This window comes from Lepidochelys olivacea (assembly GCF_965140295.1).
Source record: "Lepidochelys olivacea isolate rLepOli2 genome assembly, chromosome: 8".
In the NCBI taxonomy this organism is placed as follows: Eukaryota; Metazoa; Chordata; order Testudines; family Cheloniidae; genus Lepidochelys; species Lepidochelys olivacea.
In genome coordinates this window covers 75,712,168-75,856,346 of record NC_140418.1, presented here as the reverse complement: position 1 = coordinate 75,856,346, position 144,179 = coordinate 75,712,168, and the positions used below count along the sequence as shown (strand labels likewise).

Genomic DNA, 144,179 nt, shown 5'->3' with positions numbered 1-144,179 from the left:
AGGCTTAAACTGCAGCAAGGGAGATTTTGGTTAGATTAGGAAAAAATTTCTAACTCTAAGGATAGTTAAGATCTGGAATAGGCTTCCAAGGGAGATCATGGAGTCCCCAACATTGGAAGCTTTTAGAAACAAGTTGGACAAACACCTGTGAGGGATGGTCTAGGATTACTTGGTTCTGCCAAATCAGAGAGGGCTGGACTTGACTTCTCATAGTCCCTGCCTTCCCTACATTTCTATGACTCTACAAATCTAACAGAATGGTAAAATGTCCAAGATAGAAAAGGTCATATAATTTGCATTTATGTTAGCAATTTATATTATGGTTGCAACCCTTGAATAGCCAGAATTAACATATATATTTCAATTTTAGTTTACAATCCAGCCATCCCTTCAAACAGCTGTCTGAAATTAGGAGGAGAAAAGGCTGTTTTAGTGAGTCTGTCCCACCTATGAAGGCAGTTTCCTCCAGAACTGCCACTAAAACTGGCATTTATTTGCAAGGAAGCTCAGCTTCCAGGTCAGTGCTCTCATTCCAGGAGTGACAACATCACTCAAATTCTCTATAATATACCACCAGAATTGCGTATCATTGAACTTTTATATAGAGCTGAAGAAGGGCTGGCAATGCCTTTATGAACTTGAAGGAATTGCCAACCCTTCTTCAGTTCTGTACAAATGTTCAATGATACGTGATTCCGGTGGTATATTATATAAGGGAGAATATGTTATAGAGAATATAAGGGAGACAATATCCAGAGCACTGAATCAAAAAGCCATGCTAGGGAATCATGTGTACCTTTCCTGACATAGATGAAGATGTGTTGCAGGTTGAATATTCTGAGAAAGCTTACTGGACCACAACGTGCATTTCAGGCACATGCTGGAGGACAGGGGAGCGGTTCAGGCCTACTTCACCTTAGTTACAACACCAGGAGACATTTAGCATGAGGGAGCTCAGCTTGCAGGGTGAGTGCACCTGCTTGAAACCCATCAGTATATGCAGAGTTAACCAGTTGCAGGGTAGGGGAAAGAGTCATAGCCATGCCCCTTACCTCTTCTTTTCAGGTGGCTCATGCCAAAGTGGGTGATAGGAGGGAGCTGGCTCTTGGGATACAACAGCATAGCAATTGTAATCAGTTATTCTGGGCCACGTGGAGAAGTGGAAAATCTTTGCCCTCTCACTGTCCTTTGCACACTTTTACAGGAGCCAGCCATAATCTACCCCTCTGCGATCCTGAATGTGTAGATCATAAGATCTCTCCCCGAGATCCTCTAAATTCCTCAAGGCTTGATTCACTAAACTCAGGGTATGTCTAGACTACGCGTTGAATTGGCAGGCAGCGACCAATCCAGCGGGGGGGGGTTGATTTATCGCGTCTAGTCTAGGCGCGATAAATCGACCCCCGAGCGCTCTCCCGTGGACTCCTGTACTCCAGCGCCACGAGAGGTGCAGGCAGAGTCAATGGGGGAGCGGAAGCAGTCGACTCACTGCAGTGAAGACATCGCAGTGAGTAGGTCTAAGTACGTCGACTTCAGCTACGTTATTCACTTAGCTGAAGTTGCATAACTTAGATTGATCCGCTCCCTTCTCCCCCCAGTGTAAACCAGACCCAACTCTGAAGAGAATTTTCTACTATCTAAAAGTCATAGCCTTTGTGAAGAAGGTGGAAGTTTTGCTGGGAAATTGTGCTTAATCATTAATGTCTAGCTATCTCTGCCAACAGGGAAGCCACAAGTATAAATAATTTTTATTTACACTTTAAATCAGTCACCTTCATATATAGTACAATATTTAGTAAGGAAGTTAACAAAATTCTGTCTCACCTGATCACTAAAATACAGTAAATTATTGAATCCATTTGCATTATTTACCTACTCAACCTCTTGTAGCCATCACTAGTCTACTGGAAGTGCTGGGAATTCTTGCAGAAATCCTGCTTTTAGCAAAAAAAGTCAGTTTCTGCTAAATTTTTATTTTAAATCTACTTCATCTACACAGGATTGAAATGTCAATATTTTTAAAGGATTAGATAACATTGTTTTAAGAGCAGCAAAGAGTCCTGTGGCACCTTATAGACTAACAGATGTATTGGAGCATAAGCTTTCATGGGTGAATACCCACTTCTTTAGATGCATGTAGTGGAAATTTTTCATGCATCTGAAGAAGTGGGTATTTACCCACAAAAGCTTATGCTCCAATACGTGTGTTAGTTTATAAGATGCCACAGGACTCTCTGCTGCTTTTACAGATCCAGACTAACGCGGCTTCCCCTCTGATAATTGTTTTAAGAGTGATCTACAAAAGAAAGGTGTCTATTTATGTAAATTGTCAGTTAATAGATGGCTCTCAAGAATATGCACCATAATTCCTTGCTTTTGTAGTACCAATAAAGCTTTTGTTGTTGTGCACTGCAAATGGCTTCACGCATTCATCTCTTTAAGTCAGATTTAAAAGTTATAGGAGCAGGAACTGTCCCCAAGGCAGCCAATGGAAGAAGCTGCTGCGCCGTTTGGCTTGCCTCACTTCTGAGTAGCATATTGATTTTAATGGAGTTTCTCCAGAGATAAATATAGTCCACTGATTCAGAAATCTTGATCTCTCCCTCCTGTGGTAAAACCCATAGAAGTGGGCTAATAGGAACACCACAAGATTTGTCCACATTGTTCCTCAGGTGAAGTGGGTTTTTTTCTCACCTCTATGAATCAACCCCCACAAACGTGAGGATGTCAGGGCACTCGCGCATCTCCTTCTGCTCCCTGGCAGACCATGGCTCCAATGTAGCTGTATTGCCAAGGTCCTCCAGCATGGAAGAACTAGGCAGGAAAGGCAACGTACTGCCAAGTTACCTTTGTAACTTGGTGAACATAGCTTGGAGAGAGGTGCTGTACGTTTTCCTGCAACTGCCTGTGGTCTACTCCCTCCTAACACGTTGGCCCCACGCCCACAGAGAATGCTCAGCAAGGTCCTGGGAAGGTGAAAACAGTGCTACAGCAGTTACTTGCTCCCCCTGCTGGCCCTGAAGGGTGTAAAAGCTGCTGTCCAGAGGTCCCCTCTACTCATAGTTAAAGGCATGATGTGGTCCTTGGTTTTCTGAAAAAAAAAAAATAGTAGCTGGGGCAGGGAAGGAGAAGAGAGATCACACAGATTAGTGTGAATAAAACTAAATAAACAAGTAACACATCTATATAAAAGACAGTTTTCTGTAACACTACCTTGTAATAACATGGACAGATTTTACTCCCATCCACATTTCTGATAGGCAGCCCAGAGCATCTGCTCTCACTATGTCCTGGTCTCATGTGGGACAGAGTGTGTGTGACTCTCAGAGCAGTACATGAGTATAGTGATGACATCCTCTTGACACAGATACAGAGGGAGCACAAGGATGCATCACAAAAACCGCTTCCTCTTGCAGAATAATTAACACAGGAAAACCAGCAACAAGTCTCCAGCCAGCCAAATTCAATTAGAAAATGAATTTCACAGTGAAGCTTCTGAGGTTCTATTAAAAACAAAACTGAGAGGGGAACTGTTTTCCAATATGATTTCTAAGCAGAAAGGGCCTTTAACTATGTAGTTTGTATTCAAAAAGGGAATTGGGCACCATCACTTAAGAAATTATGGGCCTTCTTTGTGTAAATTTTTTACCCACCATGGCAGATGGATGATTCTTCAGTGTGCCTCAGGCTGGAAACTGTTGGCATAATTAAGAAGGAGAAATGTCCAATATGAGATCTATATGAAAGACATATTAAAACACTTAGTGTGCAGTGCATCATGGGGGTTGTATTCCTCACTGACCTTTTAAAGAAATATGTTCTGAAATCTCTTGTCAGAATCTGTGTGCAGGCACAGATGTTTACAGATGTTAGTCAGTACTTGAAACAATATTACCAATTCCACTCTGTGGCAAACAACTGATTTCCCATTCCAATTATATAGCAACTGGAAATGTAAATGTAATTATTTTTTTTGAGACCTTACACTTGAGGTACAAACCCTCATGCTGTTAAAACGGGGGGACTGACTTAGCAAAAGTCAATGCATCCTCTCTGTTTAGATATGGCATCTCCTTTTGAGCGTTCTGTGATGGAGAGGAATAATTTTGGTGACTTTTGAAAAGTCTTTGTTCTCTTGATGTAAAAGGCTAGCACCATTTGGATGTCCAGGGTGCAGAGTGCTGCTTCTCGTTTATTCCCATGGGGTTTTGGGAAGAATGATGGGAGATGAATGGGCTGATTCAGATGGAAAGAGGACGCAATCTTAAGAACTTGGGATGTGATCTTAAGGTCACTATAATTTTGAAGAATGTTGTATATGGTGGGTGTGCTGTGAGGGCCCTTAGCTCCCATACCTATCTGGCAGACGTGATGGTGATGAGGAAGGCCACCTTAATTGAAAGGTGGAGTAATGAACATAGACTCAGACTTTAAGGTTGGAAGGGACCATTATGATCATCTAGTCTGACCTCCTGCACAATGCAGGCCACAGAATCTCACCCACCCAGTCCTGCAATAAACCTCTCACTTATGTCTGAGCTATTGAAGTCCTCAAATCATGGTTTAAAGACTTCAAGGTGCAGAGAATCCTCCAGCAAGTGACCCAGGCCCCATGCTGCAGGGGATGGCAAAAAAACCCCAGGGCCTCTGCCAATCTGCCCTGGAGGAAAATTCCTTCCTGACCCCAAATATGGCGATCAGCTGAACCCTGAGCATGTGGGCAAGACTCACCAGGAAACCAGATACCCAGGAAAGAATACTCTGTAGTAACTCAGATCCCACCCCATCTAACATCTCATCACAGGGCATTGGGCCTATTTACCACTAATAGTCCAAGATCAATTAATTGCCAAAATCAAGTTATCCCATCATACCATCTCCTCCATAAACTTATCAAGCTTAATCTTGAAGCCAGATAGGTCTTTTGCCCCCACCGCTTCCCTTGGAAGGCTGTTCCAGAACTTCATTCCTCTGATAGTTAGAAACCTTCATCTAATTTCAAGTCTAAACTTCCTGATGGCCAGTTTATATCTATTTATTCTTGTGTCCACATTGGTACTGAGCTTAAATAATTCCTCTCCCTCCCTGGTATTTATCTCTTTGAGAGCAATCATATCTCCCCTCAGCCTTCTTTTGGTTAGGCTAAACAAGCCAAGCTCCTTGAGTCTCCTTTCATAAGACAGGTTTTCCATTCCTCGGATCATCCTAGTAGCCCTTCTCTGTACCTGTTCCAGTTTGAATTCATCCTTCTTAAACACGGGAGACCAGAACTGCACACAGTATTCCAGATGAGGTCTCACCATTGCCTTGTATAACGGTACTAACACCTCCTTATCTCTACTGGAAATACCTCATCTGATGCATCCCAAGACCGCATTAGCTTTTTTCATGGCCATATCACATTGGCGGCTCATAGTCATCCTGTGATCATCCAATACTCCAAGGCCCTTCTCCTCCTCTGTTACTTCTAATTGATGCGTCCCCAGCTTATAACTAAAATTCTTGTTATTAATCCCTAAATGCATAACCTTACACTTCTCACTATTAAATTTCATCCTATTACTATTACTCCAGTTTACAAGGTCATCCAGATCTTCCTGTATGATCTTCTCTAAATTGGCAATACCTCCCAGCTTTGTATCATCCGCAAACTTTATTAGCACACTCCCATTTTTTGTGCCGAGGTCAGTAATAAAAAGATTAAATAAGTTTGGTCCCAAAACTGATCCCTGAGGAACTCCACTGGTAACCTCCCTCCACCCTGACAGTTCTCCTTTCAGTATGGGCCACTGTAGTCTCCTCTTTAACCAGTTCCTTATCCACCTTTCAATTTTCATGCTGATCCCCATCTTTTCCAATTTAATTAATAATTCCCCATGTGGCACGGTATCAAACGCCTTACTGAAATCGAGGTAATTTAGATCCAGTGCATTTCCTTTGTCTAAAAAATCTGTTACTTTCTCAAAGAAGGAGATCAGGTTGGTTTGGCACGATCTACCTTTTGTAAAACCACGTTGTATTTTGTCCCAATTGTCATTGACCTCAATGTCCTTATCTACTTTCTCCTTCACATTTTTTCCAAAACCTTGCATATTACAGATGTCAAACTAACAGGCCTGTAAGTTACCCGGATCACTTTTTTTTCCCTTTCTTAAAAATAGGAACTATGTTAGCAATTCTCCAATCATACAGTACAACCCCTGAATTTACAGATTCATTAAAAATTCTTGCTAATGGGCTTGCAATTTCATGTGCCACTTCCTTTAATATTCTTGGTTGAAGATTATCTGGGCCCCCCCGATTTTATCCCATTAAGCTGTTTGAGTTTGGCTTCTATCTCAGATATGGTAATATCTATTTCCATATCCTCATTCCCATTTGTCGTGCTACTATTATCCCTAAGCTCCTCATTAGCCTTATTAAAAACTGAGGCAAAGTGTTTGTTTAGATATTGGGCCATGCCTAGATTATCCTTAACCTACACTCCATCCTCAGTGTTTAGTTCTTCTTTCCTTTTTTTCTTCTTATTTGTACAGCTATAGAACCTTTTACTATTGGTTTTAATTCCCTTTGCAAGGTTCAACTCTACATGACTTTTAGCCTTTCATACTTTATCCCTACATGTTCTGACCTCAATAAGGTAGCTTTCCTTACTGATCCCTCCCATCTTCCACTCCCTGTATGCTTTCTGCTTTTTCTTAATCACCTCTCTGAGATGCTTGCTCCATCCAGCTTGGTCTACAACTCCTGCCTATGAATGTTTTCCCCTTTCTTGTGATGCAGGCTTCTGATAGCTTCTGTAACTTTGACTTGAAGTAATCCCAGGCCTCCTCTGCCTTAAGATCCATAAGTGCTTCAGTCCAATCCACTTCCCTAACCAATTTCCTTAATTTTTTAAAGTTAGCTCTTTTTAAATCAAAAACCCTAGTCGCAGATTTATTTTTGTTTATCCTTCCATTCAGTTTGAACTCAATTAGCTCATGATCACTTGAGCCAAGGTTGTCCCCTACAACTCTTTCTTCTATGAGGTCCTCACTACTTACCAAAAACAAATCTAAAATGGCATCCCCTCTTGTTGGTTCAGCAACTACTTGATGAAGGAATCCATCAGCTATCGCAACTAGGAAAATCTGAGCCCTATTATTATTACTAGCACTTGTCCTCCAGTTTATATCTGGGAAGTTAAAGTCTCCCATGATCACACAGTTCCCACTAGTATTTATTTCATTAAAAACATTAAAGAGGTCTCTATCCATATCCAAATTAGATCCTAGTGGTCTATAGCACACCCCAAGCACTATCCCAGTAGAGGCTCTAGTAGCTTTCTTCCCCAATGTGATTTTTGCCCAGACAGACTCCGTCTTATCCATTCCATCACTTATTTCTTTACAGTCTACCTCATCATTGATATACTATGCTACTTCACCAACTTTACTTCATTTTCTTTCCTCTCAATGTTAATCTGGTGTGGAGATTACCTGGACATCTCCCAACCATTTCCCCCAAATTCCTAGTTTAAAGCTAGTTTAAACATTTTTAACAAACATGTTAAACAAATTCCTAGTTTAAACATGTTGCTAATGGTTTAAGAGGTGGTCCCATAAAGCCCCATAACACTAGATTAAGGTCCCATGACAGAGTAGGAGTTTGTATTTCGGGGCAGATGTTAAGAAGGCCCTTAGGAAAACGTCTGGTGATTGGGTGGGTGAAGATCAATAACTCATCCACGTCACGGTGGAATGCTGTGATAGCTATGAGATGTACTCTGATCGAGCTCAGGGAGAGACCCGATTTCTTAAGTTCCAATATATAGTTCAGTATCAGAGGAAGAGGAGACTACCGTGATTAGTTTATTTTGGCACCATATAGTGAATTACCTCAATTTATGTAGGTATGTATGTTAGGTAGTTGGTATACGACTGTTTAACAGAATGTTCCTTACTTCCTCTGAACAGGTCATTTTGGCTTCTCAGAGTCATGGAGTAGCCATGCCTTGAGGCAGAGTCTTGCCAGGTTCAGCTGGTGAACCTGACCCGCATCTTGTGAGAGGGGATGAGGAAGAAGAGGAAGAATGTGTGATGGGCACGCAGCCATCTTTAGGAGGTAAGGAAACCACATTTGCCAAGCCCATGTGGGGGGGCTATCAAGATGACTTTGGAATTGTCCGTTCTGATCTTGTGTATTACCCGTGACAGAAGGGGGGTTGGAGGTAAGGTGTAAAGTAGGGGTGCATTCCATTTGATGAGAAAAGTGTCGCCCAGGAATAGGGATCCAATCCCGCTCTGAAGCAGAACTGAGGACATTTGGCATTTTCTGTCATTGCGGAGAGGTCTATAGTTGGAAATGCAGACTCTTTGAATATATTCCATAGTAGTTGTGGGTTCATTTCCCCTTTGTGGTCCAGGGAGAATTTTCTGCTTAGTGCATCTGGAGTGGTGTTCGGACATTCTGGTAGGTAGGGAGCTGAGATATTGATGTTGTGACTGATGCACCAGGTCCAAAGTAGCATGGCTTCCATGCATAGGGCGTGTGAACATGCCCCCCTCCTTTGTTGATTTATATAGAATATGCAAGCAATGTTGTCTGTAAGGATCTTTATAGTCTTGATCTTGATCACAGATAGGAAATGACAGCATGCATTGCAAACCACCCATAGAACCAGTAGGTGTATCTATAGGAGGGATTCCCACAGGGACCAACTGCCTTGGACCACATGAGTGTGTAAGTGTGCCCCACAACCTAGTAGGGATGCAAGGGCAGCATGTGACTCCCACATTTGGGGAGGCTGGACATGAGCGCCAGAAGCTCCCTAGAAGTGGGGGGGCCCACCGACGCCTAGACAATGGCCTTGCCCCCTGCTCCACTCCAAGACCTTCCCCCACTCGGCCTCCTCCCCCAAGGCCCCACCCATGCTCCAAACCCCCACTCTGCCCCAGGCCCTGCTCCTCCCTGCTCCCCCAGAGTCCCCATGCCTGACACTTGCACCTCTTTGCCCTCTCCCCCATCTCCGTCTTTGTGGGGTATATTGCCTGTGTGGTTGTGTATAAGGCGCAGATTGAAATCTTTATGACGCATAGTACTTGCCTTGTTTTTTTCTTATTCATAGGATGTAGATGTCCAAGGACTTCAGCGTCACTCTGGAGTTCTTCAACATATGAAGAGACTCATCAGTTTTGGCAGCAAAGAGTTGAGGGCCTTCAAACAGAAGATTCTCAACTGTTGATTGTGCTTCTCTAGGAAAACCAGAGAGGTGTAGCCAGGATGCAGGTCGCATGACTACAGCTGTGGCTATAGACTGCGCCACGGCGTCTGCGGAACCCAATGAAGCTTGCAGTGCTGTTCTATCAAAAAGATGCCCCTTGGAAAGGATGGCTCTAAATTGTTCTCTTTTCTTCCGACAGGAATTCAATAAATTCTGACAGATTTGAGTAATTTGTGTTGTTGTACTTGGCCAGGAATGCCTTATAGTTGGTGAGTTTGATGCAGGTGTGATAAAAGGAATTCCATTCCCTTAGAGGGCACATAATACTATTTATCCGATCTTTTGCAGGTGGGTGAGATTGTCGCCGGGGTCTGCCAGATGGTTTTTGCTTGTTCCATGAGTGAGTCATTAATTGGTAAAGCAATTCTGAAGGAAGTTGATGTATGTAAAATATTTAGTAGCTTATGCTGGGATTCAGCCATTTCCTTTAGTGAAATGTCCAACAAGTCTGCCACTTTCTTAAAGAGCTCCTGAAATTGTTTAAAGTCATCCCCTGTGGTGGGAGGTGGGGGCATGATGTTTTCATTTGGGGAAGAGGATGAGAAATTGTTTGCTAGTGCATCTTCCTGGTCTGAAACCTCCTCCAACTCCTCGACTGCCTCTTCTGGGGGCTCAGAGGGTCCCAATACTGAAGATGAACGGGAATGTTGTGTCCTTACCCTGGGTAGACTGGGAAGTTTGTGATGTTGTGGGGGGTATGCTTCTGGGGGGTTCCAGTAACACCACTGTTGTGGGAAATGCATTGGTGGCATCCGTGGATGTCCATACCAACTCTGTGTTTCAGGCCCTGTATGATAGCCCCTTTGCTGTGATGGACCTAGTCCAGTAGATGTGTGGAGGTGGGAAGAGTGGTGAGAGGAGTAGATTCCTCCTTCATCATCCTCATCACTTGAGAAAGGAAGAGATCTGGGCAGTGTGGGGAGATAGCTCAGCATAGACCAGACTGGAGTGATGTCAGTGCCAAGAGGAGGAGATTCGGGCATTGAGGAAACCAGCAAGTCCTTATGGTGCAGCAATTGCTGCTTCACCAGGAGCCTCAGTGCTGCTGAAGGTGTTGCTGGTGGTACTGATAGCTGCTGTGCTGTTGTCGGTGCTGAGGATTGTCCCACGTGGGTTGTGCTGACAGAAGGTGGTGCCATGGTCTGCAGTAGTGCCAAGCTACTCAGTGCTAAGTGTCTCATTGGCTCCTAAGGTTTCAAAAGACCCTAAGTGGTCTAGCTCAGACAATGGCAGCAAAGGGAAATTGAAACCATAGGAGCCAATGAGACACTTAGCACTGAGTAGGAGCCAATGAGACACTTAGCACACCAGGACCTTCCACCGCCGAGGTAGCAGGACCATCCGGGTAAGTACCGATGGGGGGGTATGCTGATCTGGGAAATGCCATTTCTTGGCAGATTCCCAAGAAGGAGAAGTCGGAGCCCACTTTTTAGTCACTTTCTTGGCAGGGTGCTCTTTTGCCTGAGCCAATAAAGGAGCGCCTCTGTCAGAGGCTACGGTGGGAGACTGTTGTTCAGGAGAGGTCCATGATTTGGGCTCGGATACCGGGCGCAGAGACTTTCCATCATGAGACGTTTCAACTGCAAGTGTCTTGCCTTCCTTGTGTGGGCTTTCAGGTTATGGCAACGTGAGCACTTTTGCAGGATGTGCATCTCACCAAGGCAGTGGACACACTGTGAATGCCCGCCTGAGACCAGGATAGAGAATTTGCACATAAGGCAGCATTTAAAACCCGGGAAGGTGGGCATGCCCTTCAGAGAAAGGTTTTCTCCCACAAGGGAGAACAACTACTCTTCTCTAAAGGATCACTTGCAACTGAAATTTAATTTTCTAATATGAGAGAAAAATGTATATTTTTTTAAAATAAAAAGGGAAGGGGAAAAATGGGGAAGGAAAGGCAATTTTAAGCTAATCAACAACTATCTATTAACTGAATAACTATGCTATTTAGGTTAGGTACAGAGGCGCTGCTAAGTACTTCAAGTGAATCCAAAGGCGGTAGAGAAGGAACTGAGGGGGGGTTGGTCACACGGTGCTATGTAACTGCCTGAGGCAACGCGAGATGGGGACAGAACATGTGTAACCCAACCAGGCACTGCTACTACAAATCTCCGATTACAAGCAGAGGGGCACATGGACATGTAAAGTGGAGCACAGAGACACTCATTGAAGAAGAATCTCCTTTACAGTTTAGGAAATGGTGAATGTATGATCACAAAAGCATTATCAACAAATCAATGCTCTGAGTAGTTTAACTATTTTAGGGGTCTAATCTCTACGTGGATGTGTGTCACATTAACTTCTACAAACTTACAGAAAGAATTAACTGGTCAGAAAGGTGTTGTCTAGCAAAATGGACAAGTTCCAATGAAAAGGAAGTACCTCAAAACCTTGGTTACTTACGTGTATCTCGATAATACCTACACTATTGTCCAATTGACATGCATGTTTCATTTTAATTGTGCATGTCAGAATGTTCTTATTCTTTAATCAATGCAAAGTGGAGAAAATCCCTGTGCAATAGCTCATTTCCAAAGCAGTAACTATGAAGGCGGCAGTATTTTGCTTGATGCTAGCTTCTTCCTTCTGTTTTTTAGTTATAAACTGAATTAAAATTCTTGGGCCAAATACTCCTCTCTCACAAACAGCAGTGGGAGGGGATTTTTTTTTAAACACATGTAAATCAGACTTTCTGTGAGGATTCCTTTGCAAGCATTACCCCACCCTGTCTTGGCATAAGGGTCTGGGTTCCTGTCCCAAGGAAAAACTGGTGGATCCCAGGGCATATGCAAGTGACCAGGGCCATACACACAGTGACTCTGTTCCCTTGCTCTGGCCATGACCCCTGGTGGACCTCCCCCTGCTCCCTTGCAGTTCTATTGCTGCACTGCCATGGATTTTCCCTGTGGCAGCAATGGCAATTTTTCCAGGTAGCTTTTGTGAAGCCAAAAGACGGGGTCAGGGGTCATATACAATCCCAGCCCACCCAGCCTCTATCGCCTTCCCTAACACTGACCCTGGATGGGTCTGGTACAGTATCCATGAAGATATCCAATCCCCCCTTCTGTGTGGAGGAAGGGAAATCCACACGTAGAGGACACCTCCACTTACCAGTCTCTGGGGGACATGATTTGGCTCCTTATTTGCTAGGCGTTTCACAGTTCTTCATAAGTCTTCCCTTTTATGTCAGACCTTTATGTCATGTACACAACTATTTATTAAAACCCCTGTGTATCTTGAATGCACACCATCACACCCCCAAAAGAGGAAATACTTGTCTTTACGAAGTGCATCAGGAAGACAAAGCGTGGCCTAATTTTTAAACCTGGTCTACAATTTGGCAGGCACAAGTTTGGATTCTCAGTTAATGATGGGCACAAATGCTAGCATTTTGGTGCCTAATTACTTCATTGGGTTCACATATCACGTAGTTTGATTTTTAACTGGTAACATTTGGACTATTAAAACTGGAGGTCAAACTTGAAAAGCAGGCCCAGAGTGAGTAACACAAAAACAGAGGGGAAGTCACAAAATTTTTAAGATCCTCAGATCAAACCCCCCCAAAAGAAATGCACTTTAAGAAACTGGCAAATCCTTCTGAGTAAGTTCCTACATATTTTCCAGAACAGTTTTGCTGACAACTAGTATTATACAGACCTATTTTACACCTGGCACAATTTACTTTCTTACAAGAACACCATCAAGTTTATTCTGCCAAACAGTGCATACAGTGTATGAAGTATCACACACTTTCAATGCCAAAATGCAAAAAAAGTGAAAAGGACCAAAGAGGCTTACCAGGCTATTGCATGTATATCTATTACTTTGTCCTACTAATGTATAGCACAGAAGTGACCATAACAACTACATTGGTGGGCATTCTTGAGAACATATATGTAAGTTTAAATAAAATCCTAAGAATCAACCAAACTTCAGCCCATATTATATAAATGTGCAGATCAATCTTTTCAGAGTATGAAATAACACCATGTTCCTTTTTAGATAATTGTTTGCTTAGTGCTGTATAAGAATTCTGCATCATTTTACCATTTTTATATTATGAGCTTAAAAAAATTGTTATAATACTAGGAAGTGTTTTCCTTTTTTCCAAGCATGAGAGAGAATTATTCTCTAATAAAAATTCTACGAGGGCAGGCACTGTTGATAGAACATATATTTTAAAATGTGATGGCCTTGAATTTGACAGATAGTGGCATAGCGAGTGCCCCAGCTTTAAAAAGCTGTATGTGTATGTCAGAAATATTACAAGTTCCATATGTCTATTACAGTAGATGCCAGTTAGACAAATACACTCCTACTCACACAGAACAGCAATCTCCCAAAACTTACGTCAGTGAAGTATTTACAACTGAATCCACTAGGAATTTGTGGTCCTAACATTGCTCCTCTTAATGAGAAAAATGTCAGTATACAAAAGCTATTTTTTCTTCTCTTTATCAAATCCTTCAAAAAGCTGATAACTAGCCTTTATAGATTGTGGGAGTCAGCTATATCTCTGAATCTATTATTTTACTAGAACCCTGGGGGTCAATTTATCACCCAGAAACCATTTTACATGGACAATTTGACTTTCATGTGGAGCATCAGAACATACCCTAGATGGAAATCTAAAATAAATTATATCAAGTGCCGTCTTCCTCGTGCGCGACTTTATCGTTCCCACACTGTAATAATTTTGAAAATTGTATCCCTTAGGCTAAAAGACTGAGATTATTAGCTGTTTGAATTGAAAGAGCATTTCTGATTGGCTGATAGCAATCAAAGCAAGTCAAAGGGTGGGGATTAATTTCTGTGGAACCACAAGCTTATCTGAAACGTTTTTTCAACAATCTAAACAGCCAGTTTTATCTTCTTCTCGAATGCAATGTCAATTTTATCACCATAATCCCAAATATATGTTGTCATTTCAGTAAAGCTGTTCTAGGAAGTGAGAATGTGTCTAATCCTCCACTGATATAGTTGTCTGAGACAATCATACCCCAGAGAAAAAGGGAGTCATTCACTTGGGCCTCCTATCTTCCTCTTACAGGAAGTTTTCTCACTAAACAAGCCTTCCGAATCTGGAATGTATTCCTGCAGTATGTCACAAATTGAAGTGCGTCCGTTTCATTGGCTACATTTTGCTAATAAATTTCTAATGATATCTTTTAGGAGCAAAATAGTTTTAACATGTAGTGGTGATTTAGTAAGTGCTGCTTTTGGGTAAAATTTTCAAATGTACCTAAACAACTTAAGAATCTAAGGGTATGTCTACACTACGAAATTAGGTTGAATTTATAGAAGTTGGTTTTTTAGAAATCGTTTTTATATAGTCGATTGTGTGTGTCCCCACACAAAATGCTCTAAGTGCATTAACTCGGCGAAGTGCTTCCACAGTACCGAGGCTAGTGTCGACTTCTGGAGTGTTGCACTGCGGGTAGCTATCCCACAGTTCCCGCTGCCCATTGGAATTCTGGGTTGAGATTCCAATGCCCGATGGGGCAAAAAACATTGTTGCGCGTGGTTCTGGGTACATGTCATCAGGCCCTCCCTACCTCCCTCTGTGAAAGCAACGGCAGACAATCGTTTTGCAAATTTTTTCCTGAGTTACCTGTGCAGATGCCATACCACGGCAAGCATGGAGCCCGCTCAGCTCACTGTCATCGTATGTCTCCTGGGTGCTTGGCAGACGCAGTACTGCATTGCTACACAGCAGCACTAACCCATTGCCTTGTGGCAGCAGACGGTACAATAGGCCTGAAAACCATCCTCATCATGTCCGAGGTGCTCCTGGTCGCCTCGGTAAGGTCGGTCAGGAGCGCCTGGGCAGATACGGGTGCAGGGACTAAATTAGGAGTGAGTCGACCAGGTCATTCTCTTTAGTCCTGCAGGCAGTCCTATTGTACCATGTTCTGCTGAGCAGCCAGGAGATGTGGATGCAGTCCTTCTGCACTGTCTGCTGCCAGCCAAAGATGTAAAAGATAGATGGAGTAGATCAAAACAAGAAATAGACCAGATTTGTTTTGTATTCATTTGCTCCCCCCTGCCTCCCTCTCTCCCTCCCTCCATGAAGTTCTGCCTGAAATACCAGAGGGAGGGATAGCTTAGTGGGTTGAGCATTGGCCTGCTAAACCCAGGGTTTTGAATTCAATCCTTGAGGGGGCCATTCTGTGTGACAGTTGTTTTTGTTTCTCCTTGATGTAAAGCCACCCCCTTTGATTTTAATTCCCTGTAAGCCAACCCTGTAAGCCATGTCGTCAGTCGCCCCTCCCTCTGTCAGAGCAACGGCAGACAATCGTTCTGTGTCTTTTTTCTGTGCAGATGCCATACCACGGCAAGCATGGAGCCAGTTCAGATCACTTTGGCAATTAGGAGCACATTAAACACCACGTGCATTATCCAGCAGTATATGCAGCACCAGAACCTGGCAAAGCGAAACCAGGCGAGTAGGCGACGTCAGTGCGGTGACGAGAGTGATGAGGACATGGATACAGACTTCTCTCAAAGCACGGACCCTGGCAATGGGGGCATCATGGTGCTAATGGGGCAGGTTCATGCCATGGAATGCCGATTCTGGGCCCGGGAAACAAGCACAGACTGGTGGGACCGCATAGTGTTGCGGGTCTGGGACGATTCCCAGTGGCTGCGAAACTTTCGCATGTGTAAGGGTACTTTCATGGAACTTTGAGACTTGCTTTCCCCTGCCCTGAAGCGCATGAATACCAAGATGAGAGCAGCCCTCACAGTTGAGAAGTGAGTGGCAAGAGCCCTGTGTAAGCTTGCAACGCTAGACAGCTACCGGTCAGCTGGGAATCAATTTGGAGTGGGCAAATCTACTGTGGGGGCTGCTGTGATGCAAGTAGCCAACGTAATCAAAGATCTGCTGATATCAAGGGTAGTGACCCTGGGAAATGTGCAGGGCATAGTGGATGGCTTTGCTGCAATGGGATTCCCTAACTGTGGTGGTGTGATAGACAGAACCCATACCCCTGTCTTGGCACCGGAGCACCAAACCGGGGAGTACATAAACTGCAAAGGGTACTTTTCAATAGTACTGCAAGCTCTGGTGGATCACAAGGGACATTTCCCAACATCAACGTGGGATGGCCAGGAAAGGTACATGATGCTCACATCTTCATGAACTCTGCTCTGTTTCAAAAGCTACAGGAAGGGACTTTCTTCCCAGACCAGAAAATAACCATTGGGGATGTTGAAATGCCTGTAGTTATCCTTGGGGACCCAGCCTACCCCTTAATGCCATAGCTCATGAAGCGGTACACAGGCAGCCTGGACAGTATTCAGGAGCTGTTCAACTACAGGCTGAGGAAGTGCAGAATGGTGGTAGAATGTGCATCTGGACGTTTAAAGGTGCGCTGGCGCAGTTTACTGACTTGGTTAGACCTCAGCGAAACCAATATTCCCACTGTTATTACTGCTTGCTGTGTGCTCCACAATATCTGTGAGAGTCAGGGGGAGACGTTTATGGTGGGGTGGGAGATTGAGGCAAATCGCCTGGCCGCTGGTTACGCGTATCCAGATACCAGGGCAGTTAGAAGAGCACAGAAGGGCGCACTGCGCATCAGAGAAGCTTTGAAAACCAGCTTCATGACTGGCTAGGCTACGGTGTGAAAGTTCTGTTTGTTTCTCCTTGATGAAACCCCCTGCCCCTTGGTTCACTCTACTTCCCTGTAAGCTAACCACCCTCCCCTCCTCCCTTCAATCACTGCTTGCAGAGGCAATAAAGTCATTGTTGCTTCACATTCATGCATTCTTCATTAATTCATCACACAAATAGGGGGGTAACTGCCAAGGTAGCCTGGGAGGGGTGGTGGAGGAGGGAAGGACAAGGCCACACAGCACTTTAAAAGTTTACAACTTTAAAACTTATTGAATGCCAGCCTTCTGTTTTTTGGGCAATCCTCCAGGGTGGAGTGGCTGGGTAGCCGGAGGCCCCCCCCACCACATTCTTGGGCGTCTGGGTGAGGAGGCTATGGAACTTTGGGAGGAGGGCGGTTGGTTACACAGGGGCTGTAGCGGTGGTCTGTGCTCCTGCTGCCTTTCCTGCAGCTCAGCCATACACTGGAGCGTATTAGTTTGATCCTCCAGCAGCCTCAGCATTGAATCCTGCCTCCTCTCATCACGCTGCCGCCACCTTTCAGCTTCAGCCCTCTCTTCAGACCGCCACTTACTCTCCTCAGCCAGCCACCTCTCCTCCCAGTCATTTTGTGCTTTCCTGCACTCTGACATTGTCTGCCTCCATGCATTCGTCAGTGTGGGAGGACAGCATGAGCTCAGAGAACATTTCATCACAAGTGCGTTTTTTTTGCCTTCTAATCTTCACTAGCCTCTGGGAAGGAGAAGATCCTGTGATCCTTGAAACACATGCAGCTGGTACAGAAAAAAAAGGGACAGTGGTATTTAAAAAGACACATTTTATAGAACAATGGGTACACTCCTTCACGGTAAACCTTGCTGTTAACATTACATACACAGCACATATGCTTTCGTTCCAAGGTTGCATTTTGCCTCCCCCAACCATGTGGTTAGCCCCTCTTCCCTTCCCCCTCCCCATGGCTAACAGCGGGGAACATTTCTGTTCAGCCACAGGCAAACAGCCCAGCAGGAACGGGGACCTCTGAATTTCCCCTTAAGAAAAGCATCCTATTTCAACCAGGTGACCATGAATGATATCTCACTCTCCTGAGGATAACACAGAGAGATAAAGAACGGATGTTGTTTGAATGCCAGCAAACATACACTGCAATGCTTTGTTCTACAATGATTCCCGAGGACATGCCACTGGCCTGGTGTGGTAAAGTGTTCTACCATGGTGGATGGAATAAGGCTGCCCTCCCCAGAAACCTTTTGCAAATGCTTTGGGAGTACATCCAGGAGAGCCGCGAATGCCAGGGCAAATTAATCATTAAACATACTTGCTTTTAAACCATGTATACTATTTTAAAAGGTACACTCACCAGAGATCCCTTCTCTGCCTGGCGGGTCTGGGAAGCAGCCTTGTGTGGGTTTGGGGGATACTGGCTCCAGGTCCAGGGTGAGAAACAGTTCCTGGCCGTCGGGAAAACCGGTTTCTCTGCTTGCTTGCTGTGAGCTATCATCCTCGTCCCCAAAACCTGATTCTGTGTTGCCTCCATCTCCATTGAAGGAGTCAAACAACATGGCTGGGGTTGTGGCGGCTGAACCCCCTAAAATGGCATGCAGCTCATCATAGAAGCGGCATGTTTGGGGCTCTGACCTGGAGCGGCCGTTTGCCTCTCTAGTTTTCTGGTAGGCTTGCCTCAGCTACTTAAGTTTCACGCGGCACTGCTTCGGGTCCCTGTTATGGCCTCTGTCCTTCATGCCCTGGGAGATTTTGACAAAGTTTTGGCATTTCGAAAACTGGAACGGAGTTCTGATAGCACGGATTCCTCTCCCCATACAGCGATCAGATCCCATACCTCCCGTTCGGTCCAAGCTGGAGCTCTTTTGCGATTCTGGGACTCCATCATGGTCACCTCTGCCGATAAGCTCTCCATGGTCACCTCTGCTGATGAGCTCTGCACTCTCCTGCAGCTTGCCATGCTGGCCAAACAGAAAATTGAAATTCAAAAGTTACGCGAGCCTTTTCCTGTCCACCTGGCCAGTGCATCTGAGTTGAGAGTGCTGTCCACAGCGGTCACAATGGAGCACTCTGGGATAGCTCCTGGAGGCCAATACCGTCTAATTGTGTCCACAGTACCTCAAATTTGACCCGGCAAGGCCGATTTCAGCGCTAATCCCCTTGTCGGGGGTGGAGTAAGGAAATTGATTTTAAGAGCCCTTTAAGTAGAAAAAAGGGCTTCGTCGTGTGGACAGGTGCAGGGTTAAATCGATTTAACGCTGCTAAATTCAACCTCAACTCCTAGTGTAGACCAGGGCTAAGACTCACTGACATTCAGTGGGACTTAGTGGCCTCAGTTCCACTGAAATTCAGTAAGAATTAGGCTCTTAAATCATTTAGGCTCATCTGAAAATTTCACCCATGTCAATACTGAACCAACAACCTAGCTTGAGGCTGGATCAGCCACTGTGCTAATGCATATACAGGAATGTAGCTGATATAGGGTCAATGCTGGTGGACATACATTCAGCAAAAGTCCCAGGGTAGGAAGAAAAAACCCTCTCTAGATGTAATACACGTGACACAGGAATGCTGCTGTGAGACAAGAGAACTGTATATCCAGGCATAGTAACTTGACTACAAAAGTTAATTCCTCTGTCACGATTTCAAGTTTATTTATAAGGCAGTTTTTTTGTAATCTGAATAAGACCTGCTACCAAATGCTAACTACATTCCTTCAAGTAAATCAACAGTTTTTAAACACCAAAACAAACAATATAAACAGGGCAGCTCTTATGTCTTCAGACATCCTTGTATCAGCTTTCAGGTAGACACGTCCACCTGTCTTCCCTAAAAGGCACTCAGCCCCTTCCTAAGGCATTCAGACTAGACTTAGCTGCAACCGATTAACTCCTCTGTGGACTGGAGTTCTATGGGTTCCTCCAGTGACGCTCAGGCTTTGTCTACACTAGCACTTTTGTTGGCAAAACTTTTGTCAGTAGGCGTGTGAAAAAACCACCCCCCTGACTGATATAAGTTTCACTGACAAAAGCACCTATGTAGACAGACGCTCTACTGCCAACATAGCTATCACCCTTCATTGGGAGTGGTTTAATTATGCCAATGGGACAGGTCTCTCCTGCCGGCATAGAGTGGTTACACAGGAGACCGTACAGTGGTGTAGCTGCAGCAGTACAGCTGTACTGTTGTAAGGGCCGTAGTGTAGACATAGCCTCAGCTCAAGAAGGTATTTGTAAGCAAGAGCCAGAAATTAGTTTGGAACGCCTGCTGGGATTTAATCTTCTCTGCCAAATCCCCATTCTCTGGCTCAGTAGGGTCTTTCCCTAGGGGGCATAATTTAGGTAGGATTTGTCATGTCTGCAACAAGGGCCCAAGAAGCTCCTTTACAAGGGGTGTATACTCAGATGCAACTCTCTCTACTTGCATGAAAGTGGGGAGATGCTGACTGCATCATGTTCCCTCTTCCCCCCATCCCAGCAGGCTTCCCAAGGATGCTCTTCTGGAATTCTGTGGAGTTGGTGCTCTGCAGGGTTTTGTGGGCAGGGCTGTAGAGCAGTGGACCAGAAATTCTCTGCAGAATCTTGCTTTTCTCAGTGCCTAAAACTCTGGGTGGGAGTTGATGTTGAAGCAACATTAGGTGCTGCAAACTCCCTCCCATGGTGGCTGTTCAGCAGCTAGATAGGGACTTATTCAATGGCAGCATGGATCCTGTATAGAGTTAATGAAACAGCATGCAAAATATTCCACCTAGAATTATAGATATTATTCTGCAACTTGTTTTAATGTATTGGTGATGGGGTTGTGGAACAACTGGAATAAGATGGCTTGTATAGTCAAATATTTATAGCTTTAGTTTTGAAACAGTGGATTTTTGTTTAGGGCTGACATCTGACCAGGTCAACTGTTGGCCCTGTGTGGAGGGAATTTTTAGAGAGAACAACCATATCCTAGATATAATTATGTGCTGAGGAAATTGTTTGGGGGGTATTAAAATGAGTATCACTCTGTCCATTAGTAATTTGGCCTGTGAAACGCTGAGGTAGTTGGTAGGACTTCTTTCATCTTATCTAAAAGTAGTATTTTCCCAAAATCACAGGATTTTAGTACTGGAGAAAGAAAGTGCATGGTTTGTAGTTGGGCTCTTGGATTGCTGAATATTCAGACCATTTATAAACAGTTTAGATTGCTGACCTAAATGTTTTTAACCTATTTTAAAAAGTAATAGTTTAATAAGTTCACATTTAAAAATTCAACAATCTTATCGTGGGTAAAACTGATACAGCCTGAATCCTGTTGGAAGTGTGATCAGACAGACATCAACATGTAGTAGTTTAAAAAAAAAAATATCAGACAATATGACTTTAATGTGTGTGACTATCAGCTTTCACTGTAGCAATGTGAATTTTTCAATATTCCTCTCTGAGCTTCAATCATGTCATTTATATGCAAATGAGACTATATTCTGCAGCTGTTTCTTCACTGAAGCCATGGGAATTATTTGCACTTAAAGCCTCATAAATAGGTTTTGCCTCGAAACAGGGTGGGGGAGAAGCAAATATATCATATCCATTTGCAGTTACAAGCTTCTTTTTATTTTGAAATTTACATTAATCCTTTCATAGGAAGTTTCACAGTTATAAAAGAAACGGTTTCATTTATCCAAATAAAGCATCCTTATTCTGTTGAACAGGATTTATTTTGCCTTCTTTCCTACACTAAGGAATATTTTTTTAAATCCTTGAGTAAGAGCAGAAAGTGTCATTTAATGTTGACAAAAAGAATTGCACTGTACAAGTCATTACATGTCAGCCACATGTAGTATGCAGAAAACCACTCTGGACTGGATCCTGTTGTCATGTCACCATATGTTTAAGCCAAGATACTGATTTTACATGATGCATGGCAACCCTACCTACCTACTACCAATACCCCTACTTACATTAACAACTGATTTGCAACTTGCTACAATTACAACAAAGTAATTTTAACCCATTAAAATGTTTAAAACAGTCTGAAAGCAAAATAATAATTAAAAACTAAATACAAGATGCGGGTATACGATTAAAATGGCACATCCTGCTACATTCAGAGATTATATTGTATGCATATACATACAAACACCTGATTGGCAGCATGTATAAGCCTCGAGGGCTACAGTCACAAAGGAATTTAGGAGTGGAGTAGGGGGAATGGATCCTAGGTCTCCCATCTCCCAGGTGAGAGCTCTAACCACCGGATACAAAGTCAGTCTCTCAATGACTCATTATTTATCCACAGTGGAACAGTGTCAACAGAAGAGACTGAAGGATACCCAATCACAATATGTCATAGCCCAAGTGGTTAAGGCATTCACCCGAGAGGTGACAGATCAAATCCCTTATCCCTCCTTCAGGCAGAGGGGGGACTTGAACCAGGGGTCTCCCAGGTGAGTATACTAACCACTGGGCTAAAAGTTATGAGGGAGATCCCCTCCCTCAACCCAACCCAACCGTTCTGAGCAAGTTTGCATACCATGCCTGATTCAGTAGGCGAGCTCTGATGAGCCTACTTACCAGATTGGGTACTGCAGGTGAGTTAGACAGAGCATCTGTCTTCCCTCCAGTCTGTGGATCACTCTGAGGCTTAGACAGGAGATAGATGCCCAGCTGCCTAGGAAAAGGCAGCAGTGCACATACCCAGAAGCAGGAACTTAGGCACCTATGGAACTTTTACTGCAAAACTTAGGCACAGAGCAAGTTTAGGCACCCACAGTGTTTGGGGGCAATTGAGCAGGGGTTTTGTGAATCCCAAGGAGGCCCATGCACCAGAAATGCCTAAATACTTTTGTGAATTTAGCCCTCAGTACATTCTCGCACTAACGATTTTGAGAATCATGCTTTTCGAAGTGCATACTGTAGATTTCTTTTCTGTTTTCTTCGTATTCAGGTGCAGCTCTTTTCAATCTCAGTTTTTATTTGGAAACCAATATATATGACAGGACAAGGAGGCACATATGGCAGTTCAAGTTAAATGAAAAACAGGTATCAGCATGTACTTCTCAAATTGGTAAGATAGTAAAATTTGACTTCTTGTCATATTGAACTTTTCTTTCACTACTTCATTATGGGAAGCAGTATTGTTATAATGTGAGTTACATAGACTCTTCCACTGAATAATGACCATAGCATTCTCTTGAATTCTTGGAGAATTAGTTGTTTTATCCCTTTTATCCAAGCCTAGTCACTCATTTAATGCTACATTTCTATACTAGCAATAAATCAAAATCATAGAATCATAGACTATCAGGATTGGAAGGGACCTCAGGAGATCATCTTGTCCAACCCCTGCTCAAAGCAGGACCAATCCCCAATTTTTGCCGCAGATCCCTAAATGGCTCCCTCAGGGATTGAACTCACAACCCTGGATTTAGCAGGCCAATGCTAGAACCACTGAGCTATCCCTCCCCCAAAATCCTTGAATATACTCACTTTCAATGAAATTATAGACAAAAAATTGCATTTCAAGCTCATATTTTGTTTTTAGTAGCTTAGTAAAATTGCCCTTATTACACCGGTTGTATTTAATTAGTGTTTTTATTATCTCCCATAATATCTGTAGGAAAGTTGTATGTAGTGACATTAGTAAGGATGTAGCCATTCTATGGTTGGTTTTGTTTGTGTCAGATTTCAAAAGCAAAGCATGATGAGGCATGGCCAATACTTAGAAAGGAAGTGTTGTAGGAATTACCACTAGTGAGTTGGTATTGGTCTGATCCAAGGTGCACTCAAAGTCAGCTGAGTCTTTCCTTTGACTTCAATGGGCTACAGAGGAAGGTTAGCACACTTAAGTCACTGGACTGGGCTGCAGGAGAACTGGGTTCAGTTGCTAGCTCTGCACAGGCTCCCTCTGTGACATTGGGCAGATTGCTTAATTGGCCTTTGCCTCAGCTCTTTATCTGTATAACAGAGTTTACTTACTGCTATGGGCCTCCTTGTGGCCAGGCATGGTGCAGCACCTTGCTCAATTCTCTAGCGCTCCCTGCCAACGGTTGCTCCAGCAATTTCTCTTGCAGTGACTTAGTCCTCCAGCTGGGTCATTGTCTTAAGTCAACACCTTCCGGAGTCACAACTGTCCAAACTAAAAAGTCCTAAAAATGTCTTTAAAACAAACAAAATCCTTCCTCCATCACTGGGTCTATTCCTAGCCTGTTTTGGGGACTTACCCTGCAGCCCCCTCCACTGGGCTGGGTAACCTTTGTGATGGGCTTGTATACCCCCTTCCCTGGGGCCAATAGGGGAACCCAATTTCACCCTCTACTCTAGGTTCCAGCCCAGGCCCTGTACTGAACAGCTAGATCTGGCCTGCTCCTTTACCTGTGCTATAGTTTTCCTGGGCCACTTCCTACCCAGCCTCTTAAGTTCCCCTCTGGGTCTCTTCATCTCTTCCCGGCTTAGTCAGTGTCCCTCCAGAACTCCCTGCCTGGAAAGCTTTCCTTACTGCTCTGAGCTTGCTTCCTGCCTGGCTCTTTCCTTACCCAAGTTTTGCCATCACTTAAAAGCCTGACTCTTCCCCTCTCTACTGCAGTCCGATTCCCCCACGTGGAGCTAATACTGTAATCAGGTTTCCTTAGCAATAGGCTCTCTAGCCCACAGTGCAAGCCATACTGTTAAAATCTACAAAAGGGGGATAATATTTTCCTACTTCCCAGGGTGTGGTCAGAATAAATTAATTTATCAGATGCTCAGATATCATGGGGATGGGGCTATAACAGTATGTATATTGATGTTTAGGTTTTAATTAGTTTTTACTGAATCAGTGTCATAACAACCATGGGGTGGGAGGAAACTGCTGCTGGAGGAGGTGGTCTCCTTTGATAAGGTGTAGGACCAAGGTCCATTCATCAACACTTAACATGCCAGTGCACTTTTTGTAAGAAAAGGTATTAATCTCTATATCCTTGCTTAATTCCAATAAACAATTATATTTTACCTATCTAAAATCCACACTCAGCATCAAATGAATATAAGATTATTCTTCAGTTACTGTCCTAAACTATTATGTAGTATTGCTGTGTTCTGTTAAACAGCTATTTGCATTACACCCCAGTGGTGGCAGCAGTTCACAAGTAGGTGAGATAATTTTAAAGTGAATAGTGTCTAAAAGGCATTATGTAATTGCAAGTTGATAATACTAGTGATTTTCAAATTAAACAGATGCTTGCCAGGTTGCAGTATGAGAAAAAAAATATATATAGCATTTGTCAATACTCCTGCCGTAGTTCCAGATATAAGATAAGCAATAATTTAAGATCAAAGAACTCTATAAAAGATTTCTATTGAATTAACGTGGTGATTTCTGTGTCAGTCAGTTAAATAGGATTACATGAGGTGTATGTGAAGGCAGAATATGACCTGGAGTCTTAATTATTCACTTTAACAAAGATATAACAGGATACTTCATAGGTGCAGTACATTTAGCATGGTGCTCAGTGATCTCAAAAGAAGAGGCCATATCATGGCAAATTACATATAGGCAAAGTATGCCAGCTCATGAAAACAAAACAGAAATTTTTTTGAAAAGCAAGCTCAGACCTCTGAGCAGCTCCAATTCATCATTCAGGATGTGACCACTGTGATGTTACACTCCATATTCTTTATGAAAATATGCTTATGATATGATTATGACATAACTGAGATATACTTTATGCAAGATGGCTCATGTAAGAAATCATTGGAAAGGTTATGATTTACTGAATCTGATTATCCAATTTGTATGCCTGTATCATTTCTGTATTTGAAGTTTGGAATATTGACCATGTATCTGTATTTCAAATGTGCTACCTTGGGTGTCACCCACAACTAATCCTTCAGATACAACAATGGAAAAGCCAGATAGGGCGATGGCCCATTAGCAAAGGCAATGGACTGCAAAAGAGCTTAGTCTTCCTGTAGACGCTCCAGACAACATACGAGTAATGACTGCCACAGACCTGCAGAGACATGGGTCTGTGTCACCTGGTACTGGACTCATCCCTGGGAATGCCAGTGTTTTTCCACTGGAAGACAAAGGGTTCACACCATACACAAAAGCTATATAAGGCAGGGGAGTGACATCATCAAGCTTCTCCTCTGCCTCCCCACCCAAAGAGACACTGAAAAACATCTGGAAGCAAGAACTGAACTGAGGGGAGAAAGGTTGAACTCAGGCTGGGAGGGTATCTAGTCTGTGAGTGGAAATACGGGAAGTCTCAAACTGCAGGCCAGTGCAGCTGCCTTTCAAGACTTTCTGTAATCTACCTGTGGCAATATTTACCTGTGGCAATAATGAGAAATTACATTTTGTAACCGGTTTCTTTAATGAATCAAGCTCAGTTTGCATGTTTTGTTTTATTTGCTTAGTAATCTACTTTGTTCTGTTTGCTATCTCTTATATTCACTTAACATCTACTCTTTCTAGTTAATAAACTTGTTTTTTGTTTATTCTGAAATCCGGTTTGTACATATCATAATGGGAAAGGGGCAGAAGAGGCTATGCATACCTTTCTCCACATTGAGGGAGGGGGTGGATTTCACAATACCTTTGGGTCTGCACTCCAGGGGAGGTGGGCACCAGAGTGCTGGGTCAAGTCCCTTAAGCTGAGTCTTCCCAGAGCTGACCTCAGTGTCTGTCTTTCTGCAGCAGAGTGTGGCCCTGCCTGTGTGCGTGCTAGAGGAGGCTTAAGAGCCTGGCTCAGAAAGACAGGTTAAAGGGGGCCCATGCACGCAGAACAGGCGGGCTCAGTGGTATCTCAGCACATCAAGTGGCACCTTGAAAGGGGGCAACCCGTCACAACCAGCACTTATGCCACTGTGCGTAAGTCTTAAAAGTTCTTGAAGTAGACTTGTGTATTTACTATAAGCAGTCCAGTGTTTTTTTCATGACTACCAGCACATTTGATATGTACACTGTAAGATAAATTTTACTTAGACTTGGCTAAGTTTTGCTGATACTGCAACAAACCCATTCCTTCTACCTTTATTTGCTTTAAAAGGGAATTATTACACGCTAGCGTGAACGAAATACTGCTGAGAAGACCTACTAATCCTATGTTTGATCTGATCAGGTATTGAAACTATTTATAAATCAGAAAGCTGAACAATCAGAAAATGGATGTCAGCATATTAAAAAAACAACAACCTTTCCTTCTCCTGAGACTTCAGAACATTTCAGCATGTATTAACATTTCCTAACTCTTTTTTTGAAAGGAAATTATACTTTAAAGAGTCACAGAACCAAAATGAATAATGAAGTAGAACGGTGTCAAATGAAACAATCTAATGAAATACTGCAAGCTCTTCTATTTTCTACCTTAAATTCAGCATTACTAAAAGGACGCTGCAGTATAAAGAAGGTTCATATCTTTTGAGATCTGTGAAATACTGTTACCATTAACAACAATACCACAGTTTTGTTATTTTCTAAGTATTTTATAAGGTATTGATTTGTTATGAAAAGAAAGAAAGTCAGGAAGTGATTTAATAATTGAGGTGAAAAATAGTCACAATCGTCTTCAAGGTAGCAAAATGAGTTTATTACCATGTGTTCTGACTATACACCAAAACGGAAATGAAAGCCTTTTCTATCAAAATAATATGACCATGAATTACAAACAAACTGATGATATTCCCCAAAACATGGAGGATAGATTACTGATGAACAGCATATGAAATGAAAAATTCATACGGGGAGGAAAACCTATCAGGAGGTATCTGAAATTTGGCTACAGAAAATTAACCAGTTTGAAGATGTAAAAATTCCAGTAATAATTACTAACCCCCAACACTTGGGTAAGCTTTAATTTAAGGGGAAAAGAGAATAACCTCAAAGATAATATTTTCAAGATAATATTCTCAATATAAAACTAGCAAATGTAGGTTAAGTATAAAGTCTCAGGTGGTGTTCAATTTTGGGGTACATACAGGCACATCTGATTTTGCAAAGGAGCAATAATATGGGCCTTGTTCTGCACCGCACACAGCTCACCAAAAAGCTCTTCATATTGACCTATATCATCACCTTCTGTAGGAAAGGAATACCATGTTTCCTATGAGGTATAGATCTTTTTCTAATGTTTGGTAGGTTGGAAAGTACTTTGAATTGGCACTGTCAATTTAGATTTATCATGTAATATGTGTTTTTAGCTTTTTTGCCTTCCCTTACTGTTGGCTGTCTCCTAACAAGGAAGGATACCATAATTCCATAAAATGATGATTTTTAAAAAGTTCAGTTAAAATAATTTGCTATCAGAATCTGTAGTTGCATGTACAATCAAAACTAAAAATACTTATTACACAATAAACCTAAAATTGACAATACTAATTTAAAGCACTTTCTAACCCACAAACAACTAAGATCTGAAGACAACTCAATGGAAATATCTCACTCAATGTGCAAACGTGGCCAAAATAGCCAATAGCAAGGGAAAGATAAATTATTAGAGGGGAAAAAAAATTAGAAAATGTATCCTGCTCATTTTGGTCAGGCGTTAAGCACTATCAACTCCCACTGAAGTTGTCAACTCAGAGTGCTCAACATATTATAGGATCAAATCCTCAGTCTGTCAAAATGGGGAGTTTTTTGCCTCTGTTTTTCAATTGTATAGCTTCTGTTTGCTTGTCTTGACAGTGTTTTCTAATTCATAGTCTGTTTTGATTTATTCTCCGAACACTTTCTAAACTGATTATGATGAAGGATCAGAAAAGCAAAAATACAAAACCAAAACAATGGTATTTCCTTACTTTTGAGTGTTTAACAGTGCAACTGTAACATTTTCTTAATATAGATTTTTATGTAATATTATATATTTCCATAACTGTATTAATTTGGGAAGCCTAATATTCAAGCATTGGTGCTTTAACAGGATGTTTAAATCCAATATTAACATGTACAAATCAGACTTAAAATGCATAAATGCCCATTTTATAAGTTTAAGTAGCAATGTCAACACCCAAATACTACTTCCAGTCACTCTTTGTGGACATATTTTAAAACTGTCTTGTGGTGCATTCTGAGACATTTTGCATGGAAAAGGCTATACAATGTTTTAATGTTGACAAATACATTACAGGTTTATAGTGCTTTAGAATGAAATATAGAGTACAGAATATATTAAATTATTCAGTCTATTTCTTTTTATTTGTAAATCTCATTGTTTCAGAAATAATCAGCATTATGAAAAATTCAGTCTAAATGGGATACCTAACAGACATCATAAAAACAAATAGTGTAAGAAGTTTGTTAATGAACAACATTTCAGTTACACAAAAATGTGTTCTGTGAGCAGATGCATATTACAAACAACATCTTTGTTCTTATGGTAAAATTACATATGATTTATACCAAAAGTGCTTAGCTTGAAAACTATCCCCTTTAATAAGGGACTGTCAAATACGTTTATCATTCCAATCCTAAAAACAGCAAGTTAGATAAACAAAGATTTTAATATTTTTTAAAAAGATAAAACACACATGGAATTCTGTAAATAAATTAGCTAGCAATTTCATTATCTAGTCTGTGTAGCAAAGAGGGGCTATTAATGAACAGCTATTAAAGAAAATCCTCTAACTATATTTAAAGTTTTCATTCTGGAAATGAGAGTGTAATATGTTTCAGGACTTACAATATATCTTGTTTATGTTTTAGAAAATGCCATCAAATATTCCAAGAAAAGGCTTAACATCATTGGTTTCATCATCTGAAAGAGATCTAATAAAAATGAAGCAAACCAAAATAATTAAATTGTGAACAATACTGCATACCAAAACCCATGAAATCAGAATATTATTTATAATACAGCCAGGAAAGATCTGTATCTGAAAAATAATTTTAAAAAGTCTATTTGCATGAAAAACTAATTACAACTAGTAAAATAAAAACTTGTAAGTTAGAAAGAAGAGCTTGGTCTATGGCCTAAGATTGTGAGGTCCTCAGTACCTTGAAGGATAAGAATCTACAACAGAATATAAAAATTATTTTTATTACCTGACATCAATTTCTTTTTTCCTTTCTTTGTTGCAAATAAAAAAATTCTCCTTTCCAATGAATTGAGAAGAACCTGAGATTATTTCTGAGTTTGGAAAAAACTCTCTGTTTTTCAACTTTTGTGGAGGATTTGGATGTTTTCTTTTTTGGAAGCTGAACTGAAATGTATGGATTACAAAATAAACATGATTAAAAATAACAAAATTTTAAGACAAACTTCCATATTGTAATAAACTCTAATATATACCATAGCATGCAACCAAAGCTATGCTTAATGTGATAGAATTTCAAACTGTAAAAATAAAGATTTGATATATAAAATTGATATTACACTAGTCAATGGGATATCCACGTGATTAAAGTTTAGCATGTGCTTAAGTGCTTTGTTGAATAAAAGCCTAAAAAACCAACTGGCTTGTTGAAATCAGTTCCAAAATACTGCATAATGGAAACTATGGGTCAAATTCAGGTCCTATTTCTTTTTGTAGCGAAGGGCACAACAAAGCCAAAAATGGATGAATATAGGTATTTTAACTAAGATAGCTTCCACAAAAATGTATGTGGACAGACACGCCAGTCATTCAAATAGCCACAGAAAACTGAACATGGCAAAACTGAGCAAGTTGACTATAGCAAACAAGTTCACCAAAAAAATCCCTTCACTGCATTGCAAGAAATCCTGTTATAAATATACCTTTACTTACAGTACTTGTATTTCCATATTGTACAGATAATTTCTTTTCTGATGGTGATTTTAATGTGGAAGAGGCAGAATTTTGTAGACGAACATCAGACTTATCTCGTAACAGGCAAAAACTGAAAATGTGGAAGTTTGGATAATTTAGATATTTATGCATAAGCATTAATGGTTTTCTCAAAGTTCATTGCTTTCAATTTCTAAGTTATTTAAAATAATTAAAAAATTAACTATTTAAAGTAGTTTTTTAAAATGTTCAAACTTCTGACTTTAGAGCTTGTATTCCAGCTACTTAGTCCTCAAGTTTTCCCAAAATCTCAGGACACATTGATACAAATTTAATAATACATATGTCCCTCAAATATAGACAATACTTTTACTGAACTGAATAATAACTAGTGTTATACATTATACTTACTTTTTTGAAATGTCACTTGTTACTTTGCTCTCTGAATTCTGGAACAGTGGTTTACATTCTATTGTACTTTGAAAGTAGGTGTTTCCAGATCCTATATTAGAATGATAATTTTAAAATATAGTCACAAAATAGCCAAAGAACTCTTTATGAATCCTTTCTGGAATTTCAGAAGTCATAGTCTCACACAGGAACTTTAATATTCATCAAGGTTTTAATATTTGTTTGGCTATTTGATTAATTTTAAAATGTTGAGGGAAACGGTCAAACTATCAAACGTGAAGAGTCACATATCCTCCGAAAGATCTGAAGCTATTTCTTTCTTACTGTTCCATGAGTGTTGGTCTTGCACAACTATAGAAAAAAAGGAATGAGCCAAATATTCTGCTGGTGTAAATCCATGATCTCAGAGGATCAACTAACTGATAGTCCATGTGGTTCCCTGGACTGGGACCTGAACTGGGGGCTCAGGAGACGTATGTTCTATTCCTAGCTCTGCTGTGTTATTTTCAGCAAGTCGCTTTACCTCTCTGAGCTTCCATTTCCCTTCCCACCCTTTGTTTGTCTTTAGCTGTTTAGATTTCAAGCACTTCAGGGCAACAACTATATACGTTGTACTATACGTTTATACAGTGTCTAGGCACAATGGAACCCAAATTGCAGTTAGAGCCTCTAGGTGCCACTGTAATAAAAACAACAACTAATAATAAAAAATTTGGTCCTCTTGTTTGTCTATATTGGCAAAAATGGGACACAAAAATTCACCACAGGTAGCAAATCTGGAAATGGAGGTTACTCACCTGTAACTGAGCATTCTCTGAGATATGTGGTCCCTATCCTTATGCCACATGTGGAACACAGGTGCTCCATGTACCCGAGACTTCCAGCAAGTATTGTCACTGCCTGTGTAGCTGCTCACCTCATTCTCCATACTGAGGGAATAAGAGGTGCTTTAGATGGACACCTGTCCAGGTCTTCCTCTTAGCATGAATTAGAAAGGATCTGAAGCAGAGGGGAAGGAGGGTGGGTGGTGGAATACAGATACTTCACAAACAACCTCCAGTTACAGGTAAGAAAAAAAAAGTTATTAACCTTTTGTAACGGTTGTTCTTTGAGATGTGTAGCTCATGTCCATTTCATGCCAGCTGTATGTGCACAGTTGCCAGAGATTTTTCCCTTAGTGGTACCCATAGGACCAGCTCTAGCGCCCCCGGAGCCGTGCATGTATGCCCTGGTATAAGGGGTGCTGCAAGCTCCGCATCCTCTCAGTTTCTTCTTCCCAATAACTCCAACAGAGGGGTACGAGGGTGGGTCATGGAATAGACATGAGCAACACATCTTGAAGAATAATAGTTCCAAGAGGTTAGCAACCACTTTTTCTTTGAGTGCTTGCTCACATCCATTCTATGCTAGGTGACTCACAACCAGTACCCTCAGAGGTTGGCTTGGAGCTGATGGACCTACTGACTGAAACATCACTCTTCTGAAAATGGCATTATGACGGGTCTGCTGCTGATGGCGCAGCGGGATGTGAAGGTATGAACTGACAACCATGTTGCGGATCTGCAGATGTCCTGGATTGTTATTTGTGCAAGGAACATATCTGACACAGTGTTCCCTGCACTGAGCTTTCATAGAATGAGCAGTCACAATGGCTGGAGATGGAACCTTCACCTGCTTGTAGGAAATCTGGATACAGGCGATTATCCAGGACGAGATTTTTTTGGGATGACACCAGCAGCCCTCACATACTTTTCGTTACTGCTACAAAGAGTTGCGTAGACTTTGCCAAAGGGCTTACTCCTCTCAATATAGAGGGTCTACTGTATGGAGCCGACATTCCTCAGTGGTCTTGTGAGGTTTTGGGAAGTAGATAGGCAGAATAATGTCCTGGTTGTTATGGAATTGTGACACCGCCTTTGGCAGAAAGGCTGAATGAGGGCACAGCTGGACCTTGTCCTTTGTCACTGTATAAGGGGGTTCTGACATAAGGGCTTTGATCTCGGAGACCCTTCTGACCGACGTGCTTACCACCAGGAAGTGACCTTCCAAGACAGAAGCAGTAAGGAATAAGATACTAATGGCTCAAAGTGTCTTCCCTTGGAGACCATGGAGGAGCCATACCCACATCTGCCTCCAGGTGGTGCCAGGGAACCGGTGACCAATGACGGACTAGAGACTGTTGCAATGGGAACATAGAGGGTTTTCCTCTGGGTGATTCTATGATGGTTGGTGCCACGATGGAGCTCACCGCCTCTTGATCCCTTCTATCCCCAGCAGCCATGGCTGTCAGGGAACCTTGGGGAGTGGGTGGGATTGGGAGGGACATCAGATCCTTTGCCAACTGGAAAGCCTCCAGAGTTGAAGGGGCCTGCAGGCGTGAAGTCCCACAACCGCTCCTGGGAGTCGGGGGTGGGTCCTGGACTGGACTCAGTGTCTAGGTAGAGTCGCCGGAGCCCACAGAGGCTCTAGGGAGGACAAGTGGCCCAGCATGGGTCTCAATGCGCTAGTCACTCCCTGCTTGTCCCGCTTCAGCACCAGAGGGCACGCTATTTCTTATGCTTATTCCTTGGCACTGGAGATGGGGAATGGTGCAGGGAAGAGCACGGTGCCGGTGGAGCGCTTTGCATGGAAGCCAAAGTACTCAGCGCTGATTCGGAGCAGCTCAGCTCTGAGGCTGGTCTGAGTGCTGCCTCCTTGAGTAAGGCCTTCAGACGAACGTGTCTATCTTTTTGAATGCACAGTCTGAACCCCTGCAGATCTGGCATGTCTCTGTAATGTGAGTTTCCCTGAGGCACTTTAGATACTCGAATGTGGGTCACTTACCGGGCTTGCAGCAAGAGGCACATGGCTTGAAGCCCAGGCTCCGGGGCATGCCCAGCCCCTGGGACAAAAGTCCCTCAACAACACAGACTACTATTCACACTATATACACTAACACTAGGTAAGAACTATATACACCAACTACAAAAACTATACAATATAGTACAAAGTCCAAACCACTGGGAAAGAAGCTTTGCAAGAGCAAGAAAGATTGTTCCAAGCAACCGTCACGGGCGGTAAGAAGGAACTGAGAGGATGCAGAGCCAGCAGCGCCCGTTATACCAGCGCATATACACGCAGCTCCATGGTGTGCTAGAGCCAGTCCTACTGATATCAGGAAGGGAAAAATCTCTGGCAACTGTGCACATGACATACACACACCTAGCATGGAATGGCCATGAGGAAGCACTTAAAGAAATCCCCATTTCTTCTTTGAGTGCTGGTCCCTAATGTATATTCCACACCTGGTAAGTGATACTCAAAGAGGAAGGGGTGTGAGGATGCAGTTGATATAATGTCTGTAATACCGCTGTCCCAGCTGCTGAATCTGCAGAAGAGGCTTGGAATAAGGTGTAATACTTTGTGAAGGTATGGATGGAACTCCAGGTTTCTGCCTTACAAATATCCAGTATAGGTACTTATTGAAGAGATGTTACTGAGGTTGCCTGTGCTCTACTGGAGTGGGTCCTCACTCCCTTCAGAGAAAGGAGATGTGCCAACTGATAACAAAGAGTGATACAATCAAAGATTCACTTAGAGAGTCTCTGAGCAAATAATACTTGTCCCCATGATCACTCTACTACAGTGACAAAAAAAATCTAGACATTCTTCTGATTGGTTTTACTCTTTGAAGGTAGACTGCTAGAGCCCATCTAATGTCAAGTGAATGAAGTCTCCTTTCTCTCACTGGAAACATAAGGATTTGGAAAGAATATGAGTAAGTGAATAGACTGATTTATGTGAAACTCAGAAATTACCTTAGGGATGAACTTTGGGGAAAGGTGAAGGGAAAACTTCTCCTTATGAAATGTGGTGTATGGTAGATCATCCATAAGTGCTCCCAGTTCATTCACCCTTCTAGATGATGTGATGGCAATGAGAAAGGTGACCTTCAAGTATAGGGACATCGACCACATGGCCAACAGTTCACACGGTGGCTTGGTAAATATTGAAAGTACAAGATTGAGGTCCTATTGCAGTGTTGGCTTCACTACTGGTTGGAAGGTCCTTGTGATTCCCGTAAGGAATCTGATCATCACTGGGTGAGTAAAAATAGAATAGCCCTCTACTGGAGGATGGAAGGCACCGACTGCTGCAAGGTGGACCCACAGTGAGCTACTGGAAAGTCCTGATGTCTTGCGAGTGAGGAGGTATTCTAAAACATCCCCAAAATCAGCAGGCCTTCCTGCTAACTATTTATGTTGCACCTCAATAGACAAATGCCTCCATTTAGCTAGATAGCAGTTTCTGGTAGAGACTTATCTGCTGTGTCTAAGAATAATTTGAACAGCCTCCACACATGAATGCTCTAGGCCTGATGCCTATCCAAATACCAGGCCATGAGATGCAGAGTTTTGCGCAACTGGGAGGTACATCGCAAAGAGTATGATGTGGTTCCTGATACAACAGTTCCACCAGTGTACCATCTCTATACAGAGTGCAAGAGATTTTGCTTCTCTTCATTTGTTTACACAGAAGTGTGACAGGGTGGACTACGTGCAGAGGCCCCCTGCTGGAGGCCTCACAGTCCTGCCTCACCCCACCCAAGGAATTTGGCTCAAGGAAAGAGCAGAGGAGAAGTCCTCCAGGCAGCCCAGAGTGGCTGCAAGAGATGAGCCAATCAGAGGCCAGAAGGACCATATAAAAGGTAGCAGCAGAGGAAGATCAGTCAGTTACTGCCTGGAGCTCAAAGAGGGAGAACCGGGTGCCTGGCTGGCTGGAAGAGCAGCAGGACAATGGACAGGTCAGTGTGGGCAGGCTGAGCCCAGCACCTAGCCAGACCAGGCGAGGATATTGTGACTGGTCCTGCTGATCTGGCTGAAGTCTGAACCCAGGCGAGGACTGCCTGAAGGACACCACCCAAGGGTACAGAGGTGGGTCCCTGTTGAGCTATTAAAGAAGGTAGTGGCTCCAGGAAAAAAGCCTTTGTGCTACGGCCCCATTCCAGGGCTGTGAGAAAGAACTAGAGTCTGCATACCCCGGAAGGGGAGACAATGTGTGCAACTTGTCCAAAGGGATGAGCTGCTGAAGACCCGGCAAACAACCATCAACCGAGGGGTGCTCATAAGAAACGGGTGCCATCCTATTGTAAGGACTGAAAGAAAAGCAGGGTCTTACTCGACCAGAAAGGGGGCGCCTGTGTGAGGGGGTGTCACCCTGTTCAAAACTGAGTGATTGAAGGCACGTCGGCCGCAAGAGGCGGGTGCTGACCCCGTTACAAGAAGACGGTTGTCATTTTGTCAGATATCATTTGGATATGTCAGGACCATAAAAGAGGACACTGCAGGCCAGTCGGACTGCCCTTAGTTCTAGGAGATTGATGTGCATCCCGACCTCTCGAAGAGTCCACCTGGCCTGTGGAGTGTGAGTGCCTATGTGGGCTCCCCAACCTATGAGGGAAGTTTTGGGTGGAACGAAAGGGACTCCAGCATTCACTTGCTCTGGGTTTGTCCACCATACAAGGGAAGCCATGACCATGGCCAGGATCGTTAGCTTGGTATTCATGTTGTCTCTGTCTGGAGAGTAAACAGACTGACGACAAGCCTGTAGGCAACGGAGGTGAAGCCTAGTGAACAGCATTACATCACTGCACAAGGACATGTGGCCAAATAGGGAAAGACAGACCTTGACTGTGGTTCGAGATCTACAGTTGATTTGTCTTATCAGGCTGCTCATAGTTTCAAATCTGTTGAGAGGGAGGTAGGCTCTTACTGAGGTGGAGTCTAGGGTCACTCCTATGAAGGCTATGATTTTTGTGGGAGTCAAAGAAGACTTTTCCTTGTTTACGCAAATTCCTAAGGGTGCCAGAAGGTGGACCAAAGATAAGATTGCTGACAACTTCCCAGTGGGATCTACCTGTTAAGAGCCAATAATCCAGGTATGGGAAGATGCTGTAACTGCTTCATCTCATCTGAGCTGCCACCACTGAGACGACTTTCATGAATACCTTGGGTGCTGTTGCTAGCCCAAATGGAAGTACTTTGAACTGGTAGTGCTCTTGTCCTACCAGAAATCTGAGGAACCTTCTGTGGGATGGCAGAACGTTCACATGAAAATAAGCATCTTTTATGTTGAGAGCCCCAAATTATGCACCCTTCTCCAGGGAGGAGAGGATTGATGCCAACATAACCGTGCATAATTTCGATTTGCAAATAAAAATATTTAGCTGACATAAGTCAAGCATGGGTCTCCAGACTCATTTTTTTCTAGGATAGTATGAAATAGTTGGAGTAAAACTGTTTCCCTTGATGTTGAGGTGGCACTCACGCTATAGACCCTCTTTGGAGAAGAAAATCCACCACCTGGCAGAGGATCTCCCCAGGAGATCCCTGAGGAGGGGCCAGGAAAGGGGTTTGTTTAGAGGAGGGGAAAGAAACTCAGCAATGTAGCCAGAGTGGATGATATCTAGTACCCACTTCTTCATTGTTATTGGCCTCCAGTTGTGGGCAAAGTACGGAAGATGGATGCCAAAACTTTGCGGGAGGATGGGGGGCAAGCGATGGCATCAGTACTGGGACGCAGTTCTAGAGCTTCCCATCAAAAGTAACCCCTGGACAGCGGATGGGTTTGAGTGGCTGAGGTTGAGGAGGCTACATACCTTGGTCTTTCTACTTTCTGGAATTTGCATGATGGCTCATATAGGTGCTGGTGACAGAAAGGCTGGTGAAGAGGCCTTGGTTTACATATCTGTTTGTGGTGGTTCCTCTTTGGGGCTGGGGTATAACTACCCAGGATTCATAGGACTGTTCTGGAGTCTGGGTGTAGTGGCTCATCTGTCTACTCATTAAAGCAGAGGTGGGCAAACTATGGCCTGCGGGACCATCCTGCCAGGCCCCTGAGCTCCCGGCTGGAGAGGCTAGTCCCTGGCCCCTCCCCCACAGCCACACTGCCAGCGCTCCGGGCAGCTGGGCTGTGCTCCTGCAGGGCAGAGTGGTGGCGTGTCTAGCTCTGGCCAGGCAGCGTGGTTGCCAGCCATGCTGCTCTGAGCAGCATGGTAAGGGGGCCGGGGGGTTGGATAAGGTGTCAGCCATGTCCATGCCGCTTGCAATGAGGTCTTAGCTACCAGTTTGCCCTCATCAATAAGAGTTTGGAATTAGACACTCTCCTCCTGAGGGACTTTGGATTGGAATGGATAGGAATGTGGGCCAGGAAGGCGACCAAGGTGGGCCCTCACGATCGGCAGTGGTGGGACCTGTGCCAGCTCGTATTAGGTCCAGATGCAGGAGGTGACCTAGTTGGAAATCCTCTGAGCTCTTTGACATTTATATTCAATGTCACCTCCTCCAGGAACCACATGCCCTGGGTCTGGAAGTCGTTGAGATGCGCTCTCCAGCCGAGGTCTGAGGTATCCGATATCAACTTGATCGAGTTACAAGGGTTGTCAAATGGAACTCCCTCAAGGACAGCTGTGGGGTCGGTCCACCACTGCAGTGAGGTAAGTATCGTCAGTGAGGACATGACCTTTTCCAGATAATCTCTGGACTGGGAATAGACTGTCTCCAGCTACTGCTGTAAGGGTTGCATCCGGAGCCTGGCATGGCAGACAACATACATACGTGCTGCCATGTGGCCCAGCAGGCATAGGCAAACCCTGGCCATGGTCAGGGGGAACGCAGAGACTCCCCCATTTGGTAAACACCCTTGGTGCTGTCGCTAGGCTGAACGGGAGGACCACAAACTGATAGTGGTCGGGTCCCAGCGTAAATCGTAGAAAGTGTCTGTGACCTTGAAGCATCGCTATGTGGAAATATGCGTCCTTCAAGTCGAGGGTGGCATACCAGTCTCCAGGAAGGGGTTGATGAAGGCCAGGGAGACCATGCAGAACTTCAATTTAGGTATTTGTTGAGGTATCGCAGGTCCAGGATGGGCCACAGACTGCCTTTGGGATTAAAAAGTACCAGGAAAAGAACCCCTTGTTCCTTTACTTGTGAGGAACCTCCTCCACTTCCCCCAACTGCAGCAACCCTTCTACCTCCTGTGCGAGGAGACTCTCTCGTGAGTGGGTCCCTGAAGAGGGACGGGGAAGGGGGTGGGAATGAGGGGTAGAAAGAAACTGGAGGATAGAACCCTATGCCACTGTATTGAGGACCCAGTGGTCTGAAGTTATAGTGGTCCATGTGGGGAGGAAAAAGAAAGGCGGTTGAAGAAAAGCGGGAAAGATGAATCCGGGGTATAGTCCGGTAGGTCATCCGTGGGCGCACCCTCAAAATGCTCGCCTGCCACCCTGCTTATTGCGGGTCTACCCATCGTGCGAGCCATGGAGTCTGCTGCATCTGAAGCTACCTGGAGGGAAGCTCTGGCTGCAGCTGTGTCTTCCTCGAAGATCGCCCGGAATTCCTTCTGGACCCTTCGGGAAGTGAAAACTCAAACTTGGCCATGGCCTGCCACATGTCATAATCATAGCAACCAAAGAGGGCTTGGTGATTGGCCACTCTCAACTAAAGGCTGGAAGATGAATACATTTTTCACCCAAACAGATCCAGTCTTTCAAGTCTTTATTCTTGGGCACAGACCTGGGTTGACCCTGCCTCTCCCTCTGATTAACAGCCTCAACGACAGGGGAGTTTGGGGCCAGGTGAGTGTACAGGTACTCGTGATCTTTAGCTGGCATTCAAAGTATTTGCATTCAGCCCTTTTTGAAATGGGGGGCAGGGAGGAGGGGGTTTGCCATAGGGCATTAGTAATTTTCAATACCCCTTCATGTAGGGGCAAAGCGGCACCTAGCAGGTGCCATAGAGCAAAGGATGTCCAACAGGGAGTACACTGGCTCCTCTGCGTGGAGCCCCAGGTTGGAGGCAACCATCTTCAGTAGTTCCTGATGAGCCTGAGCATTATCTTGTGGAACTAGGTGAGGGGGACCCGTAATAGCTTTGCCCGGAGACTATGAGGAAGAAGCCGATGCAGTAGGATCTGTCATATCCCCTGGCGGTCTCACCGGCTGTTTCCCTGGGTCCTCATGGGCCTGGGGGGGTCCTCTTGTGGGGCCACCACCTCCAGGGGAGGGCAGGATGCTGAGGCTGATGGCCTATCCAAGGCTCCCCGATACTCACCAGATGGCCTGCGAAGGCTGGGTAAACCCCCAAGAGTTCTAGGGATATTAGGCCGCTGGCCTTGCCTTGGGGCCATGGGGTCGGTTGTGGTGCTGATGATGTAGACCGTACCACCAGCACTGGGGCTTGTTCTGACGTCAAGGACTCCTGCTCGGTGCTGGAGCCGGAAGCAGAGTGGTTGCTGTCAGGCGACCATGATCAGGCAGACTGTTGGTCCTTCTCTGTGCAGTGCCAGCTGCTACACCTAGATATAGACCTGTCAGATTGAGACGAGTTCCTCACGCAGGACCTTGGGGACCAGCAGTATTTGGCCAATGGGCGTTGGTAATCCAGCAAACTATGCTTCATGCTGCTCGACCGGTAACGGGATCTAGAGTGGGACTGGGAGCTGGAACGGGCCTGTCATCAGATCTCCCTGACCTCAGGGTTCCGCGTCTTGGCAACAGGCGGGTCAGTGACTGGTGGCTCCACTCAAACGATTGGTCAAATGATTGGTGCAAGGTGCTGCCATAGTTCTGTGCCAGGTTATCGGCAAGCTGTGCCTCAAATCCCGCTGTTGGTGTCCAAGGTCTGGAGCCTGAAGGGGAAGTTACTCATCTTGCAGTAACTGAAGTTCTTCGAGATGTGTGTCCCTATGGGTGCTCCACTCTAGGTGTTGGTGCGTCCTGGTGCTGTTGATTGGAGATTTTCGGTAGCAGTGCCTGGTCAGGACGCAGGAGCTCAGTTGGTATCTCCCGTCTCGTTGGAATCTTCCTGAGCACTTGCGTCCTGCACCCCCCTCAGTTCCTTCTCTACCATGGAGTGATTATACTAGTACTCCAAAGTATAGTATAATACTAGTATAGTATACTTTCAAGGTAGGGAAAGTTTTCCCAGGGAAATATTGCTCGTAAGCGGCAGTTGATCTTACAAGGTGTGGCTCCAAAGTAGAGGGGAGGAGGGTGGGGAGCACCCTCAGGGACACACATCTTGAACTTCAGTTACTGCAAGGTGAGTAACTTCCCCTTCTTCTTCAAGTGCTGTCCCTGTGGGTGTTCCGCTCTAGGTGAATGTGTAGCAGTACCCACTATGGTCGGTGGGACTTTGGAGATCCAGCATGAGTACTGTAGAGAGTACTGCATGGCCTACTATGGTGTCTGCCGTGGTAACTTGCGTGATAGCATAGTGTTTGGCAAACGTGTGTTCAGATGACCATGTAGCCGCTCTACAGATGTCAGAAATGGGTACGTTATGTAGGAAGGCAACGGATTTCAACATAGCTCGAGTGGAATGAGTTCCAATGCCTTCGGGCAGTTGAATATTTTGATGCAGTCAGAGATTCACTTGGACAGACGTTGTTTAGAGGTAGCCGTACCTTTCGATCTTTTGGTGATGGAGACAGAGTTGTGGAGATTTACGAAATGGCTTAGTCCTAAGTAAGATTGCTCGCCTGACATCAAAAGTATGCAGGGATGCTTCATGTGGAGTCTTGTGAGGTTTGGGATAGCCAAGCTGGGGCAATAAGGATGACTCAGGCCGTGTCGTCTACTATCTCCCAAAGAACACTGTGTAGCAGAGGGATTGGTGGGAAAGCATAGAGGAGAGAGTTGTTCCACGGGATGAGGAACGTGTCTCCAAGGGATGCAGTCCCGAGTCCCGCTCTGGAGCGAAACAGCCGACATTTTCGATTCTGGGTTGTGGCAAAGAGATCTACTGACGGGGTGCCCCAGGAGGGACAAGAGCTGTTGAAGTATTGCGGGATGCAGTTTCCATTCGTATTCTGTTGAGAAGTGTCTGCTGAGTGTCGGCAGTAGTGTTGTGGCAGCCCGGTAGGCAGGAAGTGATGACTTGTATTTGATGTTGTATGCACCAATTCCATAGTCAGATGGCTTCCATGCAAAGGGAATGTGATCGGGCTCCCCCTTGTCTGTTGATGTAGTATATACATGTTATGTTGTCTGTTAAGACCCAAAAAGATTTGTTCTTTATGAGGGGAAAAGTGAAGGCATGCTCGCCTCACTGCTCTGAGCTTTAAGAGATTTATGTGTAGGTGCATCTCTGATTTGGACCACCAGCCTTGTGCCCTGTGTCCCCCTAGATGCACTCCCCAACCGATTAGGGACGCGTCCGTGGTGAGCATGAGTGTTGGGGATCATTGCTGGAAGGAAACCCCCTTGCAGAGGTTTTCTGGTCTTGTCCACCAATGTAGGGAAGCTAGAACATTGGATGGAGGAGTTAGCAGCGTCCCTAAGGTGTGTCTGTTGGGTTTGAAATTGGAATTGAGCCAGCCCTGAAGACATCTCATGTGTAGCCTGGCATATTGGGCCACGAAGGTGGTGGCTACCATGTGACCAGGGAGCTGTAGATAGATTCTTGCCTGTGTCCTCGGACAAATAGAGAGTGTGCGTATGAGCTGCGTGATAGCGAGGAATCTGTGATATGGGACCGAGGCTCTGCTCTAGATTGAGTCGAGATGAGCTCTGATGAACTCGATCTGTTGTGTAGGTGTCAGGGTGGATTTTTGGATGTTTATTTGGAGGCCTAGGCTGTGAAAGAGGGAGATGGCGAAACCGGTAGCTTGAAGTGTCTTGCCATAGGAGTTGCCTTTGAGGCAATTGTCCAGGTAGGGGAAAAGCATGATCCCACGTTTGTGGAGGTGAGCTATGACCAGGACTAGAGTTTTGGAAAAGACTCTTGGTGCTGTGGAGAGGCCAAAAAGAAGAACTCTGTACTGAAAATGGTTGTGACCGATTGCAAATTGTAGGAAGCGTCTGTGAGCTGGATGAATTGATATATGAAAATAAGCATCCTGTAGGTCGAGGGCTGTGAACCAGTCCTCTTGATCCAGTGCAGGAATCATTGTGCCCAGTGTGACCATCTTGAATTTTTGTGTCCTCGCGAATTTGTTCAGTCAGCGTAGATGTAGTATAGGCCTCCATCCCCCAGTCTTTTTCTGGGTCAGGAAGTAATGGGAGTAGAATCCTTTCCCTCAGTGTTGCATTGGCACAGGTTCTACTGTGCCTAGCTAGAGAAGGTGAGCCACTTCTACGCAAAGTAGGTGCTTGTGAGAGGGGTCCCTGAAGAGGGATGGGGAAGGGTAGGAGGATAGGATATGAATGGGATAGAGTAACCGGACTGAACTATTTCGAGGACCCAGCGATCCTGTGTAATACGCTGCAAGGCATGTTGGAAACTCTGGAGGCGGTGGACAAATGGGCAAGTAGGGTGTGGAATCAAGGGGTGGTCACCCAGACCCTCGACCAACATTGCAAAATTGTTGTTTATTCCTGGATGGGTGGGAGGTGGTTGCTTGAGCTTGATTTTGTCTGCGCTTAGGGGGTCTAGAGAGATTCCCATTTATGTCCTATGGTTTGGGTTGACGCCGATAATATTGTTGTGTGCGTGATCTTTGGTAAGGTTGGTATCGTTGTCTCCTGGGAAGAGATGGGTGAATATCCAGGGTTCGCAGTGTTGCTCTAGAATTTTTCATATTGTGAAGTAGTTCATCCGATTTTTTTTTAGAAAACGGTTTGTCTTTATCAAAGGGGAGGTCCTCCACTTTGGTCTGCAGATCTTTAGGGATGCCAGATGCAGAAAGCCATTAAGATCTGCGCATAACCACAGCAGTCGCAGTAGTACAGGCTGCTGTGTCTGCCATGTCTAAAAAGGCTTGTAGGGCCATTCTGGAAAATCAATTGGCCCTTGCTCAGAATTGATTTAAAGTCCGCTCTCCTGTCCTCTGGATGTAGGAGGCAAATTCAAAAAGTTTATTGTAGTTATCAAGGTCGTAACTGGTGAGGAGTGCAGAGCAGTTTGCAATCCTGAATTGTAGAGTGGAGGATGTGTAAACCTTGCATCCTAAGACGTCAAGGTGTTTAAGGTCCTTGTCTTGCGGGATGGGCCGATATCGTGGTTGTTTCGTCCTTTGTGCGACTGCATCCATGACAAGAGAGTTCGGTTGTGGGGTGAGAAAATAGGAAGTCAGCATCCTTAGCAGGAACATAGTATTTACATTCGGCCTTTCTGCAGGTAGCTAATAAAGAAGGTGGAGTGTGCCAGAGTGTCAGCTGGTTCCAGGGGTGCTTCAATTATAGGGAGCGTGATCTTTAAGGGTGCAGAGGGTTGAAGGATTCTGCGGAGTTTGTGTTGTGTCTCCTGAACCTCTTCTAGGGGGATGCCTTGACTGAGTGCCACCCTCTTGAAAAGCTCTTGAAATTGTTTACAGTCATCCACATTCTGTGGAGGCGGGGGGGAGAGGGCTCTGTCTGGAGCAGATGGAGAATTAGGGGTCGGTGAGTCAGGATATGGTTCATAGCTCATGTTCTCAGGAGGGGGTTCAGGTACTCTAGAAGTGAACAGAGCTGGAGATCGAGGCACAGAAGCGGTTTCGTGCAAGAGGTCTGAGGATGTGGCCAAGGGTACCACTGGGGCCAAGGCATAGGGTAGGAGAACCCAGGTGCCGTCCACGGGGGAAGGGAAGGGAAGTAGGGAAACTGAGACTGGTAGCTGAGGACCGTAGCCTGAGGTGGAAGAGGGTCCGGTGGAGGAGGAGAGGCAGGTGGCGAGAACTCCACCTGCTGCTGTGTATCGTGTTCGCAGTCCCTGAAGGTAGCCAGTTCAGGTGGTGAGAGTGGCTGTTCGAAGAGTGAGCCCTGTGTATCCAGAAACAGAGTTAGGCTCAGGTGGCACTGAGAGGTCACACTGAGTGAGGAACTGTTGCTCCTGCTCCCTGGGCTGCGCTGAGCCTGGTCTGTGCTCTAGCGCATTTGCAAGTTGAAGAGGAAGGGTCAGTGGTGCCGCAGGTCTGTTGGCGGTGCCCTGCAGGGGGTCCACTGCTGGTGCCGGGGCAGGAGGCAGGCCCGGTGCCGAAATCCTTTCTGGCACTGGGGCAGAGTGCGCAGTCGGCACTGCGGCTATTTTTAGCGCAGAAGGGGTCAGTGCTGACGTCTTTGTTGGCACCGGGGCAGAGTGCACAGCTAGCACCGTGGCTATTTTTAGTGCTGAGGCACTCGGTGCCGCGGAGACCCTTCCGGTACGGGAGGTTGGGTTCCTGCCTCTGCGGTCTGTGGGAGCCACAGCTGAGGCTTTAGAAAGAGCTGAGACGCCTGCCTGTGGCGCTGTCAGCACAGAGGGTAAGGATCTCTTTACCTTTGTCAGAGTCTCCTTTACCAAAGGAGACCCTTTACCTTTGTCAGAGTCTCTCCTATGAGACTGCTGTGCTTCTTGCCTCTGTTCCAAAAAGGGTGAAGCAATGTTCTTCACTGGTTTGGATCTGGCCGGGGAGCAGGTTTAACTTTCTCCGAAAGCGGCTGCAGAGATTTTTTCATCAGAAGCATTTTAAGCCACAGGTCCCTGTCGTGCCGAGCCCTTGACTTGAGGCTTGTACAGTGGAGGCACTTTGCAGGAATGTGGGTTTCTCCAAGGCACTTCACACAATGTGAGTGCCCATCGGACCATGGCATGGAGTCCTGACAGGAAACACACTTTTTGAATCCTGAAGCCCCTGGCATTGTGAACTAGAAATGGCAGGGGAGAGTGTCTCAGCAGGAGACAAGCCTGAAGCGAAAAGTTATTGTTTTTTTTAACTAAGTAACTAACTATGTAACTACACTAAAGGAAGGGAAACAACTGGGATGTAACTAATGACAATTTCTATATTCTTTGATACTTTATGCCTACAGAGACCAGGGAAGAGAAGTAGCACTGCTCCGAGTCCCGTCTTCAGCCGGGGACGGTTGAGAAGGAACTGAAGGGGGTGCGGGATGCAGGCACTCAGGAAGATTCCAACGAGACGGGAGATACCAACTGAGTGCCTGCGTCCCGACCAGGCACTGCTACCGAAAATCTCCGATCAATGGCGCCGGGATGCACCAGCACCTAGAGTGGAGCACCCACAGGGACAGCACTTGAAGAAGAAGAAGAGAGCTACTCTCTTCTTCTGATGGGGAGCGGTGCTGCTGAGGCAGGGACACAGAGGGAGGTCTCAAGGTGGGTTTACCCCTGCACCGGGGTATTGCTGGAGCCAGTGTGGGCGGCACCAGTAGCGTCGGGATCTCCTGTGCAGCCTGCAGGGCGTCGGGTGTCGACAGGACCTCTAGTTGACGGAGGCCCTCGTCACCGTCCAGCATGGCAGGCATGTTACAGGATTGGCTAGACCACTCGACTTGAGCTGGGGCCCGACTCCCTGATGGATGTGCTGAGCTGCCCAGCACGGGTCTTTGCTCTCCTCTGGCCCTCTCCTTTCCCTTATGGGAAGTGGGAGATCTTCCCCTCATGGTCCTCTTCAGCTTCTTGGCCAGATCCAGAGAAGGGGATCGGTGCCAGCTTGTAGATGGCACTGGCGGGGCGCTCTGCACCGATACTGCGGTGTTTGGGGCCGAGTCAGACCTCTGCTCCGGTGCCAGAGTTAGTGCAGACTCCATCAGGAGCGCCCTGAGAAGGATGTCTCTCCTTTTTTGACCGGGGTTTAAAGGATTTACCAGTGTGACACTTGTCACTTATGTGCCCTTCGCCCAGACACCTTAAACAGCTACTGTGCGGGTCACTGATGGGCATAGGCTGCTTACAACTATCACAGTCTTAAAGCATGGGGACCAGGGCATGCTCTGTCCCTAGGCTGAATCCCGTCCAGGACCGGCTAAATTAGAATCAACACTAAGGGAACTATTAACTATGTACAACTATTTTACAGGAAAACGTTCATAAGAAACACTGAACGAGCAAAATGCTAGCTGAAGCAGCAGACGTTCCAGCACCATCACTGACGGCAAGAAGGAACTGAGGGTGGAGGGAACCAGAGGGTGCCAGAGTTGGTCCCCTATGGATACTACTGAGGGAAAAACTTCCGGCACCAGTGCACGTGGCGAGCACACACAGCTAATATGGAATGGACATGAGCAAGCACTTGAAGAGGAGGAGGTTGGAGGATATTTTTGCCTTATCTCACCCTCAGAGAGTTAAGTTTCAGTCTGTCCCTGGGTGCGAAGCATTATGGGAGCCAGAACCGATGGATCCAGTGTGACTATGGACATGATCATCAGTGGACCCTGCTGGGAGTCAATCATCAAAGAGGAGTCCAACTTGGAGATTTCAGTTGGTGCTTATCTTCCAGCTTAAGAGTTGGAGCCAGAGCCAGTACCGACGGATACTTTCTCCTTTGCGCCTTACTCTTGTGGCCAGAAGATTTAGGTGGACCTAAGTCTTTAGGACACACATAACTTGAATAGAGACAGAAAGGGAGCCTCTCTTTTAAGAGCAGATCTAGGAGATATGTTCGTATGTCTATGAGAGTGCCCCTTACTCTCATGAAAGCCCTAAAGTAATGATTCCTTGGGCTTAACAACTCGTCTCTATTCCAGAGCTTGTCCTCAAAGGGGCACTGCTCACAGCCTGAAGCCGATGTACAGGAGTTCTCCCCAGCCTGGATCTGATGGGAGTCTCATGGCCTTCTCCATAAGGTACTTTCTCAGTCAAAGCTCTCGTCCATCTCAGTTTCAGGGAGGGAAGCAGCAGCAGTTGCTGCACTTGGCAGAGATATAAGCCTCCCCAAGGCAGTAAAGGCAGCATTGGTGTTCATCACTGATCGAGAAGGAGCAGGTATAGGAGAGACAGTTCTAAAAACCTGGGACTCTGGGCACAGTCCTTCTCCCAAAGGGAAAAATGGAAAAAGGTCCCTGAGGTGGGGGAAACTACTAATATGGTAAAATACTAGAACTCTGTACAAGATGTAGACAATACTCTTTGGAGACAGAGGATTCTGACTCAGGCTATGCTGAGGTAAGAAGGAACTGGAGAGATATCAGTTCAAACCACCCCTTATACCTTTGGTATGGAATATGAGAACAACTGCACAGGTGTGGTCCAACAGACACTATTTGCTAGAAATCTCTGGTCTCAAGTGCATGATGCGCCTGTGTGTCCACATGTGGAATACACATAGGGACCACCATTTGAAGAAGAAACTAATTTAGACAGGTGTTTTTACCATTGTATTGGTCAACTCTGCTCAGAGTGGGGATAGACAAAATGGTGGTGAAAACAGTTTAGCCTGCTTGAGCCCTATCTATGGTACAGCTCCTGCCATTGCTACCAACAGGGGTGAATTAAGGGTCATGTTTTTGTCAGTGTAGATGCAGCCTATTTTAAGAGTTTAACTTAACATTTGTAAAACTCCCATTTTTTTCTGGTGCTTTACCTGTTGATTAATTTTAAAGTTAACATTTATCCACACTGCAGCATAAATAAAAAAACAACAAATTCACATATTTACAAAATTATCACGAATTCTGAATTGATCTATCATTTGACTTTCATGATAATTTGGAGACTTTTAATACACTTGTTTCCTTATATTTCTTTTCTATTGATTTTAAGCACGTATATAGCTGCAGAAGGAAATACATTGCAAGTGTATTTACTTTAATATGGTTACATTCACTTGTGAGTACAAGTAATGCTTAATTCAATATGCACTTTAACAAAGGTTTATTTTGTCTTCAAAACCACACTGCTTATTGAAACATAGAAAGCAGAAGGGCCAAAACAATTCCTAATTTTCAGAAACCATTATTTTCCTAACTTAAAGCATGCATCCTGATAGAGCTATCCTACCCAGGCCCTGGTGAATAGGCCCAATTCTGCAAATTCCATTTACTTCACTGAGATTTGAAGGTGCTCTGCACCTTATAGAAAAGGGCCTAAAAAGTGAATATTTACATGGAGAGACAGTGGAAGAAAGGAAACTTTCCCTTCTCGCAACCTGTATTCTAATCAAATACTGTGGATGGCTCTTCCAGTCATCTGTCTTTGTGAGAGGGATTGGTTATGGACTCAATCAGGAAGAACCAGCTTCACTGTGATTGTGAAATAGGGAATAATACACATGAAATCAGGTCCATGAACCTGACTATGATATAATGTATGGGGAAAAGGTGGATATGGTGTCTGTAATTCAGGCCACAAAAAGGGAGTAATCTTTGGCAATTGCAAAGTAATTTCAGCATTTAGACAGTAGAACTTGCCTGCTGAAAAAAGGCAAAATCTATTGATCTTAAAATCTCTGAAGTCTATGGTGATTGAGAGGGCTAGCAAGTGCTGAGTCTATAATTTGTTGGTAAGGCCTACAATTAACTGTACCAAATTGGAAACAATTTAAGTGAAAACATTAACTATTTCCCTGCTCATTATTTTAACAAACACCCAACTTCTGAGACTGTGAATGAAGGTTGAGTAGAAAACTATCTTTGATATTTAGGCTGCAATAATCTTGAATGAAAAATCTGTCTTTAAACAACAATTCTAAATCAGCTGGTCAATTAAGTTACCCACAGATTTTAAGTTAAATTTTACTTCAGATCATAATCACTTTTAACAAAAAGGGGGCGAAGAGTTAATTTGAGGAAGATTATCTGGTGCACTGTCCATTTGGTACATACAGTGACAATTATAAACAATAGGTTACACCAAAATAATTTTACCTAAATCTCTACTCTCCACACCAGTGAAAAAGCTGCTAGCATGTATTAATTTGTCATCATCAAAATCATCCCAAACTTCATCTCCCAATTCAAAGTTCACATTCAAAGCCTCTGAAAACCAAGAGCTGCTTTTATCTGCATTAGTCAAATGCTGCATTAAAGATTCTTTAAAATTTTTCTTTGACGTCATTGTCTGATGGCTCTCCTCACTTACAGTCACAGAATGTTCCCAAGAGAAATCTGTAATGCAATTATAATAGGGGTGTAAAACTCTGGATTACATGCTTAAGAGTATTTGTTCAACCTATAAAAAAAGCAAACTATGTTAGCTACACACTTTTTCTCAACGTTATTTTAAGAAAACAGTCATCTTCACAGCAAATTCCAGCAAGGGACCCTTATAAAGAATATTTCAAGTCACCTCTGATTTAATTTTTTCTTCAAGTGTGAGAATTATGGTTTGATAGAGTGCAAGTTTAACACGGACAAGCCCAGTCCCTTTACCTTCCCACCCCATTCATTTGCTCTTTATTCACTCTATTTAGTCTTACTCACTGTCTCCCTCTCCTATAAATTCAACTCCCCAAAACTAATCACAGCAGACTAACACATTTTAAACAATTAATTTTAAAAGCATTTAACTAAAATATGTAGAGATAGCTGCACTAAAACATTATTTGAGAGTACTATGCAGAAGGGTTTTCATTTCCTTTCATTGCTTGAGTAGCAGAAATGAGCATAAGCAGATGTGGAGGCAGTACATTTCTGGAGATACACATTCAAGTTAGCAGTATTTTCTATTTCTTTTGTTACCTTTTGAACACTGGAAATAGAACACAATTGTATACTGTAAATCGCCGTGCACTAGAAATGGAAAGCACTTAACATGCAGTGTATGTAAATGAAAATAGTTTATGTGGTAGGATTGGGACCTTCATCAACAATGATGGGAAGCAGCAATAAAGTTTCATTGACTATTGATATATGCTCACATTTATGGAGCAATTAGAACCTTGAAAGATATTAAAATAAAACTTTAGTTTTTAATATAAATAGAGAGGTTTTACTAAAGGTTAATTTAGCTGTTTTAAGAGCCCAACAATACAAAGCATAATGCTCACTTTTCACTCAGATACTCCACTGATGATGGGAAACGTGTGTGGAAAAAGAAGGAGATAGAGGTAAACTATCTGATGCATTACAACTGGCATCAATGGGAATGAGCACAGTCATAAGCATCCAACTCAGTAATAAGTTTTTACAGAATTGGGCCCTAAGGTATTAGAACTAACCAGTACATTTTTCCTTTAAGGGACATTTATTGGCTGAGATCTGTTCTTGAAACTTTAATTGATTTTTAGAAGAAAAGCCAATGTCAAATCAAGTTCCTTACCTTGACAGAACATATTGTATTGCCCTAATTATGCAGTTCCCTGCAGCACTATGGTGGTTGCTGTAGTGATTTCAACAGGTTTAATTCTGCAAGAAACGTTTAATTCAAAACAATGAAAAAAATCATAGAAAATCTCATACATTAGTAATAACTTACCACTCTTTTCATAACTCTCTGATTGCAGTTGGTTCTGAGGTCTACCAAGGATGTTAACATTATTCCAGTGTTCTCGTGAAGCTGAGGCAGAAGACTGTGTGTAGTCAGACCTTCATACAAATCAGTAAAACAGAGTCACAAGAAAGTTGCAAATTAAAAATAATTTGATTCATAAAACAGGTCTTCACTGCTTATGCCAGTGAGAGAATTTAAACTGAGCAGGTTTTAAATTTTATTTTACTTATAGCAATAATATAATACCTTGGCAATGCTGGCAGCAAAGATTTCGGTGTAAAAACAAATGGTTTCAGATCCACATTTTGAGATTTATTTAACTGTATCTGCATCTAAAAAAAATTATTACAGATGATTAGTGTATTATTGTATTTTAAATAGTCTGCATCACACCACTTGCACTTTCCAAAAAATAGGGAAGCCACTATAGGAAGAAAGTTGTTATTCATATTTTATAGAATTAATGCATGAAATGTGCAGCTACCTGATGGAACAGATTTTTTAAAAAGTTTTATAAATCACATTACTCAATTTAGCCAGTGAGATCTTGGAGTAATGCAAATATCTCAGCAAGACCAGACTGTTAACCACACTTCTTTCTCTGTTATCTATGGGCCAAATCATCCTCCACTGCAGAAAAAACTGCAAGGAGGGGGAAATAAGCATTGCAGAAACTCAGATGCTACATTCTTCCCATAGGGAAGAGAGATTTGCAGGCACATCCAGGGGGCAAAGCGCTTAGCCTTGATACTTTGTAGAGTCTAAGAATCTAAAAATAATGTTACTCTTAACATCTCCCCTGGCAGCATAATTCTCTCAGGACACCAGTATTAATTTTTACTTATAATTTCAGGTAGTATTTCCCTAGGTTGCCACATAGAATGGTGGCTTCCAGCTATGCCTGCTACTTAGTCCACCATACTTTCCTAAATCTGCAGAGTACAAATCAGGCAGTGTTTGCAGAAAAAGGCTTCCACAGGCTCATGGGAAGCATACAACTTAGCAACTACACCCTTCCAAGATTACTGGGCCTTTCCTATCTTTTTTGTGTTCCTTTGCTATTTCCATATTTCACAGCAATGGGACACATTTGATCCTATGTGTCTGTATGTGATTAACAAAATACCTTCAACCCATAATACTTATATATTCAATAAATAAGATTAAATAAAAAAATTTTCAGGAACGTGTGTTAAAACGAACCTTTAGTCGTTTGACTGGGGGAACTGATGAAATTGCATTTCTGTTCCTTAAATCAGCTAGGTATGAAGAAAACTTTGAATCTCTCTTTAACTCAGATTTCTGTGAAACTCCAATTTTACCTAAGAAAAGGAATTGAAGATTCTTCAGATTAAATTTTAGGGGTAAAATACAGGCCCCATTTGAGTCAATGGGAATTTTGACTTCAACAGGGCTAAGATTTCATCTTAGATGTTTTATAAGAGACAATTTTTGATGCATTTGTTTTCATACAAAAATATGAAAAGCTTGACATTGCTATCAAATTCTGTAAAATATTACTCTTCGTTGTATTCGCTACAGAATAATTATACTGCAGTTATTTATTAATAATTTTTACTTTTTAGATTGCATCATAGTGACATTTTAAGCATGATTCTCTTGCTGTGTACTCTTTTTATACCAATGTCACCATTAATATCAACAAAATTAATCCTAATTTACACTTGTGTAAATGAGGGAATTAGATCCTTTGAATTTAGATGTTAGAAATAATGAGGTTTCATGAAACTCACAGCAGTCGTGTCCACATACATCTTTATTTTTACAGTGATGGCTGCATTCTCTGTTCCCAAGTTTCATGTAGGTGGTCTCTCGGTTACAGGCACCTCCTGAGGTAATAGAAGAAGAAATGCTGCCGTTTTTCTATTTCACTGATTTTATTGAGGGTTTCTCAGGGAGAAAAAGGAACAAAGTCATCCATGACACTAGATTTTTGTTCACCCTCAAAAAACTTTTGGGTCAAAAAAGTCAACTGCTTCTTGTTTGTCAGAGAGACTTCCTCTTTGGGTTGCTAAGACTGTTTTCATAGCAAAGCAATAACTGTTCCCACTAAAAGCTGTGAGCATCATGTCAACACCACCCTAAAACTCTGAAGGCATGAGGTACTAGATGTCCAACTTCTCTCCCTAATTCATTTCCCTATGGAAACGTACTTCACTACCTATTGAGCCAATACAGCAACACTTGATGCCCTTGTTGTGACTTGATGGAAATAGTCACAACTGTCTATACTGGATTCAAAGCCACAGTACACTAAATTCCTTAATATATTGTAGTGTGTTTTCATACAACATTTTACCCAAAAGTGAAGAAAGATGAACAAATATGGGGCCCAGTCCGGCTCATATTGAAGTAACTGACCAAACGTCCATTGACCTCAACAGGAGCAGGATATGGGACTCTATTCTTTAGAGTATTATTAATTACCTGTATCCTTTCTCGCTCCTGTTGATCTTATTGAAGAGGCATGATACATAGGTGAAGACTCAGCTTCTAATTTTCTTTGTAAAACCACTTCATTTCCAAACCTTTTTGGTCCTAAGTAAAAGGCTGTATAGTTTTGCTGAATATCCACCCCAACTTTTAGAAATGGAACACAAAAATGTTTATGTAAATTGAAAAATATTTTCTTATATTACCATTTACACAAGGTTAAAGACAAGGAGCGATTTGCCATTAAGAGAATCAATGTTAAATCAGGCAAATCTGATATGATGAATTGGTATGTGGCTCAGAACTGATGGAGAGGAGATTGGAAAACTTTGGGGATGGATGGGGATAAGTATGGGCTGAAATGTTTTGGAGTCGTCTTCTAAAGAGTTTTGGGGAGAAGGGCTCAGGTTAAATCCTAGGGAGCAAGGAGAGATGACTTGCAACGTATATGACACTAACATGAAACAGTTACATTAGAAAAAAAATCTCATAATTAATTAATTTTTATTGAAGTTTTGGGTTGGTATAAAGGAAACTGGTTTCACTATTTATTCAACATCTTTAAAAGTATATTTTAAAGTACTAATCATATCAATAAACCTACCATATTCAGAGCTAATTAAATTTATACTAAGTTCCTCAGATTTAAGAGCTCTTTTCGCTTCAATTTTTTTAGTCCAATTTCCATTTTTCAGCAAGACAGAATCCCTGCAACATATAATAATATAATGATTATATATACTGTCCATCAATGGACAGTAAGATAGTGGTAAACATTTTATGAAAAAAAGTCACGTTATTTGCGATGCTAGCAGTATGGAAATCTGGTAAAAGACCATAGAGCAGTTTTGATTCAGGGGATCAAATTGATGAGGGGTCTCAAAAACATTCCAATAGGATGTGCCTTCAGGGATGCAGCCCTAAGATAGCCAGGGTCCTGAGATGACATTCCAGTTTTGCAAGGTGGAAAGAGCACGCCTTCCTCTTTGTGAGGACTTGATCAGGACCCAGGTGCAGGTCATTTAGTTGGAGAAGATTTATTTTACTCTTTGTTTCCCATTCCCTTCATGTACAGCTCATCCAACTGGAGAGAGAGTGTCTAATTCCTCCGCCAGGTGAAAAAAACGTGTGTAGGGAAGGTAGGCAAGTGCTGCCTATGTAAATAATTCAGTACCTAATTTTCATGAGTAACAATTCAAAAAGTTTCCTTTCTGTAAGCATTAAGTAATGTAAATTTTGTGTATTTATATTAAAACTGGATGCTTTTGGCTTCAATATAATCAATAAAATTGATAACACAACTGCACAGATATTTAGAATGGCATGATATATGCAAGGGGACTGACTTTTTTGGACTGCGCCTTGTTTAGCCATTTACACCAGTGCAAAGCACCTGTAAAATGCTACGAAATCAGGAAGCACTTTATACGCATTTTGCACAGGACACAGAGCAAGAGAGAATAGGGCCTAGGGAATCCATTTGCAGCAGGACTTCCACTAAAATAACAGATATTTCGTTAGTCTCATTAATATAAAAAATGTTACACCAACTATATATTATTTGACTCTTCATGGAAATAATACAAAATGACATTCCTAAAGATGTAAATAACATGACTGATCACACTTACATAATTTTCTGTTTAAAAACCACTTGATTATCAGCATCTCCTATGAGTAAGGTTACATAGTGAAAATCTGGTGCAGTTCTCTTAATCTGAAGTTGTTCAAAGTTTGTTAATATGATGGTCACTAAGATTTCAGCCACTGTATCATTATATTTTGCAAGCTAGGAAAATAAATCATACATAAAATGATATAACCAGTAAAAACACTTCAGAGTAAGCCACACTCCTTTTCATGAATTTGTACACCAAGAACAAAGGCTCAATTTGGACAGGTGCAATTTCAACAGAACACACATTTATTTTGTCCACAATCAGAAAGGGCGATCATCGTGAGTTCATTGCCGAGATTCTAAGTTTGAATGACTGTTCAAAGATGCTCTGCACTTCTAGCCAAAGATGAATGGAACAGCACAGAAAAACCCCTTCTGTTCACTGCCAAGGAAAATAGAAACCTGATTCTATGAGGGATGCCCACCAGTGATTTCTGGTGGAACAGTCTGTTTACTAGTAAATCCAAAGATAGATATGAATGCTCCTCATGTATCCATTGCTGGAGTTCAAACACCAGAAATAAAGATTCATGCCCTGTTTCTACTAGCATTTCAACATGTTTTACAGTCTTTAAACCAGGTGCTTTCTAGAAATATGGAATTTATAAAATATCTATTTTACTAGAACTTTATTAAGTAATCCTAGTGTTTTCAAAATATGTCAGACTGGTGATGCAAGTGAATCAACTATTATTCCATTCACCCAAATAACAAGTTCATTACAGACAGCAGCGAGGCAAGCTTTCTCAGCACTTGCCCTGTTCCTCATTCGAATGTGTATCTGTCTGATTTAGAAGGAGACTACTTTAGGCGAGTGAAGCTAGTTCGGTCTCCATTCTTTTTCTAATGTTAAGACTGCAATGATGAGTGCTAATCATGGCAGTTTTGAGAGTGGACTTTTTTCATGACAAATTAGACTGAGACCATCAACTTCTTTCTCACAAACCCCTAAAGAACCTTCCTATTATAATGACTTACAGTCACAACTGCCAGTTCTATGTGGGAGACAAGGGGCAGGAGGGAATATTTTTTATTGGACTTACTTCTGTTCGTGAGTGAGACAAGCTTTCAGGCTTACATAGGTTTCGGAGTAGTAGCTGTGTTAGTCTGTATTTACAAAAAGAAAAGGAGTACTTGTGTAACCTTAGAGACTAACAAATTTGAGCATAAGCTTACATAGAGCTCTTCTTCAGGTCTGGTAGAAGCAGCAGCTCAAAAGTTCGTCTCTCTCACCAACAGAAGTTGATCCAATCAAAGATATTGCCTCACCCACCTTCTCTCTCTAATATCCTGGGACTGACAACTACAACACTGCATAGTTCAGTCTGGCTCACGTTGGTAATCTAACAGTCAAAGCTTCCGTATCCCTTTACTAAGTTTAACAGCTGGGTACTAATTATACCATTTAAAAGATTAATCAGTGGTTAATGGAAGACAGTAACATGATCACCAAATTCTAAAAAAATGAACTGTGCCCGTAATTTTGAAGAATTTTTATGGAAAATATGGGAAATAATTGCTTTGGAGAAACTTATGGTAAAAACAAAGTGTATTTTACATGTATGTATATTTTTCATAAACAATATAATGCTATTTCAAATGCTGATTTGAGATGTCTTGGTTTTTTTCAGTTACTGATATCAGCTATTATGGGTCCAATTTGGATTATATAAATTAAAATATAATCACAATAAATCTTGGCTGAAAAAGAGTAAATACATTAAATACTGATCCTCTATTGTTGGCATAAACAAAAAATGCATCAGACACAAATACATGTGTCAAAATCTTAGCTTCACAGGAAAGAATACCGAATAAGACAAGAAAAATCCTCCTTTTCTCCTATTAATTCGTATGTAAATATGTCTGGGGATGAAGCAAGAAAACTAGATACTTCTTGCTTCAATTTTATAGGAGAAAAAAACTTTAATAATGCAGGCCGATCTTTGTGCAGCATTTATCATTGTTAACTTTTCCTTCTGAAAAGGATTTTAGACTTACTAATACATTATTCAAGTACTTGTGCTAATCTACAAAATGACAGACTAAAACGGAATTGATTATTATAATAGTCATAACACTTTAAACTTATATCAAGTTTTTCATCTTCAAAGTACAAACTGTAACTAATTGTCTTAACAACTCTATGAGGCAATTAAGTGTTATTATCCACATTTTGCAGATGAGAAAGCTGAGGCAGACTGGTTAAGTGACTTGCCCAACACCACAGAGGGAGTGAGTATCAGAATTCAGGATTTCCTGTCTCCCACCCAAAGCATTAGGTCATGACTCCTTTGATATGCATGGTATCAATTATTTGATTCTAATCAGCTATTGTTTCTGTATGTTCCTGAATCTGATATCTAAAAACAGAAAAAAGTTCTTATTGACCTCTTTTTGCCTCATGTTTGATATTTAAGATGGAAGAGAGCTGTCAGATTTACATATTCAAAAGAGCTAGATCAATAGGTGAACTGTCTCCTTTCGCATCTTTTAACATAAAAAGGTTGCTGACAAACAGAAGAAACAAGAAAAGAAAGAGATCAGATATTTTGTGTAGAATGTAGACAACTAACTCAAGAAGTCTTTGAATGAACTTGTGTTTCAGGAACATTTGATTTCTTATGACAATATTTCCTAAAATGTGGAGTGTGGCCATAGAGAGGTCACAAAGAACAATGTTAGGAACACACAATATATATAAATTAAATGGGCAGGCCTTTAACAACACATGGAAAGGTTGAAGAGGGCATGCCTCATTTCATATTCCCCGATGTGGAACTTACACATTTACTATTGTAATATTTTATTGAAACATTTTATTTTTACTATGTTAGCAGAATTCTAAAGCAAAACAATCATAAAAAGCATTACCCAGTAAAGCAATTGGAAGAATTTACCTGTTCAATGCCAAGTTCATATTTTGGCAGGTGTAGCACAGATTCTTTTATTTGGTTTCCAAAAGGAGGATGTCTGTTTAAAATCTGCAAATATTTAGTTTTATTTCTGATATATTACAAGTCATCATGTTTTACCAGTAATAAAAATAACTTCCAAATAAACAAGTTTAACAAGAGAATGCACAGGATCACCTACAACTACCCTTAATATCAAAGAAGTTGGAGGTTTCCATATCGTTTGAAGATTTGGCCCATAATTTGCAAATACTGTACTTATTATTAAAGAGGGATAATTATTTTCCAGGGATGGTATAATTTCTTCTTTCCTCATCCTGATGAAGGAATGTCTTAACTGGAAGTAGTTATTGCTTCACCAACCAGGAAAGAATTGACAAGAAAAAATATCAGTTGCTCTGATGTACAATAACTGTTCAGCCACAAGCAGAATAGTCTCTCAGAGGTTGACTCTCACCTCTCTCATAATCCTCAACAGGCAAGGAACTTGGAACCTACTAAACTCCTTAGTCCCCCACCCCCTCCGCTCACACAAAAAAAAATGCTATAGAAGACTGCCTCCATTAAAATGGATCAGATCACGCTAGAATGAATATGAACAACTTTATCTGATAAATTATACTATTCAGAGTAAGGGCGGGGGAACCCTAGTCCTGGGTAAGGTCTATTCTTGAGAGAAAACTGAGATAGCACATATATGGAGGTCCAAGCATAATTTCATACAAATAAGTGTTTCGGGACCATCGAGAGCGTCTATTGTCATTTTGGAAGGACCATAGTTCCTCTACATTACTGTGGAGTAGGAGAAAGGAGTTGTTTTAGATGCAGGATTGGCAATACCACAATAAAAAGAAGTTACTAGATGACCCAGCATCCACAGGGGTTCCCCTAAGGCAGTGGTTCTCAAACTTTTTTTTTTGTGAACCACTTGAAAATTGCTGAGGGTCTCGGCAGACTACTTAATGGTCTTTCCAAATGTTTGTACTGATAGCTAACTACCGTAAAAAAAAAACGGGTTTTTTTGTTCTATAAATAAAAGCACACAACTCATAGTTTAATATCAGTAATCTTACTTTTCTAATGTGATGGATGTGCCCTCTCTCCCACACTGCAGCAGCCCTCAAGCTGGCACTGGGAAGGAGGGTGGGGGGGTCTCTTCCCCGCCACAGTAGCCACAGAGCTAAGCCTGGGAAGGAGGGCCATCTCTCCCTGGCAGCCGCACCCCTGGGGCTGGGGAAAGTCGCCTCTTTCTCTGGCGACTGCACCCCTGCACATCCCAAATTCGCCCTACCCCCTCTTCTCACCTCACTTACCTCTCCCACCTATCCCCTATTCCTCCCAAGGCCACCACCTCACCTTACATGTGTGTCTTCTCCCGGGTACAGGCACCTAATTGTGGACCCATGCCTCTGCAACTCTACTAATTAGGTGGATGGCCCTTCACTGTCTTGTGTGCAGCTGCCTAGGCGCACACCTTAGAGGAAACTATCTGCGAACCACCTGAATTGAGTTCACAGACCACTGGTGGTCCACGGGCCATAGTTTGAGAACCTCTGCCCTAAGGAAATGTACATTGTCCTAATGTTATAGGCTAGTAGCACCACCTATTAAAGTTTCCTGACATTTTCAATTATAAGACACTATTTTCAGTCACTTAAAACTCTGTCAAACTTTAACCATTAGGCTGAAATTTTCCATTTTTTGGTGTCTGTCACAGGCTGAACTTTTTGGGCAGGAGGGTAAATGTTTCAGCTAAAACAGTTCATCTTCTTCCAAGAATGAGGTTTGCAAAACAAAGCTTTTTTTCTTATGTCAAAAGAATTCTGGTGACTTTTTCTTTGAGAAGCTCTATCACCCCCAGACTTCGGAGCAGGGAACTGACATTTGGCAAGAGTGGCCTTTGTGTTAGGGATCAGAGTAACAGCCGTGTTAGTCTGTATTCGCAAAAAGAAAAGGAGTACTTGTGGCACCTTAGAGACTAACCAATTTATTTGAGCATAAGCTTTCGTGAGCTACAGCTCACTTCATCGGATGCATACTGTGGAAAATGTAGAAGATCTTTTTATATACACACAAAGCATGAAAAAATACCTCCTCCCACCCCACTCTCCTGCTGGTAATAGCTTATCTAAAGCTTATCTATAGCTTATCTAAAGCTAAAGTGATCACTCTCCTTACAATGTGTATGATAATCAAGTTGGGCCATTTCCAGCACAAATCCAGGGTTTAACAAGAACGCCGGGGGTGGGGGGGGGGAGGGTTAGGAAAAAAACAAGGGGAAATAGGTTACCTTGCATAATGACTTAGCCACTCCCAGCCTCTATTCAAGCCTAAGTTAATTGTACCCAATTTGCAAATGAATTCCAATTCAACAGTTTCTTGCTGCAGTCTGGATTTGAAGTTTTTTTGTTGTAATATAGCAACTTTTATGTCTGTAATCGCGTGACCAGAGAGATTGAAGTGTTCTCTGACTGGTTTATGAATGTTATAATTCTTGACATCTGATTTGTGTCCATTTATTCTTTTACGTAGAGACTGTCTAGTTTGACCAATGTACATGGCAGAGGGGCATTGCTGGCACATATCACATTGGTGGATGTGCAGGTTCAATGTGATATATGCCATCATGTGCCAGCAATGCCCCTCTGCCATGTACATTGGTCAAACTGCTCCGTCCCCGCACAGCTCCTAGTGCTATCCAAACTAGGCATGCACCATGCCCAAACAGGAACAGAGCATGCCTGAACACAGGAATACAGGAGTGAAACAACACTTTCTCTGTAATTGCTGCTCCTATCTGCTATGGGCCGGGGGCGGGGTGGGGAGGATCAGGCACCAAAACTGAGAACAGGGAGCTTGCCTCTCATGGGCACTCAAGGACCCTGTGCTAAGCCCAGGCAGCATGAGAGAGCAAGCTGCCTGACTTGAATGCGTAAAGAACAAGAGCCAGACCAGGGGGAAGGAAAGGAGTAGATTGTAACAAGGAGCTTGGTGACACTGACGCTGAAAGTGGGGGAAGGGGAGAGAGAGACAGTGACTGGCAGTTGTGGGTTGACACTGGGATCTGGGGGGAGCCTTGGACTAATTGGAGCCTGGGACTAAGAGCTGGAGGGGGGAAGGGAGGGACTGGCTGAGCAAGGAGACTGGGACAAGAAGCCTGAGGTGTGGAGACTGGGACTGAACAGGCGAAGAGAGCAACTATCTATGAAATACTGGTAAAATGTGTCTTATCCCCCTCTAGTGCTGGTTCACATAGCAAGAGTAGGTTATCATCTGCTATCATTTACTCTGTTGGCTTCAGTGGCAGAGGTCAGCGCTGGGGATCTAGAGGTTCTAACCCTGTTGATGAACCATTTGGATGTCAATATGAACACACATGATGGTATTTGTTTTTTCAGTTTGCTTTTTAAAAAAAATCTAGGAAATTACACACAAAAACTATGTTAACAGAACAAAAAGGTTGCCAAGTCAAGCACACAAAAAGTCATCTTTTGCAATCTTAATTTGGCACTCTTGTGCATATGGTTCACGATATGGTCTTGGATTACATGACCACATATCTTTTCCTTGAGACCCCTGCCTCATTCAGTGCACAGGATGGACTTCCTCTGGACTGAATCAGGGCTGTGTAGTGCAGGGTATTGTCTAGAACAGTGGTTTTCAAACTTTTTTCTGGTGACCCAGTTGAAGAAAACTGTTGATGCCCATGACCCAAAGGAGCTGGGGATGAGGGGTTTGGGGTGTGGGTGGGGCTCAGGGCTGGGGTGAGGCCTGCAAGGTGAGGCTGGGAATGAGGGGTTCACAGTGTGGGAGGGGCCTCTGGGCTGGGGCAGGGGGTTGGGATGCAAGAGGGGGTCAGGGCTCTGGGCTGGAGGTTCAGGCTCTGGGGTGGGGTCGGGGATGAGGGGTTTGGGATGCAGGAAGGGGCTCCAGATTTTGGGGGGGCTCAGAGCTGGGGTAGGGGATTGGGGTACAGGGTTACCTCGGGTGGCTCCTGGTCAGCGGCAGTGCTAAGGCAGGCTTCCTGCCTGTCCCGGCACTGCAAACCGCGATGCACGCCGGAAGGGGCCAGCAGCAGGTCCGGCTCCTAGGTGGAGGTGCACAAGCATCTCCACGCAGCTCCCGCCCGCAGGCACCGCCCCCACAGCTCCCACTGGGCGGGAACCAGCCAATGGGAGTGCGGAGCTGGTGCTCAGGCAGCTCCCAGAGCCCCTTGACCCCCCCGCCTAGGAGCCAGATCTGCTGTTGGCCACTTCCAGGGCGCAGCACTGTCAGAACAGGTAGGTAATAGCCTGCCTTAGCCAGGCAGTACCGCACTAAATGTGGCAGGGATTCTGCAGAGAAGGTAATATGTGATCATATAATTAAATATTGTATCATAATGCATAAACAAAAGGGAGACAAATTAAGGTTGCACAAGCAATCTTAATTCTGGCATTTTCTGACTTTGGAGTACTTGACTTTGCAACTTTACTATTATTTTATCATACTATAAAAACTATGTATGAGAGAAATTTTAAACCAAGGACAATGAACCAAGTAAGGCCACCTGAGTCATTAAAAAAAAAATAAAAAATAAAATTCCAATCTCCCTACCTCCAATGGTAACCTGAATAGCAACCTAACCAAAAGGCCAGAAATGCTTCAAACTGCTGTTCCTCTCCAGAGTAGAGCCAGACCTCGAAAAGCTGCCTCTAGCGCCTACATTAGGTATCTGTACTACACTGTCCTAAACTTTAATGTATTAAATGATGAAACACAAGTAACCAGGGGGAAAAAACAGGGAGAGAAGGCATATTAAGATCTAACAAATTCCCAAATGCAAAACAAGAGTATTAATGAAGTCCACACCATTTGGAGATATCAAAGAGCTCCTTACACCTGTGGGGAGAGGATGCTATCACACTTAAGAAGCAAAAATGCCAAAGAAATTGTGCATCAGGAGCCCAGCAAAATTTAATCCCACATCTTTCCACATCTGCAGTGAGATCCTGGCCTCACTGAGGTTCAATGGGAGTTTTGCCATTGACTTCAGTGGGGCCAGGATTTCATTCTATAACTTTCCACTACTAAAAGGATAATGATGAAATTCCTGAATTTGAGCTATTATTCTTTTAGTTAGTGGAAAGGTCTAGGGTGAATCTCTCTTCCCCCATATAGTAATACAAAAATGTCAGTAAAATTAACATGTAACTTATAATTGAAGCAAAACGTCAACTTAATAACCAACTTCAGGAAAAAAATCAACGACCTCTGTCAGATAATTGCATATTTCTTTAATCTAGTGTGATACTGAACAAGAATAAACCACTTAAAACATTGGAGTCTATAACTCATTAAGTATTAAACATTAGCATTTTCCTTATATAAATATGCATGTAAAATTTTAAATACCAATTCAAGTTCCCTTGTATTTGCATCTTCAATTTTTTTAAACGATGTCAGACCTGCATTTACCATTGCATTTGACAGTGTTACACCTGTAAAAATTGAAAAATGTTGTAATATTTTTATATGGAATTCCTAATCCCAAATTATTACTTTCAACAACTGCATTACAGCAAATAAATATAAAGCATAAGTAATTTTAACAAGAGATCTTTTATCTAACATTTTTTCAATAGGTTGTCAATGTTTTCTTTTCAACAATAGTTAATTTTATTTCTCTTCAGGTGGTCAGAAAATTTAATACTGTGTAGTTCAATTTATACAACAGTATAAACAAAACATAAAAGCAATAAAATGAAGTATAAAACATTTGAGAATGACAATGTCTTTTACTAAGTTATAGAATCAAAGAAAGGCAGATCAAGGGCCAATTCCTGCAGGCTTTACTCAGGAAAAACTCCAACAGTCAGCAAATAACTAATGTGGGCACACAAATGAACAAACAGCACGGCACTGAAATAAAATAAGCTTCCATGCAAGAGACTCCTGTTGACTACCCAGGGGATCCTTTAAGCATATGCTAGAAATCCCTGTGAAGTATATTTTTTTTGGAGGAAGATATAACTAAAATCCACTCTAGGGAGAGCCACTTGTCTCCAAAATCTTCTGGGAGAATATACAGTCCCTGAACAGATTTAGCAAAACACCTGATTAGAATCAGGAAAAGAACAGGCAGTCTCTGTGATCTATTGGACTAAAGGATAAGCTAGCAGGGAATTCTGAAAAAAAAACATGCTTCTGCAAGTATTCCCAATTCCTCAGTCTCCCCTTGTGGTGTTTGGGAGTCAGCACGTAGATTCCAAATCAGGAAATTCCTCCTTAGAACTATGGAATGAATACAAATAACTTGAGACAGAAAAGTCTACTTGAAAGAAATGGAGGTTACTTACTGTAACTGGAAGTTCTTTGAGATGTGTGGTCCTATCTCTATTCAACACGTGATTATGCATGCTGCACACCATATGCCCAAGTGCGAGATTTTGACAAGCAGTGTCCGTTGGCCCACACATGTGCAGTAGGTCTCCTCATTCTCCCAAGCAAGGGCATAAGAGGCAGTGCAGGTCGTTGCCCCTTCAGTTCCTCTCCTTACTGCGAATCTAATCAGATCCGAAGCAGAGGGGACGGAGGACGGGTAGTGCACTACAGATAGGGAACACACATGTCAAAGAATTTCCAGTTACAGTACGTAACCTCCATTTCTTCTTCAAGTCCTGGTCCCTATGTGTGTTCCACATGTGGCTGTTGGGCAAGCTGAGCTCAGACTGGAGGTGGGTGTGAGGAAGCAGGCAGCAAGGACGCTTGCGGTACTGCAGATCCCATTGCTGAATCCGCAGCAGAAGCCTGGATTAGTGCATGTCTAGCAAATGTGTTGTAAGGGACCAGGGCATAGGCAGTCTGATCTAGCGGTCACAGCTGGGCTGGGGTCCACACATCAGGGTGGGTAACCAGTGAACAGGGGTCGGAGGAAATCACTGGAGCTGGGTTCAATACAAAGAGTCAGGATCAAAGTCAGACCAGGATCGGAGACCACAGATAGTACAAGGCTGGAATCGGAGACTGGATATCAGAGGTGCTACCAGGCTAGAGTCAGGAGGCAAAAGCAAGGGTCAGGCTGGGACTGGAGACCAGAATGAGGAGACGAGGTGAGGTCTGGAGTTGCAGCAGGCCCAAAGTCTGTGTGGCTGTCCAGAAAATTTTCTGGGACAACCACCAGGGTTAAATAGGGTGGTTGAACAATCAGAGGGCCACAAGGTACTGCCACTCGGGGTCTCCCGGGCAGTACTTCCTGCAGCACCTATTCTTCATGGTGCTTCCTGACTAGGGCCTCCTGGTAGCACTGTGAGACTGTCAGCCATCTTACATTTTTAAGACCTGGGTTCTAGTCCCTGTATCCTTATATCATCCCCTTCTCCAGAGGCATCCTTCCTCCAGATGGGCACTGGGCCTGGTTTATCTGAGGGGTCTTGATGAAACCTTTTTAGCAGGTCAGGGGCATGGACATGGGCAGCAGGTTCCTCAGAGTATTTTAACCCTAACCTTCTCAATTGATTAGGTAGTACAGTCTCTCCCCCTCTGCAGTTTAGAGTCAGGATAGCATGGACTAAATACTCTTGGACCTGGACTGGTGGGGGCAGCTGTTGGGACCAATCAAGAAAGGGGTCCATCTTGTAATGCTTCCGGAGGGATACACAGAAAACTTAATAACTTTCAAGAGATTGAGGGAGCTGCCATTTGAATGACAGGGTTGATTTGCTTACAAATCCAGAAGGGTCTGAGGAACTGGTGGTCTAGCGTATGGGATGGCTTATTCATTCAGAGGTGTTTTGCTGCAAGCCAGACCTTTTGACCCATCATGAGAGCTGGGTCTTCCTGGTGTCAACAACTGCATACTTGTAGTTCCTTTTCACATCTTCAAGGTGGTCCTTAAGTTTCTCCTGTATATGGTGAATTTGTTGGTTTCAGTCACCGGCTGCTGGGTTCGGGGAGGCTGCTGGCACAGCTAGGTGAAAGCAAGGCTGGAACCCATAATTTGCAAAGAAGGCACTCTGCCTCGTGGAGGCATAATCAGCATTGTTGTATGAGAACTCGGCATAAAAAAGGAGGGAGAACTAGTTATCTTGATGGTAATTAACCAAGCACTGTAGGTATTGCTCTAATACTTAGTTCACCCTCTCTCTCTGCCCATCTGTCTAGTGGTGGTACATGGAGGAAATAAAAGTGTGAACATCCATTAGACAGAGGGCTTCATGCCAAAAGCATAAGACCAACTGAGGGCCTTGGTCCAAAGTGCTACAGTCTAAAAGCCCATGAAGATGGATCACATGAACTGCTAGGAATCGAGCCATTGTTTCAGCAGAGGTTAGGTCGATACAGTGGATGAAATGCACCATTTTGATCAATTGGTCTACAACAGTTAAGGCGACTGTGTGGCCAGAGGAAGGGAGTTGCACTATGGAGTCCAGGGTGATGGAGGCCCAGGGTCTAGGGGAAGTCTCTGGAGTACTAGGGCATCAAGGGGAACCATGGTATGAGCACACTGGTCACAAGAGTCAACGTGATCCTGGACTTCAGCTTACCTACGGGGCCACCAGGAGAAATGGGAAGGTGTGTGGACCCAATGGAGGTTCATGGCAAAGATGGGTGTTAGTAGCCGTTCTAGCCAGGGGCGCCTCGGTGGAATGTATATGTGCCCATCGATGTAGGTGATCCTATCCGGTGTAGAGAACTGCATTTTTGTTCTGGGTCTCATTTGCTCAGGCTGTTCCACCACCTCCTGAGCTAACAAATTGCCCTGTGAAGTGAATCGGATTAGATGAAGCAAGTTCTGGTGTATTGTGGCACTAAGGAAGTTGTGAGGTTTTAGGAGAGAGGCTGGTTCTTGATTAGGCTCCGCATTCTCTTAGCAATAGTCTCCCTTTCAGGATATGCCATCGGCTTTCCCATTCCTGGTTGATAGGTGATGACAAAAATCAAACTGGAGAAAGAATAATGCCTACCTGAGCTGTCTTTGGTTTAAAGCTCGAGCCGCATTCAGATATTCAAGATCAAAAAAGACTTGCATTGGGCGCTGGGCTTCCTTGAGGTTATGGCACCACTCTTCAAAGGCTGATTTAATGCATTTCCTTATCTAATGTATCATAATTCCATCTGGCAGGGGTGAGTAGTAGGACCAGGGGTGTAACATTTGCTGTGGACCATGTCTCTGAGACAGTATGGCTCCAATGACTACACTGGAGACACTGGCTTCCACTCTGAATGCCTGGGTGAGGGCCAAGTGTGCTAGAATGGGAGTGGTGGTGAAAGCAGCTTTGAGCTCTTCAGAAGCATGGTCAGCTTTGCGTGTCCAAACAAATGTGATGGCCTTGCAGAGGAGGTTGCTCATGGGGGCTATGTGCCCTGAGAAGCCCGGAATTAAATTCTGGTAAAAATTCAAGAAGCCCAGAAAAAGCTGTAACTCATGGGGGGACCAGAGCGTTGCCCCCCTGCGGATGACCTCTAACTTCTGTTGATCCATCTGGAGAAAGGATGTATCCAAAGAATTTTGTGGAGGACAGATCAAAGGTACCTTTTTCCAATTTCATGAACAGCCTATACTTTCATAGCTTTTCCAGCATGGAATCAAATGGTAACAATGCTGATCAGGGTTATCTGAAAACATAAGTATGTCATCAAGAAAGATGACTACATACTGCTACAGGATGTCTCTAAATACATTGTTCACAGAGTGCTGAAAGATCTCTGGAGCACTGGTCAGACTGAATGGCATTACTAAATATTCAAAGTGCCCACAGAGGATGTGTACTAGATTGTAAACACCCCGGAGGCCCAGTTTGGTGAAAATTCTGGTAGAGTGCACATGTTCTAGTAACTCGAAGATGAAGGGTGGGGGATACCAGTTATGGAATGTCACCTGGCTTAGTGCCCAATAGTCTACATAAATTCGGCTTCCTTTTCTGGGATGAAATAGTACCTCTCAGCCCTCCTAGGTGTGGGGCTACAGGATGCTGGGCTGTGCCAGATTGATATTGCCAGTTCCAATATGGTCTCGTTAACTGGGAGGGCCATCTTACTTTGGCCCTGAGGCTGCAGAATGTCCAGCAGTCAGTGGTATGGGTCTTGGACTTCCTCCAGGGGTATCTAGAGATTGCTAACCACTCTTTGCAGCAACTCCTGGTATTGTCTATGGTTATTCGGTGGGGATGGAGGAGAGACTACCTCATCTGGATAGGAGGAGGAAATCCTGTTGAACTGCTGGTACCTGTGATTCTGGCTCAATATCCTCCTCATACACTCACAGATCCAGTTGTTGGTGAAAGAAGAGCAGAAAGACTCCTGAGTGGATCCCAGGCATCTGTTACGGGGATCCCACGGCTCCCAATAAGGCCAGAACGGAGGAGCCACTTGTTCGTGGGGGACCCTATGGCACGGTCTCTGGGGAAGTCATCTCTATAAGGGTAGTGGCCATAAGTCCTGAATTGCCTGTCTGCGCTCGACTCTCTCCAGGAAGGATGTAAGAGGGGCCAGCATGAATCTGAAGATTGGCCTTGTTGAAATGGCAGACACATCAGTACCAGGGCAATCCTGCCTGATGGCTATAAGTGAGAGGATTAAGGGGAAATCAAAGTAGTATCTGTCCCTTAGGAAGGCTGGGCCAGAGAAGAGGGGGGACTGCAAGTAGAAAAGATATCCACTGGTGCCATGTAGGTCTCTGTGTGTCCCGGTGTGCAACAGTTCCCAGTGGTTGGCACCAACAATACCAGCGTGTCCCTGGGTGTAGTACATACTTTGGGTGGACAGGTAGGAACCAAGAAGTCCAGACCCACACTTGTAGATGGAACTGGCAGATAAAAGTCCTTATGCTTTGGTGACAGAATCACTGATGGAAATGTCAGATCCTTCTTCCTACACACTTTACCCTGCAATCTAGGAGGTTTTAGAGGAGCCAGTTTCTTGGGGAAGGCACCTGACCTCAGTGGACTCAGGGAAGGATCATGTCTCTTATGGACAGTCCTCGACGAGGATCTGCCCTTGTGCCCATAACAGTGCCCTTTACACACATGGGAAGACCTGAAGGGTCTTTGTGCCCATAACAGTGCCCTTTGCACACAAGACCTGAAGGGTCTTTGGGCTTAGAAGCCAAAAGCTCCGCTCCTACGTATGTCTCCCTGGCCCAGACTGGAAAGGGGCCTCATGGCCTTCTCCATCAAGTGTTTCCTAAGGCAAAGCTCATAGGCTCTACAAGGCATTGGTGGAAACAAGTGACAAATACTTCACTTTGCAGAGATATGTGTCTCACTCAGACAGTAGAGATAGCATTGCTGTTTGTCAGTAACAGAGAAGGATCTAGGGCAGAAGACACAGTTTTTGAAGCCCAGGACTCCGGGCATAGTCCCAGACTGTGGGGAGGGAATCCCCAGTCAGGGGAAGAAAGATACACTAAAACTATAACTACTAAATCTAGGAAGAATAAATATTTACAATTTTATTTACAGGTTCTCTGAAAAGCTGAAGAAAGAGAGGGCTATGGATTCTGCCTCAAGCCATGCAGTGGTAACAAGGAACGGAGGGGCACTGACCCACACGCTTCTTATATCCTCATTTGGGAGAACAAGGAGACCTACTGCACGTGTGTGAGGCAACAGACACAGCTTGTTAAAACCTCTGGACTTGGGCACATGGTACTCAAGTGTACCCATGTGTGGAATTCACATAGGGACCAGCACTAGAAGAAAAAGTATCGGCAATCACCACAATTTGCTAGGAACAGTGAAAGAAGGCTAAGACTAAGCAACTTAGAAGCCCTCAAGCCTTTTTAGATAACTTCTGGGAGGAAAGGTTAGTCTCCTGGTAAGATTTAGCAGCCAAGGAGGACTCTTTGTTTGTGTCAAGAACTTCATAGGTAAGAGTAAAGGAAGGGGCTTGTTGAGATCCCTTCCCTCAATGAAGTATTGAAGCACCTCTTCCAGGTCTGACTTAGGGAGAGCCTCTAACAGACAGACTTCCTTCCCCTTTGTGATAACTTTGTTCAGGCTGTCTTTTGCAGCCCCAGAGACCACATCAATCACTTTATTAGTTTGCTGTTACTTCAGCAAATGTCTCTACCCTCTTGGGTGAGCTTTTATCCCCTTTAAGGAAGTGGACTAGCTGACAAATTTTGTTTGTCACAGCTCCTGAACTTGCTTTAGCCACTGCCTAGCTGAAGTAGTGGGAGGTTCTGTCAAAGAAGGAAGGAAAAAACGTTATTATAAGGATATGTTTTTTTCCCACTTTTTCTGTTTCATTCTCCGGCTGGGAGACAAATAGAACAAGATACAGACATAGAAATTGCCTTTTTGCATATTACCCTGAGTGAAGCAGCTAAAAAACTGAAGAAACAGAAGAGGTGAAAAAATCCTGGATGGTGATTGGTCATAATCCTGCCTGCCGGAAGAAGTGAGGAGAAATTTGGCATTGGATATAATAGCCTGAAGCAGCATTTCTGCTGAATATCAGGGAGAAATGTGGAGGGTACTAGAAAGTGCAAGAAGCATTAAGAACAGTCCTAAATTGAACAAGGCCAAATGTCAATTAAAAAAATAAATAGTAAATCACACACTTATGAGATAAATTGACCACAAAGCTTGAAGTTTCTAAGATTCATGCAACACTGACATACACAGACCCAAAATTTTAATAAAAATAAATATATCCAAGACCACAATGCATGTTCAATTGTGTCAGTAAATTCACACCCAACTATGTAGTTCAAATAACTCAACTAACTTCACAAAGATAAAAAATGGAGTTAGCTGCCAGAGTATGAAAGAATTCAAGAATTTGAAGAAAGTATTGATATCAACTCTAATTTGGCAATTGTTTGACCCACCGAAAGAGTATCTTCAAAAGGAACCTAGAAGCTCTACTGCTATAGAGGCATGAAAATGAATGGCTGTCAATAAAATATGCTGCAAGAGCTATGACAGCAGTAGAAAAACCTACAAGAGGAAACTGAAAGAGAGAAATATATGGGCCTTTTATATGGCTGTACAAAGTATCACAATTTTCTGTACAACTGTAGCTGAGGAGCAGAAATTGACCTTAACCCGCTGAATACAACACACAAGAATGTACTTGAAGAATATAGAAGTTACTTCTGTGTATATGTCTACACTGGAATAAAACACCTGCAGGTGGCCCATGGCAGCTGACTTGGGCTCATAGGGCTCAGGCTGCAGAACTATAAAACCGCAGTGTAGATGTTGGTGCTCGGGCTGGAGCCCAGCATCTGTGACCCGCTCCAGCCCAAGCCCCAACATCTACAGTTTTTAGCCATGCAGCCCGAGCCTGAGTCAGCTGCCACGGGCCAGCTGCAGGTGTTTTATACTTTCATGGTCTGTCTACACTGCAGTAAAAGTATAGTTTAATGCTATAGTTCTGGCCAGGACATCATCTAGTAATTGCAGACGTTCTGTCAAGAGCATATGTTCTCTTTGCTACCTCCCAAATAGATGATCTAGAATAAGCAGTTACCAGTTCATGTGAACTCGATAAAAGCACCACGTGCCCTTTTGCCACAAATACAAGATGAGCAGGAAAGAGAAACAGCTAAGGATGAAACAATACAAGCAGTAATACATGCTCTAAATACTGGATGGAGTCAAATGCTTCCACACATCATATTCGCCATATAAAAATGAACCTCTCAGTGATTTTGGGAGCACTCATGAAGTGTACAAAAACAGTAATTTCCATAGTCATAAGAAGGAAAATACTGGAAAGACTATGGACCTGATTCTCGTTTACATGATGGCCACTTTACAAAGTACATTTACTCCCACTCCCAGTGCGTTGTAAAGGGATCTTATTGTAAATGAGAATTAAGTCCCACACCAAAACTCCTTGGAATGACTAAATTAAAAAAAAAAGAGCAGAAGTAATATGCTGACCACATATAAACAGTGATGTGGACGAAATAATGAGCAAGTGGGGAACCTGCCTGAAATACAGAGATACACAAGGGGAAAGAAACATGATACCACATGAACAACCTGCAATACTCGAAGGCAAAGTCGGAATGGATTTGTTTGCCCTGGAAAGACATGACCACTTGATCATAATGGACTATTTTAACCACTTTCCAGATTGATACTTCAAGATACCACAGCTTCAACCGTGATCACCAAGTCTGTATTTACATGTCATGGAATTTCAAGGACTGCGATGATAGCAATGGACCACAGTTCACGAATACAGAATGCATCCATCTGGCTAAAACTTATGAAATTCAGTATGATATCTAGTTCCTGATACGCACAAGAAAACAGATTTGAAGAATGTGGACTCTGTAGAGTGAAGGGGAAAAGGCTATTTATTTAGCACTACTCAATTATAGAGCAACACAGTTGCAATGTGAAAAATCACAGGAAGCACAAAAAAGTGTAATGGATCGACTGTGTTTCAGACTATTTCGAAGAGAGTGAACAGACTGTTTAAGACATGGAAATGCCTAGAAACCCCTATTACTGCAGATACAGAAAAGTGCTGAAGATTAATTAGATTGGTTGAAATTGTAAAAATAACATTAAAAATGTTAAATCACTGATAGAATTTGTTCAGTTAGAGAATATGGTGAATTTTTTTTAAAAGAGAAGGTGTATCCTAAAGAGCCAAACTGTAGCAAGAAGTTGCTCCACATTCTGTAGGACTCTATGCGGTACCACTCTTCCTGTCTCCCACACAGCGCCAAGAATCAGCTGCAGAGACTCAGGCAGCAAGGTTAGATTACAGCAGCGTCAGTCCTGTATTTATTTTGTAGGTAATCTCCTATTAGGTAAATAAATAAGTTGTCTTAAAGCCTCTCAGACATCATTAACATACTACATTTGTCACAATTATGTCATCCTTGAAAGTGCCCTGTGTGTGTGGATTTTCAGTGAAAAGACTGTACCATTGAGGAAAACAGTAATGTAATAGGACAGGGTTGTGTACATTATTAGCAAAGCAGTAGAAAAATCAGTATTTTGCAGGGTACATCACAAATTACAAAAATATTTAATTAAAAGTTCAAATATCAGTTGTTTCTGCCAAGAGACCGGATAGTTAAATTTTCTTTATAAACATGAATCTGATACTATAAAGTCTCTGGAAAAAGTTCCTTAAATGTTTTCTCTAGTGTATTTTTGTTCTTATTCCAAGATAAAAGTTTTCATTCTAGTTACTAATCCAGTTAAGAATTTACTAATTCTGAAAGAATTTATACTGGTCTGTCAAATAATCATCTTTGCAACAGTCTTTCTTACCATGATTCTGGCAAATGAAATGTTGGGAGACTTATTTAGTCCAGAAAACAGATCTTCTAAAAGTTTACAGTGAAGTTAATGATGAACTTTGACACACTATTATAATTACTGCTTCTTTCTGGTACCTACCAATTTTTTCAAGCTGTTTGGATACATGCAGAGAGTTTTCCCACAGTTTGCACCTGAAACATTTAGCTAAAATCAAAGAGTTTAATAATGCAGGAAAATTATTTTTACGTGATGCCAGAAAGTCAGACAACCCTAAGAAAGAAAAAAAAATATTTAATAATATAATACAGTTTATTATTAAATATATCAAAATGCACTGAATTTTAACATACATTTAGTAACTCTTAAGCCATGTCTGAAAATTTTGCCTATATCTTGTGTCAAAGTGAAGTCTTGAATAGGAATGCATCCTAATTGAGCCTGAATAAGACTGAAAAAGAAATATTTCTTAGTATATAAGCAAACAAAATATAATAAAACAAAAGTCAAAGACTCCATTGAAAAACAAAGGCAAGTTCAAGATAAAAGCAACATTGTTTGGCATCTAAAGGCATGAGCCTGCACACAATGAAGTCAATAGGAGTTTGGATCAGGGCTTTTATTTTCAAGCCAATGAGATGTGACACAAAATATTTACCAGTTTACTTTCATTTCTCTTGTTTTTATCTTCCCTTCCATTGGAAACCTGTATAATAAAACACACTGATTTTTTGCTATTCACTTTAACTAAAAAATACTTTCTTTCTGTACATTAATTCACTGACATTTTTGTACCTGATAGTTATCCTGTTCTTGTCTTTATTCAAAGTGTTCAATATTTTCTTCTCATTTGTTCTTAACTTGACATCTGAAAATTCAACGCAGCTGGATATCATTGTGATCTGTAACAATTTAATATTGTTTAACAGATCCTGTTTTCATCCAATTGTCATTAGTAGTAAAATATAATGGAAGTAATAGCACAAGACAATATAGTATGTTATATATAATCAGAATTGCTTCAGAATTCCTTCATTCAGAAGGGTAAGATGACTCAGTGCTACGTAATTGAGGAAAGTAAAAGATGGGAGAATTGGAAGATCTCAGAGAATAAAACCCTCGAAAAAATAATATTGCAATTCATTTTGACACATCTTATACATCTTGATCATCATAATTCTTTGGTGTAAGGAAAAACAATATAAACTGTCTTCAATACAACTTTCTGTTTTAAACTTACAGATGTACATATATATACACATATATATATTCTTAGAAAAATTAAATTACCAGTTCTGATAAAGTTTCTGTTCCATTAATTGTGGAAAACTGTTTCACTGTATCAAATGCAATATAGTACCAAGCCATTAGTTTTCCAGTCTCTGTAGATAAAGATTAAAAATATTTACTGCATTTTTTAAAGAGAAGTGTAGTATACTTGCTTCTTCTAAGCAACAGAACTGCATTTTTATTTTCCTTATACTATTATACATAGATCACTGCCACCAGGCCATCTTTTGATCCACAGCAGAATTTCCAGTGATTTAATACGAGGATTTGCACAGGGATCCAGATCTGTATATGGTCCTAAGAATACAACTTCTATCATTTGCTAAATTAAACTCAGTTCAGATAATAGAATACAGAGTATGTTCATTATGGCCCAAATTCTGCCCTCAGCTACATCTGTAGAACTCCACTGGAGGTAAGTGAGCTGTAGCTCACGAAAGCTTATGCTCAAATAAATTTGTTGGTCTCTAAGGTGCCACAAGTACTCCTTTTCTTTTCTCCTGAATGGTTCTCTGTTCACTGGCCAATCGCTGTGCCCTTTAGTATGTCCTATGATAAACTCATATCAAGAATAATTTTTAAACCTTATAAATATATTTTCAAAATATGTTTTCAATACTATAGTCTAAATTATATTATGAAGTAAATGTTACCTGTAGGTTTGAAATTAAATTCTTCATCCATCTTGATCAAATCAAGAGATGACAAATCGTTCAAATTCTTCAAACACAATTCTGTCCAGAGTTTGAAAAGAGAAATTTATCTTTAGAACATGCAGGAAAAAAATACGATATTTTTGTACATACTAAGGAAGAGATTATGGTCTAAGTTACATCAGTCTAAAACCGGAGTAATTCCACTTAACCCAATGGAAGACCTAAGCACGTGATCCTTCTCCCACTGAAGTCAGTGGCAAAAATTCTTACTAAATTCACTGGGGTAGACTCAAGCTCAACTATACATTCAACGAAAACAAACCAACCAACCTCATTTTAAAATTGTAGAAAGAGTGAAAAACTAGATGCGAGAAGTTTAAAATGTCAGCTTAAGCTCTGAAAAGATTGAGAGTTCACTAGTAATCACCCAACACAATACAATATTTTCACTAGTTTTTAACCACGTAGCAAGGCATGGCTATTCAAATGCACGTGTGATTGTTTAATCGTATATGTACATTATAGTAACTGTGCCTGCATTTATTTCAATGGTTACAAATTCAAATGAACCTATGTAGTCACTGGCAGTGGATATTGAATGATGATCAAAGTGTTTCCTTTGTTCTTATCTCTTTCAAAACCAAGAAAATTAAGTGCAAAAATGACATTAATACAATGTTGAGATTTTTCAATGCAAACATGGGAAGAAACTCAAAGTTGTAGTTCCCATAGCAACCACAAATCATCCACACTGCATACACACATACACACACACATATATATGAACATAATTATAATTAACAGAATATACATTACTACAAAATACTGCATATGTGCAAGAGGGCTGAGTTACAATATCCGTTAGAATAATAAAGTTGAATTTCCAGATCGGTGCAGTTAAAATCTTGGCAAGTAATGTTCTATTATCATACTTATTTTGTATTTCATACAATTCTTATGTTGTAGACAGTATGAAAGAAAGTATAGCATGTTTGTTTTTATCATTTAAAGATGGGAGGGGCTGACCCCTAAACTGTTGAGTTTCATCTGGGTAATTTGATGGTATTGTCATAAATTGAGAAGTAATTTTAATATTTAAAGAGCCCTAAAGTAAATACTTATTTTATGTTCAAGCCACGATAAAACCATCTTCTTAAAAATTCTTTAAGTAATAGTTAAAGACTATTCTATAAAACCTGAGAACTGAAGAATATAGTTGATCTTTTTGTATTTGCAAAGTCAGATGCTACATGTCCACTTTAACAAAAATACAGCATACAAGGTCCCTTAATTGCTTGATTGAATTATCTTACTTCTTGGCATTGCTTTATCTACTTGCTATATGAATAAATGTATAAACAAGCTTAGAACCATTTTAGCATAGCAAAATAATTCTTAGAAGACCCAATAAATCAAATAGATTTGACATATGACTAAATAAGGTATGGAGCACTTTATGCATATAAATCTTGCAAGATGTGTAAGATTTCTTCTGGCATACCGAAACAGAATGAATAAATCAAGCAATAAATGCTAAATCTTTAGCAATAGAGTAGAATATGCATTAAAGGGCTTTGCTCCATGTGAAAAATCTCATAGTCCTCGGGAATGGAATCCTCAGTCTAAACCAGCCAGACCGTATACATAGCCAAATCACAGCCACCAATATAGGTAACGTGAAAGAATAGCATACAAGGCCCTCCTATAGCTCACTGGATACACTCCCACTGGCCATAAAATACCATGCCCTTGACCTATACAAAATTCTCCTCCCACCTTCCTCAGGGAGTCAGGAGGCCTGATGCAAAGTTTTCTATAATACAAGGCAGTATGAAGTTCCCCCACAGTCTCTACTAATGCTGCCCCATGTGCATCAAGCATGCAGTTTTTAAATTGCTTTTGGGCAAGCTGCAGGTATTTAAGTTACCCCAATTTGTGGAATGAGGAAATCTGATATTAAATTTCTGTAGAGAAAATTTTGAAAGAATGTAAAAAGAAATTAAATCAAATGATAAATCAATGGAAGAAAAGAAAGGAAAATGAAAAGCATTCAAAATGAAATGAATCTAACTGTATGCAAAGTCTGATTTATGAGCAGGATATACAAGAAGCTCTATACCTGTGTATGTGTTCAAGAACTTGGGAAGAGGAGTATTTATTGTTTCTCCATATTATGAAATTTTTGGGGGGTAAAAGAATCATATTTGGAAAGCCCAGTATTTCTGATATGGAATAGCTTGCAAGTTAAATGAAAGTAATAGTGTTGCTTTAACACTTCACAAAAGGCTAGAGTCAGCCAACCTTAATCTCACTGAATAGTATCTTGCTCCATCGGTAGTTCCACGGAAATGAACAGAGCTACTCAGATATGGTGGAAGAATCTGGCCCAAAATGTCATGTTGTACTCAGAAAGGTGAAAAGGCACTGACCTTGTAATTTTGCTTCAATTCCAACTGTGTCTAATCCACACGAAAAACCTAGAGGAAAAGGCAAAATGGCCTTTTAAATGAATACAATCATGCATTTAATTTTCAACATTACTGTCTACCAAAACAATTTACTAACTGTAAAAAAATGTCAATTTAAGTACCTTTCATACTAATTGATATTTAAAATGGAGGCACAAGGTCGGTGAGGTAATATATTTTATTGGACCAACTTCTGTATATATATGAAATAGTATCCATTTTAAGTTTGCAGTGTTGTTGTAACTGTGTTAGTCCCAGATATGAGAGAGAAGGTGGATGAGATAATGTATTTTATTGGATCGACTTCCGCTGGTAGAGGGGACAAACTTTTGAGCTTCACAGAGATCTTCCTTACTCAGGTCTGGAAACGGTAACCAGAGTGTCACAGCTACATAGAAGGTTGGACAGATTGTTCAGACTAATGTTGTAGGAGACCACTTCAAATGAAGATGACACTGAACACCTCACCAGTTTTAGGACAAAGGAGGGTTAGTAGGTAGCAGAGTTCGTTAAAAATTGTGATGAACCATAAAACCAGTGCCTTTGTTAAGTCCATTGTTTTTAGTGTCCAGAAGAATTATGAATCAAAGTTTTCAGGCTCATCTTTTGAAGGTGTTTTACAGGTTTCCTTTGATGATGAGGCCTGAGGGGTCAGATATAGAGCTATCACTTAAGTGTTTGCTTACACGTGATAGGGTATTTTTTTGTCTTTTATCGTTTTTCTTTGGGAGTTCATTTGAGAGCATAGTGATTGGCTGGTTTCACTCACATAGTTGTTGTTGTGGCATTTGATACACTGGATCAGGTACACCACATAGTGTGATAGGCATGTGTAGGACAAATGGATCTTGAAAAGTGTATTGGGGGGATATTGATCATGATAGCTGTGGAGATGTATCTGCAGGTTTTACATCTATTGTTCTGGCAGGGTCTGGCACTGCTTTCAGGTGGCGTTTCCTGGAACTGTAGGGAGCTTGCTTCTGATGATGAGCTTGGTGAGGTTGGATGGAGTTTGAAGGCCAGAAGTGGGGGGTTGGGAAAAGATTTCTTTCAGGGTGTGGTCCTCAAAGTATGTAGTGTTCCATTTTTGAAGCTGATCGTGGTGTACCTGAATGGAACTGGTGGATAATCCTGGTTGTTTAAAGGTGTAACATGTAGTCCAGGATAAATGTTAGCAGAGCACATGCTGTGTCAACTTGGTGGGAGGTTCACCAGCACTGAAATTTAGTCGATTTGTGAATGTAAGTGTGTCTCGTTGTGTCACGCCTGCTTTTCAAAAGTATCTCATTGCATCCGAACAGGTTATTTCTGAATCCTGGAACCATGGAGGAGCCAAGCTTTGAAGGGGAGTGTCTGTGGATTGGGATGGAGGATACGTCCTGTGAAAGGAGCTGTGGTGTTGGACAGAGAGAGATTGGTTGGCAGTCTATCATGTGAAGGAGATAAATATTCCAAACCTGTCATGGCCATGTTGGAGCTATAAGAATGATGTGAACTTGGTCTTCCTGTATTTTGTGAAGTACCTGGAATAGGAGAGTAAATGGACAGAAGGCACAGAAGAGTGGTGTACTCCATGCAATGAAGAATGCATCTCCCAGCGATCCGTGTCCCAGTCCTGCTCTGGGACAGAATTGAGGGAGTTTTGCTGTAGCAAAAAGATCTATGATAGGACATTCCCATCAATTGTAGATGGGCTGAAGGGCTCGCATATCCAGCTGCCACTCGTGATCCTGGGAGAATCTCCAGCTCAATGTGTCCGCGGTGATGTTCTGGTATCCAGGGAGGTATGCTGCTGAAATGGTGATGCTGTGCTGGATACACCAGTTCCACAATTTGAGTGCCTCTGAGCATAAAGAGTGAGAACATGCTCCACCCTGTCTGTTGAACATACAGGCGAGATTGTTCGTCATGACTCTGATCGTGTGATGTTCAAGGAGATGGAAGAAATGTCAGCAGGCATCGCGGACCACTCATAGTTCTAGGAGGTTGATGTGTAGAGTGGATTTGGTTAATGACCATCTGCCCAGCACCATGTGATTGTGTAGATGTGCTCCCCAACTGATTAGGGAGGCATCGGTTGTTCAGATCATGGTCGGTGGTCGTTGGAGGAAAGGAACTTCAACACAGACATTGTTGGGCTCCATCCACCGAAGTAGTGAGTCCGTGACTCTTATTTCGCACGGATAAGAGAGTTTCTGGAGGCTGCGTTTGTTGGGGTGATATTCTGTATGGAGCCATGCCTGAAAACATTGCATGTGTAGTCTTGTGTGCCTGATCATGAAAGTGACTGCTGCCATGTGGCCTAGATGTTGGAGGCACATTCTGGCAGAGGTCTGGGGGCAAACCCGCATATTGGATATCAGATCTAGTATGACCAAGGATCTGTGAGGTGGTAGGAATTCAGAGAACCATTCAGGAGAAAAGAAAAGGAGTACTTGTGGCACTTTAGAGATTAACAAATTTATTTGAGCATAAACTTTCGTGAGCTACAGCTCACTTACCTCCAGTGGAGTTCTACAGATGTAGCTGAGGGCAGAATTTGGGCCATAATGAACATACTCCGTATTCCAGGTATTGTACTGGCATTAAAGTGGACTTTTCTAGGTTCATGAGGAGGCCTAGTTTCGTAAACAAATCCATTGTTGTAGATGGCTCTGAGAATGTCGGTCTCAGCTGCGGTCCTGAGGAGACAGTTTTCGAGTATGGAAAGATGATGCCTCCTTGTTTCCTTAGGTGGGCAGCAACTACTGCCAGGACCTTGGAGAACACCAAAGGGGCAGTCGATAGTCCGAAAGGAAGCACCTTGTACTGGTGGTGGTTGTCGTCCATGACAAATTGGAAAAATAGTCCGTGAGCAGAGAGTACAATATAAAAGCATGTGTCTTGGAGGTCAAGGGCAGAGAACCAGTCCTCCTGTTTCAGTGCTGGGATAATGGTGGAGAGGTAATCATCTTGAAGTGTTGCAGTTTGATGAACTTGTTTAGATTGCGAAGGTCCAGGATGTGTCGCCAGCCACCAGATTTCTTCTGGATGAGGAAATAACGGGAGTAGAAACCCCTGTGTTGGAAAGGGACCAGTTCTATGGCTTCCAGTTGCAGCTGATTTATTTCTCCCCCTAGAATGGGTTTGTGAGGGGGTCCCTGAAGGACGGGGGGTGGGGGTGGGAAAGGTATAAAGGGGATGGAGTATCCTTCCTGAAATTATCTCTAAAACCCACTTGTCTGAGGTGATTAGTCTCCATGATGGGAGAGAAAGAGCTAGTTGGTCACTAAACTGGTGGGACCTCAAAGATGGTGGGAATGACTGGAAGAGGGGGAGGCTTCTTGGGGCCTTGATACACTTTCAAAATTGTTGCTTCAGTGTGGGGGTGTGAGACGTAGCCCCCTGAGGAATAGGTTGTTTACACTTGGAGGGAGGCCTTTGTTTTCAGCCCTGGGTGTCATAGTACCATTGAGGAGTATATTGCGGTGATCGAGAGTAAGGGGGGAGGTGGTATTTCTCTGGAGGTCTCTTTGGTACAGGCATGTAAATGCCAAGACATTGGAGGGTAGCTAGGGAGTTTTTACAGGAGTGCAGGGAATCGTCTGTGTGCTCCGAGAATAGTTTTCGGCTCTCAAAAGATAAGGCTTCCACAATAGTTTGTAACTCTTTAGGAAAACCTGAGAGGAGGAGCCATAATGCATGCCTCGTGACCACAGCAGTTGCAATGGATTAGGCAGCAGCGTCTAGAGCAGGGGGTCTCAAAGTCCTGGCCTGTGGGCCATCTGTGGTCCGAGAACCTTCCTACTGCGGCCCATGGAGGAGAGACACAGGCAGACACGCTGCTGGCAATCTCAACTACAGGAGCCGCCACCCTCCCCCCCCACAGCTCCCATTGGCTGGGGGAGAGGGACACAAATACCATCACTAGTTGCCGGGCAGAGTCAGCCCTGGATGCAGCATCATTAGTTGCCGGGCAGAGTCAGCCCTGGAGGCAGCATCACTTTTTTCCACAAAGAATATAAACACGTCAAAATACTGAAAACAACTCTCTGATGCACACCTTGCTGCAATCCTGAAGGTTTCAACTGCTCAGTCACTGAGGCCAAACACCAACAAACTGACAGAACTGAAGCGTTGTCAGGTGGCTGGCCAACACTAAAAACTCTCTGGGAGGTGAAGAATTGTATAAAGTTGTATGACAGTTTTATTATTTCTAAGAAATTTGAAATAAAAATACAATATAAATGTTTTCTTTTCTGAACACCATCTTCAGTGACATTATTGACCCTGCTGGGAGGATTTGAGGACTGGCACTGGCCCTAAGGTAAATTGAGTTTGAGACCCCTGGTCTACAGAGTCTAACAAGGCTTGTAGGGCTGTACAGGCTAGAAGGTATCCTTCCAATATTAGGGACTGAAATTGCTCTTTCTTGGCCTCTGGGAAGTCATGACAGAAATCCTCCAATTTGGAGTAGTTTAAGTAGTTAGCCATCAGAGCCTCATAGTTTGAGATTCAAAACTGGAGCATGGCTGATGAATATGCCTTGAGTCCAAATAAGTTAGGCATTTCCAATCCCTGTCTGGATGACTAGCACATGGTTGGTATTGGCCTCTCTCTTGCACCAAATTGACCACCAGAGAATTTGGGGTAGGGTGCAAGAATAGAAATTCAGCATCTTTCACTGGAAGGTAGTACTTTTTGTCGGCGGGTTTGCAAGTTGGATGGATGGATGCTGGGATCTGCCAAGAGCTCTTTTGCGAGGTCCAGAAGAGCTTCATTGATCAGTAGTATAATCTTGAAGGAAGAGGAAGTGTGGAGGATATCAAGCATCTTATGTTGCTAATCCTTGATTTTCTCCAAAGGAATCTGCAGGGGCTCTGCAATCCTGCAAAATAGGTCTTGAAAATGTCTGAAGTCATCGGCCATAAACAAGAGCAAGGGTTCCTCAAAGTCATCAGCACAGCTTTCTAGCAAAAATTTCCTAGCTAGAATTTCCTCCAACAATATGCAGCTTTCCTAACCTCCCTCCTCCCAACAATTTAGGAGCATCTCTTATGTGGTAGAAGCATTTCCTACCAAACTAGGAAACAAAGGACAAATCTGGGTGAACATAATTTATTTGGATTATGATAGTGCCAATGAGACAGGCATCTATTGTAATACTTTTAACTAATAATGGCCTTGGTTTTGCAGGGCATTGTAATCTTCGTATTATTTTTATATCGCTTTTCACATGATAGTACAATGGTATTAACAATATCCTAAAGTGTAAACAGACATATATATATGTATATATATAAAAAAAGGAGTCAGGAGTACCTTACTAACAGCTGTTGAATGTCCAAACACTTATCACTTGAGAACATGTCAACCAAAAAGATTTAAATTTACCAATTATTTATTTTCTTTTTCAGTGCCACAAAGCAACTGTTCCACAATCACAATCATAGACATCCCATTTTGCTAAGTACCATAGAATGCCTTATGCTGGTTGGGTCAGCAGCCTGTACTATCAGTGCTGAAGCAGAAAATCTGCCTTTGGGGGAAAAGATAGATGTATTTTTATTCAATATGAAGCAGTTTTCTGAATTTTATCTTCCATAAAATAAGGATATTAAAAAGAAAAACCACTCAATATTAAATAAAAGTTGATTTACCTTTTCCTTGGAGGCAAACTCAATACTCAGAGCTGAAAAGCAATGGTAATATGCCACCAGCTTTGTGTGTGCTGTGATACCTCAGCACAGTGGGAAGTTGGTAATCATAGGCTGAAATTTTGCAGACCTGTTAATGAAAAAGTAGTACAAGTTTAAAATATGTTGAAATGCCTCCTAATTATGTTAACATGGTTGAAATGCTTTTTCCTAAAGATGTTCCAGGTCACCTTTAACAACTTCATTGTCTTCAATCCCTACTGAAATGACAGCCCATAAAAGACAAGAGAAAACAAGTAACACTAATCTTTTTTATCATTTCTCACAAACAGAAAATTACTTGCCAAAAATGCAGGTAGTTTACTGTAACCTACTTTATCTTAGACATGACATATAATCCAGTATCATATTCTAGTCAATTTCAAAGCCACAAACCATAATGAACTGGATTTTTCAAAACTCGGATGTATAGGAAAGTTGATCGTATCCATTCCAAAGCTATTTTCACATCTGTGATGGTGTGCAACACTATTTCTGCATTTAAATGCTCAACAAGATGTTTGTGCAAACTAGTAAGGAACAAAAGGTAAATCAATTAGAAATAAAATTAAATTACAATAAGCATTAATCAAAGTATCAAACAATTTTTTTTACAAACAATAATAAATTATATTTTACAGTAAATAGTCCACTTATTGCTGCGGGTTTTTATGGTACTTTGTATAAAAAGGTAAAAAATACTTAAATGATCAGGAATTCAAGCTGTGTGTTATGGAATGGGCTCCAGTCAGCAAAAGAAACACAGATTTTTGGTGTTGGCTGTTGGACATCACTGGCATCCAAGAAACAAAACTATCTATATTTGCATGTTGCATTATATTCTTATTATTATGGGAAATATCAGAGTTTAAGTCTTAACTAGATTTACCTTAAGATTTTCAATTTTAGCATTTAAAATTCCACTGTAATTCTGAATGTTCTTATTTTTAAATGTCTCTCACTCCCTGTAGGCCTTCCATCAATTGAGCATTATAGGCTAGTGTTTCTGGAATCTCTCTTGTATCAAACTTCAAAGACATATCCTGGAAGCTTTCTGTGTTCTATTTTTTGTTTTTTTGAATACTTTCACCACATACAGTGGAGTCGCATTTTACTCAGAGGTTAGGTTCTAAAGTCAGGACGTAAGGTGAAAATTGCATATAGTCAAAATTACCCTTGAAAATCCCTTAAATCGCCCATAAAGTACAGTATACTGTACATGGTTTTGTGTATACAACCCTGTACAGTAATATGTATAATGTATACAGTAATGTACAGTATATTATAAAGAGTACATATGCAAAATATAATTTTACAGGACTGTATTTTTAATTACAGGGATAATTACAAGGGGTCGTCAGAACTTGATGTCGATCCAGGAGACGGAGGTGATGGAGAGCTTGGGTGACAGAGAGCAAGTCGTAGACCAAGTGGTTGGTTCTGGTTCAGCTTGAGAAGTTGATTGCATAGGCTCATCTACTGCTGGTCATTTTTCCTTGAAAAACATGGTGAACGGCAACTGTCGCTGTTGTCTCTTGAGCTGCTCAAACATTTCTTGATACGGTCTCAAATCGTCCGTAATACTACGCGTGATTTTGAGGCTTCGTTCCATAGAGGGATTGCATTCAAAAATTAAATAATTCAAGTGTTTCGCTGCTTGGAACACTTCAGCAAATTTATGAAGATGCCAGCTTGCTGGCTCTTCCTGTTCATCGTCATCATCTTAGTCTTCTGTAGATGATTTTATCAGTTCCTCTAATTCTTCGTTAGTCAATGTTTCTCTATGGCAGTGTTTCCCAAACTTGGGACACTGCTTGTTCAGGGAAAGCCCCTGGCGGACCGGGTCGGTTTGTTTACCTGCTGCGTCCGCAGGTTCGGCCAATCGCAGCTCCCACTGGCCACGGTTCATCGCTCCAGGCCAATGGGGGCTGCGAGAAGGGGGGCTGGCACATCCCTCAGCCCGCGCCGCTTCCTGCAGCCCCCATTAGCTGAGAACAGCGAACCGCGGCCAGTGGGAGCCGCAATCGGCTGAACCTGCAGACGCGGCAGGTAAACAAACTAGCCCGGCCCGCCAGGGGCTTTCCCTGAACAAGCGGCGTCCCAAGTTTGGGAGACACTACTCTATGGTTCTCAATTAATTCTTCAATTTCTTCCTCAAGGATGTCGACAAAGCCATCACCACGCACTTGCCTGGCCAGCTGAACAATGTGTTTCACTTCTTTATCAAATGGTTGGGAAATCCTTAAAATCATTCACACATTTTTTCCATAGGTTTCGCCAAAATGCATTGACTGTTTCAGGCTTGACTGCATCCATTGCCTGTTTTAATATAAGTGATGCAATCAGCAATGTTGAAGGACTTCCAACTCTCCATCACATTAAGATTGGGATCAGCATCCATAGCGCTACATATCTGTGAGAATGTAGGCCTCGTGTACGTGGCCTTGAAACAGTGAATCATGCCTTGGTCAAGAGGTTGGAGGAGGCATTGGGGGGGAGAAAGATGACTTCAATGTCGTTATGTGCAAACCAGAGTGCCGCAGGGTGGCCAGGAGCACTGTCTATGATCAGCAACACTTTAACGTCAGTCCTTTCTCATCGAGGTACCGCTTGACCTCCGGAATGAAACACTTGTGGAACCAATCCAGAAGCGATGCTGCCATCACCCAAGCCTTTTTATTTGATTGCCAGAACACAGGCAGGAGATTTTTGTTCTTGCCTTTTAAGGCACGGGGATTTGCAGCTTGTAGAGCAAGCCCGGCTTTATTAAATGCCCAGATGCATTGCCACAAAACACAGTCAAACAGTCTTTAGCTTCTTTGAAGCCAGGGGCTTGTCTTTCTGATTTCGAAGTGTAAGTGTGGTGGGGCATTTTTTTTCCAGAAGAGCCCAGTCTCGTCAGCATTAAAAAACTTGTTCCGGAATATAGCCCTTTTCTTCTATGATTTTCTTTAATTGTTCAGGGTAGGCTTTTGCTGTCTGTTCATTGGCAGATGCAGATTCACCAGTAGTCTGCATGTTTTTGAGGTTGAAGTGGTTCCTAAAACTGTTAAGTCAACCTCAGCTGGCTTTGAATTCCTTCTCATCAGAAGGCTGTCCCTCTTCGGCAGGAGGTTTGAACAGCGCGTGGAGGCTAAGAGCCTTTTCTCGCAACACGTTGCCATCGATAGGCACACGTTTACGATTCATGTCTTCCAGCCATAAGTTTAATGCCTTTTCAGTCTTCACTAAAGTCTTATCACGCACCTGGCTCGTCACCTTAGCAGTTATTGGAGCACTTGATGTCACGGCTTGACAAATTTTTCTCTCTCGAATCTTGATGGCACGGATGCTAGATTCATTGAGGCCATATTTAAGCACCATGTTGGAGACTGACATACCATCTCTTAATAAGTCCAACACAGCCAGTTTTTCCTCCAGCGTTGGAACAGATCGCTGTTTCTTCAGTTGAGCACCAGATGAAGTAGTTGGCTTGCGTTTAGGAGCCACGTTGTATGAAAAATACGCATCTTTAAACACTAGAATCACACTCAGCGTGGCAAGATGCTCACGCTATGAGAGGCACGGGGAACTGAGACCGACTGAGGGAACAGCAGATTCACGTCCATCTCATGCTCACTCCGGAGCATACACGCATTGAGTGGAATGGTGGGCGAAATTGCCCGCACTATTTACAGGTATCTTGTTATTTTTCTCTCTTTCTTTTTTTTTTTGCCAAGCACGTATACTCGAAGTCACGTAAGTTAAATGCATGTATGATGCGATTCACCTGTGTCTACAACCAATTTCCTTTGATATGTTTAAGATAGAACTATAGACCTAACTCTCTTTTTTAGGTATCAGGTATGGGGAGTATTCCAGCTAATGAAAAATACATGGAGCTCAATCTCCAAACTCAGAAACTCATTCAGTGTCATACTGCTGTTTTCAAGGAACATGACTTGTACTTTAGCAGGGATCTACACCTCTACAGACAGACATTTCAAAACAGGGATAACTTAAGAACCTCCTTACTCCACACAAAACCAGGATGTTAGAACAGGAACATCATAGGTATTAGGAACAAGATTAATCACTTGAAATCAAAAGAATTTATATACCAAAAGAACTGGTGAGAAGAACTCACCTCTAACATTAAGCTGCTTACAGTAACTGAAGTAACTGTGAAGCATCTCACACATCCAGTGCGACAATAGCCAGCAGTATTTATGTCAATGTTATGGTGTTGCACGTATACCCAATCAGCTCCTTAGGGTGGTATGGCCCTGTGGCCCAAGTCACCAGGGCAAGCCTTGGCCTCAGGACCATAAGGCCTAGAGGCTGAAGTCTAAATAGCAGCCCTTTTCCCAGGACAGCATGGCCTAAGGGCTAGGATCAGTAGGGCTACCCTGGGATTCAGGATAGTAAGACCTAGTGGCCAAAGCCTAAATAGCTGTCCTTCTCAGTGTAATATGGGCCAATGGCCAGAGTCAGTCACGCTGTCCCGAGGTTCAGGACAGCAATGCCCAGTGGCCAAAGTCTACATAGCTGCCCTTCTTCTCAGGGTGGTATGGTCCAAAGGCCAGAGTCAGTCAGGCTGTCCTGGGATTTAGGACAGCAAGGCTCACTGGCCAGAGTCTAAACAGCTGACAGTTGGTACAAGGCAGCGTGGCCCAGAGGCTAGAGTCTAAATAGCTGCCCTTGGATTCAAGGCAGTACAGCTCGCTCCTTTGGGCGGTGACCTCATCCAGTGGTGGGTATGGTGCAGGACAAGGGGACTCAGACCCAACCTACTCCACTGGGTCCCGACCCACGGCCCTGAGGAACCGATTCTCCTGTGTTCAGGCTTGGTTTCTCTCTGCAATCATTCCATTCCCTGCATCACTTCCTACCCTCACTTCCAGCATTGGTAGCCTCCCGGCATCAGCAAACTCTTCTCTGTCATCCTCGGCGGTGAACTGGGTATCTGCAGTGGCTTCAGCGCAGTCAGCCTCTGCAGCCTGGGGCTCCAGTAGCTTCCTGGCAGGAGCCTGCAGCACATATCTACTCTCCTCCTCAGTCAGCCCAGACTGAGCTGAACCGCTCCCTCTTTTACTGTGATTCCAGTTGGAGCATGCTCAGCAGGAGTGACGGGGTGCAGCTTCTTCATCCAAGAGCATGGGGTTAATCCCCTTCGTCCCAGTGCCGGGTAGGTATACCCCATCACATATGGAACACTTCAAAGTTCATCTATTTTTCTTGGACTACTGGAAAGGGAGTGGGCTCAGGATTGGGGTGTTTGGTAGATTTCTATGGTGTTTTAAATTTACAGGATAGATGCCCAAACTACAGAATTTATTTTTCTGAATTAAAAACTGATTCTAAAAAAAATACTACAAGAAAGCTTCTGTGATTACATCTAAATATTATTTGGTTTTCTTGTTGATTAGTATTCTCACAGACACTGAACAGATAAAATGAAGTTTCCACTTCTGGTGTACCTCTGTATGATTTCCCCATAAACCTGTCTTTTATAATCCATGGGATGATAAGCCAAAAGAACAAGAAAATACATTCTGTTTGTTCTATTCATCAGTATGCTTGTTGCAAAATTACTTAGTTACCTGCTTTCTATTGTATCTGCACCATTTAACAGCTGTACATATTTCTCTCTCGTACTTAACCTAGTCAAGATAACTGCTGTAGCGGTAGTATCAAACTAAAAAAAAAAAAGTACTTTAAGATTTAGCAGGAGACACCTAAAATATGCGTTTCATATCTTTGGTAACAATTCAAAATGTATTTTTAAAATGTTATGTTTAATCTGTTGAGGAATGCCAAGACATCAACAACTGAAAGACAAATCCTGACAAATCCATTTGCACATTGACCAGTACCTGAACTTTAAAAAAAATAATTGTTTGCATTTGGGCTGGTGCTACTAACCTATTTGCTGTAACACGCATATACTATAGACGGTATTAGGATCCATGCAATTTTGCACAGCTGCTAAACAATACCGTGCATACACAAAAGAGAATCCCACTTATTCAGCGGACAAATACGCATTTGGAAAAATCTATTAACCTCAGTCAAGTGATTTCCACATCCCACCTCACCCAAGCTGCATGTCACCACCACAATCCTTCTGAATGAAAAGGACTAAAGAGAATTCACTTGGTAGTCCTTCAATGCACTCTGCAGTGCTGGACATTAGTCTTATGATTAGCGAGATTGTCAATTCCTCCTTCAAGTGGGTAGCAGCTCTTAAATGAATGATTATTAAATACAAGGTCAGAAAACCAATTCTTGACACTGATAATCTCGTTAATTATTGCCAAATGTTAAAAAGCCTGGAAATGAACCATTAAGAGATACACCAAATTCCCTACTGATTTCACTACTCACTATCAAGTTACCTCATGTACTCAGCACCCAACCTTCACTTTCCCACTTGCTTTGTTCAAAACTGGAAATATAGAGCTAATTGTATATTAGAAAATTCCCATACAAAAATCAACTAGTTTTTTCATTTGGATTGTTGAATGTGGTACATATGAAAACAGCCCTTAATCAAATAACTCTTCCCGATTCAATATAAGAATTTAAGCACCTGCTTAAAGTTAGGCATATGCTTAAGTATCTTTCTGAATCAGGAGCTCTAGCAGCAAAATCATGTATCCTTTATTTAAATGGACAAAGGAAAGAATTACTTATATGTACAGTAATTGGAGTTCTTAAAGACGTCTTGTCCACATGTATATTCCAATTATCGTTTGTGTGCGCTCCAGAAACTTGAAACCGGAGTCTTTTGTCCAGCAGCGTCCATTGGGAGGCACACATGCCCGAAGTGTTCTCATGCCCCTTACCAACAGCATACAGAGTGGGCCAACCATCACTTAGTTCCTTCACCACCAGAGAATTCCAACTATACAAGACTCTACAGCACAGGGGAAGGAGGCTGGATTGTGGAATATACTAATGGCCAAAGTCTCAAAAAAGTGAAGGTTACTTGTAACTGGAGTTCTTTGAGATGGCTCCGCTTACCCACACTTATGGGTATTGCGCCTCCTAGTGGTGCCTAATAGTAGAACCTTCTCCAAGCAGTGTCTGTTAGAATGTTCACGCAACCCTCCCTATTACTCCTCTCCGCATTTCTCAATATTCTAAGGATGAGGCTATATAAGAGGGTGCAGCGCCCTCTACCACCTGTGTTCCTTCTGCCACCAACTCAGAAATACAGAACAATAGGACCCTAAGAGCGAGCAGAAGACGGGAGGAAAGTGTGAATATGCAGAGCCATCTCAAAGAATTCCAGTTACAAGTAAGTAACCTTCATTTCTTGTTCAAATGGCTATATGTATTCCCACTCACGGGTAGTTTTATAAACAGTACTTAAAATAACCTAAAAGAGGGAACAGACTCCTAACTGAATAGTGATTGAAGCACTGCTGTGCTATCTAACATCTGCCCTGGAAGCCAAATTGAGAGAATAATGTTTACTAAATATGTGAACATAAGAACAGTTACTAACCTTTCCACAACTGCTGTTCTTAGAGATTTGTTGCTCATGTCCATTCCAATGTAGGTAGGTGTGTGCTCACCCTGAGCATCGCCTCTGGAAAGTTTTCCCTCAGAGGTATCCATTGGGTCGGTTTTGGTGCCCCCTGTGGTCGCATGTTCATAGCACCAGTATGAAGGGTCCTGCCGACCCACAACCCCCTTTGTTCCTTCTTGCTGGCCAACTCCAACAGAGGGGTAGATAGGAAGGTCTTGGAATGGACATGAGCAACACATCTCAAAGAACAGTTATGGAAAGGTTAGTAACTATTTTTCTTCGAGTGCTTGCTCATGTCCATTTCAATGTAGGTGACTCTCTAGCAGTTGCAAGTGGAGGATTCAGAGTTTATTGACCTGCTGATTGCAACACCGCTCAGTCAAATCCAGCATCATCTCTAGCCTGTTGGGTGATGGGGCAATGAAAAGTGAAAGTGTGAACCGACGACCATATTGCAGCTCTACGAACGTTCTGGATAGGAACTTGTGTTACAAATGCTGCCAAAGATGCTTAGGCCCTTGTGGTATGTGCTGTCAGGGCAGCTGGGGCAGGGACTTTGCCAGGTGATACCATGTGCTGATGTAGGATGTGATCCACAATGAAATTCTCTGGGTTGGGACGGGAAGACCTTTCATCCTGTCTGCAAAGGACATGGATAGTTGAGTGAATGGCTTAAAATGGCTTAGTTGTTTCTATGTAGAAAGCCAGTGCACATCTGATGTCTAGTGAGTGGAACCTCTGTTCTTCTCTGTTGGCATGTGGTTTCAGATAGAAGACCGTTAGGAAGATATCCTGGTTACTATGGAACTGAAAAACCACCTTTGGATGGAAAGCTGGATGAGGATGTAGTTAGAATACCATCTCCTTGTCCTTGAAGGATACCATGTTATGGTGGTTCTGAAGTAAAGGGCCGGATCTCCAAGACACTTCTGGCAAAAATAATGTCCACCAGGAAGGTCACCTTCCAGGACAGGTAGAGTAGAGACTATATTGTCAGTGGCTCAAATGGAGGTCCTGTCAGTTTTGACAATACTAGGTTGAGATCCCTGGGAGGGATTGGTTGCCAGACCTGGGGGTACAATCTCTCAAGGCCCTTAAGGAACCAATTACAGATGGTGTTTGAAAACACGGATGGCCATTCATCCATGCGTGAAAAACTGAGATTACGGACAGATGACCTACTTAGACCTTGTCGTTTTAGGTGTAGTAAGTAGTCTAGAATAAATGGTATTGTTGATAGCATAGATGAAATACCCTTCTGTGTAGACCAGATCGAGAACCTTTTCTTCATTGTCAGGTAAGTAGCTCTGGTGGACGGCTTTCTGCTCCCTAAAAGTACCTTGCAAACCTGCCCCGAGCATGTTAGCTCTAAGGGGTTCAGCTATGGAGCTTCCAGGCTGTCAGATGAAGGGACTCGAGATGAAGGTGATGCAGGTGGCCCTTGTCTTAAGAGGTCAGGTTTGGATACAGAGGTAGAAGAATTGGCATCTCCACTGAAAGGGCTAAGAATGTGACAAATCAATGCTGGTGGGGCCAGGCAGGGCTATGAGGATGACCCATGCTCTGTCCTTTCTGATTCTCAGCAAGACCTTGTGTATTAGAGGAATGGGAGGAAACGCGTAGAAGAGATGATCCATGCAGGGGAGGAGGAAGTGTCTGCGAGAGATCTAGGGCTGTGACACAGGAGGGTACAGAATCGGAGACACTTCCTGTTGTGCTTTGTCTCAAAACAGAGCTATCTGGGGAGTTCCCCACTTCTGGAAAATGGTTTTCACAACATCTGGACAAATAGACCACTCATGTGGTTGGAGAAAGATCTGCTTAGGTGATCCGCTAGCTCGTTCTATGATCCCAGCAGATAGGAGGCCTGGAGGTAAATCGAGTGGTTATGCAGAATTCCCACAAGCGAAGTGTTTCCTGGCACAGGTGAGAGGAGCATGCTCCTCCCTGCCAACTGATATAAAACATCACCATCATGTTGTCTGTGAGAACTGACACGTTCTTGCCCGCCAAATAGGGCTGGAATGCCTGGCATGCCAAGCGAACTGCTCTGAGCTACCAGACATTGATGTGTGTAGCGAGAGCTCTTCTGGAGACCAAAGGCTCTGAGTTCTGAGGGAACCCAGAAGAGCACCCCAGCCCATCACTGAAGCATCTGTAATGAGAGACACTGATGGTTGGGGTCAGCAGGTCTAACCACCAATTGAGAGAGGTGATCACTGACAGGGAACTGTGATAACTGTGTTCAGACTGTGTCAGTTTGGCGAGTATACAGACGCCAGCCATGCCTGGAGAGGTCTTAGTTGAAGTCTCACATGCTGCACCACATATGTGCATGAGGCCAACTGGCCCAGGAGCTCAAGAAGTTCCTCGCTGTAGTGATGGGATGATGTCTGAGGTTCTCTATAAGCATCACTATTGCTCGGAACCCTGCTTCTGGGAGGAAGGTTCTGGCTTGGACAGAGTCGAGGATCGCCCCAATAAACTTTATCCTCTGAACCAGGGAGAGGGTAGACTTCTGCACGTTTATCAGTAGACCCAAGTCCTGCATGTTGACTGGATTAACTTTATGTCAGACTCCACCTGGCCATTGGTCTGACCTCTGACCAGCCAGTCACCAAGGCAATGGTAGACCTGAGCTCCTCGTCTCCTCAGGAAGGCTGCAACAACCGCCATGCACTTCGAGGGGCTGGTGGCAGGCCATACGAGAAAACTGCAAATTGGTAGTGCACATGGTTCATGATGAACCTGAGGAACCTTCTGTGTTCCTGAAAGATCGAGATATGGAAGCAAGCAAGCATCCTTCAAATCAAGGGCTGTGTAGTCCCCTGGATCCAGGGAAGGGATGATGGAAGCCAAGGAGACCATGCAGAACTTTGGCTTCTTCATATATCTGTTGAGCTTTCACAGGTCCAGAACTGGTCTGAGACTACCGTTGGCTTTCGGGATAATGAAATATCAGGAGTAGAATCGTCAGCCCTCTAACTCTGGTGGAACCTCTTCCATGGCTTCCACCCTTAGGAGTGACTGCACCTCTTGGGCTAGAAGTTACTCATGAGAAAGGTCCCTGAAAAGGGATGAGGAGGGCAGGAATAACTGAACTAAAGAGTGTATCTCACTGCTATTATGCTTAGCACCCAGTGGTCTGTTGTAATGCAGGCCCATGCCTCATTGAAATGGGATAAATGGTCCACAAAAACTGGATAGGTTGGATCCAAATTCTATCCTGGTATGTTGTCCTCAAGCGTCCCATCAAAAGGCCTGCTTGGACCTCCTAGAGTGTTGTGGGGGGGAGGGAAAGCAAGGCATAGACGAGGACGAGGACTGGGGCAGAGGTCTTCTCCTAAAGCTCCTGCTCTTTCCCTGTGGTAGTCTTGCCAGGCAGGCAGTGGGAAGAATCAAGCAGCCAATTGAGGCTTAATGTTTCCTTGTGGACACCAGTGTATGAAGTCCTAGAGACTTCAGGGTGGCCCTTGAGTCCTTTAGGCTGTGCAGCTTGGAGTCAGTCTGCTCAGAAAAGAGTGATGTGCCCACAAAATGAAGATCCAGCAAGGTCTGTTGGACCTCATGCAGCAGGCCCGAGGATTGAGCTTCTGTGCATTGAGTTTCTGTGCATTGCCACTGCTAAGGCCATAGATTGGGCTGCAGAGTCTGCAGCATCCAAGGCTGCTTGCGAGGATGCTTTTGCACCGATTTGCCTTTCTCCACAGGAGCTGCAAATTCTTGTCTGGACTCCTGGGGTAATAACTCCTTAAATTTCAGCACGGAGTCCCAGAAATTTAAACTGTTCCTGCCCAGGAATGCCTGCTGATTCATGATCCTGAGCTGGAGGCCACCTGTTGAATAGATCTCTGCCAAAAGGTCTAATTTTTTGACATCCTTGACCTTGGGGGTTGGCCCCTGTTGTCCCCGCTCACTGGCTGCTGACAACCAAAAAGCCCAGTGGCAGATATGTGTAAAAGAAACTCACAAACCTTAGCTGGGATAAAGTATTTGTTTTCAGTTTTCTTTGCTGTTGGCTAAGGAGATGTTGGGACCTGCCATAATGCCTTGCTGGAGTCCATAACGGCCTTGTTAAGGGGCAATGACATTCCTGATGTGCTGTGACTGTTAGAATGTCTACCAGGGCATGGGAAGACTCCCTGATATCTTCTACCTGGATCCCCAGGTTTTGAGCCCCCTCTTAAGGAGCTCCTCATGAGCCTTATAGTCATCCTAGGAAGGTGCTACATCCACTCCTACCACAGCCTCATCAGGAGAAGAGGAGGAGGAAGCCTGTACTGGTAGGGGGAACTGTTCTTCACACTCAGCACCAGACAGGTCTCAAGGTGCTGGCTCTTGGTATTTGGCACTGGCCTTGGTACTGCAGCTTGGGTCCCGCTCTGAGTGGAGCGGTGGAAGTGCTCTGAACTCAGACACCACGGAGTAGGACCCTCGGCAATGAGTCCTCTGCATTGGCTGGAAAGCCCAGGGGTTCCAGAATGGCCATTGAACTGCATCTGCCACTGCTCCGGGGGCCAAACTGTGGATAGGATGCCTTGGCTTGGGTCCATGGCCAGATAGTGCTAATTGGAGTGACGGAGCTAGCTCCTGCAAGAGTTGCATGACTCATCCTTTGACTCTGTTTCCAAAAACTCCCCTCCTGGAGACCAGGCAGGAGCGGTGCTGATCAGTGCCAGCGAGCAGTGCTGAGAGGGAGGAGACCAGGAATGGGCCATCATTGCCCGTTTCTCTTTTGAAGGCACCTGGGCCCTCAGTGCCTCTGAGGTCCTTCCCACTAGTGCTGCTGCTGTCAGCTCCTGCATAGCTGGAGATGCTGGTACTAGCAGTGAGAGTACGTCTCTCATTGCAGCAAATGTGTCTGATGTCGATTGTTCTGTCAACACAGTATCTCCAGTGGCTCTGCTGCAGAGGTGAGTTCATTGGTACGGGACTCAACGGTACTCGCACTCTACTAGTGTCTCCCTGCCCTGCCAACCTTGGGGATGGGGATGGACCACTATCAGTCTTCTTCTATTTCTTCCTCGATAGAGTGTGGTACTGAGGTTCTTTCACCAGAGCACTTTTCTTTGGCACCGGAGATAGTGCATGGTGCCAAGGCTCTCGAGAGGCGGAAGGAGCATCTTTTCTCAGTGCCAGTGATGAAGAGCAGCGCTGAGAATCTCTTACAGTAGTCAGAGCACTCCTCATTGAGGCTGAAGTACTTGGTGCCAAGTCCAAGCGGTCCAGTGCCAATGGAGGCCTTAGCGCCGCCTTCATTAGGATAAACCTCAGTCTGGTGTGTCTATCCTTTTCAGTGCAGGGCCTGAAGTCTTTACAGATCTTACAACGCTCTTGTATGTGAGCTTCCCTCAGGCACTTAAGGCAACTGGAATGGGTGTCACTCACATACATAGGCTTGTGGCATGAGGCACAAGACTTAAAACCTGGAGACTGAGGCATGCCCTGGCACCAGGCAGAGACTAACTCCGCTAATCTATCTAAAAACAGAAACTAAACTACTACCAACAAGAGATAACTATATACAATATAGGGTTGAAAAAGTCCACAGAGGGTGTACTTGCAGATTGCAAGGATAAGGTAGTTCCAGTGACCGTCAGAGGCAGTAAGAAGGAACTGAGAGGTCTGCGGGTCCTAGCAGGACCCTTTATACTGGCGCTAGGAGCATGCGACTCCAGGGGGCAGCAGAGCTGACCTGATGGATACCACCAAGGGAAAATTTTCCAGTGGCGGTGCTCGGGGCAAGCACAGACCTACCTAGATTTGAATGGACATGAGCAAGCACTAGAAGAACTCCACTTTGCAGCACTGGAAATTTCAGTAACAGGGACTTGCTTAAGGCAAGCAAAAGAGGCTGCCACAGCTCTGGCAGAATGAGATCATACCATCACAGGTACAGGAATGTCTACTAATGTGTAACATTCTACAATACATTACTTAATCCATTTAGAAACAGTCTAGGGCAGTGGTTTTCAACCTTTTTTAATTTGCAGACCTCTTAAAAGTTTCTAATGGAGGTGTGGATCCCTTTGGAAATTGGAGTTCTGCAGAACACAGGTTGAAAACCAGTGGTTGAGGGAGACACAATATGACCCGTGTGATTTTTAGCATAAAACACAAATAATCTAGATAATTTTCAAAAACTTTTAGTTCTATTTAAATAATATGCAACAGCTCTGTGATATCCTTCTCAGTACTGCACACACTATTCCAGATGAAGCTGCACGATTTATATAAAAGGTATAATAATATTTGCCATATTATTCAACTTTCCATTTCTTATGCAATCTAACATCTTGTTTGCTTTTTGGACTACAGTTGCACATAGATCAATGGAGATCTCCACTGATCTGTCTACAGTGTCACACAGTTCTCTTTGTTCAGTATTATTTTAACTCAGTAATTCACTTACCAATAAATCTTTAAAAAGCAAATGCTATCCCTTAAATTGTGGGGGTTGTTTTTTTTAAAACTCTTCAAGTGTATACTGTAGCTTTTACTAATCCAGATTTAGAAAGCATTAATATAAAATACAGTTAACTTACTTGAGGCCTCCCTGCTCTCCCAATCATTTGCAGAATATCTGTTTCACTGTACTCTTGAAACATTCCTCCAACATAGTGCATTGTAGATTTTATAATTACCAGATGTGCAGGTAAATTTACTCCCATAGCTAAGGTACTAGTAGTAACTGAATCAGATTAAAGCATATTAATTTAATAACAAACAGTATTCAGTATACTAGCAAGATTTTAAATAAAGCAGCAAATATATGGCCCAATTCTGTGAGGTCCTCAGCACTCTCAATTCTAATGAAGTCAATGGGAGGAAAGGGCACTGAAGAACTCATAGGATTGGCCCATAATCTGTATACACATTCATATACAGTATTGCAGTATATCTGATCATGATTTCTGTATTGTCAAATGCTCCCTTAAAAATAAATATATCCAAAGTATTTGTATTTAAATATTTGTTAACATTTACAGGTAGATCAGGGTCCAATCTTTCATTCCTCATGCTCCAAAACTCACACTGAAGTAATTGCTAATCATTCAATACAAATAGTTCAGGAACTGTTTGAATATAGCCATGACTTCATCCTGTTTTGTAGTGACTGGTATACTTAAAGACAGTTTTCAGGTCTTTTAATTTGCCTGTAAAGTGACATGCACATCGACAGTACTAAAATAATTATTCTCACAATAATGTATTTTTCATGACCCACCAGTCTCAAACTCCAGGCCCTCAAGGTTCATAAGAGCAGTGGTGGATTAGCCAATGGACCAGTAGGGGGGCCCTGGAAAAATGGGGGTCCCCACGCTCCTGCTGGGAAGCGGAGTCAGGGTGCAGAGAATTGCCCCTTTCTGCTCGCCTGGTGCTCCTGCCGGGGAGCAGCGGAAGTCCCCATGCTCCAACCCCACTCCCCAGCAGGAATGTCAGGCAGGCAGAGTGGGGCAAGTCCCTGGACCCCAACTCCAGTTCCCCAGCAGAAGTGCAGGGGTGGGGGCGGACTGCTCTGGCCCAGGGCCCCCAAGCACCACAAAAGCTTAATCCACTCTGAATAGGAGCAACCAGGCTCCAACCCTCCACATGGTAGTAATCTGGCAATAGCCGACATGAGAACAACGAAGCCCACCCCAATGGTGAGATTCTGCCCCTAAGGTCTGATTTGTGGAGTCCCCAAGTGGCTGTTTGGTCCACTGGCCCTACTTAAGACAGCAACAGGAAACCATCTGAAAAACAAGGCTTCACCCCCTTGTCTTGTCCCACTACCTACTCCCGCTTGCCTGCCCAGCTTGATCTCCTGACATTCTGACCTGCTTGACTCCTGGTACCTGACTGGTGGTTCCTGATCTACATTTTGTCTCCTGCTCCTGACTCCCTGGTGTAAGGGACCAGGCTGTAGGCAGTCTTGCCTAGCAATCACAGCTGGGCTGGGGTCCACGTGTCAAGGATGGAAGTCAATGAACAGGGATCAGAGGAATTGCTAGAGCTCAGTTCAATAAGCAAGAGTCAAGGTCAGACTAGAATCAGAGACCAGAAGATGAGGTGAAGTCTGGAGTTGAAGCAGGCCAGAAGTCTGTGTGGTTGCCCAGACAACTTCCTGGGGCACCTGCCTGGGTTAAATAGTGCACTTCATCAATCAGAGGGCTGCAGGGTACTCTCACTATGGATCCTTTGGGAGGTACTTCCAGCAATGTCTACTCTCCACAATGCTCCCTGGATGTGGCTCTGCAAGCCTTCCCCGTGGTACTCTGAGAATGTCAGCTATCCCAAGGTCTGCAGACCTAGGTTCTAGTCCACGGATCCTTACATCTGGTATCCTGACCCAACCTGACTCTAGTTCCCGACTCGTGTTCTGATCTCTAGTTTGTCTCCTGATTCTGATCTCCCAGTATCCCAACTCAACTGATTCTTCACTCCTGTCTTGTAACTGTGGACTTTAGGGTCCGACTACTAGGTCTGGCTGCCTATCACACAGTTGTGACAGCGTCAAACACAAAAGATATATTAGTAAATCCAGAGGTGAAAGTAAGCTGGTACGGCGTACTGGTAAGAAAGTGGCTGCCAGTATGGGCCGGTACACAGCTGACATTAAAGTGCTGCCATGGCAGCGCTTTAAGCACCATACCAGCAGGGCTACTGATGGGAGAGGGGGAAGAATGGGATGGTGTTCCATGAAGGAGGAGTGCTGGGCAGAGACGGGCTCCATCTTACGAAGAGAGGGAAGAGCATCTTTGCCAGCAGGCTGGCTAACCTAGTGAGGAGGGCTTTAAACTAGGTTCACCGGGGGAAGGAGACCAAAGCCCTGAGGTAAGTGGGAAAGCGGGATACCGGGAGGAAGCACAGGCAGGAATGTCTGTGAGGGGAGGGCTCCTGCCTCATACTGGGAATGAGGGGCGATCAACAGGTTATCTCAAGTGCTTATATACAAATGCACAAAGCCTTGGAAACAAGCAGGGAGAACTGGAGGTCCTGGTGTTGTCAAGGAACTATGACGTGATCGGAATAACAGAGACTTGGTGGGATAACTCACATGACTGGAGTACTGTCATGGATGGTTATAAACCGTTCAGAAAGGACAGGCAGGGCAGAAAAGGTGGGGGAGTAGCACTATATGTAAGGGAGCAGTATGACTGCTCAGAGCTCCGGTACAAAAACTGCAGAAAAACCTGAGTGTCTCTGGATTAAGTTTAGAAGTGTGTGCAACAAGAGTGATGTAGTGGTGGGAGTCTGCTATAGACCACGGATGAGGTAGATGCGGCTTTCTTCCGGCAGCTCAGGGAAGCTACTAGATCGCATGCCCTGATTCTCATGGGTGACTTTAATTTTCCTGATATCTGCTGGGAGAGCAATACAGCGGTGCATAGACAATCCAGGAAGTTTTTGAAAAGCGTAGGGGACAATTTCCTGGCGCAAGTGCTAGAGGAGCCAACTAGGGGGGGCGCTTTTCTTGACCTGCTGCTCACAAACCAGGTAGAATTAGTGGGGGAAGCAAAAGTAGATGGGAATCTGGGAGGCAGTGACCATGAGTTGGTTGAGTTCAGGATCCTGACGCAGGGAAGAAAGGTAAGCAGCAGGATACGGACCCTGGACTTCAGAAAAGCAGACTTCGACTCCCTCAGGGAACGGATGGCCACGATCCCCTGGGGGACTAACTTGAAGGGGAAAGGAGTCCAGGAGAGCTGGCTGTATTTCAAGGAATCCCTGTTGAGGTTACAGGGACAAACCATCCCGATGAGTCGAAAGAATAGTAAATATGGCAGGCGACCAGTTTGGCTTAATGGTGAAATCCTAGCGGATCTTAAGCATAAAAAAGAAGCTTACAAGAAGTGGAAGGTTGGACATATGACCAGGGAAGAGTATAAAAATATTGCTCGGGCATGTAGGAATGATATCAGGAGGGCCAAATCGCACCTGGAGCTGCAGCTAGCAAGAGATGTTAAGAGTAACAAGAAGGGTTTCTTCAGGTATGTTGGCAACAAGAAGAAAGCCAAGGAAAGTGTGGGCCCCTTACTGAATGAGGGAGGCAACCTAGTGACAGAGGATGTGGAAAAAGCTAATGTACTCAATGCTTTTTTTGCCTCTGTTTTCACTAACAAGGTCAGCTCCCAGACTGCTGCGCTGGGCATCACAAAATGGGGAAGAGATGGCCAGCCCTCTGTGGAGATAGAGGTGGTTAGGGACTATTTAGAAAAGCTGGATGTGCACAAGTCCATGGGGCCGGACGAGTTGCATCCGAGAGTGCTGAAGGAATTGGCGGCTCTGATTGCAGAGCCATTGGCCATTATCTTTGAAAACTCGTGGCGAACCGGGGAAGTCCCGGATGACTGGAAAAAGGCTAATGTAGTGCCAATCTTTAAAAAAGGGAAGGAGGAGGATCCTGGGAACTACAGGCCAGTCAGCCTCACCTCAGTCCCTGGAAAAATCATGGAGCAGGTCCTCAAAGAATCAATCCTGAAGCACTTGCATGAGAGGAAAGTGATCAGGAACAGCCAGAATGGATTCACCAAGGGAAGGTCATGCCTGACTAATCTAATCGCCTTTTATGATGAGATTACTGGTTCTGTGGATGAAGGGAAAGCAGTGGATGTATTGTTTCTTGACTTTAGCAAAGCTTTTGACATGGTCTCCCACAGTATTCTTGTCAGCAAGTTAAGGAAGTATGGGCTGGATGAATGCACTATAAGGTGGGTAGAAAGCTGGCTAGATTGTCGGGCTCAACGGGTAGTGATCAATGGCTCCATGTCTAGTTGGCAGCCGGTATCAAGTGGAGTGCCCCAAGGGTCGGTCCTGGGGCCGGTTTTGTTCAATATCTTCATAAATGATCTGGAGGATGGTGTGGATTGCACTCTCAGCAAATTTGCTGATGATACTAAACTGGGAGGAGTGGTAGATACGCTGGAGGGGAGGGATAGGGTACAAAAGGACCTAGACAAATTGGAGGATTGGGCCAAAAGAAATCTGATGAGGTTCAATAAGGATAAGTGCAGGGTCCTGCACTTAGGACGGAAGAACCCAATGCACAGCTACAGACTAGGGACCGAATGGCTAGGCAGCAGTTCTGCGGAAAAGGACCTAGGGGTGACAGTGGACGAGAAGCTGGATATGAGTCAGCAGTGTGCCCTTGTTGCCAAGAAGGCCAATGGCATTTTGGGATGTATAAGTAGGGGCATAGCGAGCAGATCGAGGGACGTGATCGTTCCCCTCTATTCGACATTGGTGAGGCCTCATCTGGAGTACTGTGTCCAGTTTTGGGCCCCACACTACAAGAAGGATGTGGATAAATTGGAAAGAGTCCAGCGAAGGGCAACAAAAATGATTAGGGGTCTGGAACACATGACTTATGAGGAGAGGCTGAGGGAGCTGGGATTGTTTAGCCTGCAGAAGAGAAGAATGAGGGGGGATTTGATAGCTGCTTTCAACTACCTGAAAGGGGGTTCCAAAGAGGATGGCTCTAGACTGTTCTCAATGGTAGCAGATGACAGAACGAGGAGTAATGGTCTCAAGTTGCAGTGGGGGAGGTTTAGATTGGATATTAGGAAAAACTTTTTCACTAAGAGGGTGGTGAAACACTGGAATGCGTTACCTAGGGAGGTGGTAGAATCTCCTTCCTTAGAGGTTTTTAAGGTCAGGCTTGACAAAGCCCTGGGGCTGGGATGATTTAACTGGGAATTGGTCCTGCTTCGAGCAGGGGGTTGGACTAGATGACCTTCTGGGGTCCCTTCCAACCCTGATATTCTATGATTCTATGAAGAAAAGGGGCAGCTTCTCCAGGACCCGGTGATTTAAAGAGCCCCAGGGCTCCAGCAGCGATCTAAAGGGCCAAGGGCTCCCAGCCACTACCACGGCAGTGGCCAGAGCCCCAGGCCCTTTAAATCACCGCCAGAGCCCCGGACAGCGCAGGCCAGGCAGCACTGAAGGGCTGGCTGGGGGAATCTTGCCTCAGCCCTGCCCTTTCCGCCCGAGGCCCCACCCCTTCCGGGGCCCAAAGCTGCCCCCAACCCACACCTTGCCCAGGAGCCTGGTGGCCCTGCGTACCAGTAAATCCTTTAAGTTACTTTCACCCCTGAGTAAATCACAAGTATATTGATTTACTTGAAGAATTTGTCATATTTAGATAATATTTTTCACATGTTTAGTCCATTTTCTTTAAGAAGAATAGGATAACATGATTAGAACTAAAGAGTTGGCTTTACATTTTCAACTGGAATTACTCTTCCTCAATGAAGAAGTAATATTCTGAACAGAATTTATTTTTGAAGGGAAAAGAAAAACTAAAGTTAATGGGAGTTATGAATGCAAGAAGAATGCAGGATCAAACCCTAAATTACAGAGCCAGTCATGCAGCCTCATGTGAGTATTAGTATCATTTATACTGTAGTAGCACTTAAAATGTCCTAAATACTTATTGAAGCAAATTGACCTACTCATATACAGGCTGCAGAACCATACTCTCTATCACAGGGGTGAGCAAACTTTTTGGCCCAAGGGCCATATCGGGGTGCGAAACTGTATGGAGGGCTGGGTAGGGAAGGCTGTGCCTCCCCAAACAGCCTGGCCCCCGCCCCATCCACCCATCCGCCCCCTCCCGCAACCCACACCCTTAACTGCCCCCTGGGGACCCAACCCCCCTGCTCCCTGACTTCCCCACCCCCTATCCACACCCCCACCCCCTGACAGGCCCCCAGGACTCCCATGCCATCCAACTCCCCCTGTTCCCCATCCCCTGACTGTCTCCTCCCAGAACCCCTGACCCATCCAACCCCCCCTGCTCCTTGTCCCCTGACCGCTCCCTGGGACCTCCTGCCCCTTATCTAACACCCCACCCCCGCCCCGCTCCCCGCCACCTTACTATGCCGCTCAGAGCGGCAGGACTGGCTTATTGGAAAGCCTGGGAGGTGGGCGGGTGCAAGCCAAGCTCCCTGCACGGCGGCATGGCTGCAGGGGACGGGGAAGAGCAGTGGAGGGGCCAAGAGCTAGCCTCCCCGGCCAGGAGCTCAAGGGTAGGATGGTCCCATGAGGGCAGATGTGGCCCATGGGCCATAGTTTGCCCCCCTCTGCTCTATCATCATGGATTTCATGACATAAAAAGAAGTGAAAGAATCATAACATTTACTTTTTCCAAATATGAATCTCACTATATTTAAAAAGAAAAAATATAGTAACAACATTTTGATTTTCAAAAGTTTAAGTTTACTTACAAAGTACTGGTAAGTCTCCCATAGTAAAAGCTCCTTCGATTATTTTTCTATCAGATATCTCCATACCAGCATGATGATAAGCCACACCACACATTAAAAGATCTGAAAAAAAATATTATACCCATTGCCTTTACCACCTTTCGTCAAGCAAATATTAATTCATGTTGGCAAAAATTAGCATTGTTGTACTTACCTCTCACTTTGGTATCTTTTGTTGAATTTGCACACTTTTGTAATCTACATAAAAAGGAGACAAAAACAATAAGTAGTTTTTAAACCAAAAATCATAAAGCATTTTTACTTATTTATATACAATATGAAGACATACCAATGTGTTTTAAAAAAAGCACAACGATATCCTATGAAGAACTCTGCATAATGACAAACATCGATTCCAGCAGTTACACTCATTAAGAGTTTATAAGATTTATTCTTCTGTTTAAATTCATTTGTCCTTATTTCTGTCATATTCTTGTGTTTTTCAATACATTCCTATTTCATATCTACATTTTAGAATACTAAAAGGTCACTGTCAATGTATATGGCATAATTTTTAATTAATTTTCTCACTTATAATTACCTTTTGGATACTTGAAACAAAAATCTACTTGTTTTCAGAGGACTAAATCCTGTAATCCAAACTCAGGCAAATCTCCCATTGTTTGATACGTCTAGATAGAGAATTAATACCCAGGAACCTGGGTTGTAAATCTACAGCACTTCAGCATTCCATGCACTAATTGACCGTGTGGACCCTACTACCACATAGTGAAAGTTCTGTAGAGCACTTTCACTTACTGCTGATTCAAACAGCAGTAAGTCTTAAGCGCACTATGGAAGTTTTAGTGCACAGCAACAGATCCACATACAATTTAGCACACAGCAGGCAAGTGCACTGTACATTTACACCCCAGGTTGCCACACGATAACCCTCCTTATAGGCAAAACCTAAATTTCATTATTGCACCCTCCCATGGTAAAAATCTACAAGAGGATGACCGGGAGTGCCAGAAACTCTATGAAAAGAGCCATGGAGAAAGCATGGAGAGTAACCTCCAAACTGCGTATCTGCCAAGGAACCAATCATAAGCAACTGCCCCTTCACACTGTTCTTTGAAGCCACTGTCCCTCATTCACTAATCCCTGCCTTTTGTATGACAATCACCCTCAGCAGCAACATGAGTTTATGGGGCTTCTAATGGGTCGCATTAAAGCAACTACAGATTTGTAAGGAATGTTTCCATCAATCTGGGAGGAGAGCATGCCACAATGAGTAGTTACCCATCAGCTCCACCAGAACAGACCGCCTCCTAACCAACCTCATGAGAGTTCACTATGAGTCCCAACATTACAGTAGTTCTCTAATATGGCTTCCATAGGTTTGGGGAAAGAAAGAATGCTAAAGAGTGACTCTTCTTTTGCACCTCACTTACTGTGTGCAGGTTTCTTTCCACTACATCAGCGTAAGTGAAGAGGAGCATCTGGCCCCGAATAAGTATTGAAGAATTTGGATTTGATTATTTTCCCACAGTAAAAACACAGTGCATTGTAAGCCTGTTCATAAATGTTGGGCTATTCATGTCAATATTCTTTGAACATTGATGAATTTGGACTTGGGGAAGAAACATTTATGGGCACAATCTTGGAGTACTTTCTCAAGCAAAGTTTCTATTCACATCTTCAAACTACTCTGATTTCAATGAAGAGTTTTGACTGATTAATAGTAATAATAATAATGACTGGGCTCAGAGTTTCAAGAACTTCTCAGACATTAATATAGAAGAAGGCTACTAATAGTTGCTTAATAGTGTCTGAAATTCTGAACACAGAATTGTATCATAATTGTTATCTCAAGATCAATTTGAAATCTATTTAAAAAAACAGCTTTCAAATAAACTTTAATGTAAGTACTGTCTTAAAATATACATGTAGGCCTCAATTCAGGAAAGCACTTAAGTATGTGCAAATGTCCATCAATTTTACAGAAAACACTTAAGCATGTGCTTAAATCCCATTGATTTAAAATGGGAATTAAACTCGTTCTTAAGCATCCTTCTTGAATTGGGCTCTAATGAATACATTTGCGATTGAACAAGACACACAGCTCCTATTATTCCTAACAGGAGTTGTACAAATGAAAATTTAGCTTTGATATAACTACCTGGTGAAATAAATCATCACTAACAGAAGTTAGGACTGTGTTTACTAAGGACTTGATCCCACAAAGACTTACAGTATCTTAAATTAAGCACGTGTATCTGTGATAAGTTCAACAAAACCATATCCAACGGGACTATTCATATGTGTTAGTCTTTGAATGCTCACTGGAAATTAATGTTTTTATTCTTCAAAAAACAGGTAATTTAAAATATTAAATGCATTTAGTGTTCATGAAAAGTACCCAAAAGACATCCTTCAAGAGGAGATTCCTTTACTTAGAGGAAATAAGTATAGCTCAGTTAACAGAAATGCAAGCTGGATTACATAGTCCTATAAATGTATCTCAGCACTATTCTGGAGAGATCATTCTAGTGGCGAGAAATTCCACAATCCAGTCTGCATGGTCCATTCAGTCCCTGGCCACTAGTGAAATTTCCCAGCAAGGGGGCCAACTGCAATAATGATTTTGAGATATAGATATCTCTCTACTAGAAATTGTATTGAACCAACCCTCTTCACATGGCCCATAGAATGACTAGAATACATGTATGCTTTTATTATAGCAGGGACAAAGGACAGACAAGAGGGAATAGATTTCCCTTCTAGATGTCTGAATACTAACATAAATATGGGAAATAAACAGGAAAACCTAGAAATAATAGTGAATAATCACAATTCTGACATAACTGGCATCACAAAGACTTGGTGGGATAATTCACATGACTGGAATACTGGAAAACAAGGTTTCAATGTGTTCAGGAAGGACAGGCAGGGAAAAAAAGGGAGGAGCTGTTGTATATAAAAAATGTACACACTTGCACTGAGGCTGAGGTAGAAGTGGGAGGCAGACCTGCTGAAAGTCTCTGGGTAAGGATAAAAGGGGTAAAAAACAAAGGTGATGTCATAGTAGGGATCTACAATAGAATTCCTAACCAGGAAGAAGAGGTGGATGAGGCTTTTTTAAAAACTAACAAAATTATCCGAAGTACAGCACTTGGTGGTGATGGGAGACTTCATCTACCCAGGCATCTGTTGGGAAAATAATGCAGCAGGACACAGATTATTCAACAAGTTTTGGAATGCACTGGAGACAACTTTTTATTACAGAAGGTGGAGAAAGTGACTGGGGCGAGGCTATTCTAGATTTGATTCTGACAAACAAAGAGGAACTGGTTTAGCATTTGAAGGTAGAAAGCAGCTTGGGAGAAAGTGATCAAGAAAAGACAGAGTTCATGATTCTAAGAAATGGTAGGGGGAAAAACAGAAGAATAAAGATAATGGACTTCAAAAAGGCAGATTTTAGCAAACTCGGAGAATTGGTAGGTAAGATCCAGTGGGAAGCAAGTCCAAGGGGGAAAAAAGTTCAGGAGAGTTGGCAGTTTTTTTTAAGAGGAACTAACAACAGCACAAGAGCAAACTATCCCAATGCATAAGAAACATATGATAAGACACAACTGTGGCTTAACCATGAGATCTTCAATGATCTGAAATTCAAAAAGTGAAATTTGGTCAAATTACAAAGGATGAATATAAAAAAACAACACACAAACATGTAGAGACAAAATTAGAAAGGCCAAGGCACAACAAGAGATTAAACTAGCTAAGGACATAAAGAGTAACAAGAAAACATTTTACAAATATATTAGAAGCAAAAGAAAGATCAAGGACAAGTTAGGCCCATTACTCAACGAGGAGGAAAAGACAATAACAAAAAATGCAGCAATGGTCTAAGTGTTAAATACCTTTTTTGTTTTAGTTTTCACCAAAAAGTTTAGCAGACATCGACACCTAACATAGTGCACATCAGTGTAAATGGGGTAGGATCTGAGGCTAAAACAGGGAAAGAACAAGTTAAGAATTACAAAGGCCTTGTCTACACAACAAAGTTTGGTTGACGAAAGTCAGCTTTCATTGACAAAACCATACGCATTACAATGCTTCCTCTGCTGACAAAATATTCCTGCTTTATTTCAAGAGATGCTCCAATCCTCAGATGCAGAAAAACAGAACACAGGGCATGGAAAGAGCCAGTAAATGAAAATTATAAAATAGAGAGACAGGAGAAGGAGGAGAGTCAGGAGTAAATTTTAATGGGTCAGGAGCAGTTGACAAAAGTGATGGAGGTGCATACAGAGATGTTGTAGTCCCTATTTGTACTACAGGCCTAATACATGTTTGCTCGTCCCTCCCTGCAGCCCATACAGAACTGCTTTCCATGCCCACCCCAAACTTATCCCACACATTCCTTGCATCTTCCCAGCCTGTTGCAGTACCCCATTCACTCCATCCCTTCAGATGGGTTCCAAAATGATAGCTGGAGTTACAAACAGCTATGATACTACCTTTCACTGTTATCTCCCTTTCAACCAAATGTTGTGTGTGTGTTGTTAATTGATATTTAATAAAAACATACCCTCTGAAAGATAATCTTTATTTGTCTCCTACACACAATGGTAGCTGCTAGAATTAATACACAGTGGCAATTGTAACATTTGCAGACTACAAATCATGGTCAGGAAGCAATTATCAAAATTTCCCACCTTGCAAGAAAATTAACAACGCATGGCAGAGTGCTTTATAGAAAGTCACACTACTAGTGCTCATTGTCAAAATGGAGCCTGAAAGCCTCCCTGATTCGAATACCCATCCACCCACACCATTGTGTCCTGCTTATAGCCCTGATACCTGGCTGCTCAAAATCAGCCACCAAACAATCTGCCTCTGCACTCCATTCCGGGGGGGAATTTTTCCCCATTAACCTCACAAATACTATGCAGCGCACAGCAGGCTGCTATGCCCATGAGAATATTTTCCTCATTTAGGTCTAACCGGCCATAAAGGCAGTGCCAGCGAGATTTTAATCTGCCAAACACACATTCAACAGTCATTCTGCCTATTGTTGAAATGCTCCTTGCTGCTGTCCAGATTTTCTGTGTAAGGCTTCATGAGACATGGGAGTAAGGGGTATGTTGGGTCTTCCAGGATCACTATGGGCATTTCAACATCCCCCGCTGGAATCTTCTGGTCTGGAAAGAAAGTCCCTGCTTGCAGCTTGCTGTACAGTCCTGAAGATGCGTGCATCACGCACCTTCCCTGACCACCCAGCACTGATGTCAATGAAACGACCACAGTGATCTACAAGCACTTGCAATACCATAGAGAAGTACCCATTTCTATTGATGTACTCCACTGCAAGATGGTTTGGGGCCAAAATTGGGATATCTGTGCCATTTATCACCTCGTTGCAGTTAGGGAATCCCAGTGCCGCAAAGCCATCCACTATTTCATGCACGTTTCCAAGAGTCCCACAGTCCTTCATAGCAGGGATTAATGGCTCTGCACACTTGCGTTAACGCAGCCCCAGCGGTTGACTTCCCAACTCCAAACTGATCTGTGAGTGACCAGTAGCAGTCTGGAGTTGCCAGCTTCCACACAGCGATCACCACACACTTCTCCATCAAAAGGGCAGCTCTCATTTGGGTGTCCTTGCACCGCAGTGCTGGGGCAAATTCCACGCACAGTTCCAGGAAGATGCCTTTCTGTATCTGAAAGTTCTACAGTGGCTGCTTGTCATCCCAGACCCGCATAACGATGCAATCCCACAATTCAGTGCTTGTTTCCCCAAGTCCAAAAGTGACAGTCCATCGTGCGCAGCTGCTCCTATTTTTACTATTGCTACATTTGAATGCCAAAAGTAATCTGATGTTGTTTCTTTCCACGGCACACAGAAGATCAGGCACCTAGGATTCCTGTTCAGACTGGGAGATCATGATATATGGCATGAGTAGCCGCAAAGTGTTCATTACAGTGACCATAAAAGTCGAGAGCAGTGCAGGATCCACCCTTTCAGGCAGACATGGCATGCACACAGTAAACAGTAGCAGCTGAAAAATGGCACAAAACGCAGTCAGAAGCCCATGGAATGATGGGACAGAAAAAACTGCATCATGGGACGTTAAGTTCGTACCCATAATGCACTGTGAACAATGTTCCCTCTAACGTTTTACATCCATGTGTGGAATGAATTTTGTTATGTGCACCAATATGGAGGTGATGTGGGGTGGGGGTGGAGCTGAGGGGTTTGGGGTGTAGGAAGGGGCTCAGGGCTAGGGCAGAGGGTTGGGGGAGTGAGAGCGCTGGCTGGGGGGTGCAGACTCTGGGGTGCGGCCAGGGATGAGGGGTTCAGGCTGGGGGAAGAGGCTCAGGTCTGGGGCAGAGGGTTGGGGTGCAGTGCGGGCTCCGACTCTGGCTGGGGTGCAGGCTCTGGGGTGGGGCCAGGGATGAAGGGTTTGGGGTGCAGGCTGCCCCTGGGCTGCAACGGGGAGATAGGACTCCCCCCAGTCCTCTCTCGCTGCAGCAACCCAGGGCTGGGGAGAGGCACCTCTCCCTGGCCACAGCAGCTCCAGGGCTGGGGAAGAGGTGCCTCTCCCTGGCTGCAGCAGCTCCAGGGCTGGGGCCATGGGAGAGGCGCCTCTCCCCGCCTGCGCAGCTCTTCATAGCCTGCTGCGCAGCCGCACAGCTTAGAGGGAACTTGGACTGTGATTCACTTGACCTTCCCAAAACTTCTAGCTGCAGAAGATGGTGAGTAGCACAGTGGGATAGCTACCCACGGCATACTGCTCTCACTGTCAATGCTAGAGCACCAACTATAGACGTGCTCCGCCAACAGAAGAAGCGTTGTATGAACATGCAAAAGGGATGTAATTATAGTAGTTTTTGATCGTCGGCATAACTTGTCTTCACTACAGAGTTTTGTTGACACAAGGCCTTGGATAAGTTAGATATCTTCGAGTTAGCAAGGTCTGATGAAATACATCCTAGAATACTTAAGGAACTGTCTGAAGAGATCTCTGAACCGTTATCGATCTTTGAGAACTAGTGGAGGATGGGAGAGATCACAGAGGGCTGGAAAAAGTCAAATATAGTACCTATCTATAAAAAGGGGAATAAGGACAAATGGAATTATAGACCAGAATTATATTAACTTCGGTACCCAGAAACATAATGGAGCAAATAATCAAACAATCCATTTGTAACCACCTAGAATAAGGTGGTAAGTAAGAGTCAACATGGCTTTGTCAAGAAAAAACATGTCAAACCAACCTAATATCCTTCTCTGATAGGGAAACAAGCCTTGTGGAAGGGGGGAAAGCAGTACAAGTGATATATCTTGACTTTAGTAAGGCTTTTGATTCTATCTCACAAGATCTTCTCATAAGCAAACTAGGAAACTATAGCCTAGATGAACCTACTATTTCCAACCTGCACAGCTGGTTGGAAAACTGTACTCAGAGTAGTTATCAATGGTTCACAGTCAAGCCTGGAAGGGCACATCGAGTGGTGTCCTAAAGGGATCTGTCCTGAGTCCCGTTCTATTCAGTATCTTCATAAATGGATTGGAGAACGGCATAGACAGTCCATTTACAAAGTCTGTGGATGATACCAAGCTGGGAGGGGTTGCAAGTGCTTTGGAGAACAGGATTAGAATTCAAAATGATCTTGACAAACTTGAGAAAAAGTCTGAAATAAACAGGATGAAATTCAATAAAGACAAATGTAAAGTACTCCACTTAGGAAGGAATAATCAGTTGCACAAATACAAAATGGGAAATGACTGCCTAGGAAGGAGTGCTGCAGAAAAGGGTCTGGGGGCTATAATGGATCACCAAGTAAATATAAGTCAACAATGTAATACTGTTGCAAAAAATAAGCAAACATCATTCTGGGATGTTATGACAGGGTAGCAGCCTGCTCCTTTCTCCTCTGTAGATGCAAACTTCTCAGAGACATTCTGTACAAACAACCTGTGCAATTTATTTAGTGTTCTCCCCACCACCTTTACAAACTTGTGCAGCTCTACATTTACAAGCACACAGCCCTTAACTCACTCAGCCAAGTTCGGGGAGACAAAAGATATCTTCCCCTTGAGAGATCTCTTCTGGTTCTGGCTCTCAAAAGCCTATCAGTCTCTTTCTTCTTCCCTGAGCATTTCATGTCTGTGCCTTTTCTACCTACTGGGCTAAGATAATTAGCCTTTGGGGCTCTCCTCAGCCCATCCTAGTCTATCAATTAGGCAAATATTTGCCCCTCAAGTTTACTCCAGGGTGATATAATTGGAGATCCAGCAATCAGAATTCTGGTACAGCTACTGCTGCCAAACACTTTGTCACAGATGTACTATCAGGAGTGGTGTAAGCAAGACAAGTAATTTTCCACTCTACTCAGCTCTGATAAGGCCTCAGCTGGAGTCCTCTGTCCATTTCTGGGCACCATACTTCAGGAAAGGTATGAACAAATTGGAGAAAGTCCAGAGTAAAGCAACAAAAAAATATTAAAAAAAAATCTAGAAAACATGACCTATGAGGACAAACTGAAAAAAATGGGTTTGTTTAGTCTGGAGAAGACCGACTAGGGTCCTAACAGTCTTCATGTATTTAAAAGGTTACTATGAAGAAGGCAGTGATATATTGTTCCATATATTCACAGGGGACAGGAAAATAAATAATGGGCTTAAATTGCAGGAAGGGAGATTTAGGATAGACATTTAGGAAAAACTTCCTAAACTATAAGGATAGTTTAGCACTGAACTATATTATCTAGGGAGGGTGTGGAATCTTTGTTTCTGGAGGTTTTTAGGAACAGGTTAGACAAACACCTGTCAGGGATGGTCTAGATAATACTTAGCCCTGCCACAGTGCAAGGACTGAACTAGATGACCTATCGAACTCCCTTCCAGCCCTACATTTCTATGGTTAGCAACTACAAGAAATATAAATATACCTTTGTTTCTGTTCCATAGTCATAATAAATTTAGCATCTTTTGCAAGAACTGAAGCAGCCTGCTGTACTCCTTTTCTTGTGGCACAAAACTATAAATAAGAAAATACCTTTTTTGTATTAATTGTACTAAGAAGAAAACCAAGAATTTCAAAAGCATTAAGAGAAAAACATATTATACCACAAGGGTTGGTTTTTGTTCAGAGTATGTTTGTATAACACTAGCTATTTTGTAGTTAAGTGTTAAGTCAAATTTGAATTCTGTTTGGTTGCTACTGCAGGGAAATCCAAGAACTATTTTGCGAAGCTTCACAGGTCGATGACTTTCATCTATTTTCAGACATACAGCAGGTCTCATACCATCTGAAAGCCATTCTGCAATCTTTAAAGAACAAGGAAACAAGTTAAAATGATGCTTGAAAATAATGCCTCTGTTACTATACATGCTCTCTTCAAACTACAGAACATACATAATAAAGAACTGGGAAGCAACTATTTTTACTGCCCCACATGCCCTATGACATTGACAAAGAGAGTTTACATGTTAAATACTTTTTGCCACGTCTAAACTAATTAATACACTTGAAAATAATTTCTTCACTAATGAGCAGACCAAATTCTGTTCCAAATTACACTGGTACTATTGAAATCAAAATCTGTCCCTAAGCTTTTGTGACTTGTGTTTTCACCCTTAAAATTTTTATTAAAAATATAAAACTGAAGTACTTTATCAATTTTTGGTTGGTATTTCCATATTGTTGGGGCCAAAAGTTATACCTGTGTTCATCAAGACAGCAGCCTTCAGCTGACAGCCCAGAAATGACAACTTTATTTTAAAATTCATGTCAAGCTAATTTTACAGCTTTACATCACTTTTCTTTATTTACGTTTCTCAAATGAAGTTCCTCAGGATTCTCAAATGAAGTGAATAGTCTAAAGGACCTCTGCTTTACAACTGATGTCAAAGAAACAAGTATTTTAAAAATATTTTGAAAAAGTAATTAAAATGTAACCCTTACATCCTCAGCATTTGGGATTGTTGCAGAAACAGCCACAAATCTCATGGGAGTAAGCATGTCAGGATTCTCTGAGATACGCGAAAGGGAAGACTGTATAGTCTTCATCCGACTGACTACAACCTCAAGTGTTGCACCACGGCTTTCGTCTTTCACAACATGTACCTATTAAAATAATTAAAGACATCTGTGAAATAACATTGCTTACTTTTTGCATTCTAACCCACAAATGTGTTAAAATAAATATATAAACTTTGTTATACTTCCTAAAAGTTTTCTTTTTCCTCAAGTACGAACAGACTATAAAAATCAGTACCTCATCAATGAGGAACAGTCGTACCAGTTGGACTAAAGAGTTGTCTCTCCATTTTCTAGTCATGCTATCCCATTTTTCCTGGGGAAGAGACGGGGGGTGGGGGGCGGGAAGAGGCAGAAGAAATGATGAAAAACAGATTCCAGAAGTAGTAGCAGAGACAGACCATAAACATGACCAAATTCTTATGATAAAAAAAATCAGTAAAGTTCTGATGAGCTAATGCTATATATTTTGCATCTGACACATAATTATTTTATTACTAATTATTGTTTATATAGTACTCCTGAGGGCATTCTGTACCAAAAAATTTAAATTCTGCACACAATATTTTAAAATTCTGCAAATTTCATTTGTCAAATAAACGTGGAGACTCCAGCATGGCACTGGGGAGCACAGGCCACTGGCTGCACAGAGGTGGGAGATCACTGTGCAGCTCCCTCCACCCAGACACAGACTCAGCAGTGAGGCTGCACCCAATCTTGACACAGTGCAAGGACCAGGCCTTCCCCAGAAACACCACAGGCCCCTGCCCCTCCATGCCAGGTGCATCAGTTGTGAGCAGGCAAGCTCACCAAGGCAGGATTCAAGTGTGGAGGGGCTTAGTGTGGGGGGATCCAGGTTTGGGTTGAGAGGGTTCTGTGTGGGGAAATCTGGGTGCAGGAAGCTCAGTGGGGAATCTAGTTATGGAGGAGATCTGGATGCATAGGGGCTTGTTGGGGTTTTTTGGGTGCAATGATAATGTGACTCTGCAGGGGGTCCAAGTGAAGGTGGCTAGGGTTCAGCAGGGAGGTGTCTGGATGGGTCTCAGTGTGGAGGTGGTCCAGGTGCAGGAGGAGTGAGGCTAATCAGGGCTGGAGGGAGCGGGTTGGTGGGAATGTCTGGGTATAAGAGGTTCTGGATGCATGGGGGAGCAGCTACCTGCACAGGGATTCCTCCCCCTGCAGCTGAGGAGCGATGGTTGCAGGAAGCGGGAGGGGGAGTTTGCAGAGCTTCCTGCAGCCGGAGGAGGAATCTGGGGGTGGGTCTGACCCGGCCCTAGATACCATGCAGGGGGAGAGGAAGTCCCATCCTCCCCAGCCCAACCCAGACTAGCAGCTGAGCCCAGTGCAGGATAGGAGTCACCAGGCAGGTCTTCCCCATTCCTGCCTCCTGCCCCACAGTGATCTACCTCTCTGCCAGCTGCCCTGGGCACCCGAAACATACTGCTGGGGAGAGTCGCATGACTGCTCTTGTGGCTTCCCTTTGGTTCCCTGTCAGAAAGTCATTTTTCTGCGGGGAAACAAAGAAATCTGTGGGGGACATAAATTTTGCACATGCGCAGTGGCACAGAATTCCCCCAGGACAAATATAGCACTAAAGTATGCATGGCAGTTTACAGGCAAGTAAAACGACCTTACAATTATACTGAAAGTTTCCAATCTCTATAAAACAAGGGGAGCCCTGGAAGCATACATACATTAGCTAGACTATGTGCAGCAAATTATTTCTACAATACATTTTTCTTCAGATTTTTGGTTTAGAAAAAAATCAATGAAACAAAATAGCAAGTTATATATGAAACCTACTGGTGTGGTCATAATAATGTGAGCATGTTGTATTTCAAATAAATCATCCATCACTGTGTCTCCTGTCAGTTCTTTACAGCTGAGCCCTATAGGTCCAAATTTATCTTTCCAATCATTAAAACGCTGACTGCACAGCGCTTTTATTGGAGCCACTAAAAAGAATACAAAATTGAGGGATTACACTGAGAAAAGTAAAGGATTTTAAAACAAAACATTGAATGTATTCCTTAAGCTGCTAAATGCATGAGTTTTGGGAAAAAAATTCTTGAGCAAAGCTAAAACCAGAAGAACTTAATTAACATATATATTAAAATTTACCCATTGATTTAATGATGGCACTACTCTCGTCTGCCTAGACCAGTTCTGATCTCTGGGTTATAGCTCTTCCCCACCCAAAAGAGAGACAAAAGACTTGAACATCCCTCTGAACACACCTCTCTATACCAAAATGCCTAGTGCCCTCTCATAATCCTTGGTTGTTTTCTGACTCCCACAGGAGAACAAACACCCTGTTGACAGAGCCAGACTCTCACACAAACAACAAAACACAGGAAAAGCACTCCTAGCAGCCACATAATAGATTAATATACAAAAGACAACCTCACTCCAAATCAGAGCTTGATTTTTCTGGGCTACTCTTTAATACACACATAGGAAAAGTCTTCATAATAGAAAACATGATCCACAAACTCCAGAGTTAGAGTCAGTTTCCTGTAGAATTCCATCTAGACTCAGTACAGAGCTATTTGCAATCATGGGGGTGTAGGGAAGCAAGCCTTGAAGTCATCATCCAGCACAGATTCATACAATTAGTGTTCTGCAACACTGACAGTTTTTCCTGACAATGCCAACACAAACCATACCTTCCCTAGGTGGTGGCTCATTTCTAAAATATCAAAAAAGAAAGGTCCCTAATTCCCCACACTGATATACAAGTAGCAACAGATATATGCCTATGGGGATGGGTAGCTCATATAGAAAATGCTGTGTCTTATCTTTAACCAGTGAAAGAAGTGATCCATCAATGAAGCAGGAGTAATAAAGTTTGTCCTGTTGTGACTGCATTCTAGGCTAGGTAGTCAGAGTCCAGTTGGAAAAAAGCAACCACAACAATATACATCAACTGGCAAGGCAGGAGAGGGGGAATGGGGGGAAGCAAGTACCAAGAGTAAAGCTGTTCAGATAAATCAATTTCCTGACTCAGTGGTCAGCATGTCAGTAGTCTGCATTGCTAGGAAATCACTACCACAGAATTCTGGTTAAGCCACAAGTAAAAATAAACCCAGGAAAATCATGGGTTACCAGGAACAATTTTGAGGTGCAGTTTCTCCACCCTTCCCAAGTCTAGGGGGTGGGAAATGGGAGGGAGGGAGGGAGAAGGAGACACCAGTGGCCCCCTAGTCCTCAGCCACCCAGAGGCATCCTCAGTTGAAGTACAGGGGAACAACTCCCTCACAGATCTTATGCCCCTGACATGTCCACTCTCTCTCTCTCTCCTTATGCCACGGTGCAGAAGGCAATAGAACTATCTCCACCAGCAGAGAACTCCCTTCTCCACAGTTTAAATCCACTTTGCACTGATTGTGACAAGGAAAGGTCCTTTGATAAAGAACAGTATCATAACTCTAAACTTCAAGTGAGCTGTCTCCATCTACCGTCAGTAAGGAACTGTAATACACACATCTAAAAAAGTACTACATTTGTGGTATGCAGTGTTGTTGCAGCTTTGTTGGTTCCAAGATATTAGAGAATGAAGGTGGGTGAGATAATATCTTTTATTGGACCATCTTCCTTTGGTGACAGAGGCAGCTTTCAAGATTACACAGAGCTCTTCTTCAGATTTAAGAGCTCTGTGTAAGTTAGAAAGCTTCTCTCTCTCACCAACAGAAATTGGTCCAATAAAAGATATTACCTCACCCAGCTAAGCTAGTAACCTTTGTAAATGCAAAGTTGACCATTTAAGACAGGGGTCGGCAACCTTTCAGAAGTGGTGTGCCGAGTCTTCATTTATTCACTTTAATTTAAGGTTTCGCATGCCAGTAATACATTTTAACATTTATTAGAAGGTCTCTCTCTATAAGTCTATATATTATTTAACTATTGTCATATGTAAACAAGGTTTCCAAAATGTTTAAGAAGCTTCATTTAAAATTAAATTAAAATGCTGATCTTACGCCGCTGGCCAGCTCAGCCTGCTGCCAGCCTGGGGTTCCGTTCACCCAAGCCGGCAGCAGGCTGAGCGGGGCCAGCGGCCGGGACCCCAGACTGGCAGTGGGCTGAGCGGCTCAGCCCGCTGCTGATCTGGGATCCTGGCCCTGCCCACATAGAGTGGGTACCTACCTTCTCCCTGGTTCTAGCCCATTCTCTTCCCCTCTCTCTGCATTGAGCTGAGGGTGGGAGTGCACTGAGCACAGGGCTGGGGGTGAAGGAGTAGGCTGGGGGTTGGGGTGTAGGGCCTGGCCAAGAGCTAGAATGAGGGAGGGGGCTCAAGGTTGGGGCAGGAGGTTTGGTGTGGAGTGTGTTTAGCTGGGAAGCTCCCATGTGGTGCAAGGGGTGCAGGTGGGAATGTGGGGGGGGGTGTGCACGAGCTCCCATTTGGTGCTCAGGGTGGGGGTGGGAATGTGGGGGGTGCAAGAGTCAGGACATGGGGTGGGGGGGTGCTCCCAGCCCCCTGCCCAGAGCGGCTCATGGCAGGGGGCTGGAGGGGATATGCCCTGATTCCACCCCCCTTCCCCAAAGACCCATCCCCACCTCTTCTCTGCCTCTTCCCCGAAGCAGCGAGTGCACTGCAGCTCGGCTTCTCCCCCTCCCTCGCAAGGGCCATCAGCTGATCGGGGGCAGGGAGGGAGAGGAGGAGAGGCAGGAACCCAGCATGCTGGGGGAAGAGGCGGGGGAGGGGAGACCTTGCCTGCCTTGCAGTAGTAGCCAGCAGGACCAAGTTTCTCCCCCCTGCCACTCCCTGCGAGGGGGAGAAGAGCAGGCCAAGGCGTGCAGGATTTTTAATGGCACGCTGCTGCCTGCCGGGGTCCTGACCCCAGTCCTGCTCAGCCTGCTGCTGGCCTGGGTTCTGCAGCAGGCTGAGCAGGGCTGGCGGCTGGAACCCAGCAGGCAGCAACGTGCCATTAAAAATTGGCTCGCGTTCGGTCTTTGGCACGTGTGCCATAGGTTGCCGACCCCTGATTTAAGATAAGACTACCAAAATATGTTGAATTGTACCAAACTGCATATGGCTTTACAATGTGGACAAATCAAGGGTAGGGGAAAAAAATCACCAGTCTCATTTCATCTACATGAAGATACAAAATTCCTTTCTCCAAAAAGAAAAGCAGAATGACAGATCTAGAGATGTCACTACCATCAAATATATTAATTACATTTTATTTTTGTTATAATTAAATCAATACAAATAACTCTTAACCTTGCCTGCTTTGTCCTATAGATTAGATAAGAAGAAATGGTTAATGGGAAGGCAGTTTCGTGGTCCAGTGGACAGACCAATGGACTAGGATTCAGAAGACCTTGGTTTTATTCCTGGTTGCAGCACTGAGCAAAGCATTTCCAGTGCCTCTGTCTGTTCAGGCTATAAGCTCTTCAGGGCAGGGACAGTCTTACTACGTGTATATGCAGAGCCTAATAAATTCCCAATCCCACTTATGCAATAAATTCCCAATCTCACTTATGCAATACAAAGAATAATAATAATAGTTGCCATGGTAATACAAATACATGATTATAACAACAACCCCAATATAATACATAAGTTTTATGAAGTAGGCCTCACTTAGCCCTGGTCTACACTGGGGGTGGGATCGATCTAAGTTACGCAACTTCAGCTACATGAATAACGTAGCTGAAATCAACGTACTTAGATCTACTCACTGCAGTGTCTTCACTACGGTGAGTTGACTGCTGCCGCTCCCCTGTTGACTCTGCCTGCGCCTCTCATGGCACTGGAGTACAGGAGTCGATTTATCGCATCTAGACTAGACACGATAAATCAATCCCCGCTGGATCGATTGCAGCCCGCCAATCCGGCAGGTAGTGTAGACATACCCTTAGTTGTCATCACGTATTTAAGTTCAAGCTTACTAAATGTAACCAGTAAGTGTACATAACAAAATGTAAAAGTTGAAATAATTTTCTATCATTGCTACTAGTTAATAATTAATTGTTTAAAATTAGCATAATACTCACTATAGACAATTTTAATATTTAACCAAGGCATCGGCACTTCTATTAGTAACCTTGTAATAGCTAGTTCGAACATTACAGTTTTTCCAGAACCAGTTGGAGCACAAATCACAAAGTTCCTATCTGTGTAAAGAATCTAGGAAAGAATTAGAAAGCAGTAAATATAATGAAGCTATTCAAATGTATCTATTCATACATTCTGACAGAACTGTGAAGGAAAAAAATTACACAGGAAGGATTATTAAACTGATATATGTACCAGTGAATGACTGCTGGTATGACACACCATGGTTTTTCTAAAGATTAGATAGATACTTTATATTAGAGGAGAACTTTAACTTTAAATAATGGCAAAAGAATGTCTTTCTATTTCTTGCTGCCATTGAAATATTTATTAAAGAGATACCATAGACCTATAACTATGATGTAGTGAAGTACTAGTCACAAACACAGAAATGCCAGTCTCTAGACTCAAATTACTGCTGTACAAATAGACCACTGTCAGTGTTCAACTATTAGCAAAGAGAGGCTCATTATAAAGTTGTATTAATTTTGCTGTTATAAAAATTTCAAAGACATTCCTGTAGTCTTTTTATCATTTCTGTATCTATTAATGCCTATACTGGTAAAAAGACCACATTAACAGAATTCTGAGTTTTAAACAACTTGTTGGAGACAAATATGATAAAAAGAAAGTAAGTGAACATAGTTCCCTATTTAGGCACATATTAATTTAAAATATTAAAAGAACGTTTCTCAGCAGACTCATTAAGTTTACTTGAATCAAGGAAAACAGTTACCTTTTTGCTGCTGAAAATTAGTGTTGGAAAACTTGCTCGCTATTTTTATACTAGGGAGTTGCACACTTTGTTGCTTCCGTAGAACAAGCTCATTACATTCACCAGGAACTCCTGTAACCCTACATCCTCCCACACAAGCTACCTGCATGCCATCCTCCCATCCCCCTCTATTTTAGTGACTCGCTGAACCTCCCCATCCCCTCCTTCTTGCCGTGGCCTCTGTGTGCCCCCAATTCTCTTCCCTACCAGAGATGCCTGCGCCCATCTCTCACTATGAGCGCTGTGTGCACCCTCAGTCCCCCATTACTTATTCCCCCACATTCTCCTCCCACCAGGGATTCTGTGTGCCCCCCATTTCTCCTACCCCAACGGCTCTTTGTGCACCCCCCATTCCAGGGTCCCTCATTTTACTCCACCCTCCATGCCTGGGATTCTGCATGTATCACCATTCCATGCCTCCCCATTTCCCCTTCCCCTCCAATATTCTTATTCTCCTTTTCTTTCTCTTTCAGGGTGTCAGCATTTTAAAATTGTATTAGGAGGATGGGCAGAACTAAAATGAATAGGTCTTTGATCTATAGACAATTAGAGAGATAGTAGAAGGTGCTAGCTAATCAAAAATCGCTAATCGGATGCCAGGAGCATTGTGTGTCCCCCATTTTCCGCTTCTAGTTTTCTGACAGTCACCAAAATTAAGAGGGTTCTGCCCATGGATGCCTATGATATGCCCTGAAAATTTATTGATCAGATAAAATGTTCAGGAGTTATCAAATTACATCCAAATCAGAAAAATGTCATCAAGATGAATCAGGCCTTACAAGCTCGGCCAGTTGATAAAAAATAAGTAACTATATTCTGTAGTTCAACATAATACTTCTATAATATACAGCTAATTGCAGTGACTATTATTATGATATATGAGGCTAAATGAACTGTATTATTTTGTAATTAAATCATTTCATGATTAGAAATACTAAGCCAAATTCATGAACTACTTAAAATCATAAAGAGAGAGGGTTATTCACCTTGAGCAGTAACTGAGGTTCTTGGAGATGTGTGTCCCTGTGAGTGTTCCACTTCAGGTGTCAGTGTGTCCCAGCGCTGTTGACCGAAGATTTTCGGTAGCAGTGTTTGGTCCGGATGTGCATGTGCAGAAGCTGTCTTGCGGCCACTGGAGTCTCGTCCAGCATGTGCACAGCCCAATCCCTTCAGTTCCTTCTCTACCACAGAGTCCTTGTATAGGACTCCAAAGTACAGGGGAGGAGGATGGGTAGTGGAGCACCCACAGGGGGACATATCTCGAAGTACCTCAGTTACTGCACAAGTTGAGTAACCTTCTCTTCTTCTTCTTCAAGTGCTGTCCCTGTGAGTGTTCCACTTCAGGTGTTTGTAGAGCAGTGACTCCTATGGTTGGTGGGACTTTGGAGTTACATGCATATTAGAGGAAAGGACCATTAGGCCTAGTATGACATCAGCTCGGGAGTCTTGTGTTTAAAGAGTGTATGTTCTGAGGCCCATGTAGCAGCTTTGCAGATATCTGCGATTGGTACGTTGTTCAGGAAAGCTATGGATGCTGTCATGGAGCGAGTAGAATGGGATCTGATCTCCTTTGGTGGCTCCCTTATTTGTTTGATAACATAAGCAAATGCAGCTTGAGATCCACTTAGTCTTTGCACAGATATAGCTGAGCCCTCAGATCATTCTGTTGTCGAGATGAAGAGCCTCACAGATTTGAGGAAAGACTTTGTTCTATCCAGGTAAAATGCTATTGCTCGAATACCTAGAGCAGGGTTGGGCAAACTTTTTGGCCCGAGAGCCACATCGGGGAATAGAAATTTTATGGTGGGCCATGAATGCTCAAAAAATTGGGGTTGGGGTGCAGGCTCTGGGGTGGGGCTGGAGATGAGAGGTTTGGGGTGTAGGAGGGCGGGAGGAGGATCAGGGCTGGGGCAGGGGTGTGGGAAGGGATGCAGGTTCCATCTGGGGGTGTGGGCTCTGGGGTGGAGCTGGAGATGAGAGGTTTGGGGTGCAGGAGGGTGCTCCAGGCTGGGATCGAGGGGTTTGGAGAGTGGGAGGGGGATCAGGGCTGGGGCAGAGGGTTGGGGCATGGGGAGAGGCTCAGAGGGTGCAGGCTCTGAGTGGTACTTACCTTGAGTTGCTCCCAGAAGCAGTGGCATGTCCCTTCTCTGGCTCCTATGTGGAGAAGCAGCAAGGCAGCTCTGCACGCTGCCCCATCCGCAGGCACCGCCCCTGCAGCTCCCATTGGAAGGCGTACGAACCAGAGCAGGGCCTACTGTGACTTCCAGGAGGCTCAGAGGGTGCAGGCTCTGAGTGGTACTTACCTTGAGTTGCTCCCAGAAGCAGTGGCATGTCCCTTCTCTGGCTCCTATGCGGAGAAGCAGCAAGGCAGCTCTGCATGCTGCCTCATCCGCAGGCACCGCCCCTGCAGCTCCCATTGGAAGGCGTACGAACCAGAGCAGGGCCTACTGCGACTTCCAGGAGCCGCATGGTGCGGCTCCCGAGCCAGCGCCCCGGCCGGAGCAGGGCCAAGCCGCATGGTGCGGCTCCCGAGCCAGCGCCCCGGCCGGAGCAGGGCCAAGCCGCATGGTGCGGCTCCCGAGCCAGCGCCCCGGCCGGAGCAGGGCCAAGCCGCATGGTGCAGCTCCCGAGCCAGCGCCCCGGCCGGAGCAGGGCCAAGCCGCATGGTGCGGCTCCCGAGCCAGCGCCCCGGCCGGAGCAGGGCCAAGCCGCATGGTGCGGCTCCCGAGCCAGCGCCCCGGCCGGAGCAGGGCCAAGCCGCATGGTGCGGCTCCCGAGCCAGCGCCCCGGCCGGAGCAGGGCCAAGCCGCATGGTGCGGCTCCCGAGCCAGCGCCCCGGCCGGAGCAGGGCCAAGCCATGTCCAGCCTCCAACCAAGCACCCTGCCTAGAGCGCGGCTGAGCCACATGGTGCAGGTTGTGGGCCGGATCCGCCGCGAGCCATAGTTTGCCTATGCCTGGTCTAGAGTGTGTAACATGGCCTGCTACATGCTTCCGTGTGTTCTGGGATAGAATGTGGGGAGATTAATAGATTGGTTGATATGGAAGGATGATGCTATTTTGGGGAGGAATTTGGGTGAGGTCGCAACGTGATGTTGTCTTTAAAGAAGACAGCATATGGTGGATTGGCCATTAGTACACCTAACTCACTTACTCATCTTGCGGAGGTGATAGCCTCAAAGAATTCCACCTTCATTGACAAATACTGCAAGGAACAAGTGGCCAGCGGTTCAAAGGGTGGTCTAGTTAGGCCTTTGAGAACTAGGTTTGGATCCCAAGTGGGCATGGGTTGGCATTCTTCTAAGTAGAGATTCTGTATGCCAGTGAGAAACTCCTTGGTGGTCAGGTGAGCAAATACCAAGAATCCAGTTGATTTCATGATGGGAAGTGGTGATCGCTGCGAGATGTACTTTAGAGCTTGTGGACAGTCTGGAGTTCTTTAGCTCTAAGAGAGATTCTAGCACTAGTGATAGTGGTGTAGTGGTGGAAGTGAATTGTTTGTTCTGACTCCATATGGAAAATATTTTCCATTTTTGTAGGTCAGTATTCCGTGTGGATGTATGTCTGCTGTTCAATACCATGTGTTGGACTTGCTCCGAACAATATAATTCGTGTTGCTGGAACCATTAAGGAGCGACGCTTTCAGATGGAGATTCTCTGTTTGGATGATTTCACCGTTGGCACGTGAGAGGAGATCAGATCTCAACACGAGAGTTCATGTAGCACAAACTCATGTGCATCAGATAAGGATACCAGGACTGTCTGGGCCACATCGGGGCTATCAGTAGGATTTTGGTATTGTCGTTCTGAATATTGTGTAGGACTCTGGGAATTAGTGGAATTGGTGGGAATGTATATAGGAGCACTGTGTTCCATTTGAGAAAGGCATCCTCTAAGGATCAAGGGCCTAATCCCGCTCTCAAACAGAACAGCGAACATTTGTGATTTGGTGATGTTGCAAATAGGTTGATGGTGGAAAAACCCCATCATTGGAATATATGTTGCAGGACTTTGGGATTTATTTCCCATTTGTGCTCTTGGGAGAACTGTCTGCTTAGAGAGTGTCCGCTGTGCTATTTTGACTTCTGGGAAGGTAGGAGGCTGAGATGTCACTGTGGTGATGAATGCACCAGTTGCATAGTTTTATGGCTTCAGTACAGAGGGAATGGAATTGCACTCTCCCTTTGTCGACTGATGTAGAACATACATGCAATATTGCATGTATCATCCGTACTGTCATCTTCTTTATGAGCTGAAGGAAATGGAGGCTGCTGTTCCGTACTGCTCTCAGTTCTAGTAAGTTGATATGGAGATGTATCTCCACTGCTGACCATCTGCCTTTGATTGTAGGACGATCCAGGTGTGCACCCCAAGCTATCAGTGAGATGTCTGTTGTGATAATTATTGAGGGAGGTTCTTGATAAAAGGGGATCCCTGAACAGAGATTCTCCTGCTTTGTCCACTACTGAGGGGATTCTAGGACTCTGGGAGGTAGTGTTAAGGTCTTGTTCAGGCTGTGTTTGTATATTGAACTCAGACAGCCTTGGAGACAGCACATGTGTAGTCTGGCATGCTTTACCACGAATGTGATGGCTGCCATATTTCCTAGCAGCTGTGGACAGCTTCTTGATGTGATTCGTGGAGCAGTCTAAACTATATGAGATTTTTTTTATCTACAGAAATCTGTTCTGTAGTAGAGATGCTCTAGTTTGAGCTGAATCAAGGTGTTCTCCAATTAAGTCTAGCTGTTGCATGAACATCAATGTCGATTTTTGTATGTTTAATTGCAGCCCTAGTGTTTGGAAGAGGGCAGTAGTCCATTGGGTGATTTCTGTCAGCGCTATCGGAGTGGGGCCTTATAGGAGGCAGTTGTCTAGAAAAAGGAAAAACATGATCCCTTGCTTATGCAGGTGCACAGCGATGACCACAAGGGGTTTGGAGCAGTGGACAGGATGAATGGGAGCACGCTGTATTAGTAGTGCTCATGTCCTACTGTAAAGCAGAGGAATTGTCTGTGTGCTGAGTGTATGGTAATGGGGAAATATGTGTCTTGTAGGTTGAGGGATGAAAACCAGTCCCCCTGTTCCAGCGCTGGAATTATTGTGCCTAATGTGACCATCTTGAATTTCTGGGAACAGATTAACTTGCAGAGTTTTTCCTTTTGGGTCAAAAAATACTGGGAATAGAAGACCTTCCCTTGTATTGCATAGGTCCTGGTTCCACAGCACCTAGTTGCCGTAGATGATTTACTTCCTGCCTTAAGAGGTGCTCATGAGAAGGGTCCCTGAAGAGGGACAGGAAAGAGGTTGGGTAGGTAGGCAAGAAATAAAGGGGATGGCAGAGCCCAATTTTATGATCTCTAGGACCCAACGGTCCTTCGTGGTGGACTTCCATAATTGCTAAAAAGATCTCAGCCAATGGCCAAATGGGCAAAGTGGCGCTGTCTTGAGGTCATTCAGACCCTTGACCAACAATTCAAAACTGCTGTTTATAAGGCAGTAGTTGTGACACCACTGGTTAGGGTTGTGATGGTTGACGTTTTTGTGGTCTGTTTCTCTATCTGTTGGTTTCATAAGGTCTGGGATTCTGACAATTAAATGGTGTGTCCCTAAAATGGTGATAAGGTTGGTAACTTTTAGCAAGGTTGCTTTCTTTTAGCAAGCGGTATATAAAAGCCCAGCCTACAGAGTACTGCACATGAGTCTTTCATGAAGTGTAGCACCTCATCAATCTTAGAGGAGAATAGTTTCTTTGCCAAAGTAGAGGTCTTCCACCTTGAGCTGCAGTTCTTCTGGGATGCCAGAAGACAGGAGCCAAGGGGCTCTGCACATTACAATTGCTGTGGCTGTGGTACACACTGTCGTATCAGCAATGTCCAGGGAAGCCTGTAAGGCAGTCATGGACACCAATTATCCTTCAGTTAGTAGGGTCTTGAATTGTGTTTGTTTGTCCTTGGGAGGATCATTTGTGAACTCGAACAGCTTCCCATAGTTGTTGTGGTCATACTTTGCCAGGAGGGCGCTGTAGTTAGTGACTGTAAATTGCAAAGTGGACAATGTGTAGACCTTCCTTCCTAAGGGGTCCAGTCTTTTATGGTCCTTATTGAGAGGTGAGAATTTAGAGAGTGAGGCTGTTTGGATCAATGGTTTGCTGCGTCAACTACCAGTGAGTTTGGCGCAAATGGGAAAAGAGGAAGTCCATTCCTTTGGCTGGCACATATTTTCAATTGGCCCTTTTACATTCAGGCAGGATGGTGGCTGGCATCTGCCACACCGTTTCGGCAGGTTCCAGAATGGCATCATTTACTGGAAGTGCAATTTTTGACGACGAGGTTTGCAAAATGTCAAGAAATTTATTCTGATTTTCTTAGACTTCTTCCAATGGGTATGTCCTGGCTCAGCGCAATTCTCTTAAACAGTTCTTGAAACTGTTTAAAATCATCCACCATTGTAGGTGGAGGTGGCATAACAGCCTGATCAGGAAATGAAGAGCTATAAGTTGGCGATACATTTTCTTTACCTGTTTCTTCCTCGAGTTCCTCTGCTATATCCTCTGGGGCAATGGATGTTGCAATCACTGGGGATAGTGGAGGAGATCTAAGTTCGCCTTTGGGTGGCAGTGAGGTTCTGGCATAGTGGGTTCTATATGCTGCCCACTGATCCCATGGCAGCCACTGCATGGGGAACACATCCAGGGTTGTCCATACCATGGGTGAGTGGGCTGTTGAGGGTCAAAAGCCACCATAAGTGTTCCTCCAATTGGTCTGCGGTGAGTAGGAGAGGAGTGCTGTGGTGAGAAGACCCCTTTCTCCTGATCTCATCTACCCTGTCACTTGGTGCCGACGGTGCCATGGGAGATGCGGCCTGTGTAGTGATGCTTCATGGGGGAGATCTGTCGGGGCCGAGAAGAACTGGTGATAGGGGTACCAAAGATATCGAGATATCCCTCTGTGTGAGGAATTGCTTTGGTGCTGATGGAGCAGTGTTCCCTCTAATTTTTCCCACACATGTGCAGAATGAATTTTGTTATGTGCACCAATATGAAGGTGATGTGTGACACACCACTTCCATATTGGTGCACATAACAAAATTCATGTGGTGGGGGTGGGGCCGAGGGGTTCAGAGAGTGGGAAGGGGCTCAGGGCTGGGGAAGAGGGTTAGGGTGCAGGGCTGTGTGGGCTCTGGGGTGGGACTGGGGATGAGGGGTTTGGGGTGCAGGCTGCCCTGGGGCTATAGCAGGGAGAGAGGACTCCCTCCAGCTCTCTCTCCCCACAGGAGCACCTGGGCTGGGGAGGGGGGAGAGAGAAGGCACCTCTCCCCACCGCGGCAGTTCCGGGGCTGGGCTACAGAATAGGTGCCCCTCCCACAACTGCGGCAGGCCCAGGTTGTGTTCGGGCCCCTCCCACAACTGCGGCAGGCCCAGGTTGTGTTCGGGCCCCTCCCACAACTGCGGCAGGCCCAGGTTGTGTTCGGGCCCCTCCCACAACTGCGGCAGGCCCAGGTTGTGTTCGGGCCCCTCCCACAACTGCGGCAGGCCCAGGTTGTGTTCGGGCCCCTCCCACAACTGCGGCAGGCCCAGGTTGTGTTCGGGCCCCTCCCACAACTGCGGCAGGCCCAGGTTGTGTTCGGGCCCCTCCCACAACTGCGGCAGGCCCAGGTTGTGTTCGGGCTGGGGGAAGGGCTCCTGTCCCCCGGCTGTGGCAGCTCTGGGGCTGGAGGAAGGACACCCCTCCCCTGGCCATGGCAGGTCCTGGGCGGGCGAGTTCTCTGAGCGCCTACGTGGCGCTTAATAGGCTGCTGTGCAGCCGTGCGGCTTACAGGAAACTTAGCGATGGTGGTGGTGCCGAGGGTTCCAATGATGTGACTTTTGTAGGAGCTGAATAGTGTGCAAGCGCCTTGTGGCTCACCTTTGTCGGTACTGGTGGTCCCTTTGTGGTTATATCAGCTGGTGCTGCCAGAAGTGGTGGTACCAATGAAGTTGGTGGTCCCGAGTTCGTTGTCAGTGCCGGAAGTGGCAGCATGATCGGTACTGGTGCCGATTTCCGTGCTGACATAGTTGGTGCCATGGAGGAGGTGCTGACTCGAGAGGTGATTGACTCAAGCTGGTGATCGGCACCAACGGTAACAATCTCGCAGAGGACCATTCCTTTTTATGTGGTTCCCTCTGCAGAGAGGTTGACACTCGCTACCTCTTTTCTTTAAAGGATCGAGCCATGCTCTGTCAGTTCTGATCTGGTCAGAAAGCCTTTAGAGCAGGGCTTTTGGTGGCCCATTTCTGGGCTTGGTAGTCATGATTTCTCCATTAAGATCATCTTGAGGCGAAGGTCCCAGTTGCTCTCATCTTCAGGTTGTTGCAGCAAACGCACTTTTGGGATATGTGCAATTCACCAAGACATCTCACACACAGCAAGCGTCTGTTCGACCTCAACATCGCTTCGCTGCAGGAGCCGCATCTTTTAAAGCCTGGGGGAACGAGGCATGCTTCAGAAATTGCTCTGAAAAGGAGCAAGGAAAGAGGAAAACAAAATTTTTTTTAACTAACTATTATGAACTATAAACTAACTTATCTAAGGTATCTAACTAGTTTTTCTCTTTTTTCTATCTACAGGGGAAGAAGTTGACACACTGCCCCAAGTCTTCAGCTGAGGACGGTTGAGAAGGAACTGAAGGGGTTGTTAGACAAGACTCCAATGGCGCCGCGAGACAGCTTCTGTGAACACACATCCTGACCGAACACTGCGACCAAAAATCTCCAGTCAACAGCACCAGGATGCACCGACACCTTAAGTGGAGCACCCAGAGACAGCACTCGAAGAACTAATGGTTTTTATGCAATCTTCCACTGATTTCAATTCGATGGGAGTACTGTATGCAGAATAATGGCAGAATATGGCCACAAGCAAGGCTGATTTTCATGAAAGTTATAAGAAAAAAATTGTGTAATATATCTTGTAGGTACTCATTAGACTCAGTATTAATTAACAAGGGTTTCTTACTGAGCAACAGGCCATCTAACTGGTATGGATAAAATAGGCATGCACTTCAACAGGAGGAAAAAAACAGGGGAAAGAGATTGCAAATGTAAAAAGAATACCAATCCCCATGATTTTAAAGGTTCACATGCAGCGAGTTTAAATGTAAGATTAGTGTCTGCAGAGGCAAAACAATCTTATCAGCTGCTCTGAAGAAAATTTTAACTAATGGATATGAGTTCTGCATGGCTATCCCTTAAGACTCCAATCCATCTTACAGCATATGCTTAAAATGCTCACTGAATTGGGACCTAAATCTCCAATGCCAACCCCTCTGCTCATTTTAACCACAAGACTGCAAAACCTGTTATAGTGTCTTCCTCTGCTGGAAAGCCCTGGCTGGGATGATTTAGTTGGGGATGGGTCCTGCTTTGAGCAGGGGGTTGGATTAGATGACCTCCTGAGGTCCCTTCCAACCCTTATATTCCATGAGTTGTTTCAATTTAGGGTCTTGAGGTTTGGAGAATAAAAGCAAGGAAAAATTGGAAAATCCTCAAGACTCCCTAAATGATGAAGAACCCTAGATGTTGGATAAGAAAGTATATTCTAAATGGCGGTCTTCCCTGAGACATAACTGTTATCGACTTCCCAAATTTTAATTTCAAAATTTGATATTTGTTCTGGGAAAAAACATTCTTATGAATCCACATGTGAAACTACTCTGGAAATCACAATTTACAAGAATATTATACTCAAAATGGATAAAGAAATTTAATCCTGGACCTTTTTCTAGATGAGCTGCATTACTATTCTGCTTACCTGCTCCTGAAATGTGTGCTGCTGCAATACTCTGTACCTCACTAACAATTTATCTAGTAACACTTGTAAATAACAAAATGGTACTTCAATTTAACATTTAATATATTAAATACTATCTGCAGACATAATTAAGAAATATTCTTTACTTACATCATCCAAAGCCTTGGACTGTATGTAGTTAAAATATGGGAATTCCTTGAAAATATTTCTAAACTGAGCAGCTTAAGATCATATTCAAACCATTCAGTTAAGAACATAAAACATATCTTTTCTTTTAACTGAAAATAATAGCTGCTTTATTAAAACCTAAATAAAGAATTTCCACTGTTACAAACATGTCAAGCAGTTTCCAAAATGTAACTCAAATGATTTGATGGTTTCAGTTCAATTCTTTGTGGACAGGAGTCCACTTTACAAAACCCCCACATCAGTAACTTTTAGGAATGTATTGGCAGAGACTAAGAACTAAAAGGAAAACAGAATAATCCTTAGAGGTGGTCCCTTTGAAGAAAGACTGAAACTCTCTTTTACTCCACAAAACATGTATAGCAGGGTGAAGTAGAGTATTCACTGCCTGTCCATGCCTGCTCTGGGAAGAGAGAGAGAGAGAACACATTTCAGATTCAAAAGCATTAAACTGATTAACGTTTTTTAAAAACAAGGTTTCAAAACCTCTACCTCACATTTATTTTTTTAAAATACATAACATAAATGAATGTCATGCTGTTTTCTTTATTCTGTATATGTAGCTTTATGCTTCTTTACTTTTCTCCACAAAACACAAATGCACACACACACACACACACACACACACACAAAAGAGGGGAGGTTGCCCAGAAAAGCCAAAAGGGGGCAAGAGTGCAAGAACTCATAGGTACTGTCCAATTAAAAAATACATATGTGGGGTTCAAATACAGTCTCTTAAAACTAACAGAAATTTTAAATACTTTTGCTCAGCTCTGATTAGTATATACAGTTCTGTTATTGTTACTGTATATTTTCAAACAAAAACAACAGGTTTAGTTGTTTCAATATTGTTTTTATTGAGAACTAGTTGAAGGAAAACACCAAACAAGAAAAGGAAACATCAATCAATATGTAAGAGTAATCAAAGACCAAGTAAAGAAGAGTATGTAATGCTGATTGAGTGTTTAGGAAAATAAGGGCCAAGAATTTAAAAAATGGATACCTAAGGTTATGTAACAACCTGCCTGTAAAAGAGCTCAGCATCCAGGAGCTTTCACTTATATCATTAGATCCACTGACACCTCAGTGCTTTTGAAGTCTGGTCACTTAGTTGTCTAAATATGGATTTGAGAAGCCTAATTTTAGGCACCCATTTTTGAAAATGTTTAGCCTAGGAGTGTGTCAGAGGATTAGAAAACAAATATTAAAGAACCAAAAATGGCAAAAGTGAAACACATCTATATGCTATTTTGCTTCAGCTTTATTTGAAGTTTTATATTTGAATTAGGTAAGTACCTGTATTTTATATTGATATTTTAAATGTATCACTTTTATAAACAAGTATGAGTACATGATCTAAGAATAAATTACTCAGGCAATGAATGATTAATTATCATCCCATTGTCCTATTTTCACTATGTTTTAGAGGTACCAAGCATAAAGAATATTTTACCCTTTGATTCCCAGATTTTGTTGGGAATCAAAAGTAATACTGTAAAATACATTTAAAACATAAAACTTGTAACAGTAAGTAAAAGGATACGGATTTCTGTAACAGCCCTCAAAAACCCCAAATCTTTTTCTACAGTTCCTAAAGAAACAAAACCAAATGTATAAAAACTGACACTGTTTTCTACCAATAACCTTTAAAAATTATTTTCCTAAATCTCGTATATACATCCTTTGGAGAGTTGCAGGCTTGTAATTGGGCACAGGATGATAAGGGAGGATTTGACAGCTGGGGGGGAGGTCATGGGCTTGTCACTAGGAGGGATCTGTACAGGTTTCCACAGCTTGTGGGTAATGGGAAGGTCACAAACCTGTCATGGAGGGTTTAGCAGTAGTTGTCAGTCACTTGTTACTGTAAGGGGTACTTGAATATGCATTCCCCTTAACATCCTTTATTGATTATAGCTCATTTTGTGTCTTTGCTTAGTGAATTTATCATTCCTATCACATTATATTGAACTCTGTTATTTCTTTTGTACAGTTTTATGTGATTTCCTTTTAATTTACAATCCTTTAAAAATTTCCCTGATGCAACCACAATGGGTCATTTATTTATTTTCCTAGGTTTCCTTTACATAAGGATTTAACTTTTTACTATGTCTTGAGTATTATGCCCTTCTGAAGCTTTCAACTATTCTGTATCTTTTTTCCACAAGTGTCCCTGTTCATGGGCCCTTACGCACCAACCCAATCCTTTATTCTTCCATGAAGAACGCTCCGTAATTTCAATGGGGGTTACGTACATAGAAAGGCTACAGGATTAAGACCACATTGTCTTTAAGTTATACTTTCCTTCATAGCACCAAGGTGTAGAAAGGGCTTATGAGCCACACAAATTACTACAAAACAGAGCCGTACATTAAAATGTATTATGCCATCCTATCATGTGAACATGCATTTGTATCAGTACTAAGATTAAAAATATAGGTACTATACAAAAGGAAGAGCCTGTAATAAGGGACCACAAAATACAGAAGCATCCGGTGAAATTTTTGAAGTCTCTTGCAGTCAGGAAAGGAGTCTACAACCATCTGCTATTTTCAAAAGACTTATACAATAAGTACATACAATAACTGAAACATTTATATTTTGCCCCAGTGAAGTGTGAATTTTGCAAGTCAATGTTTCTACAAATAGCATTAGATTTAACACTGATGTACTATATTATGTTGTTTTTCCATTACAGCAGAATCAGTATTTCTGATTCAAACTGACTCTTCACATATTTCTTCTTAGCCCTTTTTTGAAGTTGGCAAACCAAACAAAAATAAATATTAGAACATAGAAACCCCTAATAATGTCAGATAGCCATGCATGGTTAGGCTTGTAATGAAGACAGACCCTAAAGTTTTGTCTTTACTTCAAGGTCCTGCATAGCTTAGTTTTTACCTGCTTGTCTACTGTCTCCTACTGACCCAGCTACTAACATCACCTTTTGGTCTACCCTTTTCCTCACTTAGAATCATAGACTTTAAGGTCAGAAGGGACCATTATGATCATCTAGTCTGACCTCCGGCACAATGCAGGCCACAGAATCTCATCTAGCCACTCCTGTAACAAACCCCTGACCTATGTCTGAGCTACTGAAGTCCTCAAATCGTGGATTAAAGACTTCAAGGTGCAGAGAACCCTCCAGCAAGTGACCCCTGCCCCACGCTGCAGAGAAAGGTGAAAATTCTCCAGGGCCTCTGCCAATCTGCCCTGGAGGAAAAATTCCTTCCTGACCCCAAATATGGTGATCAGCTAAACCCTGAGCATGTGGGCAAGACTCACCAGCCAGACACCCAGGAAAGAATTCTCTGTAGTAACTCAGATCCAACCAAATTCTAACCAAATTAGATAGCCAATATCCCCATTATTTCCTTCAACTATTCTTGCCTGTCCATCTTCTTCCATGAAGTCCCCTTTACCTATAACTCCCATTCATACTTCCAACATCTTCTCCAAGTACCTCTTTAAATCCTACTTTTCAAGAAAGGCTTATGATTCTCTATTAACTATCTATTAGGGCTGTCGATTAATCACAGTTAACTCACACAATTAACTCAAAAAAAGTAATCACAATTAAAAAAATTATTCGCAATTAATCATAGTTTTAATCACACTGTTAAACAATAGACTACCAATTGAAATTTATTAAGTATTTTTGGATGTTTTTCTACATTTTCAAATATATTAATTTCAATTACAACACAATACAAAGTGTACACTGCTCACTTGGTATTATTTTTATCGCTTTTATAGTGCAAATATTTGTAAACAAAATCAATGGTATTTTTCAGTTCACCACATACAAGTACTGTATTGCATTTTCACGACAAAGATTTCACCTTACAAATGTAGATTTTTGTTACATAACTTCACTCAAAAACAAAACAATGCAAAACTTTAGAGGAGGGGTTCTCAAACTTTTTTTGATGGGACACCCTTTGAAAATATTTCAGGCTGTGATGGCCCCCCCATACCATGCCACCCTTACTTCTGCACTGCTGCTGTGGGTGGCACTGCCTTCAAAGCTGGGTGCCCAGCCAGCAGTCGCTGTTCTCTGGCCACCAAGCTCTGAAGGGCTCAGTCAGCCCTCTGCAGGGCTGACAGACGGATCCTCCGCTTATGTGGGGACTGACAGCTTGCAGCCCCCTGTAATAATCTCATGACCCCCTGAGGGGTCAGGACCCCCCAGTTTGAGAATCCCTGCTTTAGAGCCTACAAGTCCACTTAGTCCTGCTTCTTGTTCAGCCAATCATTAAACAAACAACTTTGTTTACATTTACAGGAGATAATGCTGTCCACTTCTTATTTACAATGTTACTAGAAAGTGAGAAGAGGCATTTGCATGGGACTTTTGTAGATGGCATTGCAAGGTATTTACATGCCAGTTATGATAAACATTCGTATGCCCCTTCATGCTTCGGCCACCATTCCAGAGGACATGCTTCCATGCTGATGACGCTCGTTAAAAAAATAATGTGTTAATTACATTTATGACTGAATTCCTTGGGGGAGAACTATATGTCTCCGGCTGTGTTTTACCCGCATTCTACCATATATTTCATGTTATAGTAGTCTCGGATGATGACTCAGCACACTGTTCATTTTAAGAACACCTTCGCTGCAGATCTGACAAAACGTAAAGAAGGTACCAATGTGAGATTTCTAAAGAGAGCTTCCGCACTCGACCCAAGGTTTAAGAATCTGAAGTACCTTCCAAAATCTGAGATGGATGAGGTGTGGAGCATGCTTTCAGAAGTCTTAAAAGAGCAACACCCTGATGCAGAAACTACAGAACCCAAATCACCAAAAAAGAAAATCAACCTTCTGCTGGTGGCATCTGACTCAGATGATGAAAATGAACACGCATCAGTCCGCATTGCTCAGGACTGTTATTGACCAGAACCTGTCATCAGCATGGATGTATGTCCTCTGGATTGGTGGTTGAAGCATGAAGGGACATATGAATCTTTAGCGCATCTGGCACACAAATATCTTGAGATGCCGGTTACAACAGTGCCATACAAATGCCTGTTCTCACTTTCAGGTGGACTTGTATTCAAAAATAAAACAATGTAAAACTTTAAAGCCTACATTTATTTTTTATACATAATTCTACATTTGTAAGTCCAACTTTCTCGATAGAGACTACACTACAGTATTTATATTAGGTGAATTGAAAAATACTATTTTGTTTTTTACAGTGTAAATATTTGTAATAAAAATAAAGTAAACATTGTGTACTTTGTATTCTGTGTTGTAATTAAAATCAATATATTTGAAAATGTAGAAAACCTCCACAAATATTTAAATAAATGGTATTCCATTATTGTTTAACAGCGCAATTAATCGCGATTAATTTTTTTAATCACTTGACAGACCTACTATCAATATAATTTTTAATTATGATTTGTATTCTACTAACAACCAGTGTGCCAGGCACTGTCCACATACAGAGAAAGACACAGTCCTTTCCCTGAAATCTAAATCTAAAACTGAAAGTATTTTAAAAAGATATTAGTTTATTGATTTTTAAAAAAAAACAAAAATTATAAAAATCTACAAGGCTCACATTTTATTTTATCAAAATACTTTGTCACACTACTTTCTCCTGCTTCCTTTTCACTGTTCTTTTTCTTTGTAAAGTCTGATCCACTGAGGTACTGAGTCATGTCCACAAGTTATTCAGCAGCCACCATTCAATTCCTGTTGATTTCAATGGAAGATTAAAGCGTTTACCACCTCAAAGAACCAGGCTTTAAGATTGCAAACTCTTTGGGACAAAGACATCAGGTGATTTTCAAAAGTGCTTAAGTGACTTAAGAACAAAAGTTTCACTGACTACACTAAGGAGCTTTTTAAAATCCCACCCCCTTGTCTTCATATATTTGCCTGTCAAGCACCTAGTATGCTATTGTCACAGTACAAATAAGAGTCCCTCATTATTATAAGCCCTTGTGACTTTTGTGGTTTAGGAGTACCTAGTTAATTCCTTCTTCCCGATTTGGTGGTCTACACATAACCTTCACCATCTGCTCATTACTTCATCTTACCCAAATATTTTTAACATTTATTGTACATATCTTGAATTCCTCTTCATCTAAGAGCGTGAATATACATTATTAATACAGATATCACATCAAGAGTGTAGTAAATATTTTTTCCGAAATATTACAAAGAATAATTATAATTACCTTCCACGCCAAAAGTCTTTGAAGCATCAGGAAATGACTGTACTTTAACTTCTTTTCCATCTTCAAGAAGTGGAAAAAACATCATTTACACCAAAATCTGAATATTGAGATATCTACATACTATGATTATTTTTCCATAACTTTTTTCATCTTTTATATTTTTTAATTGTATTACAATAAATGTCAACTTCCTTCGTCACAGAACTGTCTTTGTAATCTATATTTGCATATGTATAATTAGTTGTTTTAAATAAGCTTCAAAAGTCTTAATAAGAGATTTCATATATTTTATTACAATTGTCCTAATATTTTCAAAGAATACACTTTTTTGACAATACAAATAGTAGGAAACAAAATCTTTTCTTCTCATGAGCATGTCTAAGTTTGCTTGATCCAACTGAAATTTGTCTACCTAGAAAGTAGTCCTCTTTTCTAGCCAGATTTTTAAGAACTGAATCACAATGGACAGGCTATTAAACCCATCTATCCTGTCATGCAAAATAAATACTGGATTCTAATGCTAGATTGTGACTTACTGCACAGATGAACGAATGAAATTTAAAGACCTGAGGACTGGGAATAGCTGGACATGAAAGAAGAATGGTTTATATGTATGACCTCCCCTCTTAGGCAGCAATAAAGCTGCATGGAGGGCTGTTTTTCCTAGTCTTCCAATTGGCTTTCAATTTCATACAGCTATAAACAAGTTAGTGCTACATTCATCTAGGGGTGTTTTTGTTAGTCAGTAATTTCCTTAAAATAACAAAATCTACTCCATGCTTAACTTTCTTGTAGAAGGGTTGAGCTCAGGGCAAATTTAATTAAGGTATTAAAATATTGCCAGGAGGAAATATCTGTTTTTAATTACATGCAAGAGAATAATAGCATTAGTGCCTGGAGCTCTATTAAGTACTTTCATTTCAAGGATCAAAAACTCAGTCTTTGACAAATGTATCTAAAATAATAATATGATTCTGATAGTTGATGAATTATGATAATTGACTAGAAACACATACCTTTTTTTGAATGTTGAGCTGGTTCTTTCATCATCACTATCTTTTTGAAAGTTAATTAATATTTTATTTTCTGAAATATTTCTACCAGGTTGTTGACAAGCCCTGATTTCATTTTTTATCTTTATTGTGGTCAGAACAGGGAAAAGAAGAAACCAATTCCAGACTTTCATGTTGCAAATGACTTATCTCCCTCTCCTAAACTTAAGTACTTCTTGCTTGTTATAGGTCATGTCAAAATGGACAGATACTGATGATTTACTATTTGGTTCTTCAACAGCCCTCTTAAAACGTGGTATAAACTTCTGACTCTCTGCCTCATCTATAAAAGCCAACACATTATTCCCTCTATAATATTCAGTCAGTGCATTAAATCTCTGCATAAAATAGGACCAAGTTCACATATATTGTCCGTATGGACGGTGCTATTTTCTTTTAGGTACCCTATTATATATACTGTCTTTCAATGCAGATGTATCAAAAACCGACATAAATTGGGCTACTTGCTACCCTCTGCTACATAAAACAGAGGGTAACAAAATGGAGTAGAAAACTCAAAACTACATGGCAAGTGGAAGACAGTTTTCCCCTGGTCACCAAGACCTTTCAAGCCCCATACATAAGAATCTTGCAGCTCTGGAGGAATCAGACATTACCTTCTCACTGCAAAAAACTGAACACACATATGAAAGATGCCAGGCTACTGCAGGAGATCTGCAAACCGTAATTTAGTAATATGACTGGTGTGAGTCACAGGAGGGAACAAGTGTGCATGCACAGGGCTTCCACACAGACAGCCTTGGCTTTTATTAGATATCCCAAGGTATGTACAGATTCTGATCACACCAATGACTCAGGAGTACAGATCCACTTCTGTCAACCCGTTCCTTCTTGCAAAACAATTTGGAGGAAACGCCAGGATTGGGATCTTGTGGAGTTTCATATCCCCCAACTTACGCAGAGGCTAATTCAGCCTGTGATCTTCGCCAGTATTGCTTTTAAAGGACTTCTTTGTTGGTTGTTTCTTCTATTCCAATGCTTGCATAACAGCCAGAAGTAAACTAAGGGGTTTTGACACAATGGAGCAATCCTTAAATTGTTAGTAAGATTAAAGACTATGAACCCTCTCCCGTATTCCCTGCACACTAAAAATTCCCAATGAAGTCATTGAGATTTTGGGGTATATGTATAATTAATGAGTAAGAAGAGCAGAATTTGGCCCAGTATTGTCGCCATCCTATATTAATGTCAATGTCATATGTTTGAAAGTGAAAAATACAAAGGCCAGTTAAGCTTGTTAAACACAAACATTTGCAAATGTACGTAACTTTATTCAATGAGTAGTGCCACTGAGTTTAATAGGATTATTCATGTACAGAAGCATATGAAGAAATGGGCCTTAGCACCACAATTCAAAAAACAAAAACAAAACAAACAAAAAAAGAACCTATCAGTCACAGCAGCTGAGAATTGTACAAGTTTATTTTGTGATCATATAACACCAGAATCTGAGGAGAAAATTTTCTCCTGGTAGAGACCCTGGACACTCATTCAAAATAATTACTCGTTGTAAATCTTTAGGTCAAATTCTAAGCTGTGCCTCCTTAGTGGGGAAATTGGGAAGGCATAACCAGAGGGGGTCCGTGGTGAGCAGAAGGGCAAAGGTGGCTTTATACCACCTCACCTTTGCATTTCTTGAACTCTGGGCTGATGTGTGGGCCATCATACTCTTACAGCTCCTTCCCATGGCACCTTACCACAATCCAAAGTAAACCGAGTCTGGTCATGCCCTGCTCTCCTCCAAACCACCACCTTCCACACCTCTATACCAGAGGCTGCGCATAACCACCATGAAACCCCTCAAGTAAAGGCTCTGAATGCTCAGCAGAGAGGACGTGCCTGGTTTTCACTTCCTTTGCACCACCAGAACAACAAAAAGAGCACGCTCATCCCTCAGAATCCAAACTATTATTTTTCTAAATTACATGTCTATAATACTTCACATGAGCACCAGTGTATTTCATTTTAAAAATGAATATCAAACATTTTACCTAGACAGTTATTTTTTTCCAATTCCTTCTGTAACTCTTGAGTGGTTGGAATTCCAGTAACAGATGGAGCAGGTGCAAGATACCAATTTTTTAGCTCTTCATGTTCTAAATATCTGCTTGTAACAAAGGTACATGAGATAAAAGTATTCCTTAACCATTTCCCACCAAATGTATGTTAACGTTATTAATTATAAGTACCATATTGATTGTTCCTTTCCCTATAAATAATCATTTTTTTAAAAAGTCATAGTAAATTTAAGACAAAACTTCTGTTAGTCCAGGTCTTAGAAGTACATACTGTATACAGTATAAACACAAGCACAAAGTAACATTGTTCAGTGTACTTTAACCAATATTTCAGAATATTATGTGTTCCCAGTTTGGGACTAACAACCTTCATTAGCATCACACCTTCTCTCTCTTTTTTTTTTTTTATTTACAGCTAGAGGGGAAGGGGAAATTCCAAAACGTTTCTCTGTTGCAACATGAGGTCAAGATATGGAAAAGGTTGAGAACCAGTAAAGTACATCATTCAACAAACTTACTTTTGATTTGCATCTGGTCTTTCAAAAAATAAATTATCCAATGCAAAGACAGTGGCTGTAGGTTTCAGCATTGCTCAAGATCAGACATGAATTCTCATTACGCTGTAAAACACTGCACAAAGTTGTGTTGTATATATACATACATGCAAAGAACAGAGAAAGCTTTCTAACCAAATAAAATGTGTATGTGTGTCCCCGCTTTGGCGCCTACGTGTAGGGGCAGCCAGGGGGCTCCACATGCTGCCCCCACCCCAAGCACTGGCTCTGCAGCTCCCATTGGCCAGGGGCTGCGCCTGCAGACAAGGCAGTGAGTGCACAGAGACTCCTGACTCCACCTTCAAATAGGAGCCGGAGGGGGGGCATGCCGCTGCTTCGGGGAGCTGCTTGAGGTAAGCGCCACCCAGAGCCTGCGCCCCTGACCCCCTCCCATGCCCCAAGCCCTGATCCCGCTCCCACCTCTCGGTCCAAGCCCAGAGCACCCTCCTGAACCCCAAACCCCTCATCCCTAGCCCCACCCCAGAACCTGCACCTCCAGCCAGATCCCTCACCACAGCGCCACAACCCCCTACCCCAGTCCTTATTCCCCTCCTGTCCTCCGAACCCCTCATCCCCAGCATGCAGCCCCCTCCTGCACCCCAAATCCCTCATCCCCAGCTGGAGTCCTCACTCCCCACACCCTAACCCACTGCCCCAGTCCAGAATCCTCTCCTGCACCCTGAACACTCATTTCTGCATACTGGAACCCACACCTTCAGCCCAAAGCCCTCACCCCCTCCCACACCTGAACCCCCTGCCTCAGCCCAGAGCCCCCTCCTGCACCCTGAACTCCTCATTTCTGGCCCCACCCCAGAGCCTGCACCCCCTCAGCCAGCCCTCACCCCCTCCCACACCCCAACCCCAAGTCAGCCTGGTGAAAATAAGCAAGTGAGAGTTGGCAGAGCTACCGACAGAGGGCGAAGGGGATGGAGTGAGTGAGGGCGGTGCAGGGCCTCACAAAAAGGCGAGGCCTGGGGTGGAGCAAGCGTGTTTGGTTTTGTAGGAGTAGAAAGCTGGCAACCATAATCACCAGTACAAAAGTTTGAGAACCACTGATGTAAACCCTCCGCAGCGTAGGGGAAGGAGGCCACTCACTCCACCCCTCCCCCGGCGGCCAACCCTCACACACCGCACCATGCGGGGCTCCGCCACCCCCCACACAAACGATGCCTGCCATTGACTGTGACAGCCTAGTCTGCCTGCAGGAGCTGGGGGCCCTGGTGCTTTAACAGAGCGGTCACCAGAGCCCCTGGGCTACAGAGCTGCCGGGCCCCATAGCAGCAGGCGCAGCCACCCCTCCCGAGGCCCAGGAGCAGAGCCCGGGGAGCTGAGGAGCCTTTGCATGACGCTGCTCGAAGAGGTGAAAAGAGCCTCGACTCTCTCGCCTTCGGAACCCTGGTGACATCATTCGGGCCACTCCCGGACAGCGCAGCCATCGGCTCCGCCCCGACCCCCCGTCACGAGGGGAACCGAATCATACCTCGTCCGCCCACCTCTCCCGCCACCGCACAAAATGGCGTCAACTAGGGCAAGGACGGAGCGCGCGAGCGTTTTAAGGTTCGATCGATCCCACTCCCGCCTCGGGCTCACAGACCAGCCAAGCTGACCGAATGATCGATTGATAAGCTCGCCGCTTCAGGGATCTATCGTCCTCCGGGGCGCTCTGGGCTGCGCTGGGGCGGGTCTGCTGGGGCACGTGCCTGAATTTCCCCTCAGCAGGTCCCGTTCAGAGATCACGCCTTGTGCCACCTTTATAATCACTCGCTTTCGAGAGGGAGGAGGCGGTGACTAGGAGGATATCCCTAACATTGCGGCACCCCGCAGAAGAATGGAGGGCTGCGTTTTCTTTGTCTCTCCTCTTGCCAGCGGGGGCGTGGGCATGGGCTTGGGCTTGGGCTTGGGCATGGGCATGGCGTTTCTGGTGGTGAGCTGCTTCCGCCCGCCCCTGGTACTGCTGGCTCTGCAGAGGGAACTTGTTTCTCTCTACCTCTTTTGGTCAGGCAGAGAGAGGCGTAGGGTGGAAGTTGCAGACCTTGCTTGGGATGTGAAGATCCTCTCCAAAACGGGTCCCACGCCGCCACAGGAGATTTGGGTATCAGTGTCCTCCTCTCTGCTCCTTCTCTGGGAAGGAGGAGATGCCTGGAGTTGTTCCCTTATCTGATGACCCACTGCATGAAGTGGGCAGAGATAAATGGTGGCTTGTTGTTTCCCCCTTTCTGGGTTTTACTGGGGTTGAGGATAAATAGGCAGGCTTGGGAACTGCAGAACTTGTGTGGTTTCAGGGGCATCTAGAGCGTCATCAGGTATGGGGTGGAGGGGGCTCTTTTTTTTTTTTTAATACCTTTGTATGGTAGAGGAGCTCATCTGATGGAGCCTGTGGCAAAGCTGTCTCAACAGCAGGCCCTCAGTTATTGCATCCTCTTCTACTAGGAATGGCCATCAATCAGAACATCTTAAGGTCAAAATGTAAAAAAAAAAAAAAAAAAAAACTCTTTGCAAATCCTTCACACAAGTTCAATGCCTGAGAAATTACCTAGAAATATGTCACTGAAGAGAAAAACCAGTAATATACACACACAAATTGTGCTAACTGAAATAAGAAGGAGAAGTAAAGGAAGGACCAAATTCTGCTTAATGTTACACATCTGTGAATTTGGAGTAACTCCATTGGTATCAGTAGATTTAGGGCTTTTCTACAGAGGGAGTTATTCAGAAACAGCTTATTCTTGAATAACTCCATTTGTAGACAAGCCCTTTTTACAGTGGGGTTCATGAAAGCAGAATTTAGCACAGTGATTTTCATACTGAATGTTTGCATTAGCAAAATAATTCCTAGACACTACAGTAATAGCTGCACTTGAAAAAGACTGATTGATAATCAGCGGTTTTCAAACTGTGGGTTGGGACCCCAAAGTGGGTCACGACCCCCTTTGAATGGGGTCACCAGGGCTGGCTTAGACTTGCTGGGACCCAAGGCTGAAGCCACACTCCGAGGGCTTCAGCCCTGTGTGGCAGGGCTCAGGTTGCAGGCCCACTGCCTGGGGCTGAAGCCCTTGAGCTTCAGCTTTGGCACCTGCCCAGAGCGGTGAGGCTTGAGCTGTGACCCCTCCACCAGGGGCAGTGTGGCGCAGGCGTGCTCAGGCTTCGGTCCCCCATCCTGGGGTCATGAAGTAATTTTTGTTGTCAGAAGAGGGTCACAGTGCAATGCAGTTTGAGAACCCCTGGATTAGATTCATTAGGTTGATCTGTAGGATATCTTCAGGAGATATGTGCAAAGATCTGCAACATTTTCATTTAATCCTGGAATGGATTGATTGATTTATTGCTG

At 43.3% G+C, this 144,179-nt stretch overlaps 1 protein-coding gene across 1 annotated transcript; it reads right to left on the bottom strand.

Annotated features, from left to right (window-relative positions):
* Positions 1–29,536: 29,536 nt before the first annotated feature.
* HFM1 (helicase for meiosis 1) lies at positions 29,537–142,429 on the bottom strand (the record flags this gene model as incomplete). Its single annotated transcript, XM_084638080.1, has 35 exons — positions 142,332–142,429; positions 140,816–140,927; positions 140,271–140,383; positions 137,207–137,266; positions 132,559–132,606; positions 130,980–131,050; positions 120,206–120,338; positions 116,012–116,163; positions 114,447–114,524; positions 114,134–114,295; positions 113,296–113,496; positions 113,118–113,206; positions 104,371–104,414; positions 104,178–104,279; positions 77,740–77,787; positions 75,308–75,388; positions 74,655–74,746; positions 74,160–74,266; positions 74,023–74,070; positions 73,718–73,815; positions 73,506–73,637; positions 63,544–63,629; positions 58,135–58,218; positions 55,188–55,345; positions 54,161–54,264; positions 53,551–53,703; positions 52,857–52,952; positions 52,306–52,424; positions 51,349–51,434; positions 51,088–51,197; positions 49,539–49,778; positions 30,995–31,085; positions 30,584–30,695; positions 29,880–30,037; positions 29,537–29,603 (listed from the first exon to the last, which is right to left on the bottom strand). The coding sequence occupies exons 2-35, from the start codon at positions 140,884–140,886 to the stop codon at positions 29,537–29,539; spliced, it is 3,594 nt and encodes a 1,197-aa protein (XP_084494206.1). The 5' UTR covers positions 140,887–140,927; positions 142,332–142,429.
* Between the last annotated feature and the right edge of the window lie 1,750 nt (positions 142,430–144,179).